At 41.2% G+C, this 144179-nt stretch overlaps 4 protein-coding genes and 4 long non-coding RNA genes across 13 annotated transcripts; 6 read left to right on the top strand and 2 right to left on the bottom strand.

Moving 5' to 3' along the window:
* Window positions 1-1498: 1498 nt before the first annotated feature.
* LOC101172465 (uncharacterized) lies at window positions 1499-20016 on the bottom strand. The gene is made up of 2 exons (XM_023962688.2): window positions 19563-20016; window positions 1499-4145 (listed from the first exon to the last, which is right to left on the bottom strand). The coding sequence occupies exons 1-2, from the start codon at window positions 19705-19707 to the stop codon at window positions 2932-2934; spliced, it is 1359 nt and encodes a 452-aa protein (XP_023818456.1). The 5' UTR covers window positions 19708-20016; the 3' UTR covers window positions 1499-2931.
* Window positions 6691-11853, top strand: LOC144988064 (uncharacterized). 3 transcript variants are annotated; one of them, XR_013651829.1, is made up of 6 exons: window positions 6691-7260; window positions 8259-8340; window positions 8644-8717; window positions 9065-9176; window positions 10721-10984; window positions 11417-11853. It is a non-coding gene; the product is annotated as an uncharacterized LOC144988064 (long non-coding RNA). The 3 variants fall into 3 exon arrangements; XR_013651830.1 differs by lacking the exon at window positions 6691-7260 and adding an exon at window positions 7915-8058; XR_013651831.1 differs by lacking the exon at window positions 9065-9176 and having other exon boundaries at window positions 6698-7260.
* A 5459-nt stretch (window positions 20017-25475) lies between the features above and the next one.
* LOC144988167 (uncharacterized) lies at window positions 25476-33292 on the top strand. The gene is made up of 3 exons (XR_013651999.1): window positions 25476-25563; window positions 32478-32609; window positions 32689-33292. It is a non-coding gene; the product is annotated as an uncharacterized LOC144988167 (long non-coding RNA).
* A 2870-nt stretch (window positions 33293-36162) lies between these two features.
* LOC144988175 (uncharacterized) lies at window positions 36163-36692 on the top strand. Its single transcript, XR_013652013.1, has 2 exons — window positions 36163-36319; window positions 36387-36692. It is a non-coding gene; the product is annotated as an uncharacterized LOC144988175 (long non-coding RNA).
* Window positions 36693-40671: 3979 nt separating this feature from the next.
* LOC144988595 (uncharacterized) lies at window positions 40672-103687 on the bottom strand. The gene is made up of 2 exons (XR_013652520.1): window positions 103552-103687; window positions 40672-42296 (listed from the first exon to the last, which is right to left on the bottom strand). It is a non-coding gene; the product is annotated as an uncharacterized LOC144988595 (long non-coding RNA).
* LOC105355311 (NACHT, LRR and PYD domains-containing protein 12) lies at window positions 46629-76346 on the top strand. Its single transcript, XM_078935092.1, has 10 exons — window positions 46629-47128; window positions 57227-57305; window positions 57467-57674; window positions 57814-59623; window positions 59719-59892; window positions 64598-64771; window positions 67729-67905; window positions 71927-72100; window positions 74530-74703; window positions 75020-76346. The coding sequence occupies exons 3-10, from the start codon at window positions 57608-57610 to the stop codon at window positions 75030-75032; spliced, it is 2763 nt and encodes a 920-aa protein (XP_078791218.1). The 5' UTR covers window positions 46629-47128; window positions 57227-57305; window positions 57467-57607; the 3' UTR covers window positions 75033-76346.
* Window positions 89385-111332, top strand: LOC105355244 (uncharacterized). Of its 4 annotated transcripts, none has more exons than XM_020709786.3 (2): window positions 89385-89818; window positions 107862-111332. In XM_020709786.3, the coding sequence occupies exons 1-2, from the start codon at window positions 89674-89676 to the stop codon at window positions 109418-109420; spliced, it is 1704 nt and encodes a 567-aa protein (XP_020565445.2). In that variant the 5' UTR covers window positions 89385-89673; the 3' UTR covers window positions 109421-111332. The 4 variants fall into 4 exon arrangements, with proteins under 4 accessions (XP_020565445.2, XP_078792886.1, XP_078792890.1 ...); XM_078936760.1 differs by having other exon boundaries at window positions 89386-89818; window positions 107865-111332; XM_078936764.1 differs by having other exon boundaries at window positions 89676-89814; window positions 107865-111332.
* Window positions 111333-123857: 12525 nt separating this feature from the next.
* Window positions 123858-139448, top strand: LOC105358119 (vascular endothelial growth factor receptor 1-like). Its single transcript, XM_011493642.4, has 7 exons — window positions 123858-127453; window positions 128429-128737; window positions 129174-129449; window positions 136032-136325; window positions 136961-137236; window positions 138621-138758; window positions 138918-139448. The coding sequence occupies exons 1-7, from the start codon at window positions 127405-127407 to the stop codon at window positions 138953-138955; spliced, it is 1380 nt and encodes a 459-aa protein (XP_011491944.1). The 5' UTR covers window positions 123858-127404; the 3' UTR covers window positions 138956-139448.
* The last annotated feature ends 4731 nt before the right edge of the window (window positions 139449-144179 follow it).

Below are 144179 nucleotides of genomic sequence, written 5' to 3'. Positions count from 1 at the left end.
CAGATACAAAATAAATCAATTTACATCTGAAATACATACAGAATGACCACAGTCTGAACAGAAACAAAACATGGTGAACACCTATAAAGCTAGTAGCACAAAATAAAGTCTTACTCAGTGGCCTAGTAGTATAATGTCCCCCCTGAGACTGGAAGGTCATGAGTTCCAATCTACATCTACAGTCAAGTCAAACCAAAGACTAAAAAAAAGGGACCAAAGCCTCCCTGCTGGACTCTTAACTTAAAGGGGTTGGATTGGGGGGTCAAAACCACTAAATTGTTCCTGAACGCAGCTATGTCTGCAGCTCACCACTCTCCCAGGGGAGGGGTCAAATGTGGAGATCAAATTTAACACTCAGGCAAGTGACAGCTAGTGAGACTTCAACTTTATTTTATCATATCCTCTACTTCTCTTCGCTTCTTGGACAATGACCTAGATCAGTGAGAAGGTAAGCGTTCTTTCACTTGACGTCCAATTGATTGTATCAGAGAACTAGACTGAGTAACTCCCCCCCCCGTGCGTTCCAAACAGGAAGTACCTGCTGGTTCCTAGAAGTCAAACTCCCATGGACTTTTATAGAGAAATAAACAGCTGTTAGTCATCCCATTTGCTCGGAATAACCATTCTGGATCTGATACTTTTTTTTTTTACATATTCTTGCTAATCCTATCTTATTTTTAGCATGGTATTTTTTCTTTATTGCCAGTTATTCAAGTTATAAACTGACCTCAAACATTTGAAATGTTTAATTGACAGATTCTCCCGAGCACATTTTTAGTACAGGTGTGGACTTCCAAAAACCTTAATCCTGATTGGCGACAGTAGTTGACATCGAAATGTTGACTCAAATCAACTCAGAGCAATCATTTGTTAACTTTTGTCGTCGGGCTCCATCTAGATTCATTAAAAAATGGCAGCTGATCTGACTTATTTTGTTTGGAGCTGGAAGTAAGACATTGTTTATGGGCAACATCACACTGGCTCAGTCCAGTTCTCTTATACAGTCAATGCATTCTCCTATGGGTTGTGTCTTTGTCTGCACCTGTACAGACTTCCTCTAGAGGTAAGAATTGGACAAAAACAACAAGTGGAAGAACATCAACACTATAGAAAAACAAACAAATTTCTATGCAGAATACAGAAAAGTGTGGTTTCAGTGAGTGGACAGCATCTTCACACTGCTACTTCCAATGGTTTCAGTTTGGAACAGCTGGACGATGCTTCATGAAGATCTACAAGAAAAGCTGCTCTGCTCCCGAAAGTGGTGTTTGGTAAATAGTTGGAGATGTTTCAGAGCTGAAACAGGCAGATTTAAGAAAGATGTAAAATAGTTAATATGACTGATGAACCAATCAAATGATTTGATGAAGCTCTGTGATCTCACCTCAGTCCTGAGTTCAGCATTCAGAACTGGACCTGAGGAGTCCAGCTTTGGAACCAGCAGAGAACCAACAAACAGTAGAAACCCACACTGTGGGAAAGACTCCACACTTCTGACTGATGTTCACGTCCACTTTATTCCTCACAGTAAAGATTGGAACAGAACACTGAGAACCAAAAAGAACAGAGGAACAGTTCTAATGTCTACAAGAAAACAGAAATCACAAGAACACCAGACACAAACACCAGTCTAGTTCTTTAGCCGCCTCTTCCTTAATTCATTTTTAGGAAAATCTTTTTTCACTAAACTTTCATTTGCTTGCAAGAATAAACAAAATATAAACTGCAGTTTTTTTATATTTAAAACAATATTGAAATGTTCACGAACCACATAGTGTTAGATTTAGAGATGTGTAAAATAATTCTAGTTTTGTCATGGTAACACACAGAGTTAGACAACATTATTATAGCTTATTCCATAGTCCAGGTAAATACTTGATTCTGATTGGCTGCTGGGTATAGATTAAAAAGTGATAATAATAAAAAGTGATAACTGCACGTCTAAAAAGAAGTTCCGTCACATAGCTTTAACATCAATGCGCTGGCTTCTTTACCACAACCTTTAGCATAAGCGTATGGACAAAAACAAGCGGTAAGAGGTGAACTTTATATCTGAACTGATTTTATTTAACACATCGTGACGGTCAGCATAGATATCCCTTTCCTTTCCCTTTCCTTTGCCGCTGTAATCGAAGTCAGTACTTGCTCTGCCGGTGCATTATGTTAGTGACAATGTACCCCACCACGTAACAAATAGTCTGCTTTTTGTGAAAAACACGATATAAATCCAAAAAGTAACTAGAACAAAGTACTAACCACTGAATATTTATTTCTTTTGTAAGTGACCATGGTATAAGCAGGTTAATGGCCTTCAAAGTATACATTATGACAAATTAACGCACTTTGTAGAAGAAACAGATCGTGCTTAAACAGTGGAGAATAATACACACTTCGCCGGTCAGTGTCCCATACATAAACAACAACCACAATGGTTAACTCAAAAACTTTAGACAACATCATAAAGTACAAAAATCTACTAAGAAAAATCGACCAACAAAAATCGAACATTATCAAAATTTCTCTAAAAATCAAATCTATGGATTTCATGAAGTTAAATATCTTAAAAAGTGAAAGTCATTATGTTTAGAATCAATACACAATCCCTTATTTGAGATATGTGATCACAGTGTCTTATAAAACACGAACACCTATAAAACATTGTCTTAGAAAATCAGAAGTTAGAAGAATAAAAAAAGAATGTTTTCAGGAGTCATGTGAATAACTGCATCAATGTGGTATGGAGGCCATCAGCCTGTGAACATTTTAATGAAAGATCAGGCTGCTTTGATAGCTAACCTCAGGTCAGTTTCTCTTCTGCATGAGTTCTCTTGTTTTAAGGTCAAATACATCACTAAAACTTTTATCACACACTTTACACAAAAAAATGGTCATTAGAGACTAAATACATCGCTAAAACCTGTTTTATATTGTTTACACAAAAAAGGCTTTTCTACTGTGAGTTCTCATGTGTTTTTTGAGATTAGATACAGAACTAAAACATTTAACACATTCTTTACAAGAAAAAGGCTTTTCTCCTGTATGAGTTCTCATGTGTTTTTTGAGATTAGATACAGAACTAAAACGTTTAACACATTCTTTACAAGAAAAAGGCTTTTCTCCTGTATGAGTTCTCACGTGTTTTTTGAGAGTAGATAAACAACTAAAACTTTTATCACATTCTTTACAAGAAAAAGGCTTTTCTCCTGTATGAATTCTCATGTGTCTTTGAAGACTAGACGTCTGACTAAATTGTTTTTTACATTCTTTACAAGAAAAAGGCCTCTCTCCCGTATGAGTTCTGATGTGTTTTTTTAGATCAGATACATGACTAAAACGTCTATCACATTCTTTACAAGAAAAAGGCTTTTCTCCTGTATGAATTCTCATGTGTGTTATGAGATTAGATAAACAACTAAAAATTTTACCACATTCTGTACAAGAAAAAGGCTTTTCTCCTGTATGAATTCTCATATGTGTTGTCAGATTAGATCCACAACTAAACCTTTTGTCACATTCTTTACAAGAAAAAGGCTTTTCTCCTGTATGAGTTCTAATGTGTTTTTTGAGATCAGATACATGACTAAAACCTTTATTACATTCCACACAAGAAAAATGCTTTTCTCCTGTGTGAGATCTCAAGTGTGTTCTAAGATGAGATAAATAACTAAAACTTTTCTTCTGATCTCTGTTCTGTGGGTCTGTCTCTTCATCTGTAGTTGATGTTGATTCTTCATGTTGGTTTCCTTCTTCATCCTGACTATCAGTTACATTAAAGCTCTGCTGATTGTTTAGATCTGCTTCACTGTTCTCATTTTCATCATAAGTAGGAATCTCCATCAAGGTTTCAGTCTCCTGCTTCAGATGAAGTCGATCTTCCTCCTGACTGAAGAGCTCATCTGGTTCTTCTTTAATCTGTGGGGGTTCTGGTTCCTTCAGTTCCTCTTTAATCTGCGGATGTTCTGGTTCCTGCAGTTCCTCTTTAATCTTTGGAGGTTTTGGTTCCTGCAGTTCCTCTTTAATCTTTGGAGGTTTTGGTTCCCTGTGTTCCTCTTTAATTTGTGGAGGGTCTGGTTCCCCCTGTTCCATTCTTAAATTGCTCTGTTGGTTGCACAGATCCTCTTCACTCGCATAATGCTGAGGGAGGACTGTAGGGACAAAAAGACAAAAAAGGACACCTTTTATACTTTTACAAGGTATTTGTGTATTGTCAAGAAATAGTCTGTGTTAGTTCTATTTCACAAATAAGACAGTTAGAGGTGATGTCAGTCTTTCAGTCTTCAGTAGGTCAGTAGGTTACTATACATTTTAATAAACACATACTTCCCACACTGGCACACTCATCTTTTACAGTAATAAGGTGGTGGTCATTTATCTTCCATTCCATGAGTCAGACGCTCAGTGGTGGTGGTTGTGTCCCTTGAGCCAGAACTACGGTGGCCCAGAAGGGTCACAACACAACACATTAACTTTACACACAACACATTAACTTAACACACAACACAATAACTCACAACACAACACATTAACTCATGGCCCAGAAGGGTCACAACACATTAACTTACCTCACAACACTTTAACTCACAACAGAAGTAAAGAAGTAATTGAAGTGCTTTTATTCTGAAATTTCCACTGGGCTGAGCGGCTAACTACCTAACAGAAGATAATGTCACAGTGAGCTGTGGAGGGAGCATGTTATTGCTACAAGAGAAGCTAGCAGCAGTGTTGACAGAAACTTTCTCTTTATTACAGTTCTCCTTCCTCTAAACCAGTGTTTTTTAACCAGTGTGCCGTGCCGCGGCACACTAGTGTGCTGTGGGAGATGGTCAAGTGTGAAATGGGAAATTGCCCTCATTCACTGATCTAAAAACATTTTCAATCTCCAGGATATCAGCTCTTTGTTCATCCAAACAGGTCCTGATAAAACACTGAGTAGTTAGGAATATGAAAGATCGTAAATTATTTTTTCTTTGTGTTAATTTGATTCTATTAAAGACATTTTGATAAGAATGACGGTACCGCGATTTAGCTGCATCTTAAACTCTGTTTTAGGAAAAGTCCCGCCACTTTAACTGTCTCCACCAATAATTCTTGGAGTCTTAATCACATGTCATCAGTCTGACCAATCAGAAGTCTTCACTTCCTTGTTTCGATTTAGCTCATAAGTCGCTCAGTTCTAACAAAAATACCAGCTAAAGCTCGTCTTTAGCGGTGTAGCTTTCCACAGAATCCGATGTCAGACCCTGGAACAAGTGAACAAAACAATGAAGCTCAGAGACGTGAGTCTCTGTGGTCGCCGGATTTTTCCACTACATCTCCCATGATGCATTGGGTTAAAGTGACAGCACAAGTCTTAGCGCACTGCGAGTCTTTCCTCTTAACGTCTTAAAACAACAACAAACCCACAAACAGTTTTAAATCGTTTAACTTAACTTTTATTAAATCTTTTAGAAAAAACCACTGCAGCTTCCAGCTTTTTCTGCAACAATTATCACAAAAATGCATGTGAGATTGTGGAGGGACTGTTATTTAATACAGACTATGAGAGTTTTTTTTTTGGATGCTGGTGCGCCGCGGGATTTTTGTCAAGGTTAAAGTGTGCCACCTGTTCACATCCTCTACAGCTGAGAGTTGTTTCCCCCGCGCTCCTCCAGTGTATCCTACACAGAGAGCACAAAATATGGTCATCATAGGTTGACACGATAGTCGGGGCACTCCGGCCTAGCACACGGAGGAAAGAGCCGCATATAGCGGGGATAGAGCGGGTTAAGAAAATAAATGAAAGGCCGGTCCGCTGAAGAAATATTCAATACCGTCCTCCTTTTATTAGATCAAGAGAAAGAAGAATACACAACTTTGGTTTGATAAACACTGCTCCATGTAGTGATCAGACCATAACTTTAGCTGGTAGCTCCTCCCACACGCAGCCGCAGTGTCAGGCACAACACAATTTCTAAGAGGCAGGGCGTTGCACACCCCCAACAACAGGTTAGATGATAGAGCTCTTTAAGCGTCTCTGCCTGGTGCGTTTACTGAGCTTCAGTACATAGAAGTTCAACAGCCACACGCCCTAACGTAGTCCGCTATTATATATTCATGAGGGGAAAGAAACGCCAAACCGACCCTAAAACCGCCCAAATTATGCAAACCCGGCCAAAGCCATTTTTACCCGCAAATTTAGAACCAAAACCGCCCAATCTGGCAACACTGCTGCTAGTTTCTCTCTCACAGTGAGCTGTTTTGTAAAAAACAGCTCACTGTGACATTACTTTCTGTTAGGTAGTTAGATGCTCAGCCCAGTGGAAATTTCAGAATAAAAGCACTTCCATTGCTGCAGTGTTGTGAGGTAAGTTAATGTGTTGTGTTGTGACCCTTCTGGGCCATGAGTTAATGTGTTGTATTGTGAGTTATTGTGTTGTGTGTTAAGTTAATGTGTTGTGTGTTCGGTTAATGTGTTTTTAAGTGAATATGTTGTGTGTAAAGTGAATGTGTTGTGTGTTAAGTGAATGTGTTGTGTGTTAAGTCAATGTGTTGTGTGTAAAGTTAATGTGTTGTGTGTAAAGTTAATGTGTTGTGTTGTGACCCTTCTGGGCCACCGTACAGAACTCTAAACCAGCGGTTCTCAAAGTATGGAGTTAATTCAGTCTCAATAATCAGAAATGCACACAACCGGTTTTACAAATGCACACGCTCCGATTCACAAATGTCATTTTATGCAAACGTGAAAAATAAATTCGGAAATACACACCCTGTGTTTCACAAACACACAGATTGTGTTTCACAAATGCACACTAAATGTTTTACAAATGCACAATAAGTGTTTCTCACAAATGTGCACACTGTGTTTCACAAAAAACATTTTAGAAATTCACAATAAATGTATCAGAAATGCACAGTAAGTGCTTCACAAACATGATTTTTAGGTACACATGTGATGTGAACTCACAGATCATTCGAACTGCAGACTGTGCATTCAAAATCCCGTTCTCGTTTGTGAATCTCCCCGTGTGTGTGAGAGATTTTTCTACGGTGAATATTGAGACTCATCTGACGGAGCGGGTCAACTAATGTCACCATTGGCTAGTGAATCTGTCAATCAAACTCATCGGCAAAGCAGGCGGGTTCGCTTTTAACCAATCGAATGGCCCCTTACACTCCTCACTTTCAAAGTGACGAGGGAGGGAGCTGTTCAGCACAGCAGTTGAAAGGACGCGGGCGGCAAACATGGCGGAGAGGTCTTCTGAACGGGATCAGTCTCAGCCCGTAAGTAATGCATTTATTTGATCATTCCCTCGTTGTACGTCCTGTAATGTTATTGAATACTAAGTTGAAGCGTTCTCCTTTGCCAAGTGACATGTGTGAATGCTTTATGAACACTGCAGCCGAGTCGTTTGCAGAGTACCCCCACCGCAAATTAGCTTAGCTTTGTTTTGCTTAGCCTGTGCAAGTTGTGGCTGTGTGAGTGTGAGTGAAGTTCAAGCCGGTGTCGGTTCAAGCTAGCGTCTACAGCCAATGATCTGTAGGTTCTTAACATGATTCATAAGGAACTAAGGGGAAAAGCATGCCGGATTTACAGCAGCAAAGAAAGTTTAATAAAAAGTATTGATTTGGAGACGGCGATTTGTTTAAACACTGATGCTATGCTATGCTAACTAGCTAGTTGTTCCGTGTGCTGCCTTATGTAAACGCGATCCGGGTTAAAGTTAGACACAGCATTTTCACAACCCAGACTTTAAGACGGGGTGGATATGTGCAACAAAGTTAATTCATATGACATTCATGAAAACGGCATTTTTTAAATATAACAGACATGAATCCACTGTTGAATGAAAGAAGCCTCATTAAGTTTCTAACGTTAGAACCCGCATTCATTGGGATGACCAGCCCTGTGAGATTGTGTCAGAGTGTCAGCCACTAAAATCCCTGTATCTTTACTTCCAATGACGTAATGACAAGAATCCCAAACATTATGTTTTTAGGCTGTTTTGTAGTCGATAAGTAGTCACAGAAAGGGTGGATGGGAGAAATCAGCTGTCAACAGTGATTAGAGTAGAAGTTACTGTAAGTATTACACACAGGCTTCCTGTGATCAGTGTCTTGTCTCTGATTTTTTTAAAGGTGTTCTTTACTACAAGCTCAAGTAATCATAGCAAGAGTGTTTTAAAAAAATTCCCCTTTCATATATTTGAAAATTATGTAATTTAAGATAAGACAGCTAAATGATCTAATCCATGTTTGTTGTGTTTTTATTTATTCTCTAGGAATTACTGAATGTGACAGCGTGACAATCTTTTGTTCCTCGTGCCATCAGGCAATACAACTCTCTGGCAGGGCATCTTACAAGTAATTTCTTTTAATTTTACCCACTGATTTTCCAATTATTTACCTTTTTTTATCAATCTTTTTATTTTGTGATATTTCTATTTGTAATGCATGTGTGTTTATGTGTTTTTTTAAGATGGCCATTTTTAAAAAATTTCCTCAGGGATTATTAAATACCCTTCTATTCTATTCTATTTCATATTTTATCATACTATTGTATTACTGTTTTACCTGTCAATTGGGAATTTAGCATTTTTGCCGCCGTAAACATCTGTCAGTTGAAAGTATTTGTACTTGTATTCCATGTATCCTGTACCTGAGAAGATAGCAGACAACTGTGCAGACACCCACTTGGCCTTCTTCAGTGACGCTGTGAACGTTTATGGCTTTCCTCTGAGGTATTCATGTCATTCATAAAGAAATATTTTATTCACATATCAGGCAGTATAAGTACTTGGTTATTTGTACAAAAATAAAATTACTTTTTTTAGACTCCTCTCCATAAACAAAGGCAACTCTAAAACTCTTTCCCCTCATGAATAACATTTTACCCCCCCTTAACAGTCTCTCTCACCTCATTTTTTCCCCCAGTGATACATGTAACCCACTCCTGCAATTTTTTTAACCTAGAAATTCTACTTATTGGCATCATACATAAGAACATTACATTTTAAACTGATGTGTACCGTATTGGCGATGCATTTGTAATTATGTGTTTGAGACATGATTTTCATGTTATTGTCAGGGTGAGAGGAGATCACGGAGGAGAAAATGTGGGCATAGCTGAGTTGATGCTCACAGTACGTAGAACTGACACAAACAGCTTCATTGCAGCAAAAGTGTACACACAATCAACGGTGAGTTGAACCTAGTTTTAGAAGCTTTAATATATACACAGGGCTCCAGACTGCGTCCATTTGGTCGCATTTTGCGACCAAAATTTGAGAGTGTGCGACTGAATTTTACACCCAGTCGCACATGTGCTACCAGTAAATTTGCCTCCTCCACCCTCCGTATTTTTTATACATTAAACATGAAAGGAGCACGTCAGTGATCGATGAAATGAGAGATGAAATCATCAATGAGACGCGAGCGCACACGCACGCAGGCAGACACACACACTCGCGCGAATACTCATGAGACTGGAGCACACGCGAGCACACACTCGCGTTTCATTGAGTGATGCCTGAGGCGGCCAATGCGTCTGAGAAGAATAGGGAAAGTCACTGCAAGTGGCTAAAATATGTGGAGGGGCGGGGCCTAGAGATAATCGAGCGCGCGTAAACATCCGTGGGAAGGAAACGGAGACAAATATCATCACAACCTGATATGTGCGTCTGAGCTATGAGCAAGTGAACTATTGATTCGTTCTTCCGACCTGCAGCTAGTGTACCAGTGACAGAGTGTACAGCAGGGGTCTCAAACTCGCATGAAGTCGAAGCTGCAGCGAGACTGAAAGAGACCAGGAATTAGGAGTTGTCCTTAACATTCAATTTCGTTTTAATATGCCTCTCCCCCTAAGTATGAGCTGTGATATTAAATCTTTTATAATTATTTTAATGTTTTGTAATGGATGTAGCCTTTTTTTAATCAGTTGGTATTTTAAATTATTTTAATTGATCAGTGAACTACAAAAAACCCATCAGGACGCATGTCCCATAATGCATTGTTTTGTAGTCTGTAGGGCAGCTTTTAGTCAGTTCAATACTAAATTTCCAGCTGCGTTCGCTCTGATTGGTGTCTTGCTCTCACCCCTTTCTCGGGATATTTTTGTTTTGATTGACAGGTGATGTTGGAGCAAAAACAAAAATATACGTCACACACCAGGTGATCTGTGCAGTGTTGCGTCCATCTGGGTGATCTCAAACACGCTTATTGTGCATCTTGGCTAAACCTATTTGGTGTGACCAACATGAATTTCCATCCTCTAATATTTACATACATTTAAGTATTGTTTGAAACTGTGAAATTACGAAAGGTTACTACGGTAATCACTTGTTACTAAAAACTTTTTTTATTCTAAATGCATGGTTTTTTTTTTACTATTTTTACTTAGTTGTACTGTCGTGACAGCGATGGTGATGTCAGTTTACCTTCATATTGCATCTTCAAAAGTGCAGAATAAAATATGACACTGAATTAGAAACAGCACATTGTAATTTCTGCATCTATTATTAAAGTATTTATTTGTAATACAGTGGAAATTAGTAGATTTGGTTAGAATGTTGATTTACGGTATGCGCCCCTAAATTTTCTGGTTGTGCCCCTAAAATTTTCAGTTAGGGGCCACTATGCTCCTAGTGAAAAAAGTTAGTCTGGAGCCCTGATACATAAAAGTGAATGATGTATTAAAAATAAATCTGACAATATAATATTTCTTTTTGCTTTTTTCCAAATACAGGATTGAGCTCCTCTGGTGTGATGTCTTCGTGAGTGTTACTGGTTTATATTACAACATCCTGCACTCTCCTGAGGACCAAGACTTGCTCAATATCAGTCACATCACGTATTCTGCTGCCATTACATTTTTCTACCACGCATTCAGGCCAGTTTGGATGTCTTTAGTGACGCGTGGGACACCCATCCAATCAGGACGGAGCAAAGCATGACACCAAATCAGCTGTGGCAGTTGGGCTTGACCCAGAACCCTGTTTCTGATCCCCGGGTAAATGCTTTATTTAATCTCACTGTACTGGACAACTGATTTGTGTGCAGTTTGACTAAAGTGGAAAGTATCAAGAAGAGTATCATGAAATCATAATGACTACAGTGAATTTTCGTCGAAAATGAATGAAAAGGATTATTGTTGTGTGGTGCAAACAATTTCCCTAAATTGTTTGTTTGTAGGAAGAATAGCACATCTGCAAGTTCAAAATGCATCACAATGCATGGCCTTATGAGCCATCAGATGTACTAATGTCACTACTTTGTTAAGGTTCACTTATTTGCAAATTATAAACAGTTATGGAGATATGAGGTCTGCCTGCAAGCAACAATATAAGTTATTATTAGTCGGTCACTGTTCCTACATAATCTAAAACACAAAAAAACAGTGCTGTTCGTAAACAGTATCTTTTTTTTTTTTTTTTTTTGTCAGGGTATGCTGGTTCCAGAGATTGAATGGGAGGAGAGTGGATCCATGACTGAACCTCATCCTGGGATCAATGTCCTGGTATGGGACAGTCCTCTTTTGGGTCCACAAATGTTGGAACTGCAAGACGACATCAATCCATTGTGGAATTCAGACCGTTTGGGAGTGGACCTACATCTTTACTGTCCCGTTTGTTTAGAACTTAATTTAGGTGACATAATTACATACAGAAGAAGAGAGACTGAGCGGGGCAAGACAGAGTTCAAATCAATACTGCTGTATTGTTCAAGGGACTTCATTGTATGTAAGGATGTTATGAAAATTAGTACCAGTTTAAATAAAATTCAAATCAGTAGAGATCCCACATTTGCTTAAATTTTGATGTTTTAATCTGTCCATGTTTTCACTGAATTTTACTCTGCAATAAAGGGTGAATGTTTGCACTTTGTTGTTCTATGACCATCTTTTGTTGTGTAGTATTTAACCAGCTATAAAACCCAGAGAGATGAGGATCTTTTTTGCAAGGGTGACCTGGCCAAGAGGTGTATATGTATATGGTTACAATATAAAATCAATGACATTTGAGTTATTAAAAAAATAAAATTAAGGTCAAGCAAAGTGACTTCGGGCTGAGCAGGGGATGTGTATTGGGTATCTGTGATTGACAGTGAGATGAACTTGAGGTAATGTAGTCCCACTGCGTGGTACGGAGCAAAGTGATGCCAGTTTCTCCACAAAACCTGTGGAAGTTGAAGATTTTTCTCCACCTTCATATGATCAAAACCGTGTCTGAGTGTTGAAATGACGCTAGCATGAAAGCTAAGAGAATAACGTACAAACAATCCCGAGTGAAACATTCATTTTAAATCTCATGACCAGTACAGAGTTCGATGGATTCAATGTCAACTGCATTCAACCACTGTTGCCTTGCTTCCAGGTCCACTGAAAAGTTGCACAAGCCAGTAATTTTTGACAACCGAAGGCAATAAACCGACAAGCCATGCTAAGGCTAACACGCTAACGACCGACTGGTCCAGAATCAAAAAAGGGCGGGGCTTTTGCCACCCGCAGAAAGTGTAGATAAAGTGTAAGGGGCCATTCGATTGGCTAAAAGCGAACCCGCCTGCTTTCCCGATGAGTTTGATTGACAGATTCACTAGCCAATGGTGACATTAGTTGACCCGCTCCGTCAGATGAGTCTCAATATTCACCGTAGAAAATTCTCTCACACACACGGGGAGATTCACAAACGAGAACGGGATTTTGAATGCACAGTCTGCAGTTCGAATGATCTGTGAGTTCACATCACATGTGTACCTAAAAATCATGTTTGTGAAGCACTTACTGTGCATTTCTGATACATTTATTGTGAATTTCTAAAATGTTTTTTGTGAAACACAGTGTGCACATTTGTGAGAAACACTTATTGTGCATTTGTAAAACATTTAGTGTGCATTTGTGAAACACAATCTGTGTGTTTGTGAAACACAGGGTGTGTATTTCCGAATTTATTTTTCACGTTTGCATAAAATGACATTTGTGAATCGGAGCGTGTGCATTTGTAAAACCGGTTGTGTGCATTTCTGATTATTGAGACTGAATTAACTCCATACAAAGTGTGGCCCGGGGGCCAATGGCAGCCCGCAGGAAGATTTTTTGTGGCCCTCAAAAAATCCTAAATGATCGTTATTAAACCAGCTGTACATTGCTTGAAAAATATTGTTTCAGGGTTTCTGGCACAATCTGCAGGAAAAAAGGTCATTACACTCAGGTGTCAATGGTACAGTGTGTTTATTTTACCACACACTGCCTCTGCGAAAGGAAGGACAGTGACGATGGCGGTAGAAATGGAATAAGAGCGAGATTCGGAGAGAGAGCCACAGCAGGTTCTTTTGAGTAAAAAAAGGTTTGTAAAATCATAAAAAATATGACAAATTTACCGGCAAAGAGTGCAAAAATAAGCTCCAACAACTACAACGCGACTATGCTGCACACCAAATAATGTTTACAAAAATGGCTAAATCCAGTGAAGCTGTGAATGAAGCTAGTTGTGGCTTTGTTGAAAGTAGCTGACAGTGTTTATCGAGAGCAAAAGAAAAAGTTTGAAGAAATAAGTCTGTCAAATGATACAATTACTAGATGAGTAGAAGATCTGGGCAGCAACATGAAATTATTGTTAATTACCATTACTTCTATACAGAGCCAGTGGGAAATTGTTACCGTTCAATTTTCAAAAACAATTCTTAGAAAATGAAGGAGGCTGCAAACTGAGGGGATGTAGGAATTTCAAGATCAAACTGATGAGAACCACAAAGAAAAGTTTGTATGTTTCGGTGTGTGGCACTAAACTTTGGAACGGGTTAGGTAATGATCTAAAAAAATGTTCAAATATTCAAGAAAATGTGTAAAGAAACTCTGATTTAAGGATATGAAGATACAAGGATTTAAGGATCAACAGGTGTTTGAATAACTCCACATACATGTGTAAACCTGATTGTGGTGAAATAATCAAAGCTCTTTTAATTACAACCACTGAGTGCTACATTGTATTGTGCAATAATGATTACTGAAAGGTTTTAGTCACAATCAATAAGCTATTGATTTTGTTTACTTGATCTGCAATGTGTAGCAATAATTAATGGTTTATTGTGATCATGTGTTCTAATGATAATCAATTATTATTACATATCGATACCGTTACTGTTTACTGAAATCATGAATGAATGTTTTCTGAAGATCAGCAATCATCAATAAGCACTGGATTTTGTTACTTGAAGAGAATCTTATTTGATCAGAACCGGATCTCAAAAACTGTAAAACTATCAAATCAATTAACTCGGAAGGGGTGGGATTATATAAGTTTGCTTCTTCCCACTCCTTTTCAAGCAAGAAATCAAGCTCTACTTAACTTTAGTTAATTATCTCTACATTTAACTAAACAAATGTGATTTAAGTGACTCTTTTGTTTGTTTTCTGTCTTTTTAAACTATGCAATTCTGTAATAAGTTTGATAAATGTGTAATTTCTTTATTGCTTTGACTACAATGCTTGAAATAAATCAAATCAAATCAGTGCAGGGACTTCCAGTGGATTACAATGAAAAGCTGTCCATCGTCCACTCCTTTTACTGGGACGCAGTTACACCACACTTTGCGAATGGATTGTAGAAGCTTGGGCTAACGTGTCTGCTTCCACTGTTCTTCGAGCTTTTGCGAAAGCCAGCACAGGGCTCCAGAAACTTTTTTCACTAGGAGCACTGTGGCCCCTAACTGAAAATTTTAGGGGCACAACCAGAAAATTTAGGGGCGCATACCGTAAATCAACATTCTAACCAAATCTACTAATTTCCACTGTATTACTAATAAATACTTTAATAATAGATGCAGAAATTACAATGTGCTGTTTCAAATTCAGTGTCACATTTTATTCTGCACTTTTGAAGATGCAACAAGAAGGTAAACTGACAGCACCATCTTTGTGACACCAAATAGGTGCAGCCAAGATGCACAATAAGCGTGTTTGAGATCACCCAGGTGAACTCAACGCTGCGCAGATCACTTGATGTGTGACATATATTTTTGTTTTTGCTCAAACATCACCTGTCAATCATCACAAAAATATCGCGAGAAAGGGGTGGGAGCAAGGGGCAAACCTACCCGGACACAGCTGGAAACTGAACTGACTGAAAGCTGCCCTACAGACTACAAAAAAATGCATTATGGGACATGTGTCCTGATGGGTTTTGTAGTGGAGTGATTAATTAAAATAATTTAAAATACCAATTCATTAAAAAAAGGCTACATACATCACAAAACATTAAAATAATCCTAAAATATATAATAACACAGATCATACTAAGGGGGAGAAAAATTTAAAACTAAATTCAATGTTAAGGACAACTCCAATTTCCTGTTCTCCTTTAGTCTTGCTGCAGATTCGCTTTCATCTCACAGCCCCCCCGCCTAGTGTCCCCAACGATCCAGGCGAGGTGCCGGTTCATCTCAAACACATCTATCTTTGCATTTTCCCCACGTATTTTCAGTGAGTCTAAAACTAATGTTGTTTTTGCTCGAGCGTGTTTAAAGTTCAAGCCCCGTTAGCTGTCACGCATGTAGGTGTGGGACATTTATTCTCTTCAGCTGACCCGACTCCCGCGGGAGCGGTGTGCTGCTGTAACGACCGTGCATAAACCCTTTGATGCGCCGCCGTAACCGTAACCAAAACCTAAACCTTCCTCCGGGTCTGTGCGGCCCAGAGAAAAGTTCAGCACGGACTGCATGTATTTCAGTGATGAAAGTCAGGCAAGGAAAAAATCCCTGAACTTTTCTTTGAGCGATATGGCGGGCACAGAGCGAAATTTTGGAAAAATACGTGGTCTTAGATGCATTCTGGTGCATTCTGGCAACTAGTTATTCACTTCTTTATCAAGAAACTAAGACTAATTGGAGCATCATGATTTGTCATTCAAACCCCTAGTTTGACTCTCCATTAAGGACTTGCTGGTACTAAAAAAGAATTTGGAAAATTGCTCAAAGTAACACAATCCTACAATCTACGCTTTTCCTTAAAGCTGCAAAACATACAATTGCTAAAATATAGTAACATCAAAGCCCCAAATGGCAAAAAGAACACCAGTTACTATGATATTCTATGAAAATACCTCAGTTATTTATACATTATTTCTGCTTTAGAAATGACTGATGTACAACATCCACTTGCACTGTTTTCTCAAACTATAATTACATCAAAATATGGGATCTGCTTTAAACTATAATTCTATAACATAATACATCAATTCTTTAACACCAATACTAAGTAATCTGGGAAATATCAAAACAAACATACAAACTAAACTAAACATTGTAAACATTATTTTTTAAGGGAGTGCGGGTCCAAACCATCAAATACTTATAATTAATGTCAACTATACTGAACTAAATCATGGTAATTAGGAAATACAAATAAATTAGATAAAGAAATGTATTCAAAATAAAAACTGAAACTCAAAACTAAAATTGAAATTATTTCAAAATGTGGTTTTGAGATTATTTTACACAAAAAAGTATTTGACCTACACTACCTTAAAAATCTTTTTTTTCCAGCCAAGACCACTTCAATTTGTTTTTTATCGTCTTCTCACAACTGAGGTCGTGACCACGCTCAATAATGACGATGCCTGCCATTATTTTAACACAAATTTGATCGCAAACTCTTCAGATGTGTTTGTGAAAATTTAGCGTGGGTCCGCTAGTTTTGGTCTCTAGGGAAGCGAGTCACGCTGACCACGTGGTGCAGACAGAGCCAATCAGACCCGTGGACGCATCCGAAAGCAACTAAAACGTCCCGTCATTGGTCAATTAGGCCGGGAAGACGAGAGATGGCCACGACCATAGAGGAAGCGATCTGCGGAGAAATATAGAAAATAAAGCTAAAATTAGCTGATTTCAGACCATTTTTTAATCCGGAAAGCGATTTGTCCGTAGAGATCAGGTCTTTATTTCCCGGAAAGTACGTTCGGTTTGCTCAAAAACCCGGATTTCCGGGAATTCCCGGAAGACTTTCATCACTGGTATTTAGAAAATTACGAGCGAATAAATACGTTCTAAAGGAAAGTAAGGAACTCCTTAATGTGGTCCGGGGAGGGGGCTGTCAGGTTTCCTGCTTTCAAACCCTGTCATTGTCCCGCCCCCCAAGAGTCATATACCCCACTGTGATTGGTTGGTCAGCTTCGCGCACGACAATAAAATTCATTCAAGTCATTCATACAAACTGGCGGGCTGCAGTAACATTAAACCTTCATTAAGGCGGGGACCACAAAATATCATCTTGGGGGCCGCAAATAGCCTGTTTGAGACCCCTGCTCTACACTCTGGCACTGGTACACTAGCCGCAGGTGGGAAGAACAAATCAATAGTTCGCTTGCTCATAGCTCAGACGCACATATCAGGTTGTGATATTTGTCCCCGTTTCCTTCCCACAGATGTTCTCGCGCACTCGATTATCTCTAGGCCCCTCCCCCTACACGCATTTTAGCCACTCACAGTGGCTTTCCCTATTCTTCTCACACGCAGTGGCCGCCTCACACACAGGCATCACGCTAGTGTGTGCTCGCGTTTCATGAGTATGTGCGCGAGTGTGTGTGTCTTTGCGTGCGTGTGCGCTCGCGTCTCATCGATTATTTCATTGAACATTGACGTGCCCCTTCCACGTTTAATGTATAAAAATACGTAGGGTGGGGGAGGCAAATTTACTGGTCGCACATGTGCGACTGGATGTAAAATTCAGTCGCACACTCTAAAATTTTGGTCGCAAAATGCGACCAATTGCTCGCAGTCTGGAGCCCTGCAGCATCATTCACGAAGAACCGCACGGCAACGAGACAGACTGACGATAAATCAACCAATCATTCAAACTTTATTTATAAAATAGGGCTTCTCATGCATTTGCGCAGCTCGAAGCGCTTTAACATTAAAAACAGAAAACACGCAATATTACAGTAAAACCCAACCCACCCTTTACCCTTCCCACTCCCCTCTGTTAAAACAATGAATGAACAATGACTATGTAACTGTAAAAACACACACACTAACTAATAAACAAGTAAGGCTTAGCTCTGCGGTTAGGAAATCTCTTCATATCAGGAGCCAGCCTGGCCATGGGAGCATTGCCACATTGCCAAACCAGACTGGGACATCAACGGGGTCCATGTCACACCTGTGAAGGTGCAAAATTAAACTGGTTTTTGTTGTTTTTGCTATTTGTTCAATTATCGCAATTTATGTCGTCATCGCAATATTGATCATTAATATCGCAAGTATTCCTCACATCGTGCAGCCTTAATTTATAGTCAATACTGTTTCATTTTGAATGATCCAATTTTCTGAACTCAAATGGAGTTAAAAGTTAAATCACGCGCTGCGCGTCTTTTAACATCATTCGGAGACTTCAACCACGCTGATCTCAAAACAGTCCTAACAAAATTTCATCAGCATGCGCACTTTCCAACAAAAGGAAATAACATACTGGACCTTGTTTACACTCCTCACAAAACAGCCTACAGAGCAACCCCCCTCCCCCACATCGGAACATCAGACCACAGCAGTGTTATGCTAACACCTGCATACAGACGAAGGTTGAAACGTGCAAAACCAGTCTTGAAGAAAGTAAGAGTGTGGCCAGAGGGAGCATCCTCTGCCCTTCAGGACTGCTTTGAAACAACAGACTGGGACACAACCCCCCAACACACGTGTGCACACCTTCCTCCTATTCCTACACAAGACGCTCCGCGCTCACACACACAGCCAATCTACAACACCTATAGTTAGTTCACAAGTTAGATATGTAGTTGTTAGTTGTTACTGTTATTTGTTAATAAAGAATAGTATGTTGTAATGGTATTTATTTCCGATGCGGCCGCCGGGGGATTTTGAGTTTTTTTTGTGTGTGTTTTGTAAACGCGACACCGCGCCCCCTGGTGGTTCGACACCGTCACAGCTCTAGCTTCACACACCAGGCCATCAGGATGCTAAACACCCTCTCCCCTCTCCACCTACCCACCACCCCCCATGAACAGTGCTCAACCCCCCCCCCCCCCCCCGCTGCCTTGAGACTCTGCCTTAAGTCCACTCACACTTAATTAGCAAATTGCTAATGTTGTAAATTGTATCTTTTTCTTTATTTTTACTTATTTTATTTTATACATATGCATTTTTTTTTATTTTTCTTCTCCTGAACAGACACGAGAGAGTAAGAAACTGAATTCATTCTATGTGATGCACATGTGAAGAATTGACAATAAAGTTGACTTTGACTTTAACTTTTTTAATGAAAATTTGGTATACCACCAGGATTTTGATGTTTGCTGTCAGCTTTTTTAAGCCTAATCATTCTATAAACATGATATGTCATGCTGAAGATCAGTGTTTACTCTGCCTCACAGCATCTGTGTAGATTCAAATTGAACTGGGCAAATTGCAAAAGGTTCAACAATTCACGCAGACTTGTGTCTTTTCGTTTCCCACCTCACTGCACGTTTCATTTTGGACGTCCTGAACCATCCGAATGTGCGAAAACCGGACGAGACGGTAAGAAGCCCTTTCAGTGACGTAAAGATCAGAGCAATGCGATGAATTTTAAATTTTTAGTCACGTACCAACTATGTGTAGCTGAAGCTGCGGGTTCCAGCTGCTATCCAGCAGTCTGCGCTGACGACAGAGCTCCTCCTCGTTCTGGACGATGGTTCCATCAGCAGCAGAAAGTTGTTCTCTGACAGAACCTTCCTGAGGTTCTGAAGACATGGTTCCTGCTCCGATCTTCAGCTCCAACTCCCACAAACACCGCCGTCCTCTTCACTGCAGCTCCGATCGATCATCTGCTAGTCTCACAATCACAGCAATCCACGTTGTCTTTCCGTTCAACACTTCTTCACTCATTTACGACACTTTGGAAAATGCTGAGAGTTCCCACACGAACCACGTATCGTCCTTTCTGTCCAAAAACCTCACAAACGTCCCAACAGAACACCACCGTCCTCTCAACACATGCCAACGCTGCTAGCCTGCTAATAAGCTAACGCTGCTAGCGCCTCGTGATGTTTACTTCCGGGTCACGTGCAGAAACTTTATTTAAAAAGAAACGTATAAACTGCTTAACTGGATTCCAAAATGGTTCAAACGCTTCTATTGTTTAAAAACAGTTTTAACTCACGAACTAATAAAGAAAAGAAATTCTATGAGGAAAAAAAATCGCTTTGAGCATACTACAAGAGCTGGTGTGACGTCATCACACTGAAACTAATTATAGTCTTCAGATTTGACTCCAAAACCCATCTCAGACTAACTAGACTCAAACACATGTGTTTAAACTTTTCCTAAACTATAGTAATGGATAAATGAATGAATGAAGTGAACGAAGAAGTCAATAATAAAGAATGTCAATAATTGTGAAATAATGAATGAAGTGGAAAAAACAAAAGAGAAGTTTCAACTATTTCAATTTTTATGAAATTCCCATAAAAAGCTATAAAAATGACATTTAACAGAATAAAAGCAAACATTTTTCACTGTTTATTGTTTTTGTTTCTTATATAAAGACATGTTCATTGAAAACAGTTTGGAAAATAAAACAATTCTATTTATATGAGATTAAATAAACAAATAATTTATTATTTATGGTTTTCTGCCTTAACTGTGTGATAAATATTATATTACATCCAGTTAACATAGAAAGATCAATGATACCCGTTTTTATTAGAACAGTGTCTTATGAAGGTTTTATAGTTTTAAAAACTAATATTATGTACTATTAAACCTAACTTTATCTAAGAACAAACAAATTATTCATTTGCTGTTTTGCCCTTGCAGGAATGACTGTTATGTTGGAGCCACAAAAATGCTCTCATGGGTTCATTAATATGAGGGTGAAGGCTTAAAATGATGACTTTTTTGTTGTGCTTAATAAAAAAAAAAAAAAAAAATTCATACAAATATGTTGGTTCTGATCAGTGATGTTTTGCTTCCCTGAACACATCGGGGCCCTGTTGCACAAAAGTAGGATAAGGGATTAAGCCAGGCTCCAGACCAGGCTAAATTCCAGGATCTATTTAATCTCATCCCTAATGTCAGTCAGCAGTCGCCACAAATGGAAACCAATAGTTATTTCACTGCTCACTATACATTTTTATCACATATAACTAGACCCACTGTCATTATTTAAACGTTTGTGATCATTAATTTCAATCATTTTGGATAAATAATGAGTTTTAGATGATGTTGCTATCATTAGATAATTTACAGTTTCCTATAGACTATAAGGCTATATGTAAAATGATAGAATATTAGGGCCACAGAGGGAAAAAAAGACAAGTCATAATATTGTAACCAGTTGTTTTAAAGGAGGACAGTTGTTAAAATGACAGATGTGGGGCATTTCGTGAAATTGTACCTCAGTATGGTTTCATAAACGAAGACATGCTGATGTGCCAGAATATGAAGTATCACATTTTCATAACTATCAAAACTGTTAAAAGAATATTTTGCTTTTCTGCAGAAAGAACCAGCCTCATAAATTTATGACTTCATTCTTTTTGCTCAGTGGGGCCCTAGTACTCTGTCATATTAAATAATACACATTCCATATGAATATGAAAACACAATGTGTAACATTATGTTCCTATTTGAATAAGGACAAAACAAAGCAGGTCAACTACACTCAAAAAACGTTCACTTTGAATGAACATAAAAAAAATTATGGAAATGATTTCCACATGATTAGATAGCGTTAATTAAACAAATATGAATCATATTGGTCCTACTTAATGTATTTAGGTTCAAACTAATAAGTTTAAGTTGATTCAATCTAAATACTGCAGTTGGACCCAACTTTAAATTAATATTGTTGCTCACTTTCAAAAGATAAAAGTTGATCCAACTTAATTGAATCACTCCAATTGGTCACACCTCATTAAATTAAGTTTATTCAACTTAAATTTGTATGACTACCTAGCACAATTTATGTTGATATAACTTAATTTTTTGCTTTAATTTTAATATACATCTGACATTGATAATGTTTTCCAAAGTTACGACCAATAATTTTCACAACCAGGACTTGCATTACGCAACAAAGTCCCATATCAAAAGACAGGAGCTCAATTAACGCAAATTCTGTCTTAAGTATTGTAACATTAACATTTTGCCGCACAACGGGGTTGGTCATCATCCTCTCCCACACTCTAACTCATGGTGCAGAAAAAAATTAACATAACAGTTTAAATCACTAGTTAAAACAGAGTAAAACAGCCAGACAATAAAACACGTGGACAAAAACTCAGACTTAGACCCCAATCTGCCCAGATAGACAAAGAAAATGGAATCCCACAATTCCTTGCGATTACTAATGTATCCAATTTAATGGTATCATGTCTGATCAACATGATTGAAATTAGTAACTTTTAAATGGATTATTTTTATGTACGATCGACATGATTCATTCACGTAAGATTTACAAACAAAATTTTCTGGTTGAAATGACAAGTTACATTTTCATAAAATTAATTGGCTGGTAATTTCATTTACATTTTTTTCTCTTTGCTTTATCACTGTGGCGGTGTTGCCTTTCTTCTTAATTATATCTTTTACCTTCTCGTATGCCTCCATGAGGATTTGTGCTTCCGACGGGGAAAGGTACGTGGCTTTAGTTGCCATGGTAAATCAGTTAATCTGTGATCTGTGGCGGGGTCTGTTTGAGTGAGCCGTGAGCGCGCACCTATCCAGGATTGGTTTCACCTGGCTTGATGAATCCGTGTCTGCTCATCCTGGCTTGGTCTTTGTGCAACCAATTAAGCCTGGACGCACATGTTTTGGCTTCATTGAGCTCAGCTCAGTCATTTATCCCGGATGTCTTAATTCTACTTTTGTGCAACAGGCCACAGATCTTTTTGATGCTTCAAGCTAAACAGGATTTTGGTTTGATTTTGGATGAGATCCAATTTCATTTCACGCAGTTCCTAAACGCAGCCAGCAGGTGTCTCCCTTCTCACTTCTTCTGACAGAGAGAAAGCACGTGATGGTGTGTTTCTATGGAGAATCAGTTTAGAGGTAAGATCGGGCCTAAAAGATCCAGCCCGACCCGACACAGGCCCGCGGGCAATAAAGCCGATCCGGTCCGAACCCGACCAATTAACTTGATTTGCAGGCCCGAGCCCGAAGCAAACCCAAAATTTCAATTTATCCCATAGTATTTTTGTCAGAAAAAAACCGCCAGATTTCTTAAAGGTAAAATAATCTACATATTTTTATGATCATGAAAGTTATTTTCTTTCGAACAGAGAGTGGTCGCTGCAGCCGCGCGCGCAATCAAGCTCGCTGTTGTGGCATAGAGTTCCGCCGGAAACGCTGCGCATAGGTTCCTCCCTACATGATAAATGCATTTGCACAACGAAATAACGCTGGAACACAGAATAAGAGGCCAGACAAAAGAAAGAGAGATCTTGATGCGCACTCACTTCATTACGCGGAGAAATACTGCAGCCTTTTCAGTTCCCCTGTCTTAAGTTTATCCTTGACTTTAACCTTGCTGCACCATATCGGGGATACCTAAACAAAATAGATGCAGACTTGCAGAGGGAAGATTACATTTACGACACGTGCGCGTAGCTGCGGGTGGCCGGCGCCCCCCCTCTTTCTGCCAGTTGCTGGACCACAGTGTATGTCAATCAACGGTGGGCTGGTGACTCGTGGGAGGGGGCCTGTGTGTGGGAGACCTGTGTGTGTGTGTGTGTGTGGGTTCGGTGAACATTCTCCCTCTGAGTAAGAAGAAGCTGGCTGTGCCTTTCGGTTCGTGCGGTAACCGTTCTGACTTACAGGATTATCTGTGCTGCAGATCCCATGTTTGCCACTAGAGGGCCGCACAGCTGCTTCAGTCTTTGTCATTGTTGCTGTGTGAGCCTGAAGGAGCTTCAAAGTGAGCTGCAGCTTGGTTCAGACAAACCTCCACATTCACACACAGATGTGATCCTGAAGAAGTCTGAACAGAACATTTCAGGAGAACTCTTCAGTCCAGAACATGAGCCTGCATTGTTCCTGAAACTGGGATCAGAGTTCTGCTCTCTGCTCCAACAGAACCACCTTCATGAGCTCCTGGTTTCTTCTGGATCCTCCAACATTCAGACGCTCTCTGACTGAGTTCATGTCTGCACAGAAACCTTCAGGATTCTCTTCTTCCACACGTCTTTCACTCTGAAACTCTCTTCTGAATGTGGATCATCTCAGTCAGACGTTCAGCAGCATCAGAGCCTTACAGACAGAAAGTCTCTCTGGATCAGAAACCAACAGCAGACATTTCAAGCCGTCATCTGTTCCTAATGTTCATTCCCCGCCATCATTGAAAGCTTTTGGAATAGTCCCTAAAGCCAGCGATCGGGCCGCTTTGGAGCATGAACTCATCACTCGGTGTCACGGTGGCAGAGAGATGACAGATCCCAAATCTGAGGCTGAAATGATCACGTCCTACCAGCTCCACTCTGGATTTGGGACCAAAAACCTTTGAAGATGTTGGAGCATTGTTGGAGAATAGACTGACAACATTTGTTTGGAAGAAAGATCGACCTTTGACCCCTCCCTCATGTGTTCCACATCCAGCTGCAGACACACCACTACAGCTCACATTCCACTTCTGATCCAGCAGTTAGAACCAGAGCCTGCATTTGCAGCAGGTTCCAACCCACTGACCACTGATCCACACAGGGGGACGTCCTAAGGGGCGGAGTCAGCCACTGGAGAGAGCAAAAAGGAGAAATGGGGGTCACTCTGGGCCTCTCTGTGTCTGGACCTTCAGAGGGACAGTGGTTTGGTCCAGAACACGGATGCTAAACTAGCTCTCTGGAAACTTGAACTTGTTGAATGGGAAACTTCCTGAAATCTTCTTCATCTGTTGACTTGTTCTTTCTTCATCTGAATGAGCTCAGTCCTCTCCCAAATCCAACTCCATCTATCTTCAGTGCTTTGGACTGAGTTGGAGCAGAACTAGAGCTTTCTCCAGATGTCCTAGTACTTTTAGATCAGTGTCTTCCAATATTTGGAGCCCAGGTTCACTTCTTTCCCTGACAAAAATCCCAAAAGGCCTACCAGCCACCAAATAGTCAGAAACCAGAGAAACTTGGTGGTCTACATTGATGAGAAACCAGTCCCTCCAGGATGACACATGGCTTTTTGGAATCATTTCACACACAAACAAACGGGAAGTTGTGCTTGTTTTTCTGAGAAAATGCAATCAAATGTGTGATAATGGTACATCAACAATCATTTTGCATCTTTTACCCAACTGCAAAAAAAGTTTTCGCTCCCACCGGGTCATTTTTCTAGGTATTTGCAAATCAGACACTTTGTCATGGTTGGAGTTTCTTTTGTATTGGTTTTTGCTTTTCGTTTTGGTCTATGTCATGTTTGAGTTCTGTTTCCTGTTTTATTTTGAAAGGTTTACTGTCTTGTCATGTTTTGTCCCAATCTGTCCTGATCATGTTCACCTGTGTCTTGTCTGCCCTGTCTGTATATAAGTCTTGTCTCTGCCTTCCTCTTGTGCTGGTCCATTAACGTCTCTTCCCTGACTGTCTAGTCCATGTCTGTCTCCTGCCACGTTTTCAAGTTTTGCCCACAGTGAGTCTTGTTTTGTTTTACCCTGCTCTGCAGCGTCTTATGTTAATCAAACCCCTTGCACGGAACCGTTTGCCTCCCGCCTCTGCATTCTGGGTCCTTCCTGCCCACCAGCCTTCCCCACCTGACACACTTTGTTAAACAATCTATAACTCAGTTTCAACAACTGCCATCACAACCTGAATTTTTCAAAGTCTTGATTAAAGCATCGACATCTAAGAATTTGATTTCAGATTTTGTCAGATGTTTTCATAGGTCACCAACAAATACTCATATTAAGGTTGAATGGGCAGATGACATTGGGACGGATGTCCCTATTAGTTTGTGGATAAGCGCTTTGAAAGGGATCAAGTATTGTTCCATAAGTGCACATCTACAACTCATACAGTTTAAAGTAATCCACCGTTTGCATTACTCCAAAACAAGATTGCATACAATTTTTTTCTTCTGTTTCACCAAACTGTAATCGTTGTCAAACTGGTATAGGTTCTTTATCTTGTTTATTTTACTCATGCCCTAAGCCAACACATTTTTGATTTAATATATTTAGGTTGTTTAGTTCAGTTTACAATGCACAAATAACTCCTAATGTGTCACGGTTCCGCCGTCAGCTGCTTCCCTCCTCCCTGCTCCTCATTGGAACCAGCTGCACCTCATCACCTCATCACCAGCAGACCTTCTTAAGGAGATCCATCCCAGCATACTACGCCAGTCCGTTACACTCTCTCCGGTGCCTACGCCTGGTCTCTAGTTAAGTCCAGTTTTGCCAAGTTAAGCCACGAACTTACCTTGCCTTATTCTACGCCTTCAGGTCCGCTCCTCCACGGGTGCCGCTGGTTCTTCCTCGTCACCGGCTGTCTACGCCGTCCTCGGCGCCTCCACTCGCTCCAAGCTGTGCTCGCCGTCCTCGGCGCTCCACCTCGTCACAGGCTGTCTACGCCGTCCTCGGCGCCTCCACTCGCTCCAAGCTGTGCTCGCCGTCCTCGGCGCTCCACCTCGTCACAGGCTGTCTACGCCGTCCTCGGCGCCTCCACTCGCTCCAAGCTGTGCTCGCCGTCCTCGGCGCTCCACCTCGTCACAGGCTGTCTACGTTGTCCCTGACATTCCTCCTCGTCCACGACTCGCATCACCCTCAGATTAAATCTTCTGACTCTGCCTCGTCTCCTGAGTTTCTTCCGGGTTCCAGCAACTGGGTCTCCATAGTGTTTGACCATGACAGAACGGACTGGCCATAGCCCAGACCCAGCTGACCCGGAAGGACTCCGCTTCGCAGTCACGCAGCAGGGGATTGCTCTGGGACGCCAAGCGGAATCACTGAACCAGATGGCCACCGTCCAGCAGGATCTTTTCCGTCGGCTGGACGGAATATCTCATGCCCTAATGGACCTTACCGGTCAACAATCTTCCATCGCCGCAGCCAGCACCTCCTTCTCCGCCACCGGAAGTCCGGGCCCCGCTATCGCTAACGCAGCTAACGAAAACATCCGGCTTCAACCCGAGGTCTTCCATGGTGACGTCAAAGCATGCGGGGGTTTCCTCCTACAATGTCGGCTAATTTTCCAGCAGGCTCCGCGACATTACCACGCCGATCAAAGCAAAATAACCCTCATCGTGAACTCTCTTAGGGGTAAGGCGCTCCAATGGGCGCAGGCTTTTCTTACTGCCAATCCCATACACCAGGTCCCATTCGAGCGTTTCATATATGAGTTTTGTCTGGTGTTCGACCAGCCCCGCAAGGAGGAAGAAGCTACTCGCCGATTACTAGCTCTCAGGCAACGCAGCAGATCAGTGAGTGACCATTTAATTGACTTTCGTATCCTGGCGGTGGAGGCAGGTTGGCCGGACATCGCTCTTAAGGGGGTGTTTTACCAATCTCTCAATGACTCCATCAAGGATCATTTATGTTCTCAGCCCGAAGCCAAGACTTTTGAGGAACTCGTCACCGCGGCCTTGCGGTCTGACGTTCGCCTCCGAGAACGCCAGGCTGAGCGTCCCCACTATCAAAAGAAAACGGTGGTCAAACTCCTGCCTCTGACATCAAGCACTGAATCTCTCCATCCCGTTTCTCATGAACAGGTCAGAGGACCCCCGGAGGAACCTATGCAAATAGGACACTCCAAACTTACACCTGAGGAGCGGCAGAGACGTAGAGACGAAGGTACCTGTTTTTACTGTGGACAGTCGGGTCATCTCGTTCACCAGTGTACCTTACGTTTAAACGCCAAGACCCCCCGCTAGACGACAGGCCGCGGGCGGGTCACCCTCCTCTCACCACTGAGAACACCTTTTTGTACATCCCTGTCAAGCTATGTAACCTTTCAAGAACCCATGTTTGCAAGGCTCTCATTGATTCTGGTTCCGAACAGAGTTTTATTGATAACCATCTGGTCTCTGAGCTCAATCTCCCTACAGAACCGTTGGAACATCCCGTCAAGGCGGCTGGACTAGGAGGCCAACTCCTTACTCACATCACCCACCGCACCAAGCCCGTTCAACTAATCTCTTCTGGTAACCATCATGAATTCATGCAGTTTTATGTCACTCAATCCCCCCAATCTCCGGTCATCCTAGGGTTTCCCTGGCTGTGCGCTCATAACCCGCAGTTTGACTGGGTTAACCGGCACATCACCAACTGGAGTACTGCCTGTATGGCTAATTGCCTTCGCTCCGCCATTCCTTCAGTTCCCACAAGTCACTGTCCTACTCCGGAGGTCATCGACCTTTCCAAGGTACCGTCCTGCTATCACGACCTTAAGACGGTTTTTAGTAAGGCCAGGGCGGGCGCTTTACCACCTCACAGACCGTACGACTGCTCCATAGAACTTCTAAAAGGGGCTACTCTTCCCAGGGGTCGTCTGTTTAATTTATCAGGCCCTGAGAAGCAGGCAATGGAAATGTACATCCACGAAGCTCTCGCTTCCGGACACATACGTCCCTCCTCCTCTCCTGTCGGGGCTGGGTTCTTTTTTGTCCAAAAGAAAGACAAAACCTTACGCCCCTGCATCGATTTTCGAGAGCTTAATCAGATCACTGTTAAAAATAAGTATCCTCTCCCGCTAATCAGTTCCGCCCTTGACTCCGTCCAAGAAGCTCGGGTCTTTACTAAACTGGACCTTCGTAATGCCTATCATCTCGTCCGTATGAGGGAGGGGGATGAATGGAAGACAGCGTTTAACACCCCCCTCGGACACTTTGAGTATTTAGTAATGCCTTTCGGGCTCACTAACGCACCCGCCATTTTTCAACATCTCGTAAATGATGTGCTTCGTGATTTCCTCAACCGTTTTGTTTTTGTATACTTAGACGACATTCTCATTTACTCCCGTGACCAGACCCAACACACCCACCATGTCCGGCAGGTACTCGAGCGTTTACTCGAGAACCAGCTTTTTGTTAAAGCTGAAAAATGTGAATTCCATGTTCCCACCATCTCTTTCCTCGGGTTTATAATAGAGGCAGGAAACATCCGCCCTGATCCCGCTAAAGTCTCTGCCGTAGCTAATTGGGAACCGCCTGAGTCCAGAAAACAGCTCCAACGTTTCCTCGGTTTCGCCAATTTTTACCGCCGGTTTATCCGGAATTACAGCGGCATTGCTGCCCCTCTCACTAAGCTCACTTCGGTCAATTTCCCCTTTATTTGGACTCAGGAGGCTCAGGCTGCTTTCGACAAGCTCAAGGCCTTATTCACCTCGGCTCCCATCCTCATTCAGCCCGACCCTCTTCGCCAGTTCGTAGTCGAGGTCGATGCCTCCGACTCTGGGGTCGGGGCGGTTCTCTCCCAGCGTGAGAGCGAGACCGGCAAATTAAAACCTTGTGCCTTCTTCTCTCGCAAACTCTCCGCTGCGGAGCGTAATTACGACGTGGGTAACCGAGAACTTCTGGCTATAAAACTCGCGTTAGAGGAGTGGCGCCACTGGCTCGAGGGTGCGGCTCAACAATTTATCGTTTGGACGGATCATAAAAACTTAGCTTACCTCCGATCCGCCAAACGTTTAAATTCACGTCAGGCCCGTTGGTGCCTTTTTTTTGACCGTTTTTCCTTCGTTATTACTTATAGGCCTGGCAGCAGGAATATAAAGCCTGATGCTCTTTCACGTCTCTCCAGCATCAGTGACAGTCAGGAACCCTCTCCCATTATTTCCCCCACATGTATTATTGGTCAACTCACGTGGGACGTTGAGACCCGGGTCCTACAGGCCCAAAACGAAGAACCCGATCACCCTCCAGCTCCTGCCAACACCCTTTATGTTCCCTCCTCGCTTCGTTCTGCGGTTTTGGTCTGGGGGCACACCTCTCGCATTTCCTGTCATGGGGGCATTCAAAGGACTCTAAAACTCCTCCGAAGGAGGTTCTTCTGGCCCACCATGGAGCGCGATGTCAGGGAGTTCGTCGCCGCCTGCGAAGTCTGTGCACGCTCCAAGTCCACGCACTCTCCTCCTGCCGGTCTGCTCCATCCTCTGCCTGTTCCTCAACGTCCTTGGTCCCATCTCGCCATGGACTTTGTCACTGGTCTGCCCCCCTCACAAGGTAACACAGTAATACTCACCGTCATCGACCGTTTTTCAAAATCTGCTCAGTTTATTCCCCTTCCCAAGCTACCCACAGCCACAGAGATGGCCGATATCGTGGTCCAGAACGTATTCCGCCACCACGGCATACCCAGTGACATTGTTTCAGACCGTGGCCCTCAATTTGTGTCGCAGGTCTGGAGAGCCTTTTGTTCTGCTCTAGGGGCCACGGTCAGTTTAACTTCTGGACATCACCCCCAGTCTAACGGACAGGCGGAGCGCGCCAACCAGGAACTCGAGGCAGCGCTGCGCTGTCTGGCCGCTCAAAATCCGGCCAACTGGTCCTCGTTCCTGGTCTGGATAGAGTACGCCCACAACAATCATCCCTCATCAGCCACTGGTATGTCCCCTTTTGAGGTTTCCTTGGGCTACTCCCCCCCCCTTTTCCCCTCTCAGGAGTTAGACCTGGCCGTGCCCTCCATTCAGCACCACCTCCAGAAGGTTCAGCGCGTCTGGCAGCAGGCCAGGGCTGCTCTCCTGCGCACTAGGGAGAGCAACTGCCGGATTGCTAACCGCCGCAGAGTGAAGGGTCCGACCTACCAGCCGGGACAAAAAGTATGGCTTTCCTCCCGTGATATCCCTCTTCAAGCCACCTCCCGCAAACTGGCCCCCCGGTTCATCGGTCCCTACACGGTCGAGAAGATTATTAACCCCACCTGCGTGCGCCTTAAGCTTCCGGCAGCCCTCAAGGTACACCCCGCTTTCCATGTCTCTCACCTCAAGCCCTTTCAGGAAAGCCCGTTGTGCCCACCGTCCGCTTCCCCACCACCCGCCCGGGTCATCGACGGTGCTCCTGCTTTTACGGCCCGTAGGGTGCTGGATGTTCGCCGCCGGGGCCGTGGGTATCAGTTCTTGGTGGACTGGGAGGGTTACGGTCCGGAGGAGCGCTCATGGATCTCCCGCTCCCTTATTCTGGACCGTGCCCTCATCGATGACTTTTATCGGGCTCATCCGGATCGTCGCCCTGGACCGCCTGGAGGCGGTCGTTGAGGGGGGGGCACTGTCACGGTTCCGCCGTCAGCTGCTTCCCTCCTCCCTGCTCCTCATTGGAACCAGCTGCACCTCATCACCTCATCACCAGCAGACCTTCTTAAGGAGATCCATCCCAGCATACTACGCCAGTCCGTTACACTCTCTCCGGTGCCTACGCCTGGTCTCTAGTTAAGTCCAGTTTTGCCAAGTTAAGCCACGAACTTACCTTGCCTTATTCTACGCCTTCAGGTCCGCTCCTCCACGGGTGCCGCTGGTTCTTCCTCGTCACCGGCTGTCTACGCCGTCCTCGGCGCCTCCACTCGCTCCAAGCTGTGCTCGCCGTCCTCGGCGCTCCACCTCGTCACAGGCTGTCTACGCCGTCCTCGGCGCCTCCACTCGCTCCAAGCTGTGCTCGCCGTCCTCGGCGCTCCACCTCGTCACAGGCTGTCTACGTTGTCCCTGACATTCCTCCTCGTCCACGACTCGCATCACCCTCAGATTAAATCTTCTGACTCTGCCTCGTCTCCTGAGTTTCTTCCGGGTTCCAGCAACTGGGTCTCCATAGTGTTTGACCATGACATAATGTTCTGATTGCAATATTTGGTTGTTCAGAGCACACTCAGAAGCTGTCACACTCAACTCAACAAGCAGTCATGTTTGGAATGGTAATAGCCAAAAGGATTATTCTGAAGGAGTGGAAGGCTTCTACCTCCCCCTGTTTCTGTAAGTGGCTAAATGATATGGCGAGCTGTTTGTACCTTGAGGAAATCCGATAAAAATTGACTGGTCGGCAGGATAAATTCACAAAGACTTGGGGCGCTTTCATGGATCACATTAACCAGGCGAAAACCGAGCCTCTCATCTGATGATGACTGTTTACCTTTCTCTGCATTCTTAGGATGAATCCTTGTGTTGTTGCTGTATGTGGGAATTTATGCCGTGTTTCTCATTTGTACACTGGCAGTGTTTGTGTTGTGTGTTTAAAACTTTGTTAAAAAAGCATTAAAAAAATTTTAACAAAAAAAGTGTGATAATGGTCAATCTAAATGTTTAGATAAAGGCTGTAGGGGATTCAGGGATTGTGGAGCGGTTGTTGTTTCCTTCTGTGTTATAGTGCAGTTTTGTGTAACCTCCCAAAGAGGAGAAACACAAAAAAATGTTATATACTTATATAGCGCCTTTCTTCCTACAAGGACAAAGCGCTTTACAGTCACGGACCCATTCACCCAGTCACACACACATTCACACACTGGTGGTGGCTCCGCTGCCAAACACAGGCGCCCGCCTACCACCAAAAAAGAAAGGAAAAGCAAAGAGACAGGTGGAAGCCATCGTGAGATTTGTTTAAAACAGGAATTTCTGTCATGGTGCCTCCAGGAGTCCTCTCCTCCCCCCTCCTTTCTCTGCGTCCTCCCAGAATGGATCCAGCTGTCCGCATTCACCTCATCACCTGCACCTGTAAGAGATGGCTCCTGTCCAGTATTCATCGCCAGTTCGTTGCCCTCAATGGTGCATACATGGTTGAACCTAAGCTCTTTTCAAGTATAGTTTTGCTCTTGTCTCATCCAATCTCTCGGTGTGCCTACAGGAATCACTCATCCACCGGTGCCGACCTGGATCCAGTCATTAGATCTCCACAAGACTCCAAGTTACGACAGCTCCGATTTCATCCTGCAACCACGTCAAGCCCGTTCTTCCTACCCCGAGTCCCGCTATCCCACTTCTCGCCCGTCTGTGATACCCCCGAGGAAACTTACCTCCATCTCTACGCTTTATGACTCCTTCTCCGGTGATGTCTCCACTGCCAGCCTCCTGACTACCATAGACTGAATCAAATCCTTTGACACCATATCCAGTGTTTCGGTGTTTCAGCACTTGGGTCTGTTCTCGTCCTAGCCAAGCATGAGAATTTCTTTGTCATTTCGTGCACTAGTTTCATTTAGCACTAGTTGTTGAACATTCTATGTTTTGAAGAGGCAGGCTCTTCTCAAAGAAACTAGCAGGAGCCCCAGCACTGGTCTTTGCTTGGATTTGTTTTAGACTTGTTCATTGTACAATGCATGTTTTAAGGGGAGGAGGATTATTTTGTTGTTATTTTTGTTCCTATTATTACAATCCACAATGTGTCCCGTGTTGAATTCTATTAAAATGTGTGAAACAAATGTTTATCAAATAAAGACCAATCAAAAAGCCTGGAGCTTGGATTACCTCCCTTTGACCTGGACAGTGGTTGCCACACTCACCAGGCTGGAACTTAGAAGAAAAAGAGACCAAAATGATAAAGCAGGTTTTACAGGGAAATACCACACAGTGCTTTACAAACTAGAACTAAGAATATTCAGCATGCATTGGGAAAAACTCATTAGCTTCTTGTGTAAAATGACTCATTTGAAAAGCATTCTTGTGAAGAATAGTTAGAAACTGCCTTTAACTTTTATTACACTAATGGTTTAAACTTAATTCACTAAGCATGTATTGTCATCTCAAAATTATATTACATTTGAAGACAGCACAGCCAAGCTATTTTCCTCACAGTTTATTCTCATACTCTCTTTTTTCTGTGCATGTGTGATTTGCTGAGCAGGGCTCAGAACTTCAAAGAAGTTCTCCTGACCATCTTCAAAGCCACTTTCTGCTTTTTCAGTTGTTAAAAAAAAAACTTGGTTTATGCCACAAAACCAACCTTAGACACTGAAACAGAATGAATCCAATGCAGAAATGTGTTGACACCTTTAATTCAAAGTTCAATCATTTTGAATATCATTAAGAACATTTAAAAAATAAACATTTGGATCAGGCGTCTTAATCAGAGCACAACTCATGTTACCAGGACTGTGACTCAACAATATATACTCATATCCTTTAAATAATCTGTTTCAATCATTTTGATTTTTCAACCAAACTTGAGTATGTTGTGTTTTGTTGATAGGTAACATTGTCTTGAATGTCATCATCATAATCATCATCATGATCATTACATCATCACCATCGTTACATCATCATCATCATCACATAATCATCATATTCAAAACTTCACATCATTATCATCATCACATCATTATCATCATCACATCATCATCAGATCATCATCATCAGATCTTTATCACATCATCATTCTCTCATCATCATCACATAATTTTCATCATTACATCATCACATCATAATCAGATCATCATCATCACATTATCATCATCGTCACATCATCATCACATCTTCATATTCACATCATCATCATCACATCATCATAATCACATCATCATTACATCATTTTAATCATAACATCATCATCATTACATCATCATAATCATCATCATCGTCATCATCATCACATCATCATCATAATCACATCATCATTATATTAATCATCATTATCACATCAATATCATCATCATCATAATTAGCAGCATTAACAGCATCATCATATCACCTTCATCATCATTACATAATAATCACCATCATAACAACATCATCATCATCATCATCATCATCATCACATCATCATTATCAGATCATCATTATCATTATCATCACATCATCATCATCACATCATCATCATCATCATCATCATCATCACATTATCATAATCATCATCATCATCATCATCAAAATAATTACATCATCATCACATCATTTTAACATCAGCATCATCATAATCACATTATTATTATCAAATCATAATCATTATAAACATCATCATATCATCATCATCATCATTACATCATCATTATAACATCATCATCACACCATCATCAGCATCACATCATCATCACATCATCATCATCATAATCATCATTACATAATAATAGTCACATCATCATCATCACATCATCATAATCACATCACCATCATCACATCATTGTTATCAAATCATAATCATTACAGCATGATCATCTTCATCATCATCATCATCATCATCACATCACCATCATCATGATCATTTCAACAGCATCATCTTCTTCAAAATCATCACATAATCATTACATCATAAGAACATAATCATCATTAAATCATCATTATCACATCATCATCATCACATCATCATCATAATCACATCATCATAATCATCATCATCATCGTCATCATCATCACATCATCATCATAATCACATCATCATAATCATCATCATCACATCATCATCACAGCATCGTCATTATATTAATCATCATTATCACATCAATATCATCATCATCATCATAATTAGCAGCATTAACAGCATCATCATATCACCTTCATCATCATTACATAATAATCACCATCATAACAACATCATCATCATCATCATCATCATCACATCATCATTATCAGATCATCATTATCATTATCATCACATCATCATCATCACATCATCATCATCATCATCATCACATTATCATAATTATCATCATCATCATCAAAATAATTACATCATCATCACATCATTTTAACATCAGCGTCATCATAATCACATTATTATTATCAAATTAAAATCATTATAAACATCATCATCACATCATAATCGTCACATCATCATCATCACATCATCATCATAATCAAATCATCATAATCATCATCATCATCATCACATCATCATCATCATCATCACAGCAGCATCATTATATTTATCATCATTATCACATCAATAACATCATCATCATAATTATCAGCATAACAGCATCATCATATCATCTTCATCATCATTACATAATAATCATCATCATAACATCATAATCATCATCATCATCATCACATCATCATTATCACATCATCATCATCATCATAACATAATCATCATCATCATCACATCATCATATCATCATCGTCTTCATCATCATCACATCTTCATCAACATCACATTGTCATCAAGTCATCATCATCATATTAACTTTATCATCACTTCATCATCATCATCATCATCACCTCATCATCATCACAACATAATCATCATCACATTATCATAATCACATCATCATCATAATCATCATAAATATTACATCATCAACACATCAAAATCATCATTATCAAATCATCACATCATCATCATCATATTAATAATCACATCATCATCACATCATAATAATCATAAAATCTGTCACGGTGCCTGTCAGTTCACCTCCCCCCCTCCTACAGCTCTCACCACCTTGCTGATTGGAACCAGCTGATCCTCATCTTCTCATCATCCTGCCGGTCTTCATAAGGGAGCTCTCACCAGAATTCTACGCCAGTTTGTTATACTCACTCCGGTGCTTATGCCTGGCCTCTTAGTCTCAGCTTGTCTCCATACTTACCACATCTTGTGCTCACCTTCAGGTTCCTACCTTGGTCACGCTGGTTCCTCCCCTCCACGCTGGTCCTGCCGTCCTCGGCATCCACGCCTCGTTCCAAGCTGGTTTCCGCCGTCCTCGGCGTCCACGCCTTACCTCAAGCCGGTCCCGCTGTCCTCAGCGCCCAAGCCTCGCTCCCTCTGGATCCACAGTTCGACGCGTCCTCGTGTCGCCCCCTCCCCTTCATCTGCATCAGCTCAAAGGAAACACCAAGTTCAATCCACGGAGGAAATACGTCCACATCCCCTCAGAAACTTATTTACCTCTGGTAAAATAAATCCATTTAAAGTCATCCTTGCTGTGAGTTTTCTTCTGGTTTTCAGCATCTGGGTCTGCTACGTCTACGACGCCATGACAAAAATCATCATTATCATAACATCACATCATCATCATCACATCATTATCATCATATCATCATCATTACAACATCATCATTATAACATCATCATCACACCATCATCAGCATCACATCATCATCACATCATCATCATCATAATCATCATTACATAATAATAGTCACATTCATCATCATCATCATCACATCATCATAATCACATCATCATCATCATCACATCATTGTTATCAAATCATAATCATCACATCATCATCATCACATCATCATCATCATATCATCATCATTATAACATCATCATCACACCATCATCATCATCACAACATCATCACATCATCATCATCATAATTATCATAACATAATAATCATCACATCATCATCATCATCATCATCATCATCATCACATCATCATAATCACATCACCATCATCACATCATCATCATCATCATAATCACATCACCATCACGTCATAATTCTAATCATCATCACATCATCATCATCAAATCATCATCATTACAACATCATCATTATAACATCATCATCATCATCACACCATTATCAACATCACATCATCATCACATCATCATCATCATAATCATCATTACATAATATTCATCACATCATCATCATCACATCATCATAATCACATCATCATCATCACATCATCATCATAATAATCACATCATAATCAGCATCACATCATCATCACATCATCATCATCATAATCATCATTACATAATATTCATCACATCATCATCACATCGTCATAATCACATCATAATCATCACATCTTCATCACATCATCATCATCACATCATCACATTATTATGATCGTCATCATCATCATGACATAATCATCATTATCACTTCATCATCATCACATCTTCATCATCACATCATCATCACCATCACATCATTATCATCATCATAATATCATCATCATCGGGTCTTCAACATCTCACATCACATCATCATAAAATCATTATCATCATCTTCATCATTATCACATCATCACATCATCACATTATCATCATTATCATCATCATCACATCATCTTCATCATCATAATCATCATCACATTTTCATATCTTTTTCACATAATCATAATCACATCATCATCATTACATAATCTTAATCTTCTTCATCACATCATAATCATCATAACATCTTCATCACATCATCATAATCATCACATCATCATCACGACATCATCATCATAGTCACATCATCACATTATTATCATCATCATCGACATCATTATCATCACATCATCATCATCATCATCATCATCATCATCACATAATCATCATGATCATTACATCATCATCATTTACATCAACATCATCATCATCATCAAATCATCATCATCACATCATCATCAACACATCATCATCATCGTCATCATCACAACATCATTATTACATTATCATCATCTTCTTCAACATCATCATCATCATCATCTTCATCATCATCACATCATTATCATCACGGATTCATCATCTTCACAGCATTATCACATCATCATCATCATAATAACTGCATCATCATCACATGATCATCATAATAATCTCATCATTATTACATCTTTATCATCATCACATCATTATTATCAAATCATAATCATTACAGCATTATCATCTTAATCAAAATCAATATCACATCATCATCTTCCTAACATCATCATCCTATCGTCATCACATCATTATATCATAATCATTACAACATCATCATTATAACAACATCATCATCATCAAACCATCACCAGCATCAGATCATCATGACATCATCCTCTTCATATCATCATCATTACACCGTCACCATCATATGTACTTTATTATCATATCATCATCATCATAAATCATCAAATAATCATCATTATCAAATCATCACATCATCATCCTCCTAACATCATCATCCTATCGTCATCACATCATCATATCATAATAATTACAACATCATCATTATAACAACATCATCATCATCAAACCATCACCAGCATCAGATCATCATGACAACATCATCTTGATATCATCATAATTACAACATCACCATCATATTAACTTTATTATCATATCATCATCATCATAATCATCAAATAATCATTATCAAATCATCACATCATCATCACATCATAATCATCATCACATAATCATTATCATAACATCATCAGATCATCATCACATCATCATCATCATCATCATCACATCATTATTATAAATTCATAATCATTACAGCAACATCATCATCAACACATCATTATTATCAAATCATAATCATTACAGCATCATCATCTTCATCATCATTATCATCACATCATCAGATCGTCACACCATCACATCATCACATCATCATTACCATCATCATCATCAAATAATCATCATCACATCATCACATTATCATTATCATCATCATCACATCATCTTCATCATCATAATCATCATCACATTTTCATATCTTTTTCACATAATCATAATCACATCATCATCATTACATCATCTTAATCTTCTTCATCACATCATCATCATAACATCTTCATCACATCATCATAATCATCACATCATCATCACAACATCATCATCATAGTCATATCATCATCACATTATTATCATTATCATTTACATCATCATCATCACATCATCATCATCATCATCATCATCGTCCTCCTCCTCCTCATCATCATCATAATTACATCATCATCACATCATAATCATCATTATCAAGTCATCATCATCACATCATCATCAACACATCATCATCATATTATCATAACATCATTATTATCTTCATCATCATCGTCAAAATCACATCATCATTATTACATAATCATCATCTTCTTCAACATCATCATTTTCATCATCATCACATCATTATCAACACTGATTCATCATCATCACATCATTATCACATCATCATCATCATAGAAACTGCATCATCATCACATCATCATCATAATAATCACATCATTATCACATCATCATCATCATCACATCATTATTATCAATTCATAATCATTACAGCATTATTATCTTAATCAAAATCAACATCACATCATCATCCTCCTAACATCATCATCCTATCGTCATCACATCATCATATCATAATCAATACAACATCATCATTATAACAACATCATCATCATCAAACCATCACCAGCATTGGATCATCATGACATCATCCTCTTAATATCATCATCATTACAACATCACCATCATATTAACTTTATCATCATATCATCATCATCATAATCATCAAATAATCATTATCAAATCATCACATCATCATCATCATAATAAAAATCATCATCATGACATCATCATCATTATAGTCATATCATCATCATCATCATCATTTTAATTACATCATCATCACATTATCATCATCACATCATAATCATCATATCATAATCATATCATCATCACATCATCATCATAATAATAATCACATCATCACATCATAATCATCATTATCAAATCATCACATCGTCATCATCATAATAATCACATCATCATCACATCATAACATCATCACATCATCATCACATCATCATCATATCATCATCATCATATCATCATCATTACAACATCATCATTATAACATCATCACACCATCATAAGCATCACATCATCAACACATGATCATCATCTTAAACATCATTACATAATAATCATCACATCATCATTATCATCACATCATCATAATCACTTTATCATCATCACATCATCATCATCATCATTAAATATTCATCATATCATTATCACATCAACATCATCATATCATCATCATTACATCATCATTAAAGATTAGAAGAGTTGGAACAGGTTGAGGGAGAAGGTTAAAGAGAAGGTTAAAGGTTAAAGATTCAGGTCTGTTTGTGAGTCAAAGATAGAAGACAAACATCAATAGAAAACACAGAGTTTATTCAAAAGAGCATTTATTAGATCCAAACAGGCAGCAGGAATTTTACAGACAGTTTTCAGTTTCAAGCCTTTTGAAACTAAGATGCAGTTATGCAAACAGCCAGCAGGTGTCTCCCTTCTCCCTCCTGCTTCAATGCAGTTGGTGTTGTTGCAGCAGCTGCATCAAAGTGATTCTCTGCATCCAGAGGCTGTCGTTCCTCACTAAGATCCTCTCTGTTCATTCATGTCCTCTGGAGAAAACAGGCTTTATGCTCAGAAAGTTTCTACTAGTTTCACACATTCTAAAAAATTAGGAAATTCAACTGGATTTAGATGAAACTTTTTTAAAACTTCAGCTAAAAATGCTGTAAGCATGAAAAAGAACAGAGATTTACCCACAAAACACCAAAGAAAAGGAAAGTTCAGTCAGAAAACTGTGGACAACATCAATCAAACCAAAACTCTGAGTCTTTCAAACTGCATGATTCAATATTTCATCATCAACAGAACAGAGATGATAGAAAAATGATTCAACTAAGAGAGTTTAGTTCACTAACTGAGATCAGACGGGATTTCTGCTCCAAAAACTGACTTCAAAGGACTTGAATCCAAACCAGTGAGTCATGTGACCACAGCGTTTGTCCGCGTCTACACTATGAACATTCTGGTCACATGACCATGTTGGAGTTTTCTGAATGAAACTCTGTGTTTGTTTGTCAATAAGAGTTTCTGGAGAACAGAAATCAAGTGTGAAACATCAGGAACCAGAATCTAGTGATCCAAAGTTCTGGTTCTTTTCCTGTTCCAGAGACAGAACCAGGATCCAACGGCTGACTGTGTTTTCCCCTGACCCACACATAGATCTATGTCATCCAGAAATGTTCTGTCTGATCAATGATTCCCTCAATCCTTGATTGGTCACTCCCAAACTCACATCTGTCCATCAAATGGAGATCAAAGAAGAAAGTGATGATCTAGAAAAGAATCTGTTTGTCTGCAGGTCTGTTTTTCTCCAGATCCTGGAGCTGCTGAACATCTGAATCCAACCCATGTTTCAGATCAACACTCCAAGTTAGAATGAGAAGAGGAAGTGCAGTTCTCCACCAGTCCACCGGGGGAGCTGCAGCACAATAACTGTCCACTTGATGCTCAGAGAGACAGTGGAGCTGATCTCAGATCAGTTCCTGCTGCAGCTCTGACACTCATCTCCACTTCCTCTGATTCCTCCATCACAGCAGTAGAAAGAGCAGCAGGAGCTTCAGTCCTGTTCAGAGCAGCAGCTTCCTGTCATCTTCACCTGTTGGAGCTTCTGCTGCTCTGATTGGCTGACTGTTGTCCTGAAGCCTGTCATCATTCTCCTCAGAGCTTCACTGAGAAGCTGCAGCTTCACAGGAAACTCTGCATCTTTGCTCTCAGACTAACTTTAGGACCAAACATCTGGAAGCAGCTGGACTGACTCCAACCCTCTACTGACCTCAGAGTCTGCAGTTTGGAGTTTGGACTCTCCACCAGATCCTGGAGCTGCTGAACTTCTGAAGACCGAAAGTTGTTCCCTCTTAGGTCCAGTTCCTTCAGGTGGGACGGGTTTTTCTTCAGAGCTGAGACCAGAGCAGCACAGCTGGTCTTTGACAAATTGCTGTTCCTCAACCTGAATCCAGAACAAAGAGTTGAGTTTAAAGACAAAGTTCATGTTTTTCATCCTTCACTTCTTCTAAAGATTTCAGAGCTGAAGAAGATCAGAAAGTTTAGAAAAAGTCCAAAGATGTGAAGTAACAGCAGCAGATCAGAAGAGTCCAGCAGAAACAGAGAAGAACATTCAGGAACATTCAGGACAACATGCAGCTGCTTCAGGAAAGAAGTCCAGATGTGTGAAAGTCAAACATCAGCCTGTGGCTGCATCCAAACCAACTGATGTTTCTGCAGCAACAGCAGAAAAAGTCCACTTCCTCTTTCTGCTCAGCTTTTCTCCAAACAGCACTGAATCATGGGAGAATTTCAGCAGCATGATTTCAGCAGCCGGTGGTGTGCCGGCTCCCGGCGGGTCTTTAGGCGCCGCAGTTCTCGCGTCTCTGGCGCGTATCTGCAGAGGAAGCGTCCTGCAGTATTCGGGTTGTCAGTGGTGTTCGATCAGGAGATGTATGGGCCTCTTGAGTGCCGTGATCGCCGGAATCTCTTGGTTAGCGGCGTGCTGCCATCTTTCGTGCTTATGTGTTAAGGTTTTTCCGAGTTGCGGGTCTTCCTGGTTCCTGCTTGACCCGGTCATCGGTGACGTCACGCCCCTAAGGACCCTGGGACTTGCAGTTCTTTTTTTTTAAAAGTATATGGTGCGTTTTCTTAAAAACCTGGTTTGGTTTCTGCTGTGTGGGCTATCATTCGGTGCTGGCTTTGTTGTGGTGGCTCTTTGTTTTTGTTGCTTTTCTGTTAAAGCTGTGTAAGTTTAGGGATTTATGGCTGGATTGTGGGGGGCTTTATGATGGGTTCTTTCCAGGCCCCCATTTTCCGTTTTTTGAGTCAGTCCTAAGGTGGCCACTCAGACATTTTCATGTTTGACGTGATTATGTGAGAACTGTCGGTGCCTCGGTTCATCCATTTTGGGCATCAGCAGCCTATTTCCTCGTGGTCCTTCCGGTTTTTGCACTTTGGCTGACCAGGCCATCTCCGTGATTAATTTCACCGGACGCAGTGCATGGCTGGGGAAGGCGGATATTGCTGATGTTCTCACTGTTCTGCCTCTCCATCCTTCCCAGTGGCATCTTCTGGCTTAGGTGGTGCTCAAAGTGTTTTGTATCAGTTTACCTTTCGGCTGTCGTATCAGTCATGTTTTTGACTTCATTTCTCGGAAGCCCTGTGCTGGATGTGGTGTGATCCTATGGGCTCCCCTTTGTTTTGCATCTTCTTGATGATTTCTTTGTTTTCTATTTTCCTCCTTGTCAACAGTCTTTTGTGACTCCATGGTCGCGACTCGTTTTCGAATCTAGGTTTCCGCTTTATTTAAGTAAGATGTATGGTCCTCCACCCAACCATCTCTGGTTTATCGATGCATGCCTCTGTGCCACTATGTCATCCCTCGCATTTGTGCGGCCACCTGAATTTTGCTATGTGCATTATTCCCCACGGTCGTCCGTCATCTTGTTTTCTTGTTCTGGGTAGTTCAGTCCTGGATCACTGTATTCCTGTTGTTCTGAATGTTTCTGTCTTACCTTTCCGGTCTGTAATTCTTGATGCTTGGAGTAGTTTTGTTATGACGATGACTGTTTTAGGTCTTCGGTCTCCCTCCACATTTTTATGAATGTCCGGCCGCCAGAAATTTAGGTCGTTAACCCAAATCCACAGCTCTGACGGTCCATTCATGGATCATGTGGTTCTGAGAGAATTCAGCTGTGGAGATTTTTACAAAGATTTTTATAAAGGTTGTTTTTTAAGAAGTGTGATGATAAATAGTTATATGCGTCATCGTTTGACATGGTTTAGTGTTAAATAACTTTACATTACGAGCTAATTTTATCCTGGCTGTAGAATCTATATCACTGACGCTCTCTAGCTTCAGTTCCAAGAGTAAAAAGTTTGTGTCACAAACCAATCCTCAGTCTGCCCTGCTTTCAAGTAGATGGCACTCGATTAAGAGTATTTCCTTTTAGAGACTTGTTGTCATCTGCCTCTAAAATGCATGAAGTTCAGCCCAGCTAAAATATTATCAAAATCTATGATCCCTCATAGATCTCATTTTTTCTTCATTTGCAGTATCCAGACACCCCTTTGCTAATTAATATTTAAGTTATATGTGCTCTTGTTGTCCATCTACACTGACCAAAAATATAAACGCAACACTTTTGTTATTGCTCCCATTTTTTATGGTATTAACTCAAAGATGTGAAACATTTTCCACATACACAAAATAACCTCTTCTCTGAAATATTGTTCACAAATCTGTCTTAATCTGTGATAGTGAGCACTTCTCCTTTGCCAAGACAATCCATCCCACCTCACAGGTGTGCCATATCAAGATGCTGATTAGACAGCATGATATTGCACAGGTGTGCCTGAGACTGGCCACAAGAAAAGGCCACTCTGAAATCTTCAGGTTTTTTTATTGAGGGGTTCAGGGGACTCAGACAACCAGTCAGCATCTGGTGTGACCATTTCCCTCAAATTTACATATTTATCTAACTAAATGTCATTTTACTCCAATTGAATTAAATGTTTTCCCATCTTCATTAATTGTACTTCTTGAACTCTCATATCTAAATTTGAGGCTGCAGATATGCTCATTTTTATAAAAATAAAATTAATGTGAGTGTGGGTCTGCACTGTTAAATATACATTCAACTATCATGAGTCTAATCTTTATTTATGAACTATACAAATTTCACCAGGGGTGCTGAATAAACTCTTCACCCTCTTCTTCCGTCTCACTCATGGTGCAGAAAGAATTAAACAAATCCGCCCAGACAGGCAAAGGGAATGGTATCCCACAGCACCAAAGTTACACCTACTTAATTGAATTAATTTGAATGAAAGTAAAATAACTGTCTGATAGCTACGTGTTATTTTTAAGTTGAGCTAACTTTAAAAAAATGATTTATCTTAACTGAAGCAAATAATTAAGTAGGACTAACATTATTTTTTCCCCCCAACATCCATATGTGGTCTTATCCCCCCCTCATGGTGGAAAAAGTATTATCTGAGCTTCTTCATCCACTAAATCATCTTCAGATGGACACGCCATGCTGCTTCACCTCTCTGAAAACCAACTAACCTTCGACTAAACCTGCTCCAGACCAGGTTATGTTCAGAGCATGAGTTGCCATGGCAGCTTGACATACCCTGAAAAATACCTCCATTTTTGGAACCGAAAGCTGAGGTTATCAACTTCCTTAGCCTCAAACTTACCGTGGTAACTAGCATAACCTGGGGGGTTTTCCAGGAGGCATGTTTAAACTAGCCTGACTTTAACCCTGAACTCTGGTTGAAATCTGCCTGAACTTGCTTACGTCGGTTCCAAAAGACCGGATATGAGTTGGCGTAGTTACGCTCGACTTGGTAACCCTGGGTTAATGCATGTGCACGTTGAGTACATAAAGACATTCTTAATGGATCGCCGATTTCCAAAGTCACCATGGAAACGCGTGGAGAAAAAAAGAGAGCGGTACACTTCATTGAGGCGGAGTCTGAGATTTCAATGACGGCGTATGTAGATTATACTTCTATCAAAAAACAGCTTGTGACGCATATATATATATATATATATATATATATATATATATATATATATATATATATATATATATATATATATATATATATATATATATATATATATATATATATATATATATATATAACTTATCCAATTTAGCGAACTTAAATGAATTACTTCTAATGGTAACAAGTAATTGAGTTAAATTTATTCAACCTAATTTCTTACGTCTATAAAACTGTTTAAAATTGTTTATACAACTCAAATTTACGTAATTATTTAACTTACTCCAATCCAGTTAATCTTTTTTCCATTAATTCATAGCTTCAAACTTACCGTGGGAGCTAGCATAACCTGCTTTCTGGAATACTCCCTTGATGAATTCCTCCAGAATCAAAGAAGTGACACCAAACAATTCCTTTTTCTCTGACTTCAATCCCAGCCAACACACAGCTGGGGAGTGATCGCTCCATTTATTTAGACACACCCATATTGATTAATCTAACACACAAAAAAACAAAACAGGAAATTACACAAATCAGTTTCCAAATAAAATACACAAAAGGAAATAAATGCGAAATAAAGCAAAAATTGAGATTACATTCCGACAATACTCATAATTATTCTCTTTAGTTGTTTAGTGTTTTTGTTTTTAGATTTTCTTTATTCAATTTTTTGTTTAATGAATGTATTTATTTATTCATTACTGTAGTTCAGGAATACAATAAACAAATGTAATAAGGTTTATTCAGTCTCTGATGCGTTTTGTGGTCAAATCTGAACACTGGAATGAGACAGTACTTTTTCAATAAAGTTTCTGCACGTGACCCGGAAGCAAACAGCACGAGGCGCTAGCAGCGTTAGCTTGTTAGCAGGCCAGCAGCGTTAGCTTGTGTTGAGAGGACAGTGGTGTTTTGTTGGGACGTTTGTGAGGTTTTTGGACAGAAAGGGCGATACGTGGTTCGTGTGGGAACTCTCAGCATTTTCCAAAGTGTCGTAAATGAGTGAAGAAGTGTTGAACGGAAAGACAACGTGGATTGCTGTGATTGTGAGACTAGCAGATGATCGATCGGAGCTGCAGTGAAGAGGACGGCGGTGTTTGTGGGAGTTGGAGCTGAAGATCGGAGCAGGAACCATGTCTTCAGAACCTCAGGAAAGTTCTGTCAGAGAACAACTTTCTGCTGCTGAAGGAACCATCGTCCAAAACGAGGAGGAGCTCTAATCGTCAGCGCAGACTGCTGGATAGCAGCTGGAACCCGCAACTTAAGCTCCATCCATGTTAGGTAGGTAATGTTCCAGTGACGTGCAGTCAGGAGAGGCAGGTGAGGCTGTGCCTCACCTGTCATTATGGGAAGAAAAGATAAAAAATAAATTCAGTTATTATATTTAATGAGTAATTTGTGCTTTGCAGTCATTTTCCATTTAAATGGACCATTTTTGGGTGTTTTTACTTTTCAAAATCGCTGAATTTCCGCATTTGCCGTTCAGATACTAAGTGACGTGCGATGAGGCACCAGCCCGCTGAGCCTCACCTTGGATTGCGCAATACCTATGCAGTCAGACGGCACTGCTGTCTCTCTGTATGTCGGTTCACTCACTTGCACTATATGAGAGTTTGCATAATTTAGCAGATGTATATGATGTACAGTGTTTGTTTTTATAAATAACTGTATATGAGGGACGTGTTTCTTGTGCTGAGCGCTAAACGCCGGCAAAAAAGCTGCTGGGTGGGGCCAGCAGTTCTCGTGCCTCATGTTAGGGGGCGCCGGTGAGCCCTGAGATTATGACGCTAAAAAACAATAGAATAAGTGATAGCAAGCGGCAAGTCATTTTCTTCAGAAGGAGCGGCGTATGGACTTTATTTACATGTAAAGGTAAGATGATAATAACGTTTGTGCTTTTTTCTTTGCTGCAGTTTGTGTAAGAAAAAAAACACGTTGAAATGATATTTTAAACAAAACACGTTAACTGTTGTCAATTAAATGGTGAATAAGTCACTCAGTATGGTTCAGATGTTTGTAAATCTGACTGATGACGTCAGTGCCTCACCAGCCATTAACCTCACCGCACGTCACTGGTATGTTCACTGATCCACCTGCAGACTAGATCCATGAAGATGAACATCTTTGTTTTCTTAGTCTGAGCTGCTATCTGGCTCCAGTCTGTGCGATTGGATAGCTCCAATGTCTCCGCTGTTTTAGTTTCACCGCTAATGTTAGTTTGGGTATTTTTCTCCAAAACTTTATTAATAATTGAGGTATCATACATAGAATAACGAACAGTAACTATATAAACAATATTAACTCGAATAGCAATCACACTGGCCAAAAATAACATATAACCTCCTGAGAACCGAGGAAAAAGTGTGTTACAATATCTGTTTAAATATTTTTAATTTTAATTTCACAACATCCATTCTAGAGGACAACAGAACGATAATTCTGTGAAAATAGAAGTCAATTTGGAAAATCAGAAAAAAGGAGCAGATTAAATCTTTAGAGTAAAATTCACCCCAAAAACATAAAATTTTATTCTAAAATATAAAGTCCTTTATCACTCTTTTGTTACCTGTTTGACCATCTGCTACAGAGGAAGATCGACCGGTAAATTGAGAGCTTTGCTTTCTGGCTCAGCTCTCTCTTCACCGCTTTGGACCAGTACAGCAACCGCAGAACTACGAATGTCGCTGTCAATCTTTCGTTCCTGTCTTCGCTCACTCATAAACAAGACCCCAAGATATTTAAACCCCTCCACCTGGGGCAGGGACACTCCACCCACCTAGAGATGGCAAACTATCTTTCTCTGGTCGAAAACCATGGCTTCAGACTTGGCGGTGCTGACCCTCATCCCAGCCGCTTCACACTCGGCCACAAACTGCCCCTATGCACACTGGAGGTCCCGGCTCAATGAAGCCAACAGGACAACATCATCTGCAAATAGCAGAGATGAAACCCTGTGGTCCCCAAACCAGACCCCTCCCGGCCCCTGGATGCACCTAGAAATGTTTTGCATAAAAACTATGAACAGAACCGGTGAGTAAAGGGCAGCCCTGCCGGAGCCCTACCTACATGCACCGGTAACAGGTCTGACTTACTGCCAGCTATGTGAATCAAGCTCTTTCTGGTCATGCAGAGAACGGACAGCCCTAAGTAAGGCTCCTCGGACCCCATACTCCCAGAGCATCCTCCACAGGATACCATGTGGAATGCGGTGAAACGCCTTCTCCCATTCCGCAAAACAAAAATGGACTGGATGAGCAAACTTCCACAAACTCTCCAGCACCCTAAAGATGGTGTATAGCTGTTCCACTGGTCCGCTGTTCCACGACCAGAACGGAAACTGAACTTTTGTTCTTTTATCTGATGTTTGTCTATGGAATGGAACCTCTTCTCCAGTATCCTGGCATAGACTTTCCCAGGGAGGGTGAGGAGTGGGATTCCCTGGTAGTTGGGGAAAAAAGTACGGGATTGGACTCCAGAATGCACAAACTTTAGGATCATCTTGATAGGCAGGGCACCCTGGTAGCACAGGTGTAAACATTTTATGATGCTTTTTAAAAAAAAAAAAAAAAAAAAAAATCAAGTTACTATAAAAAAAAAAAGTTATTTTTTTCCATTTAAATATCCTTTTCATCATCCGAAAGCTAACATGTTTATGAACATGAATATTTAATTATCATGGTTTAAAAAAAAAGCAATAGGTACAGAATAATTGATTTACCTCTCATCTTTTGATTTTGATTTTTGATTTGGTTTTGATTTTATTGATTTATTTCAAGCATTGTAGTCAAAGCAATAAATAATTTACACATATTTATCAAACTCATTACAGAAATGATGAAATGCATAGATTAAAAAGACAGAAAACAAAACGAAAATGTCACTTAAATCATATATGCTAAATTAAATACAGTGATCGTTAACTGAGGTATAAGTAGAGTTTGATTTATTGCTTGAAAAGTAGTGGGAAGAAGCAAGCTTATGTAATCCCACCCCTTCTGAGTTCATTCATTTGATAGTTTTACAGTGTTTTTAAATCCGGTTCTGATCAGATAGATTCTCTTCAAGTAACAAAATCCAGTGCCTAGAAATGATTGATGATCTTCAGAAAACATTCATTCATGATTTCAGTAAACAGTAACGGTACCGATATGTAATAATAATTGATTATCATTAGAACACATGATCACAATAAAACATTAATTATTGCTACACATTGCAAATCAAGTAAACAAAATCAATAGCTTATTGATTGTAATTTAAACATTTCAGTAATCATTATTGCACATTACAATGTAACACTCAGTGGTTGTAATTAAAAGAGCTTTGATTATTTCACCACAATCAAGTTCACACATGTATTTGGAATTATTCAAACACCTGTTGATCCTTAAATCCTTGTATCTTCATATCCTGAAATAAGAGTTTCTTTATACATTTTCTTGAATATTTGAATATTTGAACACACCGACACACAGAAACTTTTCTTTGTGGTTCTTATCAGTTTGATCTTGAAGTTCCTACATCCCCTCAGGCCTTAGCCTCCTTCATTTTCTAAGAACTGTTTTTGGATATTGAATGGTAACGATTTCCCACTGGCTCTGTATAAAAGTTGCGCAGTGTAAAAATCCACAAGGTCATGCAGTTTTAAAAGTCTAGATTGATAAAATAGATCGTTTGTATGATCAAGATATCCGGCTTTATGTACAATTCTGACGGCTCGTTTTTGAAGTAAAAAGAGAGGATGTAGTGAGCTCTTATAATTATTCCCCCAAATTTCTATACAGTAGGTGAAATATGGTAGTATTAAGGAGCAGTATAATAATTATCTACTGTTGTATCCTAATATACGTTTAGATTTATTTACGATTGAAATACTTTTTGAGACTTTAGTTTGTATGTGTCTGATGTGTGGCTTCCAACTTAGTTTGTCATCGATTAAAAACCCCTAAGAATTTTATTTCTGTAACACTTTCGATTAAGACATTATTTATTTCAATTGAGACCTCTTTATTTGCATTGAAGTTTCCAAAAAACATCACATTGGTTTTATCTAGGTTCAAAGATAATTTGTTGTAATCCATCCATAATTTTATTTTATTTAACTCTGTGTTCACCACCTTGATAAGTTCCCTATGTTTGTCTGTAGAATAGAATATGTTTGTGTCATCAGCAAATAATGAGTTTCATAAGCTTTGAAACATTGAATATGTCATTTATGTAAATATTGAATAGCAGCGGGCCTATAATTGATCCTTGTGGGACACCACAACTTATCTCTTTAGTTGGTCTTTTAAGAAAATGGGGTTGCTGGCATGGCAGCCATCTTAGGAGAGGAAAAAATTGAAGTTCCAAGCATGCAAACTCATCACATGAAACGACACATCACTGGAAAGCCCAGAGTGTCTTCTACAGGGTAGAGTAGGATTTGGAAAGGTATCTTTTAATTCCTTAGAAATATACAGGTAAACAAAATGTCCATTATAATGGACGTAAAAATTAATGCGCCGGGTCTCAAATAATGAGATCCAAATAGTTTAATACTGGTTAGGGTTATTCATTAAGTTTGTATTTCTGAACAAAACTAAGTAATTTCAAGCCATTCTTCTTTTTCATATAAATGTTAGCTTGGGGTTGGGAGGGACTATTGTGTGTGAGGGAAATCAATGTAGAGTTTAGGAAGGACCACCATTCATGTTTTAACGGCGTTCAAAGTCATTTGTGTTAAAGCGTTTTAAGTGACAGTAGTGCAGGGTTTTCCACCTGAAGTGGCGGTTCTACACTAACTTATTCCCCTATTTTTATTTGCCAATTTGACACAAAAATGAATGGATTTTTTTAGACTTGTATTTTAAGGGTGTCAAACTCAGTCGCACAGGGGGCCTAAATCCAAAACACACTTTAGGTTGCAGGCCGAACGAGATAAACATTTATTAAATACACTAAAGCTAAACTTTTAAAACTATTTAAACCTTTAAATCTTAACTTTCTGAGCATAAATATAAATAACAAGACAAATGTGAATCCAGAATAAATCAAGTAAACCCTTAAGTAACGTATAATATTTTGTTCTGCATAAAAATATATTCTGGCAAAATTATACAAATATGAACATGATGCAGAACAAAACAAACAAAGCCTGGAAATATTAATACTAAGAAATAACAAATCATTATGTTTTCTTTGCTCTTTTGTCACTTTTTTTTTAGAGATGGCATCATTTTTAGAAATAGGTTCATTTCCACTTGTGTGTGATGTCCTGTGTGTATCTTTGTGAAAAGTATCAGAGGGATTGGATTTTTTTAAGAACCTGTTATTGTGAATATCAATTTTAGGTCTTAGAAAACATTAAAAAGTAAATCATGGAACTAATCACTGGGATTCCTCCAAAAATTAAACCGCTACCGTCAACCAGTGTTCCTCTGCACACCAGTGTTCTGTGAGAGATGGTCAGGTGTTGCGCGGGAAATTATTAATTTTAAGAAATGGCAGAACCGGGGCTACTGATCTGTATGGATCGCGAGTCATCCTTGAACCCCTAGTAGCTTCCCCCAGGATGTGAACCACACAATGAAGCTCAGAAACGCAAGTCTGTCTGGCATCAGCGTCCCCTGTTTTTCACTACAACTCCCATGATGCATTGGGTTAATGTGACGTCGTGTCTTGCTGCGCTGCTGTTAACTGTCGTGAAGCACAATAAACACAAACATCTGTTCCAACAGTTTGCTGATCTTCATAAGCATTTTATTTCTCCAAAGTTTTTGTTGGAGAAAACAGGAAATGGAGTCAGAGATTCCAGTGTTTGGTTCATCTCTATAAAATACACGGCTGTTTTAATAATGTCTGATTGTCTTTTTGTCTTATTTCTGATAATCTGAGGACAAATTTGAAACAATAATGACACGATTTAATCACCCAAAAGAAATTGAATATTATTGTTAAGGTTACTTTTTTAGTTTAGACAAAAGAAAAACTAAAATTAGTGGAGAAGAAAAGGAGAAAGGAGGATTTGCTTTTATCAAGTTCTTTAGTACAATAATCAATTCAAATATTTTTTCTACAGGGCCCCGTCTACATTTTCATTTACATTCAAGATGTATTCTCCACTGCATTTATTTGCATTAGGGGTGTAGCGATTCATTTTAATAACAATTCAATTCATAAAATAATTTATGGTTGCCGATACGACTCCTAGTCAATATTGGTTCATTTTGAAAATGGATCCTGTACATCTTTAGCCCAAAATTCAACCAGTGTGACTCAGAGATGAACACCTGGATACGAACTGTTCAGCTGAATTCCAGAATCTTTGTATTTCTAGCAAGATAATCAAGTTTTATGAGAATTTTTTTGCAATAAGTAAAAATATAGTTGGAGTAAGACTTAAAGCGCTTCACTGAGCTGAAATTTAAACTAAACTAATAAAAAAACAGCAATACTTCTTGGGTATGTCCTAATTAAAATATTATTTGATCCTTGAGTCAGTAAAATTCATGTTTTGGGTTTAACCAGCTCATTGAGTCGCTGTGTCTAGGTTTTCTGGGCGACTGACGCCCTGGGTTCTACTGAGTCCTGCCATTGGATATATCTGTATCTTGTTACTCTAGCTTGCTTTATCTAAAATCTCCCATCACTTCAGTCTGGGTAAATTTTGAATTAGCCAGCATATCTACCTTGAAAGTGTGGGTTGACCTGCCTGCTCTCTCTCCTTCACACCTCCTGCGCATGTGGATTAACTACGTAAGAATTGCAATTGCCTGGACCGTCCTGTCTGTTGTTAAGCAACCGTTGACAGCACTTCTACAGTGCCCTGCTATGGAACATGCCAACTTTTGCTCATCTCCACAAGATCCACCACCAGCGTTGCTCCAGCACCCTTACATCGTACATGTGCCCTGTCTGAGATGCACTCACTGGATCTTCCAGGGCAGTACTTCCAAATCAATTTAAATATTTCTGGTCATCTGCCCACCGCCCTCTGAGGAACTCTCAACACCGCCCTGATTACAGTGTCTTGGCCCACTTAGCTTGGTCGGCTAACAACGCGACTGTAAAGCATGCATCCACGGCCATCTCATCTGTGATCTCGTAGTTGATTGGAAATTAGATGTTAGGTGCCAAACAGACGTGGCAGCAACCAAATGACCTTTCATCTACTCAAGGACGCTACTCCTCTGGGAGTTGTTTACGCCCTGAAACCTCGCACCACAAGCCACAGGGGGAGGTCTCGCGATGATCAACCACAAGAACTGGAACATAGCACGCTACTGTCCCTTTGTATTCATCATTTGAGACAACAGTTCATCCATTTTCAGGACCTGCTCCTACAATTGTTACCATTCTTTATCGACCACCAAAACTTAATTAAAAAAAACTAAAAAAACTAAAACTAAAAAAACTAAAACTAAAAAAACTAAAAAAACTTAATTTATCTCTGCCTATTCTGCCTTTTTAACACCCCAATCATCTTACCCAACATTATACTCCTGGGGGACTTTACTATTCACATGGATAGCCCTCTGAACACTCTTACCAAAGACTTTGCACCCTTTTTGGACAGTTTTAGCCTCCATAAATACATCAACTTCCCCACACATACCATGGGGCATAGAGGTGTAATAATGAATATATTAATTGATTAATCAGTTTCTATTCCATGGATCGAACCAGATTGTCTGAGGCTGAATCGAATTGACCAATACCATTAAAAAAAATTGTTTCAGGATTAAGTAAATCGATGATCGTATCAAAATTGGAAAATAACATATGGATTGAAACATGATAGGTTTATTTTACTATAATATAGAAACAACCAAATATATCACAGCGGACATCATACGTGTGATGGCAGCAAAGAAATCATTCCAGTCCAATGTGTGGAAACACTGAATTTAGCAAAGATGTGACCACACAGTGTGCTAGAATGTTCCCTTTGGATTATACTGATGTGGAAAAACAACAGTGGGCTGAACTTTAGGAAACTAAAATGTAAATGGATGTGACATTAATTTATAAGTTCACTTGTTTGTTTCTAAACATATTTAATTTATACTTGATTATTTTGGAAGAATTACAAGGAATCTGAAAAACTTTGCCTGCACTGTTCAGTACCGGGTATTTATCTCTGAGTCACAGTGGGTAAAGTTTCGACTAAAGATTGTTATGTTAGCTGCATTAGCCTACCACTGGACTGATATAAACCAGAGCAGGCATTACTCTCACATCAGTGTTTTTTTCTGTGTTCACTTCATTTCTGTCCAACCGGATACAGAACAAGAATCAATAGTTCCTTTTTGCTTTATCCAACACCTCCCCTTTTTAATTAGAACACTCCCTCTTTAGTAACATTAACAAATCCATTCCAGAACATAAGATTTCTCCCTATCTAGGGTATAATGTCACATTAGCTTATTCAACTTACTTTGTTTTTCTTTTCTGTTAACCAAACACAAACTTCCTCACATATTTTTTTTCTGTTAAGCAAACACACATTTCCTTACACCATTCCCTTTTTTTTCATTTCACAGATCAATCGCTTTGGCTGACGTTACACGCGTCCTAAAGATGTCACATAAGCTGACGTAGCAGTGTCCTGTGTGTTATTACTACATACAGTACACACCAATAGTTTGAACACACCTTTCAAAGAGTTTTCTTTATTTTCATGACTATGAAAATTGTAGAGTCCCACTGAAGGCATATAAACTATTAATTCACACGTGTAATTATTTACATAACAAAAAAGTGTGAAACAACTGAGAATATGTCATATTGTAGGTTCTCCAAAGTAGCCACCTTTTGCTTTGATAACTGCTTTGCACACTCTTGGCATTCTCTTGATGAGCTTCAAGAGGTAGTCACCTGAAATGGTTTTCACTTCACAGGTGTGCCCTGTCAGGTTTAATAAGTGTGATTTCTTGCCTTATAAATGGAGATGGTACCATCAGTTGTGTTGTGCAGAAGCCAGGTTGATACATAGCTGATAGCCCTACTGAATAGAATGTTAGAGTTTGTATTATGGCAAGAAAAAAGCAGCTAAGTACAGAAAAATGAGTGGCCATCATTACTTTAAGACATTAGGGTCAGTCAGTCCAAAAATTGGGAAAACTTTGAAAGTACAGTCACAAAAACTATCAAGTGCTACAAAGGAACTAGCCTAACATGCTGACCGCCCCAGGAAAGGAAGACCAAGAGTCACCTTTGCTGCGGAGGATAAGTTCATCCGAATCACCAGCCTCAGAAATCGCAGGTTAACAGCAGCTCAGAGTAGTGAGCAGGTCAATGGCACACAGAGTTCTAGCAGAAGACACATCTCTACAAAAACTGTTAAAAGGAGACTGTGTGAATCAGGCCTTCATGGTAGAGTATCTGCTTGAAAACCACTATTGAAGAAAGGCAACAAGCAGAAAAGACTTGTTTGGGCTAAAGGACACAAGGAATGGACATTAGACCAGTGGAAATCTGTGCTTTGATTTGATGAGTCCAAATTTGAGATTTTTGGTTCCAACCACCGTGTCTTTGTGTGACGCAGAAAAGGTGAACGGATGGACTCAACATGCCTAGTTCCCACTGTGAACGGTTTTCCCTGTTTGAAAAACTGTCAAGGGACGGGGATGGTGACACAGATCGTACTGTCGTTTCTGGTTTGTTTTGTACTGTCTCTGTTAAGTTTTGAAATTGTTTCATATGTCGCCATCTTGGGAGAAGAGTCACAGGCTGCTGTGGCAGTGTTGTCTTCTGCTGTCTGCCCTTCAGCAGCTGTGACTGATGTACACAGAAAGACCCTGCCCACACAGACTGGCGGGCTCTTGCCCTGCATTTGACTATGCCCTGATGCATGAATCTGATTCAGGATCTCTTTTCTCTTATTTTGCGGAATGACCAGTCTCTGTCCTCTTAGCAACAACTCGACAGCCAGATTGAGATTGTCTTTTTCCGACCAAGACTCACTCCAGCTCCCGCGGTGGCAAGTGCCTTTTGGGCCAGCCTGTTTTAAAGTACTCGATAACTTTCCCACAGACAGGGTCGGAGTGTTATTTTTTATTTCTCTTAGTCTGGGTTCCATAGCAGGAATGCTCTAAACTACAGAGTCCACAAAGACTTTGACCTCTGCGTCATTGTTCAATTCCTCTTGTGTGAATGTGTGCTTTACCGGTGCTCTTCACAGTGTATCTGCAATTATTAAGCACTTTTCAGGAACTTGCACAATGTCGAACATGAACTTCATGAGCCTCAAACGAAACCTCAACACCCCCGGTGGCAACTTATCTAAAGCATTGGTGCTCAGCAAGGGTACAAGAAATTATTGTTTGTCAAAAACATGTTATGGATTCAGCAGATGTGTGGGTCCAGTAGAATCTGATTGATTCTGATTCTCCACAGACTGGACCAGCAGAGCTCAGAGACTCCCAGTGGTCCGTCTGTCCAGCAGCATCAAACACAGCTGGACTCCATCTTTCTGGTCTGTACATGAACAACAACTACTGTTCCATCATTCTGTCCACAGTCGTCTCCATGCTGCACTTTGGACACCAGTGGACTGTCAGTGTGTCCAACATGGAGCTGATGTTTGGCTCCATGACTTCACTCTGATTGGCTCATTCATCTGGAATTCTGTTGCAGCTGCTGGAGGACAACATTGTCACTTTTGTCAAGAAGGAGCTGAAGAAGATCCAGAAGCTTCTGAGTCACAGGGAGGAAGAGGAGGAAGAGGAGGAGCTGGAGGATGAAGATGAAGAGCAGAGGAGCAGCAGAGAGTCTCTGATGAAGATCACAGTGAACTTCCTGAGGAGAATGAATCAGGAGGAGCTGGCTGATGGTCTGCAGAGCAGTAAGAGGATTTCTCTGAAGGTTTCAGCTGCTGATAAATGAAGATTTACTGATGTCTGAACACATGGAACCACAGGGATTCAAACCCTCATCATTCAGGGCTGCAGAGAGTTGATTTACTGTTTGTTGTCTTCATTCAGGATCTTCTGCTGCAGTTTGTCGACATGAAGTCCAATCTGGTCTGAAGAAGAAGTTCCAGTGTTTGTTTGAGGGGATGACTAAAGCAGGAAACCCAACCCTTCTGAATGAGATCTACACAGAGCTCTTCATCACAGAGGGAGGAAGAGGAGAGCTGAATGAAGAACATGAGGTCAGACAGATTGAAGCAGCATCCAGGAAAGCAGACAGAGCAGAAACAAGCATCAGACAAGAAGAGCTCTTCCAACTCCCAGCTGGAAGACAAGAACCAATCAGAACCGTGATGACTAAGGGAGTGGCTGGCATCGGGAAAACAGTCTTAACACAGAAGTTCACTCTGGACTGGGCTGAAGGCAAAGCCCACCAGAACCTCCACTTCACATTTCCATTCACTTTCAGAGAGCTGAATGTGCTGAAAGAGGAGAAGTTCAGCTTGGTGGAACTTGTTCATCACTTCTTCCCTGAAACCAAACAAGCAGGAATCTGCAGCTTTGAAGACTTCCAGGTCCTCTTCATCTTTGATGGTCTGGATGAGTGTCGACTTCCTCTGGACTTCCACAAGACTCAGATCCTAAATGACCCTAGAAAGTCCACCTCAGTGGCTAATCTGCTGACAAACCTCATCAGGGGGAACCTGCTTCCCTCTGCTCTCCTCTGGATAACCACACGACCTGCAGCAGCCAATCAGATCCCTGCTGAGTGTGTTGACATGGTGACAGAGGTCAGAGGGTTCAATGATCCCCAGAAGGAGGAGTACTTCAGGAAGAGGTTCAGAGATGAAGAGCAGGCCAGCAGGATCATCTCCCACATCCAGAGATCCAGAAGCCTCCACATCATGTGCCGAATCCCAGTCTTCTGCTGGATCACTGCTACAGTTCTGGAGGATCTGCTGAAGAGCAGAGAGGGAGGAGAGCTGCCCAAGAGCCTGACTGACATGTACATCCACTTCCTGGTGGTTCAGGCCAAAGTCAAGAAGGTCAAGTATGATGGAGGAGCTGAGACAGATCCTCACTGGAGTCCAGAGAGCAGGAAGATGATGGATTCTCTGGGAAAACTGGCTTTTGAGCAGCTGCAGAAAGGAAACCTGATCTTCTATGAATCCGACCTGACAGAGTGTGGCATCGATATCAGAGCAGCCTCAGTGTACTCAGGAGTGTTCACACAGATCTTTAGAGAGGAGAGAGGCCTGTACCAGGACGTGGTCTTCTGCTTCATCCATCTGAGTGTTCAGGAGTTTCTGGCTGCTCTTCATGTCCACCGGACCTTCATCACCTCTGGACTCAACCTTATGGAGGAAGAACGATCACAGAAGAAAAGATCCCTAATGACTCTCAAACTGAAACAATATAGTCCAGTCCAGTTCTACCAGAGTGCTGTGGAGAAGGCCTTACAGAGTCCAAACGGACACCTGGACTTGTTCCTCCGCTTCCTCCTGGGTCTTTCATTGCAGACCAATCGGAGTCTCCTACAAGGTCTGCTGACTCAGACAGGAAGTAGCTCGCAGACCAATCAGGAAACAGTTCAGTTCATCAAGAAGAAGATCAGTGAGGATCTGTCTGCAGAGAAAAGCATCAACCTGTTCCACTGTCTGAATGAACTGAATGATGGTTCTCTAGTGGAGGAGATCCAACAGTTCCTGAGGTCAGGACGTCTCTCCACAGATAAACTGTCTCCTGATCAGTGGTCTGCTCTGGTCTTCATCTTACTGTCATCAGAAGAAGATCTGGAAGAGTTTAACCTGGAGAAATTCTCTCCTTCAGAGGAGGTTCTTCTGAGGCTGCTGCCAGTGATCAAAGCCTCCAACAAAGCTCTGTAAGAACTCTCAGGAAAATCACCTTCAGTCAACAAATGAATTTGAGTGGAAACATGAAAGATTAATAACTGCTGTCTGTCTTTGTTTTCTACAGACTGAGACACTCGAAGCTGTCAGAGAGAAGCTGTGCAGCTCTGTCCCCAATTCTCAGCTCTCAGTCCTCCAGACTCAGAGTTCTGGACCTGAGTTTCAACGACCTGGAGGATTTAGGAGTGAAGCTTCTGTCTGCTGGACTAAAGAGTCCAGACTGTAAACTGGAGAGTCTCAGGTCAGGTTTCATTCAAATGTTGATTCTCTACCACAAGTTCTGTCTGTTTTTATCCGTTTCTCTGCATAGAAGGAAAAAGAAAACAACATTCCGCTTGACTGAAAAATCCTGTTTTTTCCTTATCTGATGGTTACAAATGTGATTCTGTTTATTTTGCATTAGACCAAACAGGAGATCCTAAGTCCATCCAGGAGTTTGTTTCTTGATAAACTTCATATTCTGTGTTCTTTGAAAGAAAACATAAATCAATCTCAGAACTACAGATTTCAATGGACAAACAGTTGCAACAGATTTCTATGGAACCATTCCTATCTCATAATTCAGAAGTCAATACCCAAAATGCTTTATTAAAATCTGTGTTCGTTGTCTCAAAAATAAAATGAAAAATCTATCCGCCGAATGGCTTTTTCTTTTTCAACACTGCTTTATGCTTTATCACTTAATCTAAAATGATGAAGGAAATGGTATTTAACATTTCATTTTCTGAAAGTTCTCTGGTAAATGTGTATCAAATTTCAATTAAAATTATCTAATTTACCATTTAAAAGGGATTTACAGAATTGCTTTTTCATTTTCACAATATAACTGCATCAAATAAATCAAAGATAAAATTAAAAATCAATACTTCAAAATGCTCTTTTATTTTCTTTTTCAAGTCCGCTGATTCTGTGACATAATTAAAGCGAAACGCAAAGAGAGGATCACATCCACCATGCAAAAAATGCGATATCAGTGCTCACTCTTCTTCATCACTGATGCGCGTATTTGGTGCTGGAAAAAGAGGGACAAAATAAGAAAAGAGTGTGGAACAAGAGGTTGGGACGTTTTGTCAGAAGCTGGAAAGTTCAGCATGGCAAAATCTGTGCTAGAGCTGTCCTCGAATAGCAAAACCCTCGGGAAATAAGAGGAGACGATCTTCTAAATGTGTTATTATCGTAATGATTTTTATAAAGGGCCTGTTCGCTCATAATTACGGATCCCGTGCCCTGACATTAAAAAACAAAAATTTATCTCGTTCCCACAAATTAATATCTTGTTCCCACAAGATAATTTTCTGTTCCCTCCAAATGATTAATTTTTGGAATAATTATTCACGTCATAAGTCATTAATAAACACCGATATGGTCTCCGTCCAGCCGCAAAAAACGCTTTCTGCGTTACCTTCCGTGTCTTTGTGACCCACATTCATCCAAGAAAGGAAAAAGAAAAACAAGAATGATCAATTTATTATTGTTTCAATGAATTTAAGAAAAATATCGTAAGATTTGTGATACCTAGGCTTGCTGCTTTGCCATACAGTTCACCGGACATATCTTCGCCGCGGAGCTCTTTTGCATTTAGGCAGCTAATTGGCTGGTTGACAGACAGCCAGCTGATATTGTAGTTAAGGTCGAATAGGAATAATAATACTCAGGCCTTGTCTTTTTTTTAAACATACTCTTTAGCAGTCGCTTTACATTCGAAGGCTAGTAGGCTACATGCTAACTAGCCAATCATTTATCCTGTTATTCATAGACACGGATGTGAGTAATAGTTGGATTTACAGCAGATACCTTCACATTTCTATCTGTGTGTGTCTTATTACATTGCATTGAAGACACGGAGGATGTTTAGAGATCAGATTAATTTATTCTAAAAAGCACAAAAGCATCGGTAATCACGTTTATTCACATCCTGGTACGCTCTCCATCCTCTTGCTGCAAAGGCCGCTTTCTGCCGCTACTTCCCTGTCTCTGAGCATTCAGTGGGGGTAAAAATAAAAGCAAGAAGGACTATTATTGTCTCTATGAAAATCAGGAAAAATATAAGATTAGGATGGCTTCTTCGCTTACCCAACTCAGCTCTTAGCATTACAAACATGGATTTGAGCAATATTCCGTCATGCATCACGCATACCCAAGATGCATTTCGGTCAGCCAATCATTGGTCTTGTTGTTAGACTTCAGTTACAGGGACACGGTGATTGGTCGAAACGCGCCTTATAATGTTTTTCTTTTATTATTTAAACAATAATAAATTGATAATTTTTTATTTTTTCTTTCTTTAACAAATGTGGGTCACAGAGACACGGAAGTTACCACTGAAAGAGCATATCCATGTTTATGAATGACTTATGACGTGAGGGAACGGAATATTATCTTGTGGGAACAAGATATATTTTAGTTTTTCAATGTCAGGACACAGGCTCCGTACATAATAATCGGTGCGGCCAATGCTTTATTCTTGGCCGAACGGACCTGGGAGAAGGGTTATGATTAAGCTAACGTGCCAACAACAACATTTATCCTTGATGCAGTGCCGCAATAGATAGATAGATAGATAGATAGATATTCTTTATTGATCCCACATTGGGGAAATTCAATTGTCACAGCAGTTCCAAAGAGCAGAGAAAAGGAAAAGTGACAGCAATGTGCAAAAGTGAGGGGTGTTCCCAAATGTGCAAGTATTAAAATACAAAAAAAAAAAAAAAAAATTCTTGGCCGAACGGACCTGGGAGAAGGGTTATGATTAAGCTAACGTGCCAACAACAACATTTAGCCTTGATGTAGTGCCGCAATGTGAAACTTGGCTGCACGAGGATATGAGGAAATAACATCAGCCTTTTTTTTTTGTCTGGACATGACTGGTACAACAAATTCACATGATTGTTTGCACGGTTTCTCAGGACTGTGCATAGAGGCATTTCAGCCTTCAAAAGCCGGTTCCGCCAACTCGCACACCTTCTCAAAGCCGCTCCTCTGCTCTGAGACATGGTTCTCCCGAGTCCGGCAGCTCGCTCACGACGAGCGGCTGGAGGGACTGCAGTCCGAAGTCTCCTCTGGAGAGCAAAGCACCCTCCCCTGCCTGCAAACACGTCTGGCTGCTCTGCACAGAGACAGGCTTCGCTAGCAGCTGGCTAACCGAGTGAGCACTGAGGTCATCGCCTTGCCTCCCCCCTTGAACTGCTGACTGGAAATGGATTGTGACACTTTTTGCGCGGTGGATGTCAAGACGAAATGCAATCCCCCCTTTGCATTTTCGCTTTAATTTTTTAATTTAATTGATTTTTAATTTTATTTTTGAGTCATTTGATGCAGTTACATTGTGAAAATGAATAAGCATTTCTGTTAATCCATTTTTATTGTCAAATTACATAATTCTAATTGAATTTTGCTACACATTTACCAGAAAACCTTTTGAAAATGTAATGTCAAATACCATTTTCTTTATGATTTTATTTAGGAGACAGAATAAGCGGTGTTGAAAAAGAAAAATCAGTATGGTGAATGAATTTTTCATTTTAATTTTGAGTCAACTAATGCAGTTTTATTTGAAAATTAAAAAGCCTTTCTGGTATTTACTTTTATTTTGAATTTTGAGACACAAATGCTTTCCCTACCTTTCTGACCCACAGAGCAGCAGCTCCTTGTGAAGAGAAATGAGGAGGTCAAACTGCAGCAGATTACCAGGTCTTTCATTTCACATAGTCTTTAGGTTAGTTTCTGGTTCTCAATCCTGATGCTTAAACAGACACTAAATCTATCCTATAATGTAGTTTATCTTGAAGGCTGGGGGCGGAGCTACCTGGTCAAGGGAAGACGGTTAGATCAGCTCACTAAGATAGTGAAAAAGATCCTAAAAGATTTCGGGGATCAGAAATGGGACTTTGGGAGCTGCAGATACAGTGGACCTCACTAAATATTATTCTCTGCAATCGCCCAGCACACTGCGAATTCATTTACATAATAACAGATCAACAATGAAACGACTAGTAACTGACTTGGACCTGTACGTGTGCAAACACACACATGGGTTCTTTTGAAGCTCCAGAACTGAACCAGCTGACCCCCTTAGACTAAAAGCAGAACCATCAGCAGCTCCTCTGCAGGGCCACATTCAGACAGTTTGGGCCCCGTGGATCCTCATTTTTTCAAGTCCCCTCTACAGTTTAGAGATGTCAGGAAATACTTTGAGAGGAGAACGAAAGACTTTTTGAGCTGTTTTTCCTGCACAAGCTGCTTTTCCAGTTTGTGCTGCTGCAGTGGTTCACTCGTTCTTATCTGAGCCTACTAAAAACCACAATCCGCATTTTCATGTTACTGCCAGCAACATGGCATACAGTTTTGGTTCGGTACCCATCACAAGTAAATACTAAGTAGTTCATGTCTCATAATAAAACAAGCTGCCTCTAGCTGAGGTCTTCTTGTTGTTTTGTGCGGTGTTGAACAGCTCAAAGAGAACACCTACAGAAACACTTCTACAAAAAGGACTAAAACTCTGTACAGCAGCAGCAGCGAGTTCCACCAAACACCCTGTGGAGGCAAACCAGAAAACAGGCAGCAGGGCATTACCTCTGCAACCAGAGGACATGCAGGGCGAAGAGGCTCACTTCACACACATACTGATCAGCGCTGATCGCACCTATTTCTCTTTAACACAGAATAGGATTTTCTGTGCTAAAGTTTCCTAAATTGATTCTGTCTAACTTAGCTTTGCTGTTAGAAAATTATTCAGTTTAAACTAGATTTTTAAAATTGAGAAAAAACTCCTCTGCCAAGGTGTAATGTATTTTCATTTACAGGTCATCGCAATTTTTCAGTCCATAATTTCAAAATGTCATCTGTCAGTCTGTCATCAGGGCGGGTCCCACCTGACTGAATGGACCAAGTTCCTGGACCTCCAGCTGCATCACTGCTCCAGAACACACTTTTCTGTCTGATTGCAGGTTAATGAGATGCAGTTTGTCAGATATCAGCTGTGAAGCTCTGGTCTCAGCTCTGAAGGAAAACCCGTCCCATCTGACAGAACTGGACCTGGGCGACAACAACCTGGAGCATTCAGGAGTTCTTTATCTGTGTGGTTTTCTGAAGAGTCCACACTGTAGACTGCAGACTCTGAGGTCAGACTCCATGTTTCAGTTGTGTTCAGATCAACATGGCTGCATTTACACTTCAGGTCTTGATACCCAAATCCGATTTTCACTTTTAAAAGTGACCCGTATCTGATTTTTGCATTTACACTATCCAATGCTGAAACTATCAAATGTAGACGTCCTCAGGAATACGTAGCTGTATTTCGGCCTTCCGCGGTCCTCCTTTGGACGCACCGCGGTTCGTCGAAACTTTCCCCGGGACTAGCTTTGTCGTCGGACCGGCAGCCGGATTGCCGAAGGCGGAAGTGCTGCTACACAGATCTGAGAAATTCTAAACCATCATATGAATTTGTGTTTCCAGTGGTGTCCTGACATAATAAAGGCTGATATAATTCCCACATGTTTACATCCAAGATGCTCATTCCGGCATTGCCCGCACGTAGTTTTAAGTTACCCCACGGCCAGTGTTTTTAGCACGTATTTTTGGCCTAATGATAATCATTCTTCGCGGTCCTGCAGCCAAGAATAAAGCACTGATCGCGCAGATTTAAAAAATTCTGAGCTAGCAGGCCCATAATAATAATCATAACAGTAATAAAAGCCCGTTTAAAAGATGCTTGTTGGTCCAAACGGCAAACGTTTGGCATGGCGAAATAGAAAAAAGCTTAGCTTGGTCCCCCACTTTTTTTGTTGTTTCTTTTGTCATGGAGGCAACGCAGCGACAGAAGGAGGCGTTGCCTTGGGCGCTTCTGGATGAGGCAGGCGGACGAGGAGAGGAAAAAGGAGGGCTGCTCGGCCGGCTTATGTGCTCTCTCTGAGTTTTGAATGAGGTGTTTGCAGACGTTGTGCTGTACTAACACTTTGATCCAAGCAAAGAAATAAAGGGCTTCTTGCCTGTTCCAGAGCAACGGTGTCCCGCTTGATTAGTTACCGGTTGTGTCCCGACAGGGACCGGACCGGAAATGACAGAAGTTTCCGACTAAAGTCTGAAGCCTGAAGGCCTGTTCACACCGGGACGAATTTCGCCGGCGATTTTCGCCGACGTTTAACGCCTCGTGACTAAACAAAGGGCACCAACGAGAGTGTGCACACCGACGCGAAAAAACGCCACGCGTTAAAGCGTCAAAAAAAAAAAACGCCTCGGATTCGTTTTTTTTTTTTCGACGCGTTGCGTCGAAATCTATTCGACCAATGAGAATGGCGCTTTTGCTCACGTGTCTGGAGCTTCTGAAGTTACAGTAAAACACAACTTGGGGGCGCTCAAACACAAAACTGCCTTGCTGAGCACACATACCAGCGAAGAAGATCGACGCCAAGTAGCGTCTACACAGCCGCGAAGCAATAATGATGGACATTCTAAAATATCCCCGAACCAAGCACCAGTTGGAGCTACTGATGCTTGAAATATTCATGTTTTCTTTGTTTGATTCTGACAAGCGTGTAAATACTTGCTCTCTTCTTCTGAGTGAAAAGCGACTTTAAGAAGCGTAAAGTTGCGCAGCGCCACCTTGTGTACAGGAGTATTTCTGTTTTACATTAAGCGCCATCTAATGTCAGGGAATGAAATTGCATGTTCACTCCACTCATCGTCAGCGAAAATCGCCTGGGTGTGAACACAAAAAACGTGTCGAAAAACGCCTGGCGAATATTCGTCCCGGTGTGTACGGGCCTTGAGGCTGAAAGGGAACACGCTGATGGGGCTCCAGCTGTCCTCGAACAGCAAAATCAGCGCGTAAAAGCACTTTAATGAGTCATGTGATCTCAGTTGGTGGTGTCCTGAATTGACGTCACTGACGTACGACTCGCATTTACTGGGGAATATCCGATTTATCTGCTTACATGGCACACGCAAATGCACATATTCGATTTGTATCCGATTTATTTCCACATATGAATGAAGCCTGAGTCCGATCTGAGAAAATCAGAATCCATGCGCTTTTGTCCTGCTGACACGTTCACCGGTCATGTCCGATCTGTGCCACATGAGAGGAAAAAATCGGAATTGGGTCAATTGAACCATGCAGTGTAAATGGGGGGCCTAAGATGAGTACAGATGACTGACTGATGACATGACTACAGAACAACAATGTGTCATTGATGTGATTTGTTTATTCTTGTTGTTTTGAATTAAATTTGTTGAATTATTTTCCAATCTTGTTAAATTGCCATAGTATTTGCTTGCTTTTTCTCTGCTTTGATCTGAATGTTAAAAGTGAATGGTCAGAAAATATGCAAATTTAGCCACGCCCATTAAACATATATAAACCCCTTTTGTAATTGTAGCTGAAATTCGAAAATTTATTTTCCAAATGTCAGGTCAATCTGTATTTCTTCCATGAATTTTGAAAATGTATTTAGTAATGAGGGTGCACGGTGGCGCAGTGATTAGCGCTTCTGCCTCACAGCAAAAAGGCCTGGTTCAAGTCCCGGCTGGGGGACTTGAAGCAGAACATCAATGGGGGACCTTTCTGTGTGGAGTTTGCATATTCTTCTCTTGCATGCGTGGGTTTTCTCTGGGGTCTCCGGATTCCTCCCACCATCCAAAAACATGCTTTATAAGTTAATTGGTCACTCTAAATTTTCCCTAGGTGTGAGTGTGCATGATATGTGACCCTGAGACAGACTGGCGACCTGTCCAGGGTGTCCCCTGCCTTCGCTCGTATGTGGACGGGATAGGCTCCAGCAGCCCCGTGACCCCAAAAGGGACAAAACAGAAGATGAATGAATGAATATTTAGTCATTAATATTTTTTGATGATAAATGACATTTCAAGTCCTCGTCTGTTTTAACTTAGTCATTCCTAATCTATTACATTTTCATTCATGATCATGTTTTTGGGTCCAAATCCAAAAGAAATGAGCAAACAGGTAAAATTTCATCTGTCAGTCTGTCATCAGTGCGGGTCCCACCTGACTGAATGGACCAAGTTCCTGGACATCCAGCTGCATCACTGCTCCTGAACACACTTTTCTGTCTGATTGCAGGTTGAGCAGCTGCAGATTGTCAGAGTACAGCTGTGAAGATCTAGTCTCTGCTCTGAAGAAAAATCCGTCCAATCTAACAGAACTGGACCTGAGCGACAACGAGGACCTGCAGGATCCAGGAGTTCTTCATCTGTGTGGTTTTCTGGAGAGTCCAGACTGTAGACTGCAGACTCTGAGGTCAGACTCCATGTTTCAGTTGCGTTCAAATCAATATGATGAGTACAGATGACTGATTGATGACATCACTAAGGAAAGACAATTTTGCATTAATGGGATTTGTTTGTTCTTGTTGTTTTCAATTTACTTTGGTGAAAAATTGTTTTATAATCTTGCTAAGTTGCCTTAGTACTTTTGTTGCTATGCACGTGATAAAGAGGGGGCGAAATACATATATATATATATATATATAATTTTAATTTCTCTTAAATTGATTGAAAGATGCATAAGGAAGAGTGAGAGAGAGGAGAAATAAAGATGGTTCAGATGGTTCTCAGTTCAGCTGAGATGAAACGTTTAGAAAATATGTTAAGAAATCAGAGGAAATCCTAGATGCGTTAAGAAAAAATGAAAAGTGAGTTCAGAATAACATGTTTATGGTAAATTGTTCAGGACTTTAAGGGTGTTAGCATGCTAGTCAGCTGGACTTAGCTAGCTTAGCATAGCCTGCATGGGACTGTGGAGTTTGAGTCACTAACGCAGTGACTGAAAACACCAAACAGCACAAAGAAGACGGGAGTCTATTGAGTTAAAGGCTTTCAGTTTGACTCTGACAGAACCGTCAGAGTTTATTGTCAGGCCACAACCAGTTTGCATCTGGACCTTATGCATGCTTTGGAAAAGACCTAACGTGAACATGTAAACTAGAGACAACAGGCCTGCAGCGTGGGAACTTTGAGTTTCTGATATTCTGGATTGAATTCATATATTTGGGGCCCATTTTTGTTTATTGCATTTTTGTTTTGAGGCAAACATTTGAATTTGATCTGACAGAGATTACGTTTACAATTAACTGGGGAGAAATAATACATAAATATTTAAATTTTCAAGAACTGTGTTGTTTGTGAGAAAATGTAAACTGTTATTTGCATGTTTGGTTATAGAAATATTAGGTTAATTTTATTTTTACATTGTGGAACAAGGACCCAAATCTAATGGTGTGGAAATATCAATTTGGCACGAAACGTTTAACACCTGTTAACTAAGAACTCAGGGATAACGCCCTCACTTTAAAGCTAGTATAGCGAGGGGGTACTACATAAAGTTTACAGTTTGTGTTACAGAGCTCAGTGCACTGAATGAATGGACTCTGTCTTTATGACATCATAGCGGAAAAAAGCTCACTGTGAGAAGAAATTTTTCAATCAAACCACTTTTTTTTTCAAATCCACAAAGTACAGACAGATCAAGTGCTCACTGTTGTCGCACCCAGTTTGCTACTCTCTTTCCCTCAGGATGCCACAGGTTTCCCACCCCAGAGTTAGACCAGAACTTACAGGTTGAAGACAGTAGCTTCACTGCCATGTCTCGTCAATTCTTAGTGGGAGAGCAGTTTCTCTGTCTGTCTATCTCTGTCTTTGTCAGCTCAGGGGCACCGCCATATTGGCTGGAGTTAACTCAGCCTAACCTGGACCTTCCAAATATGGGGAAAAGGGGCAGGACCAAATGAAATTGTTTTTTCCCCCATTTGTTTTTGTCCACGCCCACGGTTCATGCCGGTCTCTTCAATTCTCAATAAACATTTCACTTTGCAATGTGATGATGTCATTTGAAAATGCATTTTACAACTTAGGATTCAATATAAAGAAATCCAATTTCATTTGACATTTTTTTAAATTAAAGCTTTACATCAAAGAAAATCTATTGGATTTTAAATTGTCATGTTTTATAGTTTCATAATTCAAATGAAAATTCATTTTCCAACTGTCAGGTCAATCTGCATTTCTGCCATGCATTTGGAAAATGTATTTAGTCATTATTAATTCATGATGATAAATGACATTTCAATTCCTTGTCTGTTTTAACGTCATTTCAAATCTAATCAGTGAGAATATTATCTGTCAGTCTATCATCAGGGCGGATAAGTAAGTAAATAAGTAAGTTTTATTTATATTGTGCCTTTGCCAGATAAAATCACAAAGCGCTGAACAATAAAACACAATACAGGCCAGTACAATGAAAACACAGAAACATCAATTAAATATGATGTAAAACAAAACAAATAACAATGAAACCAGTCAGCTAAAAGCATGTTGGGAAAAAAAAGTCTTCAGTTGACCTAATTGACAGAGTCGGCCACATGAAGGGACAGAGGCAGCGCATTCCAGAGTCTGTAGGCTATAGCCTGGAACGACCAGTCACTTCTGGTTTTATGTTTGGTCTAAAAGGTTTTTTTTAAACTGAAGAAGAGCTACATAAAGCACTAACCAACATGCCTGGTTAAAAAAGCCCCAGGAGCAGATGGCTTCCCAGCAGAATTTTATAAAGAGTTCTGGCCTACTTTGGCTCCCACTTTTCTCAGAGTGACAACAGAAACTAAGGAAAACAATTATCTACCTCCAAATATGAACTCTGCCATAATTATTTTACTTTTAAAATCTAGCTATCGACCCATATAGCTGATTAATGCAGATCTTAAAATAATCTGCAAAGCCTTGGCAGGAAGGCTGGAGAAGATAGTGGCTACTCTTATACATCCTGACTAGGGCTGGGAATCACTGGGTACCTTACAATACGATACGATTTGTGAAACATTGCTCATGATAACGATACTATCACAATATGGAGATAATGTGATACTCGATATATATCGTCTCTAACAACTCACGATATATCAAACTTTAAGAAAGAAGAACTTGAAAAACTGTTTTTTGGAAAATATTTCCCCATTTATTTTTTAGTTTTTAAACAAAATGACAATGAACAACTTTTGTTTTATTTGGTGTAATGAATAACAGACTTTTGTGAACATTATTTAGTACAAAGGGCTGGGATGCCACTTTTTGTGCTGTTTCCAGTGCAATCTCAACCATAGCTCTGGTCTGGGCGTACAGTGGAGAGGTCATTTTTTGTCATGTCAAAGCGTGGCTCAAATGCTTTCAATAAAAACCCAAATCTCTCGTTCTCCACCTAGCTGCAGGGACGGAGCCCATTTTCCGTTTGTGTCCCTGCTCTCGCAGAAAACGGTGGTAGCTTCGCCTGGAAAGAGGTATCCATGCCGGGCTGTGTCGGCTTCAGGCCAGCAACAACCCCGGCTTTCCAACACAACTCCGGTGATGCAGCTTCAAAGCTGCCGGTGCATCTTTTAACTTGCTTAAGGTTGAACGTCGAGTTTGGTTTTTATAAGCTCACACACGCACTTGATGTTGCGAGCCGGTTCAGGCCTTTGACTTTAGGATGCAGAGACCCCAAACTGAAACATATGCAGTCCCTCAGACGACAGGCTCTCATGTTTCTTGAGAACCCGAATGAGAAAGGAACAGCAATCCCAAAAAGCATTAAAATTGTCAATAAAACCATAGGTATAGCAGAAAGAAGAGTATTTAAGCCAGTTGGTGAGCGCTAAAATCTCGTTCAACCTCTCCATTCCATGGCCTTGTGTGGGGAGAGGGCTGGAAATAAAAACTGATCTCCCACAAGAGACTAAAAACGCAAGCAAATCCAAAACATCCAATTAGGTGAGATCTGACTGACAGCGTGAAGTGTCATTGGTCCCTAAATGGATGATGATTCTGGTTATTGTAGAAGGTCTGTTTGTAAAAGTCCATGAAGTTTATCCAGTAGGGTACTGGAGCACCAGGAAAAGAACGAGTGTTTGCATTACAAAATCTACGGCGCCTAATTGATTCTCCTACCAACAGTGTTGTTGTGGTCAACAAAGGTTGTGGATAGAAAAATAGAGATATCGGTGCAGGAGATGAGGGAACATACTTGGCAATGACGAGAGACACAGACACAGCGGCAGCAGCCATCTGAAATTGATTGGATAATGCATAAGGAAGAGTGAGAGAGTTATTTTAAATCTGTTGCATTTTAATTTGCCATCATGTTTTGGGTCAAAATCCAAAAAGAATTTACTAAACAATGATAATGTCATCTGTCAGTCTGTCATTAGAGCGGGTCCCACCTGACTGAATTTACCACATTCCTGGACCTCCAGCAGCATCACTGTTCCTGAACACACTTTTCTGTCTGATTGCAGGTTGGAGTGCGGCAGTTTGTCAGAGATCAGCTGTGTAGCTCTGGTCTCAGCTCTGAAGAATAACCCATCTAATCTGACGGAACTGGACTTGAGCTGGAATGACCTGGAGCATTCAGGATTTCTTCATCTCTGTGATTTTCTGGAGAGTCCAGGCTGCAGACTGCAGACTCTGAGGTCAGACTCCATGTTTCAGTTGTGTTCAGATCAATTTCATGACAAAGTTGTGTTGACCCACAGTGAGCAGATATTTTACTTTAACAACAGGGGTTATGAATCTTCTGACAAACCAGAGGTATGTCTGAATAAACCCCTTTTGTATTATTTTAGAAAATCTTTTGTGTTGTGGACCGGACAAAAAGGAAAGGAGGGAGGAAGAGAGAGGGATGTTAGAGAGGGGGGGACAGAAAGATGATTATAGATAGGGGGGTGTGTGAAACAATGAAGCAGCATAAAGGTACATGTTGCTAAATGGTTATAATCATTACGGTGAGGTTCAGATGTAATACAAGTCTATAAGGGCGGGGCCTTTCCACACATACATTGAAATGTTTTAAACATACCTGTTGGCTCCAAAATTGTCCAGATTTTAACATGTACACAATCCAACAAATGTTCGCACACACATACGTATGCCTTCAAAACCAAGTAGTGTGAAATATGTCATTCAATCACGCAAAGTATTTGTGCAAAGGTGAGCTAACACCTGTGCTCAGGTGAGTGTTTATGTTCCTCTAAAATGGATGATGGAATGTAAAAAGAAGGAGGGAGAGTGCCCAGCCATCCCCACACCAAGACCCCAGACGCAGCAGGAGCCAGAATCCCCTCCAACACCCACACGGTAGCAAATAGAGAACAACTGCCCCCTGGGCGATCACATCCGGCACCCAGGCCGGGGCCAGCAGGACCGCCACGGGGGCCCCCAAAGCCAGAGAGCAGGAAGACACAGGGGGTACAGAGAGTGCAGCTCTTGCCCAACCAGAAGAGCAGCCCCCCCACCATGCGGGGAGGGCCCATCGCAGAGCCCCCAGCCCCAGAAAAGCACCCCACCACCACCTAGAGCTGTGACGGTGTCGAATTTTTGATCGGCGCGGTGTTGAACCATCAGGGGGCGCGATGTCGCGGTTAACCGGCGGCCACATCGGGGATAAATACAATAACAACGTACTATTCTTTATCAACAGATAACAGTAACAACTAACAACTACATATCTAACTTGTGAACTAACTATAGGTGTTGTAGATTGGCTGTGTGTGTGAGCGCGGAGCGTCTTGTGTAGGTATAGGAGGAAGGTGTGCACACGTGTGTTGGGGGTGTGTGTTGATTCCTCTGCAGCGGACCGCTCTGGAGCTGCACGCAAGTTTCACCTGTGCTCTCTGGTACAGACATCTTCTCAGAATATTATATATTGCCCAGTAATAAACAGACTGCACACACTGTCACCTTTCCGGTAGCTGTGAAGCCTGACACCCATGAAGAACGCGGGGCAGGAGGCTCCGCCTTTGTTTATACAGACACGTAACGTTACGCTGCACAAAATAGTTCCCAAACAAAACATGTAGTGATATTCATGGAAATATAACAGCGTGCGTTCATGATTGGTGTTACGGAGTGAAGGAGAACAGTAATACCCCCCCCCCCCCCCCAACGCAAAATCCTCCAGCGGCCGGCCGTGTCGCACACTTAAGAACGCACGCAGGTTGTAATGGAAATGAATACAATGGAAATTAATAATTAGAAAGCAGTAAATTTGTCGTATTTCCTCGCGAGACGGAAACTTTGGTTTTAGAATGAGGATGTGTGCTTCTGAAAGCGCGCCTGTGTGTATAAAGGGAGCCTTGTGCCACGTCCAGCGCAGAGCGCGCGCCCACAACAGACAGTGACAGGCGCGGTGGGAGAGAAGGAGAGAACAGTCTGAAAGACAGAAGGAAAGTCTGAACACAGAACTAGCAGAAAAAGGAAATTATCAGCAAAGATGAATGCGTTTAATGTGTTTATTATAGTTCCAATCACGCACCACATGCACCGAAAAAGTTCGGTGATGTGGTTATCGTCACAGCCCTACCACCACCCCGAAGTTCTGGGCATATTTCCACCCCAACCCCAGGTACGAGCCAGGGACCCCAAGGGAGACCTGCCCTATGCTCCAGGCAGCCACCCACCTGGCCCTGATTGGTCCAGGAGAGAGCGAGGCAAGGGCCAGACACCCTCGTCCAGGAGGAGGACGGCAAAAAGAAGTGGGGGTCCATAAGGAGTGTTGTAAACATTTATTAATTTATTAAGGTCCTTAAGGACTCTTAATGACCTGAAACAGTGTTGGTAAGACACAAATATAGTAAAAATATAGGAACCAGATAATGATAAATCATTTAATGAAAATGGTTACGGTAGAACAGGGGTGGGATTATATAAATTTGCTTCCTTCCACTCCCTTTCAAGTAATCTTTGATTTAATGTCCAATTATCCTAAATTAATACGTTTTTGAATGAATGTATTGCTGCTGATTGAATTGTTTAGTGTATTTATCTTGCTTTGATTGCTTAAAATAAACCATTTCAAATAAAATAAAAAATCTTTAATATCAACTCTTTGTTCTGGATTCAGGTTGAGGGGCTGCAGTTTGTCAGAGACTGGCTGTGATGCTCTGGCCTCAGCTCTGAAGTCCAACACATCCCACCTGACAGAACTGGACCTGATGTTCAACTTCCTTGATGATTCAGAAGTTCAGCAGCTCCAGGATCTGGTGGAGAGTCCAAACTCCAAACTGCAGACTCTGAGGTCAGTAGAGGGTTGGAGTCAGTCCAGCTGCTTCCAGATGTTTGGTCCTAAAGTTAGTCTGAGAGCAAAGATGCAGAGTTTCCTGTGAAGCTGCAGCTTCTCAGTGAAGCTCTGAGGAGAATGATGACAGGCTTCAGGACAACAGTCAGCCAATCAGAGCAGCAGAAGCTCCAACAGGTGAAGATGACAGGAAGCTGCTGCTCTGAACAGGACTGAAGCTCCTGCTGCTCTTTCTGCTGCTGTGCTGCATCACTGACTGACAGACCAGGATCAGGAGACACTCCTTCATCTCTGTCTTCCTCATTTCTTTTTGCAGGTGGGGTAACTAAAGCGTCTGATGTTCCTCCTGGAGGAGCAGAGAGGAGCAGCAGCAGCAGCTGGTCTGCAGAGATGTTGTGACTGGACGGTGTTCCTGGGAGGTGGAGAGCAGAGTGATGGAGGAATCAGAGGAAGTGGAGATGAGTGTCAGAGCTGCAGCAGGAACTGATCTGAGATCAGCTCCACTGTCTCTCTCAGCATCAAGTGGACAGTTATTGTGCTGCAGCTCCCCCGGTGGACTGATGGAGAACTGCACGTCCTCTTCTCATTCTAACTTGGAGTGTTGATCTGAAACATGGGTTGGATTCAGATGTTCAGCAGCTCCAGGATCTGGAGAAAAACAGACCTGCAGACAAACAGATTATTTTCTAGATCATCACTTTCTTCTTTGATCTACATTTGATGGACAGATGTGAGTTTGGGATGGACCAATCAGGGATTGAGGGAATCATTGATCAGACAGAACATTTCTGGATGACATAGATCTATGTGTGGGTCAGGGGAAAACACAGTCAGGCGTTGGATCCTGGTTCTGTCTCTGGAACAGGGACAGAACCAGAACTTTGGATCACTAGATTCTGGTTCCTGATGTTTCACACTTGATTTCTGTTCTCCAGAAACTCTCATTGACAAACAAACACAGAGTTTCATTCAGAAAACTCCAACATGGTCATGTGACCAGAATGTTCATAGTGGAGACACGGACAAACGCTGTGGTCACATGACTCACTGGTTTGGATTCAAGTCCTTTGAAGTCAGTTTTTGGAGCAGAACTCCCGTCTGATCTCAGTTAGTGAACAAAAGTCTCTCAGTTGAATCATTTTTCTATCATCTCTGTTCTGTTGATGATCAAATATTGACTCATGCAGTTTAAAAGACTGAGTTTTGCTTTGATTGATGTTTTCCACAGTTTTCTGACTGAACTTTCTTTTTCTTTGGTGTTTTGAGGGTAAAACTCTGTTCTTTTTCATGCTGACAGCATTTTTAGCTGCAGTTTTAAAGAAGTTTCATCTAAATCCAGTAGAATCTCCTCATTTTCTAGAATATCTAAACTAGTAGAAACTTTCTGAGCATAAAGCCTGTTTTCTCCAGAGGACATGAATGAACAGAGTGGATTTTAGTGAGGAACGACAGCCTCTGGATGCAGAGAATCACTTTGATGCAGCTGCTGCAACAACACCAACTGCATTAAAGCAGGAGGAAGAAGGGAGACACATGCTGGCTGTTTGCAGAACTGCATCTCAGTGTCAAAAGGCTTCAAACTGAAAACTGTCTATAAAATTCCTGCTGCCTGTTTGGATCTAATAAATGCTCTTTTGAATCAACTCTGTGTTTTCTATTGATTTTTTTCTTCATTCCATCTTTGACTCACAAACAGACTTGAATCTTTAGCCTTCCCCCTCATCCTGTTCCAGCTTTTCTAATCTTCATGTGTTTGGTTCCTTCTCAGTAGAAATGGGTTGGAAAAGAGCTTTGGAATGTTCAGGTGGTGCTGATGTCTTTCTAGATGGGGGTGGGAAGAACAGATGAGAGCTCCTCCCTCCTGATTCAGAATGTGACGGGGTCCCGCCGGGAAAGGATGCAGAGGAGCCAAGGTGAGGATGTTCGTTGTTTATTCAAGACAGTTGAGCACCACAATTGCTCCACGCAGGGCCACACCAGTGCATGGCACCTCCGTCACACTCCTCATTTCACTACCTGTGGCGCTCCCTTTTAAACGCTATGCCACGTCCATTGGGCGTTGCTCCTCATTAGCTGCCAGGTGGCACCACAGGTAGTAATTTCAAAACATAAAATACATGAATGCACAAACGATAAAACACAGTGTGGCCCCCCTCGTCATCTGACGGTGCCACACCGTCACACCACCCCCCTCCTCTGAGGGATTGGTGATGTGCGGCAATCCACTCAGCAGTCCGCCGCCGCGCATGCCCCACGCCGATCCGCCAGACACACGTCGTGCGTCGGATGGATGCACGGGCTGCAGCTGCTCCACGACGGCGACCCCTCCGATCCGCTCCTCGGTGCGCCGCTCCGGTGTTCCCAGTCCCGGCAAAGGCCCTTCCATCGCCCACACGCCCCCCGCTGGTCCCCTTCCGGATGTCACCTTAGCTGATCGGAGCTGCCGACAGCAAGTTCCTGGCGAGATGTTACGCCTCTCCCGGAGCACTCCTCTGACGACCCGGTGGACGTCGGTCCGCCCCCTGTCCATCTCTGCGCAGGCCTCCAACGCCTGCGTAGGTGGCAGTGGAACCAGGCGGTGTGCCCGTCCCGCCTCCGGCCGTCTCCGTGCGGTCCGCCCTTGCTGCCCGCGAGGTCCGCCGCTCGTCATGGGTGCTGAGTTGGATGCCGTAGGTCTTTCCGGGCCCTGAAGGTTTCTGTGCAGACATGAACTCAGTCAGAGAGCGTCTGAATGTTGGAGGATCCAGAAGAAACCAGGAGCTCATGAAGGTGGTTCTGTTGGAGCAGAGAGCAGAACTCTGATCCCAGTTTCAGGAACAATGCAGGCTCATGTTCTGGACTGAAGAGTTCTCCTGAAATGTTCTGTTCAGACTTCTTCAGGATCACATCTGTGTGTGAATGTGGAGGTTTGTCTGAACCAAGCTGCAGCTCACTTTGAAGCTCCTTCAGGCTCACACAGCAACAACGACAAAGACTGAAGCTGCTGTGCTGCCCTCTAGTGGCAAACATGGCATCTGCAGCACACATTTCTGCAGTTCTGCCTGATCAGCATGAAGAATGAGGACATTTAGTGTTCAACAGTTTCAAGATAAAAAATATAGCAGCTCCATGAAAAGGAAAGACCTCAGTCATGACTTTGAACATGAAGAACATCTAAACATTGATGTTGACTGAAAATGAAAAACTTTTATGTCTCTGATTCTAAACCACAGTTTATTAAATAAAGTAGAAACTATTTCTGTTAGAAAATGTTTCTAATGATAATGAAATGTTTGCTTGAATGTCCAGACTAAAGCAGCAGAAAATCCCAACAGATCAACTTTCTTCTCCAGACTCACTAAAGCAGTTGTTGACAAACATTTGATCATCAAGTCAGAAACGTCCAGGGGCCTGTTTCAGAAAGGAGGTTAAGTGTAAACTCTGAGTGCGTTAACCCTGAAATCAGGGAAACCCTGGGTTTTCCGTTTCAGAATGGGAGGTTTGTTAAACCAGAGAAAGCAGAGTAAGTCAAACCCGTTTCTGAAAGAGAGGTAACTTATACTCGGAGTCAGTATCCATGGTTACTTATGCTGTGAACCTAACCTGGTCGGGAGCAGGTTTTATTCTCCAAACTCAAAGTTTCTGCCGGTCCCCTCCCCTTTTTAAAGACAAAGCGGTATTTTTCGCTTTAACCTTCATTGCCCAAATTTCCGTCACACAGACAGAGACGGTCTAAGTGACAAGAATGGCTTGTCCTTTTTTGGAGGACCCAATAGACGAGGAGGCTGCATTAATTCGTAGAGAATTATATTTACCTCGTACGAGGATTTTGAGAAGACTCAATATTTTGTCATTGCTCCATACGTTTTTGTTTGAGCGTTACCGTTTTTCGTTGCAGTCAATTACATATATACAATGAAAACACCATTAGATATTTATTGCTATGTAGATGTTTCATATGTTAAATATTGTCAACAAAGCCTACATCCATGACATGCTCAAATTTGACCTGATTGAATTATGTTTTTATACTTTTTAGCTGCTGCCATGTTCTTTTAATTCCTGCAGGATTGCATCAACATGAAAATGAAATCAGGGACATTGAATTAAATTAATGTAACAATTACTTTTTGGAAACACAATTTGCTGGTACTGCTTACTTTCTTAATCCCATATAAACCTATACCACTTGATCAATACAAGGGTAGACAAAAGCTTACTTTTAAAAACACAATTCTGTAGCAGCCCATGCAGTTTCTCATGTTCATGCATTTACTACTGCAGTTACGGTAGTGGGACTGTAGGGGGCATGTGTTCTGCTGTGCAAGATTTATAATAAAGAGACCTGTGGAGTGAACAGACGTGTGTGTCTGAGCACCATAATTTCATTCACATCTACCGACACCGAACCCTGTGAGGCCGGCTACAATTGCATGTATTAATATTAAACTGACCAACGTTTGCAAGAGTTAACAAAAAAGTCCTCTAAACATTATCAACGTTAAATGCATTTTTCCCCCAGATTGTTGGTTCTGTACACTGTGCAGCATTTCATGCATTTACACCAGGAATAACACTTTCAAAAGTACACCTAAATATCGCCATTTTTTATTTCACACCTTACGCTATTTAAAAAGTTATTACAGCCAATATTTTATAACAATGATTTAAATGCAAACTTAGGCATTAACTTGAGCAGCTATGTTTTCCCACGCTAACTGTCTCTGTTTTGCAGATGCAGCGGTGTTGCTTTTCTTCTGGAATAATATGTGCTCATATTCACTGTAACTCTGCAGCAGCACGTCAAGTTCAGCTGGAGAAAAATACGCAGACCTCTTTTTTTCACGGTTGCCATGGTGACTCGTGATATCTGCGCTCCATTGATAATGGCTCCTTATAGTCGCGGTGCGTACGCTCACCTCCGAATCAGTCCACTCAGAGTTGATTGACCTAACTCCGATCAGCTTCTCTGAAACAGAAAACTCAGACTTGTTAATCTCTCGATTGACCAACTCAGAGTTCAAGTTTAACCTCAGAGTTGGTTGAACCTCCTTTCTGAAACAGGCCCCTGGTTTTCTTGGAAAAACTAACCAGACAGAAAGTTGGAACAGTGGATTTGATATTTGGTTGGTCAAGTTTTTGAAGGTTTTCTTTCTAGATAAATGGACTCAATAGAAACATAAATTAAAAACAAATAAAAGGAAACTCCAGACATTTATTGGTTCAGTTGTAACAAACACCAGACTCACAAATGCTGCATTTGAGGGACTTGAAGTCCTGAATTTGAAGGAAAACCACAGAGTTTAAAGACAGAAATCGAACCAAAATCCTGTTTAACTTGAAGCATCAAAAAGTTCAGGGGGGTATTCCAGAAAGCAGGTTATGGTAGCTCCCACGGTAAGTTTGAGGCCAAGGAAGTTGATAACCTCAGCTTTCGGTTCCAGAAATGGAGGTATGTTTCAGGGTAGGTCAAGTTGCTATGGCAACTCATGCTCTGAACATAACCTGTTCTGGAGCAGGTTTAGTTGAAGGTTAGTTTGTTTTCAGAGAGGTGAAGCAGCATGGCGTGTCCATTTGAAGATGATTTAGTGGATGAAGAAGCTCAGATAATACTTTTTCCACCATGAGAGGGTGATAAGACCACATATGGATGTTGGAAAGATAAACTTTTTACATTGATCTAAATTAATAATTTGCTTCAGCTAAGATAAATCCATTCTTTTAGTTAAGTCAGTTTAAAAATAACAAGTAGTTTTCAGACGGTTATTTTACTTTCATTCAAATTCTTTTGTTTAAGTTTGTGTAACTTTGGTGCTGCTGTTAAATTGGCACCGCGAGGGATTGTGGGATATCATTCCTTTTGACTGTCTGGACGGATTGTGTGGGTTTTTGTCCAAATGTGTTTAGTTGTTTAGCTGTTTTGGTGTGTATTGCAGAGTTATTTTGTCCTACTATGTTGAATTCTTTCTATGAGTGCGAAGGAGGGAAAGGATAATCAGTTTATGTTGCACCCCTACAATGTAATGGTATAATGAGAAATTCAGAGATATGGTACATGGTTAAATGGTTCTAAACTATTTTGTTTAATTCATTTCATTGTTATAAAAATGAGTATATCTGCAGGCTCAAATTTAGACACATGAGAGTTCAAGAACTACAATAAATTAAGATGGAAAAACTGTAATTGAATTGGAGTATTATGACATTTAGTTAGATAAATATGTTAAATTGAGTTGGTAACAAAAATTGAGTTAGATAGACGTAAGAAAGTAGGTTGAATAAATTTTTCTCAATTACTTGTTACTAATCGAATTAATTTAAGTTGGATAAGAAAATAAGATCAGAAACTCTTGTGTTTACTTTGTCCGTTCTTTTTCTCCAAGCAGAAACTCTTTCTTTTGATGATGCAGCCGTATTACTTTTTTGATGGTTGTGTAATCGTCATACGCCGTCATTAAAATCTCAGACTCCGTCTCACTAAAGTATAGCGCTTTCTTTTTTTCTCCACGCATTTCCATGGTGACTCCGGAAATCGGCGATCTATTGAGAATGTCTTTATGTACTTGACATGCACGAGCATTAACCCAGGGTTACCAAGTCGAGCGTAATTACGCTAACTCATATCCGGTCTTTTGGAACCGACAGAGTAAACAAGTTCTGGTGGATTTCATCCAGAGTTCAGGGTTAAAGTCAGGCTAGTTTAAACATGCTTCCTGGAATACCTCCCAGGTTTTCTTGGAAACACTAACCAGACAAAAAGTGAATCTTTCACTAAAAAATCCCTCCTTTATCTTCAGTCTTCACCTCATACTAAGAATTCTATTGGAGCAGATGCTAAACCACTGATGTGGATCAGTAAAAGCTGATTGGCTGTGGTGACCCCTGATGGGAGGAGCCAAGAGGTAAACAACAAAAACCAAGAAGAAATAAAAAGAAGAAACATTTCATTCTGCTAGACGTTAACACTCAGAGCTGGAAAAAGCAGAAATGCTTCAAATAAAAACAGCTAGAATCTTTTTATAGAAACTAAATGTGATATATATAACTAAGTATTGAGACAGAAAACCAAGATAAATAAAATCTTAATGTGTTTATTTTATCTAAACCTGAGGCCTGTTGCACAAAAGTAGAATTAAGACATCCGGGATAAATGACTGAGCTGAGCTCAATGAAGCCAAAACATGTGCGTCCAGGCTTAATTGGTTGCACAAAGACCAAGCCAGGATGAGCAGACACGGATTCATCAAGCCAGGTGTAACCAATCCTGGATAGGTGCGCGCTCACGGCTCACTCAAACAGACCCCTCCACAGATCACAGATAAACTGATTTACCATGGCAACTAGAGCCGCGTACCTTTCCCCGTCGGAAGCACAAATCCTCATGGAGGCATACGAGGAGGTAAAAGATATAATTAAGAAGAAAGGCAACACCGCCACAGTGATAAAGCAAAGAGAAAAAGTGTGGCAAAGTATTGCAGACAGCCTGAATGCGTATGTAGTGCACAGTTACACACTCACCGCTCCGCTGAAACATCACAATTACAAATCAAGTAATCAATTCACATCTCCAAAAACGCAGTTATACTGTAATTATGAAATGGTTAAATTTTATATTGAAATGCACTGCATATATGAGTGAAATTGTATAACGTAACTCCATCACACTGTATAAAGCTATGAAATATGATTATTAAAGCCTTACATTATTATTTTACGTTACTACGCTCAGTACGGTTTAATCTTAGCCGTTGGACTCTGCTTATTATGTTGTCCACCTTTTTTTTTTTTGTGTTTCCCCTCCTTTTATTAATGTAAAGCAGCCTTGACAGAATGAAACAATTGTGAAAAGTGCGATATAAATAAACTTTTCTTGAATACAGAGATGAGCTATAATAATATCACTTTAATTTATAAAACGCCTTTCAAAGGACCCAAGGTCGGTTGCTCACTGCACTGCAAATATGTCTTTCTTACTTAGTATTTTTGTCTTGTTTTCAGTCAAAAAAATATCTAAAAAAAATTTTCAATATTTTATAGAGCAAAATAACCCTAGGAAAATAAGCAAAAAACTCTGCCAGTGAAACAAGAGAACTTTGCTAAAACTAAGTGTCTATAGAAAAAGTAAACTTATTTCAAGAGAATTTTTCTTATTATATTGACAGATGTTTAAATTTATTTGCTTGTTTTAAGCACACATTTACTTGAAGTTTATATTTTTGGTCTAAACCTATACTTATTTTGCTAGGTCATTTAGAAAATCAAGAAAATACATCTTAAGTGTTCTTTATTTTATATTTTCACTGAAAACAATACAAAAATGCCAAGTCATTTTTGTCAGTGTGACTCCATCAAATGTTCTTGTGATAAAGAATGTGTGTGCGTGTGATGTAGATTAAAGATGAACGGGCCAAAACGGACATGGCAGCAGGTCAAAATCAAATCCCAGGACATCCTGCAGAATGGTATGGTCCCTGACTAATATTTAACGAAGCACAAGCATGTATTGTACCCAGAAGGTGCCTGTTCACACATTGTACTGTTTTAGCAGTGAATAGAATACCCACAGACAAGGCACGGGTGGTGGGTGACCAAAGGCCGACCTTACCCCAGCAGAGGACATGGCCTTGGAGCTAAATAAAGGCAGGCCCGTCTTCGAGGGGATCCCTGGGGGGAAAGAGACGAACATAGGTTCCTCCCAAGATGCCACCCGCTTCATTCAAGGTATGTCCTTCCATCTCTACATGGAATACAACCACATTCATGTTGAATCAATTGGGACTGTCTGACTTTGGTTTACCTATTGCCTTGCAGTGTCTGGCAGCACTGTGTTCCTGTTAGAGCCACCAGCACAAGCACCAGACCATGCTGATCCAGTGAGTACTCCATCAAAGGCATACCGTAGGCCTGGCATGTCCTGTCTACTAGCTTCAATATGAATCCGATTAAATGTGATAGGGTGAAAGCCCCAGTGGAGCAGCAACAGCACATGATGGAGACGATGAGGAGGAGGAGACCATCTCTCTGGATTCCAGAAGGCATGAGGTATCATGTTAAGACTGTGAAAGTACTATTCACTCTACAATGGTGAGGAGTCCTCATCCAGATCAGAAAAATCTCATTTCTTTTACAGGACCCAGGTGCTATACAGTGGGAAAACCAGCCTGGCAACATAGTGCGTATTAATAAAAGGACACCACATCCTGCCAAATTCCAGCTGCGCCAATTGTATTGTGTTCACAGAGCTCACAAGCTATCAGAAAGTTGTATTGGCAACCACCTCCAGCGCCAAATAGAACTGGCAGACGTAGACATTCAGTACAGGAATAAATTTGTCCTGCATTTATTTTAGTGTGCAGACATGCAGGGTGGGTTATATACAGACCTTTGAATGTGTATGTATCATTTTGTATAATATACTCTGATTCTGTGCTTTCCATCTTGTAGAGTCCCTGTCTCTTCAGTTTTGAAAGGAGCTGATAGTTTACCTGCTTTGTTTTGTCCTTATTCAATAAAGGAACATAATGTTACACATTGTGTTTTTATATTCATATGGAATGTGTATTATTTTGTATGACAGAGTACTAGGGCCCCACTGAGCAAAAAGGATAAAGTCATAAATGTATGAGGCTGGTTCTTTCTACAGAAAAGCAACATATTCTTTTTACAGTTTTGATAGTTATGAAAATGTGATACTTCATATTCTGGCACATCAGCATGTCTTCGTTTATGAAACCATACTGAGGTACAATTTCACGAAATGCCCCACATCTGTCATTTTAACAACTGTCCTCCTTTAAAACAACTGGTTACAATATAATGACTTGTCTTTTTTTTCCTTCTGTGGCCCTAATATTCTATCATTTTACATATAGCCTTATAGTCTATGGGAAACTGTAAATTATCTAATGATAGCAACATCATCTAAAACTCATCATTTATCCAAAATGATTGAAATTAATGATCACAAACGTTTAAATAATGACAGTGGGTCTAGTTATATGTGATAAAAATGTATAGTGAGCAGTGAAATAACTATTGGTTTCCATTTGTGGCGACTGCTGACTGACATTAGGGATGAGATTAAATAGATCCTGGAATTTAGCCTGGTCTGGAGCAGGCTAGCTCCACAGAATAAATCTCCATGGTAATTTATACCATAACATATCCTCCTGCCCCCTATCCAGCTTTAGTGCAACCGGATTGGGGATCAATTGAGCCAGGATCACCAAGATATCCTGGCTTAATCCCTTATCCTACTTTTGTGCAACAGAATCAGAATCAGAATCGTTTATTGTCATTGTACATGGGGATACAATGAAATTGCAGCAGCCTTGGAGTGAAGGAGTTACATAAAATAAAAATAGAATAGAAATAGAAATTCTGTATTTACAACTCTTAACAAAAAATGAACAAAATGTACAGAAACTGTTAAATATTAAATATTTGTGGATAAAATACAATGGAATGACATGAGTTGCTGTGAGCACAGCATAATAAATATCGAGTTATTGCACAGTCAGGATATTGCACACATTGTAGTAAATAGTCAGAGTGGGTGTGGTTGGTGGAGGTGTGTGTATTCCGTAAGGTGATTTCCTGTGGAAAAAAGCTGTTTCTGAGTCTGTTTGTCCTGGTTCTGATGGACCTGTACCTCCTTCCAGAGGGCAGCAGTTCAAACAGAGAGAAAGGAGGATGGGTGGAGTCAGTGATGATGTCAGTCACTCTGCTGAGGCAGCGTGACTGGTAGATGTCCTTCAGTGAGGGGAGGGGCAGCCGATGATCCTCTTCTGTCTTTACCATTCTCTGGAGGCTCTGCTTTTCTGCTTCAGTGCAGTGGGAGAACCACACTGTGATGCAGGAGGACAGGATGCTCTCAATGGTTGAGCGGTAGAAGGTTACCAGCAGCTCCTGGTTCACATTGTTCTTCCTGAGTCTTCTCAGGAAGTGCAGGTGCTGCTGAGCCTTCCTGATGGTGTTGTTAGACCCTGTGAGGTCAGCAGAGATGGTGGTGCCCAGGAGGGTGAAGCTGTGGACCCTCTCCACACAGTTTCCATCGATGTAGAGTGGGGGTGGATCTGCTCTGTTCTTCCTGTAGTCCAGGATGATCTCCTTGGTCTTGGTGGTGTTCAGGATGAAGTTATTAGGCTGACACCACCTGGACAGTTTCAGGACTTCGTCTCTGTAGGCCGTCTCGTCGTCCCCAGAGACCAGCCCCACCACAGTAGTGTCGTCTGCAAACTTCACTATGGTGTTGCTGGTGTGGGCTGGTCTGCAGTCTGCTGTGTACAGTGTGTACAGCAGAGGACTCAGCACACATCCCTGTGGGGAGCCAGTGTTCAGCGTCCGGGTGGAGGAGAGGTGGGGGCCAAGTTTGACTGTCTGTGGTCTGTTTGTGAGGAAGTCCTTGATCCAGGAGCAGGTGAGTGGGTGGAGTCCTAGGTCAGACAGTTTGTTGACCAGAATGTCAGGAATGATTATGTTAAAGGCTGAGCTATAGTCCACAAAGAGCATCCTGGCGTAGGTGTCTCTGTGTTCCAGGTGGCTCAGCGCAGTGTGGAGGGTGATGGAAATGGCATCATCCGTTGATCTGTTTGCTTTGTAAGCAAACTGGTGGGGGACGAAGATTGGAGGGAGGGAGTCTTTGATGTGTCCCAGGAGCAGCCGCTCCAGACACTTTGTGATGACAGCAGTGAGTGCAACTGGGCGGAAGTCCGTGAGGAAGGCTGTGGATGAGGACTTTTTGGGTATCGGGATGATAGTGGATGACTTCAGGCAAGCAGGGATGAAAGCCTGAGCTAGCGACAGGTTGAAGATTTTTGTGAAGACCTGGGAGAGCTGATCGGCGCAGGCCCCCAGAACTTTCCCGGGAACTCCATCAGGTCCAGCCGCTTTCCTGGGGTTTATCCTGCTGAACATCCGTGCCACGTCCTGTGACTGCACAGTCAGGGGTTCAGAGCTGGAAGCAGAGTGAGGATGAGGTGATGGGACTTCAGACTGCAGTGATGTGGTCTCGAAGCGTCAGAAGAACGCGCTCAGCTCTTCTGCTAGTGCAGCGCTTGAGTGTGCCACGGTGTTGGTCTGTCCCCTGAAGTTGGTCAGGTGCTGTAGTCCCTGCCACACCTGCCGAGGGTTGTTGTTGGCGAGGTGGTCCTCAATTTTCCTTTTGTATTCCAGCTTGGCCTTCCTGATCCCTCTCCCCAGGTCGGCTCTTGCGGTCCTGTTCAGGTCTTTGTTCCCCGACCTAAAGGCAAAATCACGGCCTTTTAGGAGCAACCTGACCTCTTTGGTCATCCAGGGTTTTTGGTTGTGAAAGACCCGGATGCGCTTCACTTCCGTGACAGTCCCCATGCAGAAGGTGATGTATTCCAGCACGGCCTCTGTGAATACTGTCAGGTCCTGGGGCCTCATTTATAAACGTTGCGTACGCACAAAAGAAGGCGTACACCACTCTCTACGCAATAGTTGTAATTTATAAAAAGCAAACTTGACGGGAAAATGTGCGGTCCTCCACGCAAGCTCTGACCCAGGCGTACGCACAAAAACGGGTGAAATGAGAAACGGCGACACCGTCGGCAGATGGAAGAAACTCGTGAAAGTGAAAATGACAATCCTGCCTCTCAGAAATAACATGAAGACTTCACAAAGCAAGTCTTACAATTAACAGCCTACGTGAACAACCGTTTGATCGATCAGCACTGAAACAAACAAAAAAAAATCAAACGAAAATTACAACAGAAATTCAAATGAACACATATTTGCAAAAAGAAAAGTGAAATATGTTCTGCAATATTGGCATGTTGTGCAATTCATCCTCATAAATAATATAGTTAACAGAATGAAATAATGTACAAAACTGATATTCTCGTCAGTGTGTCCGTCTGGTGGAGCAGATATAGGTGCAATCAGACAGACAGATGGATAGATAGAGAGAGATGCATTAATTGTCCACTGGGGAAAGTTGTTTTCATAGTAAAACATTTCTTCATAAGCTACAGAATTATGGTATTCATGCATATGCCTTTAGTTTGTTTTATTTTTGATAAAACAATGTATGGCGTATGTCTCAACCATTCAGAAAGCAACAAGAAATTACATTTGCGCTGATCAATTTCCCATTTCCACGTGGATTATTACCGACATCTGTAGCTTGTCAGATGTAATTAAATGGATGGAAATAAAATGCCCCATCACAATGCGTAATGACGCACAATGGCTGATCTTACGCTCTTAGAAGATGTGGCAAATGGAAGAATTCAGAGTGAACGCATCTTTAGACAGCAAGAAGACTTGCTGGCAAACGAGGACGAGTGACACTGTGGCGATGGAGCGCTAGACGTTTTTTGCCTTGACTTTGATGTCCGACCATTTCTTTTTTATTTCGGCCACGGTCCGAGGTTGTGAGGCTACAGCATTTACGGCGTCTGCCACCGTTTGCCACTCACGTTGCTTTTTTGGCATTAGTAATGCCCACACTGTGCCCTCCAAACAACACTTTTATCCTCTTTTCCTCCTCGCCAACGATAACTTCTACTTCACATTGAGTGAAGTTACGTTTTTTTGATTTCCTCTCTGTGTTTGCCATGGTTTCGCAATCAATGAATATTAATTTGTGGGCGTTTCACGGACTATTTATGGGCAACTATGGGCGTGTCATGAAGCCGCAAAAGCTGCGCTACATTTAGAATTGATTGTGATTTATTAAGGGAAAGATGCGTAGGATGTGCGTGCGCACGGTTTTATAAATCCGAATATTTCTGTGCGTACGCACGTCCTATGTTTCATCCGTACGCCACTTCTGACGCAAATCCTACGCTAAGTTTTATAAATGAGGCCCCCGGGTGTTCAAAAATACTCCAGTCAGTGTGTTCAAAGCAGTCCTGAAGCTGGAAGAGTGCATCCTCAGGCCAGGTCGTGATGGTGTTGATGAGTGAGGATGAGCTCCTTCTCAGAAGTGTGTAAGCAGGGCTTAAGAGCAGAAGTTAAAAGACCCCTGAAAAGATGTGTGATTGTTTTCCAAACAGTTTTTTTTATTGAAAAAGTCTTTCAAGAATACACAGAAACAGGAAGAAGGTTTTAAGTCTTTGCAGAATGTCTGTGAAAAATGTTTGCATTTTTTTTCATTTTTCTTTTATGTTACATCTCAATAATATACTTTATACATTTGTTAATTAAATTTTACTGACATTGAAATAACTTATCTGTTTTTTCACTGTAATAAGAATATAAAAATTGTTGCTTGTCTTTTTTTATTAACTATATACTTAATGTTTATTTAAACTCTTAATTATTCTCTTAAGGAACTGTTTTTAAGGGTCTTTTTTCATTTCAATTTTCTTTTTTTCAGTTTTGTTTCTCTGTTCTTAAGTAATTTATTTATCCCTTACTGTAGTTTAGGAATACAATAAACAAATATCATAAAGTTTATTTAGTTTCTGATGTGTTTTGTCGTCAAATGAAATCTGAACTTTTTTTGGTCAAATCCTAACATTGTAATTAGATACAGTGTGATGACGTCACAACAGCAGTCATTTAGTTCACCCAAAACTGTATTTTTTTACCCCGCTTAAATTAAATTTTCTTTATTTTTTCCTGACTTCAAACTTTTTTTAAGAGATGGAAGCTTTTTGGACCATATTGATGTCCAGGTAAGAAGTTTGTACTCTACTTTTTCAAGAAAGTTTCTGCACGTGACCCGGAAGTAAACAGCACGTGGCGCTGGCAGTGTTAGCAGGCTAGCAGCGTTAGCTTGTGCTGAGAGGACGGAGGTGTTTTGTTGGGACGTTTGTGAGGTTTTTGGACAGAAAGGACGACACGTGGTTCGTGTGGGAACTCTCAGTATTTTCCAAAGTGTCGTAAATGAGTGAAGAAGTGTTGAACGGAAAGACAACGTGGATTGCTGTGATTGTGAGACTAGCAGATGATCGATCGGAGCTGCAGTGAAGAGGAGGGCGGTGTTTGTGGGAGTTGGAGCTGAAGATCGGAGCAGGAACCATGTCTTCAGAACCTCAGGAAGGTTCTGTCAGAGAACAACTTTCTGCTGCTGAAGGAACCATCGTCCAACACGAGGAGGAGCTCTGTCGTCAGCGCAGACTGCTGGATAGTAGCTGGAACCCGCAGCTTCAGCTACTCGTGGTTGGTATGTGACTAAAATTTCAAATTCATTGGATTGCCCTGATCGTCAAACCAATAAAAACGAACCCGAGGCGTTTTTTTTAAAAATGACGCTTTTACGCGTGGCGTTTTTCGCGTCGTGTGCACACTCACATTGGTGCCATTTGTTTAGTCACGAGGTGTTAAACGACTGCGAATATCGCGGGTGGCCTTTAAGGCCCGTACACACAGGGACGAATATTCGCCAGGCGATATACGCCAGCGTTTTTCAACACGTTTTTTGTGTTCACACCCAGGCGATTTTCGCTGACGATGAGCCGAGTGAAGATGCAATTTCATTCCCTGACATTAGATGGCGCTTAATGTAAAACAGAAATATTCCTGTACACAAGGTGGCGCTGCGCAACTTTACGCTTATTAAAGTCGCTTTTCACTCAGAAGAAGAGAGCAAGTATTTACGCGCTTGTCAGAATCATCAGTGATGAAAGTCTTCCGGGAATTCCCGGAAATCCGGGTTTTTGAGCAAACCGAACGTACTTTCCGGGAATTAAAGACCTGATCTCTACGGACAAATCGCTTTCCGGATTAAAAAATGGTCTGAAATCAGCTAATTTTAGCTTTATTTTCTGTATTTCTCCGCAGATCGCTTCCTCTATGGTCGTGGCCATCTCTCGTCTTCCCGGCCTAATTGACCAATGACGGGACGTTTTAGTTGCTTTCGGATGCGTCGACGGGTCTGATTGGCTCTGTCTGCACCACGTGGTCAGCGTGACTCGCTTCCCTAGAGACCAAAACTGGCGGACCCACGCTAAATTTTCACAAACACATCTGAAGAGTTTGCGATCAAATTTGTGTTAAAATAATGGCAGGCATCGTCATTATTGAGCGTGGTCACGACCTCAGTTGTGAGAAGACGATAAAAAACAAATTGAAGTGGTCTTGGTTGGAAAAAAAAGATTTTTAAGGTAGTGTAGGTCAAATACTTTTTTGTGTAAAATAATCTCAAAACCACATTTTGAAATAATTTCAATTTTAGTTTTGAGTTTCAGTTTTTATTTTGAATACATTTCTCTATCTAATTTATTTGTATTTCCTAATTACCATGATTTAGTTCAGTATAGTTGACATTAATTATAAGTATTTGATGGTTTGGACCCGCACTCCCTTAAAAAATAATGTTTACAATGTTTAGTTTAGTTTGTATGTTTGTTTTGATATTTCCCAGATTACTTAGTATTGGTGTTAAAGAATTGATGTATTATGTTATAGAATTATAGTTTAAAGCAGATCCCATATTTTGATGTAATTATAGTTTGAGAAAACAGTGCAAGTGGATGTTGTACATCAGTCATTTCTAAAGCAGAAATAATGTATAAATAACTGAGGTATTTTCATAGAATATAATAGTTACTGGTGTTCTTTTTGCCATTTGGGGCTTTGATGTTACTATATTTTAGCAATTGTATGTTTTGCAGCTTTAAGGAAAAGCGTAGATTGTAGGATTGTGTTACTTTGAGCAATTTTCCAAATTCTTTTTTAGGACCAGCAAGTCCTTAATGGAGAGTCAAACTAGGGGTTTGAATGACAAATCATGATGCTCCAATTAGTCTTAGTTTTTTGATAAAGAAGTGAATAACTAGTTGCCAGAATGCACCAGAATGCATGTAAGACCACGTATTTTTCCAAAATTTCGCTCTGTGCCCGCCATATCGCTCAAAGAAAAGTTCAGGGATTTTTTCCTTGCCTGACTTTCATCACTGATCATACAAAGAAAACATGAATATTTCAAGCACCAGTTGCTCCAACTGGTGCTTGGTTTGGGGATATTTTAGAATGTCCGTCATTATTTCTTCGCGGCTGTGTAGATGCAACTCGGCGTCTATCTTCTTCGCTGGTATGTGTGCTCAACAAGGCAGTTTTGTGTTTGAGCGCCCCCAAGTTGTGTTTTACTGCAACTTCAGAAGCTCCAGACACGTGTGCAAAAGCGCCATTCTCATTGGTCGAATAGATTAAAGATAGATGAAAAAAATAACGAACCCGAGGCGTTTTTTTTTTACGCTTTGACGCGTGGCGTTTTTTCGCGTCGGTGTGCACACTCTCATTGGTGCCCTTTGTTTAGTCACGAGGCGTTAAACGTCGGCGAAAATCGCGCGCGAAATTCGTCCCGGTGTGTACGGGCCTTTAGTTGTGTTGGCAGCCAATTATTTCCTTGTGCCGACACTCCTGTAAATGTCTGAAACCAGTCGTCTGCAGTGGGATTTTTGTGTATAATTCATGAACCGTTCCGGAAGGCAGAATGTTAAAATAGGGGTGGCTATATTTGCGGTTTCACAGATAATAAGCAGAAAATGCACATCAGTGGTCGTGGCTTGAAATGTCCTCTGCAGAATAGCCAGCATGTCGGTTCACCAGATGGATTAAGAGTCCCACGTGTTAAATCAAGTTTCAAGATTACGTTTTCGTTCTGTTTGGACATACCAATTCTCTTCTGGTACTTCATGAGAGGTTGTGCCTGTCTGTCACAAGAGTGTTCCAATAGGGATTTCGTGTGGGAATGTAATGATTAACTAAAGCAGGGGTCGGCAACCCAAAATGTTGAAAGAGCCAAATCGGACGAAAAAAACAAAAAAACAAATATCTCTGGAGCCGCAAAATATTAAAAGCCCATTTTAAGCCTTATAATAAGGCAACACATGCAATGTGTGTCTATATTAGCTATATTAGCCTACTATCAAAATGACTAAGTTGCTACAAATACATAATGAGCATTATTAACGATTAAATGTTTATTTGCCCTGCAGTGCATTCTGCGGAGAACGACGCGTCACGTGACTGCTCTGTTGTTCAAGTTCAACTTCATTACAATATCAATGAATTACGTTTCATTGCTTTGATAAAATTAAAGAAATTTAATAAAGAAATCAGATTTTTGATGTCATTTTTATTTTGAGGATTCGAACAAAAAAACAACAAAATGGAACGTGCGTGACGTGCCCCTCTGGGAACTAAACAGAGTGCAGTTAAACGCAGCCTGTGTTTATAAAAAAGAAAACAGCAGCCTTTTGGAAAGGTAAAAATCAAAAAATCAAATTAACCCAGTAAAGTTTGATTTCTGTGCAACTGCCAAGCAAGTCAGTGCACGGGTAACACGCAGCATCATCCTCTCCTTTCTCTGTACATCTCTGGCAAAGACAGTCAGCTTGGCTCTAATGACAGAACAGCTTCAAGCATTTGCGGCGCCTGTAGACTTTGATTCAGCTCGTTTAGGTGGCTTGTCACAGTAATTTCCACCAAAACGTGCAGCTTTTCCAGCCACTGAGTATCTTCCAGTTGCGGCTTGTTCAGGTCTTTGCTTTTCAGGAATGTTTTCACGTGTTCCAAACAGACGACAAAGTGACACAAAACGTCACCCCTACAGCCATCAGACTTTGTTGTGTAGCAGGAGATCAGAATATTCGCTTTCAACTTCATCAAGCTGTAGTGGTTGCCACTACAGATCAGTTTCAGTACATGACATAAAGATTGAAAACTTAGTTATTGTGTAAAACTTAGGTATCACAGTTTTGTGAAGGTTTTTAAAATAAATGCACAGGATTTCTTGGCATCGTCTTTCATTGTTTTTTGCTGGCTGTAGTTACATATCAAGATGTGTTTACTGTTTTGTTTATTCAGTTTATTTAGGGGCATTTATTGTTTCTCGCAGGAATTTTCAATATGCAATACAAAGTTCGTTTCTCCATCCTAAAATGGTTAATGAGGGGTTGAGTGATTCAAACAGCACTGCTCAAGGCCTGGGTGTGTAATGCACAGTCTGCCACTGCTAAAATATAAATGGGTGTGACAAAAATTTATAAGTTTACTTGTTTATTTGTACACATATCAAATTTAGACTTCAAGATTAGTGATGACCTCATCACCGCACTTTTTTTACCCCCTTTGTTTTAAGTTGTGCATATGGTGTGTGATTGGAACTATAATAAACACTTTAAACGCACTCATCTTTGCTGATAATTTCCTTTTTCTGCTAGTCCTGTGTTCAGACTTTCCTTCTTTCTTCCAGACTGTTCTCTCCTTTTCTCCCACCGCGCCTGTCACTCTCTCTCGTAGGCGCGCGCTCTCACTGTCTGCCTCTGCGCTGCAAGTGACACGCAGCTCCCTGTACAGTAACACAAACAGGCGTGCGCTTTCAGAAGCACACATCCTCATTCTACAACAGAAGTTTGTCTTGCAATGAAATACGACAAATTTACTGCTTTCTAATTATTGATTTCCATTGTATTTATTTCCATTACAAGCTGCGTGTGTTCTTAAGTAAGTGACACGGCCGCCCGCCGTGTTGTGGGGGTATTACTGTTCTCCTTCACTCTGTAACACCAAACATGAATGCGCGCTGTTAGATTTCCATGAATATCTACCTAACTACATGTTTTCTTTGGGAACTATTTTGTGCGGCGTAACGTTACGTGTCTGTATAAACAAAGACGGAGCCTCCTGCCCCGCGTTCTTCATGGGTGTCAGGCTTCACAGCTACCGGAAAGGTGACAGTGTCTGCAGTCTGTTTATTACTGGGCAATACATAATATTTTGAGAAGATGTCTGTACCAGTCAGTACAGGTAAAACTTGCGTGCAGCTCCAGAGCGGTCCACTGCAAAGGAATCAACACGCACCCCCAACACACGTGTGCGCACCTTCCTAATATTCCTACACAAGACGCTCCGTCCTCACACACAATCAATCTACAACACCTATAGTTAGTTCACAAGTTAGATATGTAGTTGTTAGTTGTTACTGTTATCTTTTGATAAAGAATAGTACGTTGTAGGCCTGCACGATATGAGGAAAACTCGCGATATGCGATATTAGAGATTAAAATTGCGATAACGATATAATTTGCGATATATAAACAAAATAACCAAATAACCATTCCCATTTTATTGCAACAATTAAAAACTTATACCCCAAATGACCCTCGTCGACATAGGTGACAAACATCTAACATAATGGGGCTCAATCTGATTGGTTAACAACGTGAATGCATCCTTCCGATTGGTCAAATGCATAAAGGGATTTATTTGATTCGTTAAATAGTTGTGGTTAAAGTCTTCACTTCCTTGTCCCGATTTAGCTTGTAAAGTCGCTCAGTTCTAACAAAAATACCAGCTAAAGCTCGTCTTTAGCGGTGTAGCTTTCCACAGAATCCGGTATCAGACTGTGGAACAAGTGAACAAAACAAAACGGCTGTTCATAAACTACATCTCCCATGATGCATTGGGTTGTGAGAGTGACAGCGCACAAGGAGATCTGTTGTTAAACGTCTTGAAACCAACGAACACACTTCAAACTGTGTTTAAATCTTCTAACTCAGTGGTTCCCAAACTTTTTCTGCAGGGCCCCCCTTTCTGACAATTAGAATATTTTCGAGCCCCCCCCCCCACACTGACACAAACGTACAAATCCTTTGTTTCTAAACTCCACCGCGCCTTATAACATGTGGTTAATGAGAAATCTTTCTCTGAACGGTAGAATTCTGTTATCTAAAGCTGAAGGAATCTCTAGATCAGGGTTCACCAACTTTTTTGAGACCGAGGGCTATTTCATGGGCACCAAGTGGTATGAAGGGCGCCACTAAAAACCTCCTAGCGCCCCCCCCCCCCCCCCCCCAAAAAAAAAACAACGCAATTTGAGGACTTCCTTTTGTGCCCTATTTTTATTTGCTCATTTAACACACAAAAACATGCATGAATTTTCTAGACTCGTATTACAGGGGGGGGTCAAACTCAGTTGCAGAGGGAGCCTAATTTCAAAACAGACTTTAGGTTGCAGCCGAACAAGATAAATATTTATTGAACACACTAAAGCTAAACTTTTAAACCTTTGTAACTTTAACTTAATTTTAACTTTTTAAATATAAATGTAAATAAAAACAGACAGGAATATTAATTCTCACATTAATGGATTACTCAACCACCTCAACCTATTCTCAAAATCTTTACATTACATGAATCATAAGAATGTCCAGAAATTGTGTAATTTATTTGATCTATTTAAACTTTTGTAATAGACCCTTACTTTTAGTGATTATTTTTTAAGTTATATTTGTTTACATATTTGGGTTTTCTTTGTCTACCTTTATCTCAGAATTGATATTGTTGTCATTGACAGACATGCCGTGGTTGTTTGTTGAATATTTGCTTCAATAAAAAAAAAGAAAAAGATTTTTTTTGGGTGCATTCCCTGCGGGCGCCACAAGGGGTGCTCGCGGGCGCACTGGCGCCCGCGGGCACAGGGTTGGTGACCCCTGCTCTAGATCTTTCTATGTGTCTCTGTCTTCAGAAATGCCAAAACACATCTGTAACCTATTAAACAAAACATTATTTGATTTTATTTGGAGGAAAAAATGTTATTACTTAAGCAAAATTTGTTTTGTGTAACACCAGAAAACATGGGGGCATGGATGTCTTAACCTTTGAAACTTTAAACAACTCTTTTAAAATAAAGTGGTTAAGTAATTTATAGAAAGAGGAAGACAATATCTTGAATGCATTTCCCAAATATATATTTGACACAATGGGAGGCATTAAATTCTTGCTAAAATGTAATTGTAAAATTGAAAAATTACCCACAAAACTTTCTAACTTTTACAAACAAGCCCTGCTGGCCTGGAAACTCCTTTATAAACATAATTTTTCTCCAACAACTTGTTTTATTTGGAATAACAGTAATGTACAATACAAGAATAAATCACTTTTTTCCTAGATGGTATGATAATGATATTGTTTTAATCAGACAACTTTTCAATTCTCATGGACATCTTCTGACGTATGAAGAATTTCTTTTAAAATTCGATATTCCTGTTCCACCCAGAGAATATGCAATAGTGTTAGATGCAGTTCCAACCAGTCTACTTCAACTGTTTAAAGGGATTTATAACACAAGTCAATTAAGAACCCAGAGAATTTTTTGGACAATGTGGATATTTGTGTTAATTCAGTTTCCAATAAACAAATAAGAAATCTTTTACATACCAAAACCTTACCTGCTGGGAAGTTTTATTGGGAATCCAAATTTGTGGACATAAACTGGACTTAAAGGCGAAGCTGCAGCGAGACTGAAGGAGAGCAGGAAGTTGTAGTCCTTAACGTTCAATGTATTTTTATTATGCCTCTCCCCCTAAGTATGATCTGTGATATTACATCTTTTATAATTATTTTAATGTTTTGTAATGTATGTAGCCTTTTTTTTAATCAGTTGGTATTTTAAATTATTTTAATTGATCAGTGAACTACAAAAAACCCATCAGGACACATGTCCCATAATGCATTGTTTTGTAGTCTGTATGGCAGCTTTCAGTCAGTTCAGTGCTAAATTTCCAGCTGCGTTCGCTCTGGTTGGGGTCTTGCTTCCGCCCCTTTCTGGTGATAATTTTGTGATGATTCACAGTTGATGTTGGAGCAAACACAAAAATATGTCTCACACCAGGTGATCTGTGCAGTGTTGCGTCCATCTGGGTGATCTCAAATTATTGTGCATCTTGGCTGCACCTATTTGGTGTTGCCAACATGAATTTCCATCCTCTAATGTTTACATACATTTAAGTATTTTTTGAAACTGTGAAATGACCGAAAGGTTACTACGGTAATCATTTGTTACTAAAAACTTTTTTTTATTCTAAATTTATGGTATTTTGTTTACTATTTGTACTGTCATGACAGCGATGGTGCTGTCAGTTTACTTTGTTGTTGCATCTTCAAAAGTGCAGAATAAAATGTGACACTGAATTTGAAACAGCACATTGTAATTTCTGCATCTATTATTAAAGTATTTATTCGTAATACAGTGGAAATTAGTAGATTTGGTTAGAATGTTGATTTACGGTATGCGCCCCTTGCGACGCTTTCTGGCTCCTCTCTCTCTGTCTGGGGTGGGTGGTGCCGGGCCTGGGGTGTCGGCGCCTCCGGGGGTGGGGCCCCTGGGCTGGGTGGCCCTGGCCCCTTTGCTGGGTCGGGGGGGGGCGGCTGTTTGACCACCGGGGGACAGTCTACCAGCTGTCCCCAACTTACCCCTTTCCTCATATAACCTCATATTAGGGTGAGGGGGTGGGGGGTTTAGCCTGCGATGCGCCTTGGGGGGGGCTACATGGCAGTGGCCCCCCCTCCTATGGTTGCTGTATGGAGTGGGCCCCCCCTCTTTCGGTTTTATTTGCACCTTAGACATGTAGGGTCCTTGGTAGGGGGGGTGCTTGGACATCACTGCAAGCAAGCAGCAGATGTCCTCCTGGCACCCTACCCGCCAATTTTAACCACACCTTAGACATTTAGGGCCCCTTGGTGGGGTGGGTGAGGGGACATCACTGTGAGTAATCAGGAGATGTCCCCTTAGTGCCCTACTCGCCAATTTTAACTGCACCCCCTTTAGTACACACAACCCTCCCCCTTCAATATATACATTCCAACATAAACACACACACATGCACACACACACCGTCTCAAACACACATACACGCACACACATTTTGCAAGGAAGGTGGGACCTGGGTCCATCTGTCCCCTACCCCTTCCCTGGTGGGGGGTGCGGGCCCCTTGGCGATGGCGGCCATGTCCCTTGGGTGCCGGCTCCCTGGGCCCGGCTGTGCTCTCTCCGCGCGGTGGGAGGGTTCATATTACACCTGAGCCGGGGGTGTTCGTGTCCCTGGGGGGTGGGTCCTGGTCCTTGCCCCTGAGCGCTGGGCCCCGCCAAACTTCCAACATGGCCGAACCTGGTCGGGCCATATTTATAACACCCCTTGTGGGCCGCCCTTTTTTCCCCGGGGTTCCCCCCTCCTGGGCGGGGGCGGCGGGCCCCTGCCTTGCTCCTCCCTGGACCAACCGTGGGCCGGGTGGGTGGCTGCCTGGAGTGCGGAGCGGGTCTCCCTTGGGGGGTCCTGGCTCGTACCTGGGGTTGGGGCGGGGGGATGACCGGAACTCCTGGGTGGTGGTGGGGTGCTCGTCTGGTGCTGTGGGCGTCCTTCTCCGGTGGGGCCCTGCGTTGGGCTCTTCCGGCGCGGCGGGGGGGCTGCTTTCCTGGCTGGGCTGGGGCGGCGCTCTCTTTCCCTCCGAGCCTCCCTGCTCTCTGGCTCTGGGGGCCTCGCGGCGGTCCTGCTGGCCCTGGCCTGGGTGGCGGTCTTGGTCGCCCAGGGGAGGGTTGTTCCCTGCCTGTTCCCGTGTGGCGTTGGGGGGATTCCGGCTGCCGCTGCTGCTGCGGCGGGGGTCTGGGGGTGGCTGGGCGCTCCTCCTCCTTCTTTTGACATTCCACCATCCATTTTAGAAGAACATAAACACTCACCTGAGCACAGGTGTTAGCTCACCTTTGCACTTATAGTTTGCATGATTGAATGAATGAAAGATTTCACACTAGTTGGTTTAAAGGCATAGGTATGCGTTCGTGAACACTATCTGTTTTGTGTACATGTTGACATGTGAACATTTTTTGCAGCTAGCAGGTGTGTTGATAGTATTTGAGTGTGTGTGAACAGGCCCCGCCCTTTTTGTACTACATTTGAACCGTACCGTAATGATAAACAACCAGTAAACCTGTCTGCTCTATGCTGCTTCATGTTCTTACCCCCCCCCCCCTCTCACTACCCCCCCCCCCCCCCCCCCCCCCCTGACATCCCTCCCTCTTCTTCCCTTCTTTCCTTTTCCGTCCGGTCCAACACCAAAGATTTTCAATCATGGTTGCAATGAATAAAGTTTGGCCTCAATTACAAAAGGGGTTTATTCAGTCATACCTTCGGTTTGTCTGAAGATTAATAACCCCTCTTGTTAAAGTAAAATATGTCCAACACAAGAGGCCCTCAGCTCTCATCTGCCTGCCTTGCTGTTGGACAGGACAAGTAGAAAAAAAATAAATTAAAAAAAAATAACGGACACTGTATTCCTGCAGGTCAGTGATATTGTTGCAAGTTGCTGCTTCCCTAAAAATGTCCCAATGAGTGGTCTCAAAGTAATCCTGCATTGCTGAACTGGTTTCTTGTGGCCAAATTCTGATTTCTTAATCAGTTAGACTTGATTATTTTGCAAGAAATCCAAGGAATCTGCAAAAATGTGCCTGCACTTTTACGCAAATAAATCACTATACTCCTTATGTGACATGTTCTGGACCTTGTCCGTGGTCAGGTGTCTAACCAGTCTCCTGAAATGCAGACTTTGTCCATTTCTCTAACCCAGGGGTCGGCAACCCATCGTTTCGGAGCCACATGTGGCTCTTTCATCCATCTGTTGTGGCTCCCTGTGACTTTGGAAAATAATGAGTATTTTATAATAATTAAATTTTATTTTAGTTTGTTCATTTTTCATGGCATTTCAAAGGCGCTGCTGGCTCCGCACGAAGCGCGAGCCACGTAAAAAACAGCTTCGTAATGAGCTCCTATTTATCGGGCGAGACCTGCAGAGCTGATAGCAGGGAGAAGCACGCGGGGCGGCTTCAATAAACACTCCGATCTTCTGCCGGGAACTTGACGTGCCGCGGGGCAGAGACCAACTCGCTGATGACAGACTGAGAGTTCGCGCCAGTGTTGCCAGATAAAGTCACAGTTTTCCTGCCCAAACGTCATCTGAAAACCGCCAGACCCAGCCAAAAACCGCCCAACACAAGTTTTGATTGTTTTTTTCCCGTACTGGACTGATAAAATGAAAAAAATTTCTAAATAAAAGATAGTTCAGACTAATAATAAAATGTGTACAATATTGAATATTTCTTCAGTGGAGCGCCTTCTTCCATTAATTTGCTTAACCCGCTCTATCCCCGCTATAACCTGCGTCCGGCTCTTTCATCCTTGTGCTGCGCTGGAGCGCCCCGACTACCGTATTTTGCGCTCTCTGCGTAGGACACACTGAGGAGCGCGGGGGAAACAACTCTCAGCTGCAGAGGATGTGAACAGGTGAACAGGTAGAGAGGAAAAGCAGGTAGAGAGGGGGGAGAGGGGCTTTGGATCTAACTCTGTCAGAGAGATGCAAACACGGGCGTCAGATTGAGACGCAGCTTTCCCTGCAGGAGTTGAAGCAGAGACTTTCCCTGGGAGGATTTTATGAACTCAAACATGGAAACATGATTACCAAGTAGAACTCTTCAAAATAATAAACCTGATCTCTCCACATTCTCAGTGTCTACCATGCATTGATCAACACATCGCTCCATGCAGCGATCAGACCAGAACCAGTAGCTCCTCCCAACGCGGCCGCGGTATCATCCTTTAAAGAACATAATGTGCATTTGCAGCGACGTATGCTTCAGACGATGTCCGATTGGCCAATCTACATGTCAATCAAGTCCCTTACTTCTCAGTGAGGATTTTGATTGGCTGGTGGATTTTAAAGAAGTACTTTTTTTTTAATCTTTTCTGGCCCGAGATCTACACTCATGTCATTGAAGGTCGACCGGTAGATCGCGATCGACGTAATGAGCACCTTTGAATAATATATACATGCATAATATATATAATGATGTCAAAACGGGTTGTGGCTCCGAGTGCTTTCTTTTTTATTAGGGGCGGTCCCAAATGGCTCTTTGAGTAAAAAAGGTTGCCGACCCCTGCTCTAACCATATTCTTCTATCTAAGCCAGAAAATCATATTGTCTGATTTTAAATAATTTATTTGTAAATTATGGTGGAAAATAAGTATTTGTTCAATATCAATAGTTAAACTCTATACTTTGTTATATACCCTTTGTTGGCAATGACAGCAAAAATGATTTGTAAGTCTTCACAAGGTTTTCACAAACTGTTGCTTGTATTTTAACCCATTCCTCCAGGCAGATCTCATCTAGAGCAGTGATGTTTTGGGGCTGTCGCTGGGCAACACAGACTTTCAACTCCCTCCAACCACTTTCTATAGATTTGAGATCTGGAGACTGGCTAGGCCACTCCAGGACCTTGAAAGGCTTCTTATGAAGCCAGTCCTTCGTTACCCAGACAGTGTTTGGGATTTCATCTTAGTTTTTGGTTTCATCTGATCATAAAACATTCTCACAATCTTCTTCTTGATAATCCAAATGCTTTCAAGCAAACTTTAGATTGGCCTGCCTAATAATTGCTTTCACAGTTGATTTCTTCACACCAAGCTGCTTACCTTTGCAGATTTAGTCTTCCCAGCCTGGTGCAGGTCTAAGTGTTGTTTTTGGTGTTCTTAGACAGCTGTTTGGTCTTGGCCTTAGTAGAGTTTGGAGTGTGACTGTTTGAGGTTGTGGACAGGTATCTTTTCTATTGATAATGAGTTCAAACAAGTGCCATTGAAACAGGTAATGAGTGGAGGAGAGAAGATACTCTTACAGAAGAAGTTACAGATCTGTGAGAGCCAGAAATCCTTCTTGTTTGTAGGTGCTGTAGGAAAGAAATCGTCCGCTTTTCAGTTCTTTCCATCCATGCGTGTTCGATAGACGAGAGTGGTAAAGCAAACAAGGATTCAACCGGTTTAAAAATACACAGAGTTTATTTCCCTGACAATAGTTCTAAAGCACAGTTTAAAACATTAATGCAGATATATCTGGATTCTCAAGTAAAGATCTACTGACGCACAAGTTACATGCAAATTACTCGTAGATTTTCCTAAGAACAATGGAAAACTTTAAAACCAGTCTTTTTAAGATGTGTTTGAATCTCCGCCTTCCGGAAAGATCATGGTCGCTGGATCTCCGCCCCTGGTCGCTCTGATTCGTCAGCTGATAGCCTGCCTGCTTCCTCTGGCCAATAGCTGACGATTGCCAACTTCAGGTCCGCTCCACCTCTCGGGGGCCCGTTTGACCGGCGCACACGGTCCAATGATCAGAAGAGTCCCCATCTGGTCAGAGTAAATCATTACTGGACAACTCAAGGTTCCTTTACCGGTATCCAGAGCAAAGATCAGCTCCAACCTCCACATGAGAACACAAATCTTCACACTTTCCCAGGGGAAGAATCTTCAACCCAGATGGTACGGATATAGTCCATGGCATATTTATTGCACCCATGGAAAACACCTAACTTTGCAAAAAGAACATCCTATTTCTTCACAGGATGCTGCAACCATAAAGCAAAAAAGGAATGTCACACGACCATAAATCTGGATAGTTCAAAATAAGTTCACTTCACACTAAGGATAAAGCTGTAACATAATAAAGAATAAGATATTAAAACATACATTTTCTACATTGCCCAAAAACTTATTTTCTACCATAATTTACAAATAAATTCTTTAAAAATCAGACAGTGTGATTTTCTGGATTTTTTTCTCCTTTTGTCTCTCATAGTTGAGATTTACCTACAACAAGGAAAATAAGTATTGAACATGTCAACATTTCTCAAAAAACATATTTCTAATCGAGCTATTGACTCGAAATTTTCACCAGATGTCGGCATCAACCCAAGTAATGCACACATAGAGAGAAATCCAAACATTTATGTCCATAAATGAAGTTATGTGTAATAAAGTGAAATGGCACAGGAAATAAGTATTGAACACGCTTACTGAAATTTATTTAATACTTAGTGCAAAAACCTTTGTTGGTGATTACAGCCTCAAGACGCCTCCTGTATGGAGAAACCAGTGGAATACATTGCTCAGGTGTGATTTTGGCCCATTCATCCACACAAACTGCCTTCAAATCTTTAAGGTTCCAGCGGTCTCTTCTGTGAACCCGGATCTACAGTTCTTTCCAAAGATTTTCAATTGGATTCAAGTCTGGTGATTGACTGGGCCATTCTAGCAGCTTTATTTTCTTTTTCTTCAACCAGTTGAGTGTTACCTTGGCTGTGTGCTTGGGAACGTTGTCTTGCTGAAAGATCCACCCTCTTTTCATCTTCAGCAGCCTGGCAGATGACAGCAGATTCTGATCAAGAATGTCTCCATACTTTTCTCCAGTCATTATTCCTTCAATGATATGAAGTCTACCAGTACCACATGCTGAAAAACAGCCCCACTCCATGATGCTCCCACCTCCAAACTTGACTGTTGGTATGGTGATGGGGGTGATGTGCGGTGCCATTTTTCCTCCAAACATGTTGTGTCTTATGACATCCGAAGAGTTCAATTTTGTTCTCATCTCACCAGAGTATCTTCTCCCAGATTGTCATGGGTTTATCCAAATGTTGTGTCGCAAACTCCAAATGAGCTTCAACATGCTTCTTCTTCAAAAATGGTGCGCGTGCATGGAGGCCATGGCGGTTGAGTGCATTACTTATTGTTTTCTTTGAAACAACGGTACCTGCTGATTCCAGGTCTTTCTGAAGCTCTCCACGAGTGGTCCTGGGCTGTTGGAGAACCCTTCTGATGATTGTTCTGACTCCTCTGTCTGAAATCTTGCGAGGAGCACCTGGCCGTGGCAGGTTTATGGTAATGCCGTGTTCTTTCCACTTCCAGATGATGGCTACAATGGTACTCACTGGAACTTTCAGAAGTTTAGAAATGCGCCTGTAACCAATGCCTTCAGTGTGTTTTGCAACAATAAGGTTTCGTAGGTCTTTGGACAGCTCTTTGCTTTTACCCACCGTGCAATGCTTCTTGTCTAACACCTTGCTGGTGAGAAACCTTTTTAAAAGGCATCAATCAGGACTATACCAGCTGATATTACTTTGCACTAATAGGGGGCAGGTTAACCTTCTGAATACTGACAAACTCCAGCTGCTTTCTTGGCTTGCCAGACCTTTTTACCCCTCCTTTTCTTCATGTGTTCAATACTTATTCCCTGTGCCATTTCACTTTATTACACATAACTTCATGTATGGACATAAATGTTTGGATTTCTTTTTATGTGTGCATTACTTGGGTTGATGCCGACATCTGGTGAAAATTTCATGTCAATAGCTCGATTAGAAATATGTTTTTTGAGAGAAATGTTGACGTATTCAATACTTATTTTCCCCGCTGTATGATGAAAATTACTTGCCTCTCATATTTTTAAGTGGGAGAACTTGCACAAATGGTGGCTGACTAAATACATTTTATCCGACTGTATTTCAATCATATCTGTCAATGTAAAGACTCTATTTCCATTGCCAAAGCTACATACCAGTCTCAATCAATAAACACAACTGAAGGAAATCCCAAGGCTGTCTATTCCTTCCTCTCACGGATATCTGCACCCCTGAGCCCACTCCCGACTTGAACTCCTCCAACTTCTGTGACATCATGGCATCATTCTTCTCCTCAAAAATTGAACATATTCCCCAGCAGCTCAAGTCAACTCCAGGCCCAAATTTCTGCTTCCTCAGCTTTACTTAACCTGCATCAGTCATTTACAACATTCACCCTACAAACGGTGGAACAAACCTTTAACTTTATTAATAAATCAAATGCATCATCCTGCCAACTTGAGTTGTTCCTACTGCCCTGGTTAAGTCTGGTGGTCCCTCTCTTTCACCTCTCATAACCAATATTTCCTTCTTCTCCTTTGGAATTGTTCCCCTTACTTTAAAATAAGTTTCTGTCACTCCTATTTTCAAAAAGCCTGGCTCAGATCCCACCAACCTACATAATTTTTATCACATCTCAAATCTCCCATTCATCTATAAAATTCTTGAAAAAAATGTTGCCGCTCAACTCCATACGCACGTTGGCTCCAATAATCTATACAAACAATTCCGGTCTGGCTTCCATCCTCTACACCAGTGATTTTCAACCTTTTTTTTTAGCCACGGCACACTTCAACCTTGACAAAAAAAAACACGGCACACTGGCATTCAAAAAAAAAAAAAAAAGAGAAACTCTGTCTGTATTGATCTACAGTCCCTCCATGATCTCACTTGCATTTTTGTGATAATTTTGGCAGAAAAAGCTGGAAGCTGCTGCTGTTTTATTTTTAAGATGTAATAAAAGTTAAGTTAAAATATTTAAAAACTGATTTGTGGTCATTGTGGTTTCACGACGTTAAGAGGAGTGCACCCAGACGCTGTCACCCAATGCATCATGGGAGATGTAGTTCAATAATCCATCGAGCGCAGACATACTAGCGTCTCTGAGCTTCATTGTTTTGTTCACTTGTTCCACAGTGTGACACCGGATTCTGTGGAAAGCTACACCGCTAAAGACGAGCTTTTGCTGGTATTTTTCTTAGAACTGAGCAACGTTTTCAGCAGAATTTAGAACAAGGAAGTAAAGACTTTAACCACTTCTGATTGGTCAGACTGATGACATGTGTTTAAGAATCCAAGAATGATTGGTGGAGACAGTTAAAGGGTGGGACTTTTCCTAACAGCTGAAGCTGCGGCTAAATCGCGGTACTGTCATTCTTATCAAAATGTATTTCATAGAATCAAATAAACACAAAGACAAAGTATTTTATGATCTTTCATATTCCTAATTTCATAGTGTTTTATCAGGGCCTGTAAGGATGAACAAAGAAACTGTTATCCTGGAGATGGAAAATGTTGTTAAATCAGTTAATGAGGGCAATTTCCCACAGCACACTTGACCATGTGCCGCGGCACACTGGTTGAAAAACACTGCTCTACACAACAATGAAACGGCCCTCCTAAAAATGAATAACGATTTCCTAAGAGCTGCTGACACTGGTCCAATATCCATCTTCCTCTTACTAGATTTGAGTTCAGCTGTTGACAACATCTCACATGCTATCCTTCGGTACCGACTCTCAGCCATTGGAATCACAAACTCCCACCTGCGCTGGTTCCAATCATATCTCTAAGACGGCACTAACGCCATTTGTATTAACAATTTTTTCCCCCCTGTTGATTCTGTCACTGCAGGGCTCTGTCCTCGGTCCCCTGTTATTTCTGATCTACCTCCTTCCCCTCGGACCAATTCTATCGCCAAAAACCAGATTCAATTCCATTGCTACTCAGATGGCACTCAGCTCTACATTTCCGCCAAACCTGACTCCCCTCTCCCTCCTACTTCCTCCACCAATTGTCTCTTAGCAATAAAACCTTGGTTAACTATGAATTTTTTCAAACCTTAGTGATAAAACTGAACTTATTTTGATTGGTAAAAAGTCCACCCTCAACAAACTTCATATCATATCTATCCCCTTTAGCAATTCCTCCATCCTCCCCTCTCATCGGTTTTTCATGCAGCATCTTACTTTATAACATCTTTTTTCACTACCAGCTACTGGTGGAGCTCATCTGACAATGCTGGCATCCTCCAGTCACATAAAGTAATTGTTTGATCATTTAATATAGTAAAAGATTTGAAAAACATATGAAAGACTCACCTTCTGAAACTGGTATGTTTGGGTAGCCAATAAGCTACTGGATATTGGGATAGATGTCCCAACTCCCCTCCACTTTACTGAGGTGTCGCCGATTTTATTTGTACAGGTTTTAGAGACGAAACCGCAAAAAATAAAAAGCGCGACTCAAAAAGACGATTTCAGAATAAAAGTCCAACTCAAAAGGAGGATTCCAGAATGGTGAGAAAACAAATCGGCAGCTCAGAAATATGATTGTGTTTTGGGTTAAATCTTCTGGTTGCAATTTTTAGGTTTTGGTTCTCAATCAATGCATTTTGATTTACGGATTTGGGGTTTTGATTCGCGGTCTTACAGTTTTTATGCGCAAAACATCAGACACTAAATTGATAGCATACATCAGCTTCTTTTTGAGAAAGATCAGAGACAGAACACCATCAGGTTGATGTTTACAAATATTGGGTCTTGCTAAGTTTAAATTTTGAAAGTGCAGTATTCATCTTTGCCTACATAACAACAGCAACTGCTTTTTAACATTTCAAAAATAGACTGTTCCTACTTTTTTGTTAAAGGTTATATTGGGAGCACTGGATGGGTGGAGAGAGGAATCTGGTTAGGGAGGGGTGCCAATCTTTTGTGATTCTCCTGTGTTTTCTGTTTTAAATATTTTTTTTAGATTTTATGGCTATTTTATAAGTTTATGAGTTTCTTCTATTCACCGAAGACTAAAAGACCAAAATCAGTTCTTGAAGTCTTAACTTGAAATGACATCTAAGCAGAGACATTTTTAAAAATATTTTAAAATGTGGAAATTCTCACTGCAATGTTTTTGATTTTTTATTGCTTTTTGACAAAATGTAAACTCCTTTGAAAGTATAAGAGGGCTCCTTTCTGTGTTTGTGTCCAAGCAGTTCTCCCCCAGCACTATATGACTGAAGAGGATTTCTGTAACCAGCAGAGGAATTTCAAATTGCCACAGGATGAACCTGAACCACTACAGATTAAAGAGGAACAGGAGGAACTAGAACCGCCAATGATTAAAGAGGAACAGGAGGAACCAGAACTACCACAAATTAAAGAGGAACAGGAGGAACCAGAACCTCCACAGATCAAAGAGAGGCAGGAGGAACCAGAACCACCACAGATTAAAGAGGAAGAGGAGGAACCAGAACTACAACAGATCAAAGAGACCAAAGACAAGCTCTACATTAGTCAGAATGAAGAGCAGCTTGATCTGAAGCAGGAGACTGATACCTTGATGGAGATTCCTTCTTATGAGGAAGATGAGAGCAGTGAAGTAGATCTAAACAATCTACCTTGCTTTAATGTTACTGTTAGTCAGGATGAAAAAACTACTTCAATTACAGATGAAGAGATAGACGCACAGAACAGACAGCAGAGGACCCCAAGTTTCGGTTACTTGTCTCAGTTTAGACTTCATATGAGAATCCATAAAAAGGGGAAGTCTTTGTCTTGTAAAGAATGTACTAAAAGTTTTAGTGAAATAAGTTATCTCAATTCACACATGAGAACTCACACAGGAGATAAGCCTTTTTCTTGTAATGAATGTGATAAACGTTTTAGTTATGCATCTCGTCTCAAAAGTCACATGAAAATTCATACAGGAGAAAAGCCTTTTTCTTGCAAAGAATGTGATACAAGTTTCAGACGAAAGACCCATCTTAATTCACACATGAGAACTCACACAGGAGAAAAACCTTTTTCTTGTAAAGAATGTGATAAAAGTTTCAGACAAATAGCCCATCTCAATTTACACATGAGATCTCACACGGGAGAGAAGCATTTTTCTTGTAAAAAATGTGAGAAAAGTTTTAGGCATGTATCTCATCTCAAAAGTCACATGAAAACTCACACAGGAGAAAAGCAGTTTTCTTGCAAAGAATGTCAAACAAGTTTTAGTTGGTTATCTAGTCTCAAAAGTCACATGAGAACTCACACTGGAGAAAAGCCTTTCTCTTGTAAACTATGCGGTACAAATTTTAGTCGATTATATACCCTCCAAGGTCACATGAGAATTCATACAGGAGAAAAGCCTTTCTCTTGTAAACTATGTGATACAAGTTTCAGTCGGTTATCTACTCTCAAAAATCACATGAGAATTCATACAGGAGATAAGCCTTTTTCTTGTAATGATTGTGATAAAAGTTTCAGGCAAATGGGCCATCTCAATATACACATGAAAACTCACACAGGAGAGAAGCCTTTTCCTTGTAATAAATGTGAAAGAGCTTTTAGTTATCCATCTCATCTCAAAAATCACATGAGAACTCACACAGGAGAAAAGCCTTTTTCTTGCAAAGAATGTGATAAAAGTTTTAGTTGTTTATTTAGTCTCAAAAGACACATCAGAACTCACACAGGAGAAAAGCCTTTCTCTTGTAACAAATGTAACAAAGGTTTCAGTGATTTATCTAATTTTAAAAAGCACATAAAAACTCACACATGAGATAAACCCTTTTCTGTGTAAAGGATTTTGTTTAAACTCTTTACCTTGGCAAGATGGGAAAACTTAGCAGAGAACTCCAGCAGTAAAAGACATTAGCGCCCAAGATAAAAAGAGGGAAATATGATGAAAAAGTATCACTTTTCTTTTGTCAAAAATAAACTGGAATTTATACATAACTTCCACAGATATATTAAAAACATTTTTTTGATGATTTTATTGTTTCTTTGAAAAAAAAAGATCCAAAGTTCATGAAATTCATTCTTTTAGATGTACCTGTAAATAGTAAAATGTTGTTTTGAATCATAATTCTACGTATACACTGACCTTGGCAACTGTCTAGTGTGGCCGGTTTGCTTGTAGAGCCTGAAAACGCACTTAAACCTGCGTAGCAACACTTTGGTTGACAGGCTTTCACATAGACTTTTCATTGAAAGTGGAATTTCAGGTAACTGCAATGACACTGAAGAAACTGGTTGTCTAAATAGGACTGTAAATAGGAAAGTCTAGGTTTGTACCCACAGCTTCCTGCACACAGAAACGAATTAATAATGACTCAGAGACAGGTTCTTATCTTTTGAAGTTTACTCTGTACAAGCAGCACAAATCAGGATGTATGAAGGGTTACAGACAAAATGAACAGAATGCATTCAAAGTCCGCACACCGAGATGCAGGAAGATGGGCTTGGTATATAAACCCTGAATTTGCGTATTCAGAAGGTGGTCCGATGGACAAAGATGTGAAAATCACACCCACAAGTTGTTACAGGCGAGGTGCTCCAAGGTCAAGATGCTTCAACCCTCATATATCTCTGAGGCTCTCACGGTCGTTTAGCAGAGCACACACACCAGCACACACAAAAGGAAAAGGGAGGATGGAAGAATTCTGTGACAAAATAGTTTTGTTGTGCTGTCTTCAAATGTAATATAATTTTGAGATGATAATATGTGCTTAATGAATTATGTTTGAACCATTAGTGTAGTAAAAAGTTAAAAAGGGAGTTTCTAACTATTCTTAACAGACACCAAGTCATAAATCGAAATACAGCTGTAAAAGAAAAAGTCTGGAATAAGATATGTGTTTTGACATTTCTCATCAAACCTCTTCAAACTGCAGGTACATGAGCAGGTATGGGATAGCAATTGGTGTGACACCATACGCTAAAAGTTTTTGATATTTTTTTTTATTTGATTTCAAATGGTTTATTTCAAGCAATCAAAGCAAGACTAATTCACAAAACAATACAACCAGCAGTTTTACACTCATACAGACATAAATAACTTGGGATGATTTGTCAAGTGCGCTCAAGAATGCCCGTTAAGCGCATTCTTGAATGTGCCCCCATCCTTGGTGTACATAGCATAAGAGTTAAATCTTCCTCTCTTGAATGGCTTTTATCATATTAAAGTTACCGTTTCCTTTTCTACTTGCATTGTTTGTTGATTTGATTTTAAAAGAAATTTTGCTAAATATAAATCAAAAGGCAATGTTCATTTTTGTTGTTGTGGGTTGATTTAGATTGGTATATTTTTTTGTGATATAATTTGGTTTAAAGTTGCTCAGTTGACCATTGAGACGATGTGTAAGTTGTTTTGTCTCTGTTTTACCATGACAACACTAGAAATGTTGTGTATACGTCACTAACACTTTTTTGTGATAAGTGAATGTTTCATTTTATTGTTTTAAACTTAAAGTGACTGCATTTCATACTTTGAAATGTTGAGTCCTGTGACCAAATAACTATTTTGTAACAAAAAAATGTGAAAAAAAGGTTGTAATAAGAAGTCAGAAAAAGAAATAGACTGGTCTTCTTGTGATTCATGTTTTCTAGTAGACATTAGAACTGTTCCTCTGTTCTATTTGGTTCTCTGTCCTAGTCTTTACTTCGAAGAATAAAGTGGACATGAACATCAATCAGAAGTGTGGAGTCTTTCCCACAGTGTAAGATTCTGCTGTTTGTTGGTACCCCGCAGGATCCAAAGCTGGACCCCTCAAGTCCAGTTCTGACTGCTGAACTCGATCAGATCATAGGTAGGTTCCAACTTAATTACTTTTATTAACTTTTCTAGGGACCCGTGTATAGGTTTTGTGGTAGGTGTTGCGGCGATCACTAGTAGAACAGGCTTTGATTGACATTTGACAACAAACCAGAAGAGTGTTTAGTTCAGGGACGGACCGAAGAGTTCTTTAAATTGATTTTGAGATTTATTTATTTAATATTCTTTTGCATTTTAATGTATTCACACTACAAGTCTAAATAGCGTATACAACTTCGAATTTTTCCATTCATATCTGCGGGCTGATGTGGGCTCAGGTAGGGATGGGTACCAATCCCCGGTATTGTACGAGGCCCGGGGCCACATTCTTCAAGCCCGCAGTATCGTTAAGAACTGACCTGAACGGTTCTGCCATCGGTACTGGAGAAGTCGCTTTATTTTGTGTCCCACAAAATATAAACGTTATGTACCCTATTTAACTCATCAAGTCAGTCAATTTTCCTTTAACTAATGATGAAATTAATTTCGCTGAACAGGAGAGGTCTGTCTGGCTATTTGTGTGCACGGGGGCGGGGCTACTCAGACGGTACGCGCCGACACGCAAGGCAGCGCACACACAGTCTGTAGTGATCTCGTAGGGGACACGTGAGCGCCCCCCCGAAAAAAATCCTTTTATCTCCCTGTTTCTATCATCTCTCTCTGACAGTAGTTCTAGAGAACAGATTAAACATTAATGCAGATATATCTGTATTCTCAAGTAAAGATCTACTGACACACAAGTTACATGCGAATTACTTGTAGATTTTCCTAAGAACAATGGAAAAGTTTGAAAACAGTCTTTTTAAGATGTGTTTGAATCTCCGCCTTCCGGAAAGTTCATGGCCGCTGATCCTCCGCCCCTGGTTGCTCTGATTCGTCAGCTGATAGCCCGCCTGCTTCCTCTGGCCAATAGCTGAAAGTTGCCAACTTCAGATCCGCTCCGCCTCTCGGGGGCCCGTTTTACCGGCGCACACAGTCCGATGATCAAAAGAGTCCCCATCTGGTCAGAGTAAATCATTCCTGGACAACCCCAGGTTCCTTTTACCGGCATCCAGAGCAAAGGTCAGCTCCAACCTCCTCATGAGAACACGAATCTTCACACTTTCCCAGGGGAAGAACCTTCAACCCAGATGGTACGGATGTAGTCCATGGCATATTTATTGCACCTATGGAAAACTCCTAACTTTGCACAAAGAACATCCTATTTCTTCACAGGATGCTGCAACCATAAAGCAAAAAAGGAGTCACACGACCATAAATCTGGATAGTTCAAAATAAGTTCACTTCACACTAAAGATAAAGCTGTAACATAATAAAGAATAAGATATTAAAACATACATTTTCTACAACGCTCATAAAGAATAAAAATAAATTGTTTCAATAATTAAATAAATATCCTGTCTGGTACATTCCCATGTATAGAGTAAAATGTTTTGTTAAAAAAACAATGTTGTTACAAAATAAGGAAATAAAACACTTTATGTTCTTAATTGGTTATTTATTTATTTTTCATCCTCATAAAGTATCGATAAGAGTATCGTTAAAATACCGGATCGATAAGCAATATCGATAACAGTAGTAGTACCATTAAAACCTTAATGATACCCATCCCTAGGGTCAGGTGATGTGAGTTTCTCTTTTTTTCCTGTGGAAAATCTCGTAAAAGAAGATTGAGGTTTAATATTTACGTTTAATAACATTACTAGGGAACCATGTACTCTGTCATAACGTCCATTCAAACGTATTTTTTTCAATATTAACCAATTCAGGTAAGAAACACACTGTTTGTAAATAATAATAATAAAAAAATATGACATTTGTGTGACGGACTGAGGAGCTCTTTAAACTTGGTTTGTGACTGGTCCCACGTTTATCAGGAGGTTTATGTTCCACAAACAAGCCCTGGGACGAACAGGTTGTTTTTTGTTTTTTTTTTACAGAAAAGAATGTTTCCATTACTAATGCAAACTTTTTATTTTGCAGATACTTAAAGAAAAGAAACAGAACATCAAAGGTTTCTCAGAGGGAAGGTATTATGTCGCAAAGGAAACTACAGATTGCAGAAAACTACAAGCTAGTTGGTGTATGAAATTGACGTTACTTGCAGTTCATGATGAAATTTTTTTGTTCTATTTGTGAGTTAGCATTACACTAAAACGTCGATGAAATTGTCAGTAATTTATTCAAATTATTTTTTATTTAGTCATGAAACTGCTACCACAATATTGTTGAACTTCTGTTATAAATAATGACCGTACTTTCCGAGCTATAGAGCGCACCTGATTACAGGCCGCACCCACCGAATTTAAGGAGGATAAGTCACTTTTTACATACACAAACCGCACCTGTATACAAGCCGCATGTTGTAACGACTCCATTGGTACATCACTGATTACCCTGACCCAAACACTGTGCGACTACGATCAGTCACAGAGAGGGAGGAGTTAACAGTAACAATTAAGTCTGTTTTTTTCTTGATGTTTCTGGAACAGAAGATGCTGCGAATGGTGTTCTGTTCCAGAAAATAGGTGGGAGTGGAGTGGTACTGATGTACCTCAGTGTTATGCTGGACAACATGGAAAAGAGACATCATGAATGCACTACACTTCCAGCCAGACTAGCCAAGCTACTCCAGAAAACTGCACACCGTCATGGGACATCCATTACAGGTGTTAACTACACACAGGGTATAGCCTTACGTAAACTTTCAGGCATTTACGCTTTCTCCGCTCAGACAAGAGAGACTGAGAAAAATCCTAGAAGCACCTAACATCACATTCACACACGAAGGGATCAACATGGCAGAATGATCGTAGGAACATCACGTGTGTGCTGAATAAGTGGAAAAGCAGGAAAAGATCAGGCTAGATCTGCAGTCCACACCCCAGAAGGGAGCCAGAGAGTTGCACACAGATGGTTGTTGTTTCAGGCATGACAAAGATGGGTTGAGATCAGCACATGCAGTCGTGGAAGATCAGAATGTTCAGCATGTGGTCAGAAAGGCAGAACGAATAACAGCTCCCAATCAGCTCAAAGAGCTGAAGTTGTTGCAGTCACTGAGGCTCTGAAAATCGGAGCAGGACAGAAAGTGAATGTGTACACAAATTTGGCTCATGCAGCAGGTGCATTTCATGTGGAACTGAAACAACGGCGTAGAACAGGGTTTCTCACAGCAGGACAGAAGTCGATTAACATAAGACAGAAATGAAAGAGCTAGCTGAAGCGTTGCTTTTGCCCGAAAGTGTAGCAGTGATAAAATGCAAAGGACATGACAATAGTAATACTAGAACAGCTAGAGGAAATCAAGCAGCGGATCGAGCAGCAAAAGAGTGTGCAGGATATCATAAAAACATATAATGATGTGTTGAGAAGCAGAGTGAGAGCCAGACCCATGCCTCGATGAGGTGGTAAAATTGCAAAAGGGGGCGTCACTGGAAGAGACATGCCAGAGGCATGGCCCACCAAGAGGAAAGACAGCAAATTGGTGATAAAATGTCTGGTTAATCATTACATTCCACACCATGGATTTCCCACCAAAGTCAGGTCAGACAACTGAACTCTTCTCAAAAATCGGGACCTGCTGGAGGTGGAGGCCATGCTAGGTTTGAAACATTACTTTGGAACGGTTTATTACCCGCAGTCACAAGGTAAGGTCAAAAGAATGAATCAATCAGTCAAAACTACATTGGGCAAAATCTGTGCACAGACCAAATTAAATTGGGTTGACACTCTATAGTATATATATACTCTATATACTATATACATTTAGTAGTTAGGGGTTACGGTAGGAACTCGGACAGAGACGTGTCTGATAAGGATCTATCACAAATATATCCCAGCTTTTGGACTGCTCTCAGGATTGCACTCACCTATCCAGTCACTGTGGCTCAAGCAGAGAAGAGCTTTTGATCAAGTCATACCAAAGGTCACCAATGTCTCAGGAGTGACTCACTAACCTTGCAGTTATGATTATCATTCATTCAGTAGGGGAGTAGATTTCCTATGATTATGTTATTGAAGGGTTTGCATCAAGGAAGGCTAGAAAGATTAGGTTTTAGTCAGTGTTTTCGGTTCTTAGTGCTGCAGTTATATTTATTTTAGCGTGTTATTTGTGTGATAAAAGATTTGCGCTTTATAATAACACTTTTCTGACAAGAAGATGCAGTTCTGGATACAGCCGGAAGGTGTCACCCTTCTCATTTCTAATACAAGTTCAAACTACAGACCTGACTGATTTGGTTTGATTTTTGGTATTTTGCCATCATGTATGAAGACATCAGACCTAGAATTACAGATAAAAAAAAAAAAAAAAAAAAAAAAATTTCTTTACTCTGAAAATCACAAAAACGTTTAAAAAACTTGTTTTAATAAATTGGAAAGGTAAAATTTCCAATCAAATCAAATCAAACTTTATTTATAAAATAGCGCTTATGCATTTCGTGCAGCTCGAAGCGCATTAACATTAAAAACAAAAAACACACAACATTACAGTAAAAACCCAACCCACCCTACACCCTTCCCACTCCCCTCCATTAAAGCACATGACCCACGACAATAAGCAAGCAAGCAAACAAACAAACAAACAAGGCTTGGCTCTGTTGTGAGGAAACAGCATTTGGGAATCTCTTCATACCAGGAGCCAGCCCGGCCACAGGAGCATCGCCACAGCGCCAACCCAGACCGGGAAAACACCGGGGTCCACTTCACAGCCGTAAGGCTGCATAATTAAACCCCCGCCGCCCCAGCAAGGGCAAGAACTGCAGCAACAGCCACCGGGCAAGCCGGCAACCCTGGCGGAAAAGACTCCCACAAGAAACACTGGGGCTAAAATCATGATAAGATACTAAAATTATAAGATTTATTTAAATAAATAAATAAATAAAAACCTGAGAATAAGATGCATAAAATGAAATGAAATATAGTATAGAATATAGCCTATAATAAAACTAATAGAATAAATTAGCAGTTAAAATCAACTAAAAGCTAAATTGAAAAGGTGGGTTTTGAGCCTCTTCTTAAAAACCTCTACAGTCTCTGCGGCCCTGAGGCCCTCCGGCAGGCCGTTCCACAGGCGAGGACCGTATTGATTTGCCAAGATGGCGGCGGCGCGTGCACACGCAGCGGCACAGCGCTCTCTGTTTTTGTTTGTTTTTTTCATGTTTCTGTTGGTGCTACAGACACTGGAAGCGTTTACTCAGTACAGCAGGACGGAACTACTTCAACTTAGTTGGAATTGTCAATTTAACACTCCCCCAAAGTCGGACTTTATACCACCCGAGATCCAACGGACTGCCACGGCCTTAACCATACCCCCCCTGTGGCCAAGGAGACTGAGAAGATACCGTAAACAAAAGCGGGGGAGGAGAAGCGGAGCACGCGCCAGGCTACATGCTAACCCGCATCGACCAGCTCTCCCCAGTCTCTTCCTCGCTAACGTAAGATCGCTCGCCAACAAACTGGACGAGTTTCGGCTACGGATCGTCTCGCGGCGGATGGACAGCTGTGTGGCCATCATAACAGAAACCTGGCTGGACAATAACACACCTAACGCCGCGGTGGAGCTAGCGGACCGTTCTGTGTCCCGCGCGGATCGGACTGCAGACTCCGGTAAGGGCAGAGGCGGCGGACTGGCGCTTTACATTCACAACTCCTGGGGTGCAGCCACACACATCATCGGAACGCACTGCACACCCGATCTGGAATACCTGGCGGTGAAATGCAGGCCATTTCGAACGGCGAGGGAGTTCTGCTCTATCCTGATCATAGCTGTTTACATCCCACCTCAAGCTAACGCTAAGCTAGCGCTAGAGGAGCTTTACTGTCTGATCAGCAGGCAGATGAACTCCAACTCAGAAGCAGCTGTGATCGTGGCAGGAGACTTCAATCATGTGGAACTCAAAGCAGTGCTCCCCAAATTTCAGAAGTTTATTCACTTTCCCACCAGAGACAACAACACACTGGATCAAGTTTACTGCAACATCCCAGGTGCATACAAGGCTGCAGCAGCTCCTCACCTGGGCATGTCAGACCACATCTCTGTGGAGCTAACCCCCACATACAGACCTCTGATCTGCAGGACCAAACCAACCATCAAAACAGTTCAGGTATGGACCGAAGAGGCTTCTTCTGCACTACAGGACTGTTTTGAACTCACTGACTGGGAGGTGTTTAAAGATGGCTCAGACCTGGAGGCCTACACAACATCCGTCCTGAGCTATGTGCAGTTTTGCACCGATGCTGTTCTGCCCACAAAGTCCATCAAAGTCTACCCAAACCAGAAACCATGGTTTGATGGAGCAGTACGGTCTTTGCTCAAAGCTCGGGATACAGCCTACAGGTCAGGTGACAGGCTGGCCTACAGCAGAGCCCGGACAGAGCTGAGGAGGGGCATCAACCAGGCCAAGCGCAGACACAGACAACGGGTGGAACAGCACTTTGCTAATAACAACCCGCGGGAGATGTGGAGAGGCATCAGAACCATCACAGACCACAGGAGCAGCATGCAGCAGACCACTCATGACCCCACCCTGCCTGACACTCTAAACAACTTCTTTGCACGCGTCGAGACGCCCGGCAGCAGCAGAGACTCTGGTCCTCTATTACAGCTGGAGGAGCAGTCCCAGCCTCTCGTCCTGCAGCTACATCAGGTGAGCTCCACTCTGAGGAGGATCGACACCAGCAAAGCCGCAGGACCAGATAAGGTGTCAGGTCGGGTTCTGAAGCTGTGCGCACATCAACTGGCTGGAGTTTTCCTGGACATCTTCAATTGGTCCCTGCAGCTCACCTCAGTTCCTGTGTGCCTCAAGTCCTCCATCATCGTGCCGGTGCCAAAAAAATCCTCTGTCTCGTGCCTCAATGATTACCGGCCGGTCGCTCTGACACCGGTGATCATGAAGTGCTTTGAGAGGATCATCCTGAACCACATCAAGGACATCATCCCTGCTACTCTGGACAGTCATCAGTTCGCTTACAGGGAGAACCGATCGACAGAGGACGCAGTTTCATTAGCCCTGCATGCTGCCCTGTCCCACCTGGAGCATCCTGACATCTATGTCAGGATGTTATTTGTGGACTTCAGTTCAGCCTTTAACACGGTGATCCCGGACAAGCTGACACTGAAGCTTCACAACCTGGGTCTGCCTGCCTCCCTGTGCCTCTGGATCAAAGACTTTCTCACCAACAGGCCCCAAGTGGTGAGAATCGGGGACTCAGCATCATCCACTCTGATCCTGAGCACAGGAACACCACAGGGGTGTGTCCTCAGTCCCGCCCTCTTCACTCTGTTCACCCACGACTGCTCCGCCACTCATTCCACAAACCTGGTTTTAAAGTTCGCCGATGACACCACCGTAGTGGGTCTCATATCCAACAATGATGAGACTCACTACAGAGAGGAAGTTCAGCACCTGACAGGATGGTGTGCTGACAACAACCTCATCCTGAACACCTCCAAGACCAAAGAGATCGTTGTGGATTTTAGAAGGACTAGAAAGGTGGCACACACCCCCCCTCCTCATTAACGGGGAGGAGGTGGAGCGAGTGGACCACATCAAGTTCCTGGGGATCCACATTACATCTGACCTCACCTGGTCGCTGCACACATCCCACCTGGTGAAGAAGGCTCAGCAGAGACTCTTCTTTCTCAGGAAGCTTAAAAGGACTGGACTTTCATCACAACTTCTGGGGAACTTCTACAAGGCAACCATTGAGAGCATCCTCTGTCTGAGTGCTACGGTGTGGTACGGGAGCTGCACCGCTCAAGACAGGAAGGACTTGGCCCGGGTGGTGAAAACCGCACAGGAGATTGTGGGAGGACCCCTCCCACAACTCAACTCAGTGTACGACCTCCAGGTCCAACGGAAGGCTGGTCGTATTGCTGTAGACCCCACCCACCCAGGACATAACCTGTTTGTACTTCTTCCCTCTGGGAAGAGATACAGGAGCATCAGAACTCACACAAACAGACTGAGGAACAGCTTCTTCCCAAGAGCAGTGAGGTCCATCCACCCCCCCCCCCACATCACACAACTGGGTCAACTAAACCGCCCCCTCCCCCCAGACTTAACATAACCCACTAACCCCTCTCAGCACACAGCTGACAATGCCCTGACTGTATTTTAAACTGTGTGCAATATTCATGCTGTATGTGCAATATCCATTCTAATGTGGAATACCCACTCGTGCAATATTCACCCCACTCTACTGTACAGTATTTAAGTATTTATGCCTTATATAGCTCCTTATTCTTATTTTATTTTATTCTACCTTTTTATATCGAGAGTTGCTGGAAAAAATTTATTGTGCTCTGCAGAATGATAATAAAAGATTCTGATTCTGATTCTGATAATGGCAGAACGAAGCCTCACCATAAGTTTTGGTCCTCACTTTAGGAACAACTAAAAGGCCAGCACCGGAGGACCTCGGGGTCCGCGAGGGCTCATATTTCAAAAGAATATCATTTAAATAAGAAGGCCCAAGACCATAAAAACACTTATAAACCATTAAAAGAACTTTAAAATCAATCCTGAAACGCACAGGGAGCCAATGCAGCGACTTTAAAATCGGTGTAATGTGTTCCCACCCTCTGGTCCTCGTCAGAACTCGTGCCGCTGAGTTCTGCAATAGCTGTAGATTTGAAATAGACTTTTTGGGTAAACCAGAGAGCAGGGCATTACAATAATCTAAACGACTGAAAATAAAAGCATGCATTAGCATCTCTGTGCTGGCAAGAGAGAGGAACGGGCGGACTCTGGCAATGTTTTTAAGATGATAAAATCCTGTCTTAACGACATTTTTAATGTGTGGGATAAAATCTAGCTCAGAGTCAAAAAGTACACCCAGGTTTCTCACACATGGAGAAGGTTTAAAATTATGAAGATGTGGTAAAATCATTTCTCTCTTGTCTTCAGAACCTATGATTAAAACTTCAGTTTTGTCCTGGTTGAGCTGCAAGAAGTTTTCTGCCATCCATGACTTAATATCTAAAATACAATTTAAAAGAGTGTTTATAGGTTCAAGGTCATCAGGAGACACGGCAATGTAGAGCTGTGTATCATCAGCATAGCTGTGAAAGTCAACGCCATGTCTCCTGATGACATCCCCAAGAGGCAACATATACAAATTAATTTATGTCTAAAGGAAGTAATTTTAAGTGAAGGACCAGTGGCGGTTCTACCCTGAATTACTCCCCGGGCGAGACCCTCCTCTGGCGCCCCCCCCCCCCCCCCCCCCCCCCCAATAGAGTCACTTTGTCCATTTATTGTTTTTTTTTTTTTTTTTTTTTTTTTAACTTGTCCTGTCCAACAGCTAGGCAAACAGATGAGAGCTGAGGGCCTCTTGTGTTGGACATATTTTATTTTAACAAGAGGGGTTATTCATCTTCAGACAAACCAAAGGTATGTCTGAATAAACCCCTTTTGTAATTGAGGCCAAACTTTATTAATTTCAATCATGTTTGAAAATCTTTGGTGTTGGACCGGACGGAAAAGGAAAGAGGGGAAGAAGAGAGAGGGACGTTAGAGAGAGGGGGGGGTAGGAGGGTGATAATAGGAGGGGGAAGGGGGGTAAGACCATAAAGCAGCATAGAGCAGACAGGTTTACTGGTTGTTTATCGTTACGGTACGGTTCAAATGTAGTACAAAAAAGGGCGGGGCCTGTTCACACACACTCAAATATTAACACACCTGCTAGCCGCAAAAATGTCCACATGTCAACATGCACACAAAACAGATAGTGTTCACGAACGCATACCTATGCCTTTAAACCAGTGCTTCTCAATTATTTTTTGCCAGGCCCCCCCTAGGAAAAGAAAATGTTTCGCGCCCCCCCCCCCCCCCCCCCCCACACACACACACACACACAGACACACTCGCGCGGTGACAATACATCAGGTCAGTATCTATAAAATTTGTATACCTAAAATTGTATCTTTTAACACTAACAAAAGAAAAAAGCAAAATAAATCCACTTTCAACAAATATTAACTTTATTTAGCCACAGAAACCCTGTTCTAGTCTAAAACAGAAAAGAAGCTGAAAGTACCTGAAATAAAAAAAATCTGTCATTCCTTATTTAAACTAGAAACATTTTGACCAACTGAACCATTTGATGCTGAAAAAAATAATTCAATCAATAAATAATATTAAATCTAAATTGATCTGAAACATTAACACAGCAGCACCAATATATTTAACGTTTTTAGTCTGAAGAAATAGGTAAAAACGTGCTGATTTTTTTTTTCTAAATGACGGATTGTTTATTTCTGATCTCATAAAAGTGCAGCTGTTTTCCTGCATTACCTGCTGTCTTTATGTCTGTCTGACACCAACTAAACCACAGGCAGACAAAGAAAACATGGATGGAAAATAAAGACACGTCATCAAAATGTCTACAATAGTTCATAAAGAATGACATTGTTAGCATGAGCTTAGGAATCTAAGGGCAGCGGTGATCTTGGGCAACAGGCAGCGGTAGCAGTGGTCCGCGTGCCCCGATTCCCCTGGCAGACAGGGCCCACACCACCCCTCCCCTTTCGTTCTCACTCGCGCAGCCGCGGACAGACAGAACAGACAATAGGAACCGAATAGTGGACCAGATTATTTTCCAAGCACTGAGCCGCTGTCACCGCTGCCCCCACGTTAAATTTGCGCACCGGACAAACCTGTGCCTAAAACCGCCACCACCGCGCGCCCCCCCTGGCATCGCTTCGTGCCCCCCCCCGGGGGCGCGCCCCACTATTTGAGAAGCACTGCTTTAAACCAACTAGTGTGAAATCTTTCATTCATTCAATCATGCAAACTATTAGTGCAAAGGTGAGCTAACACCTGTGCTCAGGTGAGTGTTTATGTTCTTCTAAAATGGATGGTGGAATGTGAAAAGAAGGAGGAGGAGCGCCCAGCCACCCCCACACCCATACCCCCGCCGCAGCAGCAGCGGCAGCCGGAATTCCCCCAACGCCACACGGGAACAGGCAGGGAACAACCGCCCCCCGGGTGACCAAGACCGCCACCCAGGCCAGGGCCAGCAGGACCGCCGCGAGGCCCCCAGAGCCAGAGAGCAGGGAGGCGCAGAGGGAAAGAGAGCGCCGCCCCAGCCCAGCCAGGAAAGCAGCCCCCCGCCGCGCCGGAAGAGCCCAACGCAGGGCCCCACCGGAGAGGGACGCCCACAGCCCCAGACGAGCACCCCACCACCACCCAGGAGTTCCGGGCATCCCCCCGCCCCGACCCCAGGTACGAGCCAGGACCCCCCAAGGGAGACCCGCTCCGCACTCCAGGCAGCCACCCACCCGGCCCACGGTTGGTCCAGGTAGGAGCAAGGCAGGGGCCCGCCGCCCCCGCCCAGGAGGGGGGAACCCCGGGGAAAAAAGGGCGGCCCACAAGGGATGTTATAAATATGGCCCGACCAGGCTCGGCCATGTTGGAAGTTTGGCGAGGCCCAGCGCCCAGGGGCAAGGACCAGGACCCACCCCCCAGGGACACGAACACCCCCGGCTCAGGTGTAATATGAACCCCCCCACCGCGCGGAGAGAGCACCGCCGGGCCCAGGGAGCCGGCACCCAAGGGACACGGCCGCCATCGCCAAGGGGCCCGCACCCCCCACCAGGGAAGGGGTAGGGGACAGATGGACCCAGGTCCCACCTTCCTTGTAAAATGTGTGTGCGTGTATGGGTGTTTGAGAGGGTGTTTGTGTGCATGTGTGTGTGTTTATGTTAGAATGTATATATTGAAGGGGGAGGGGTGTGTGTACTAAGGGGGGTGCAGTTAAAATTGGCGAGTAGGGCACTAAGGGGACATCTCCTGATTACTCACAGTGATGTCCCCTCACCCTCCACACCAAGGGGCCCTAAATGTCTAAGGTGCGGTTAAAATTGGCGGGTAGGGTGCCAGGAGGACATCTGCTGCTTGCTTGCAGTGATGTCCAAGCACCCCCCCTACCAAGGACCCTACATGTCTAAGGTGCAAATAAAACCGAAAGAGGGGGGGCCCACTCCATACGGCAACCATAGGAGGGGGGCCACTCCCAAGTAGCCCCCCCCCAAGGCGCATCGCAGGCTAGACCCCCCACCCCCTCACCCTAATATGAGGTTATATAAGGAAGGGGGTAAGTTGGGGACAGCTGGTAGACTGTCCCCCGGTGGTCAAACAGCCGTCCCCCAGCCCACCCCCAGCAAAGGGGCCAGGGCCACCCAGCCCAGGGGCCCACCCCCGGAGGCGCCGACACCCCAGGCCCGGCACCACCCACCCCACACAGAGAGAGAGGAGCCAGAAAGCGTCGCCCCCCCCCGGAGCAAGCCCAGGCCCCCACCCCCAGACGCCGGCCCTAGAAGAGCTCTGGTCAGGCCTCGACGGGACCGAGGAGGCCAACCGGCCGAGGCAACCACTGATTGCCTCAGCAGAGACCCCGACCCGCTAGCCCCCCCGACCCGTACTAATAATGGGACCCCCCTCCCCCCCAGAACGCCCCCCCACAGGACAGGGCCGACAAGCCCCCCACCCCACCCCACCCCAGACCCCGCAGCCGAAGCGGGTGACACCCAGAGCGACCGGGGGCCCCGAGAGGGTTGTCCCGTCCCGTCCCAGAGCCAGGGAAGGGCCGATCCCAGCCCCAGGTGCAGATGGGCAGCCCATCCGGCGCCGCTGGGCCCCCCCCACCCGAGCAGGGCCCCCCGCCAACCCCCCCCAGCACAGGCAAAGGGACCACCCCCCCAAGCCAAGCCAGACCACCACCCCACCCCCCCACCACGCACCCCCACACCCAAGCCCAGAGGACCACGCAGCGCCCCAGCCCGCCCCACCCAGGCACCGGACCCGACCCCCCGACCAACGGAGCCCCCCACCGCCCCCGCCAGGCACCGGAAGCCCCGACCCCCACCCCAAACCACGGCAGAGGGGCAAGGAGCAGCGACGACCAAGCCCTCCACCCCCTAAGTCATGGAGTCAACCACAGGAGACCAGAGAGACTGAATTCTTTCAAAGTTACTTGAGCTTTGGGCTGACATTTTTTCCAAGCTGATATGATCAAACAGCAGATTTCTGTGTTGACTTATGTTTATATTTTTCTTGTTTTTCCAATTTATTAAAATAGTTTTTTTGGCAATACAAAGAGTTATGAAAATGATAGATGCTAATCCTTCTTCTATATCGATGGCACTCATGTCACCAAGCACACAAAGTGACGGTGAGGCAGTGATTGAAACCTTGTCCATTTATTGTAACTGAAAATACAGATAGGAAATATTTAATAAACACAAATAATCTGAAATAAATATTATAAACTACAAATCACACAAATAATACACTAGAATAAATGTAACTGCAGCACTAAGAACAGAAAACACTAACTAAAACCTAACCTTTGTGGCCTTCCTGATGCAAGCTTGTCAATAACGTCATCATATGAAATCTGCTCCCCCCCTGAATGATTGATACTAACAACAGCAGGTTAGTGAGTTGCTCCTGAGACATTGGTGATCTCAGGTATGACTTGATCAACTGGAGTTTTGAAAAGCTAACAGCAGCAGCAGCAGCAGCAGCAGCAGCAGCAGCAGCAGCAGCAGCAGCAGCAGCATGCTACCATCACAGCTTATTTAACATTATGAACTAATATACAACAATAAAACACAACAAAAACTTTGTGTTACAGCAGAGCAGACAGACACACGAATCATAACTAATGTAACAAGTTAAGGCAGAGCAAACATTTAAGAATAAATATCTTAAAAATGACGTTATTTGCAATATTTGGGCCTACTTCAGTTTTGGTCATGATAGACCAAACAAGAGATTTTTCCTCTGCAACGTTGTTGTTGTTGTAGGGCAGGTAGCATTCGAATTTAAAAAACGTGCATCTAGTTATGCGATATTACCCTTTTCTTTGTCTCTTTTCTCCTCTTCTTCTCTTTTCTTTCTAAATTGGGCACCAGCTTTGACCTTTTTTCTCCATATTTCAGATGTTTTTGCATTTAGCATAAATGTCCTGACATAGGTATCAAGTCTGTCGACTAAACCAACTGTCATCTAAGTGAAGAATTTTTTTTGTTTTCCCATTTTTTATTTGGGCATTTCACACAAAAATAACCAAAAAAACATGATTTTTTTATACCTTTTTTATACCCGCAGCCCCCCCCCCCCCCCCCCCCGTTCGTCATACATTTCCAGAAGGAGCGCGTGCAGCTGCACCCAGGGGCGCCAATTCGCTACATGGCGGCGCAATTTTTATTTTTATTTTTTCATCAAGCACTGAGCCGCGGCCCGCGACCGTTGCCCCCCTGGAAGAAGATCCAGCCAGGTTTGCGCATGCGTTTTGCGCTCCGTGCTCACCTCTCAGCCTGCATCCTTCACCCCGCGCCCCCTACCTTCTCCTTCTTCACCCCGCGCCCCCTCCCTTCTCCTTCTCACACACATTTGCGTCTACTTCTCAAAGACAGGAGAGAGCGCAGCTGCGGGGCGGGGGCGCCGCCAGGTTTCAGGCTGTTACAAACTCTGTGATATAAGTAAACCAATAGTGATGCATAAAGTATTTTACAAGAGCTGAGCCGCTGGCGCCGCCCCTCCGTCATTTTTCCGCCCCGGGCGATCGCCCGTATGGCCCGTGCCTAAAACCGCTACTGTGAAGGACTCAAATACATAAATATATAAAGGTAAAATAAAAATCAAAGCCAATAATATGTTCAATAAAATAAAAGTCAAACGTTAATCAGAGAGGAAATCAACAAGCTAAACTAGTTTTGACTGTAAAAATATATTTTTGTGATAGCCATATTTCTGAGTTAATATTTTATGCTTATGCTTGGCTTCCTAAACCAAGGAGGCTAATTGAACATTGACCAACCTTTCTTACCGTAGAATCAGCTTGACCGTTGTGTTTGGGACCCGCCCACCCCACTGTCAGTCAATCCGTCTCTGTCTCACAGCCGATAGACATCACTTCTGCTTGTTTAGGTGAAATTATTTAAGTTTAGGTGGATTTCTAATACAATTGAAATAAATTCTACATTCATTGAAATTATATAAACTGATTAAAGTTCGTAGTTCATTCTCAAAGAAGTTGATGAGAATTATATTTAAAATGAAAACATTGTAAATGATTTATTTTGTTACTTGAACAGTTACTTATTGTGAATACATCTACTTATTTTTCACATGCTCATTTTACACAAATGCTCTTGTTGGATTAGTATTTACAAAATGTGTTGCAGTGATCTGAAATAGTCTTCACAATATTTGCCAATTTTATTATGAATTCATGACCATATTTTCCAATAATATTCACTGCACCTTTGGCATGTTTTTAGAGTGCAGTTTTAAGACTCACCGAATAGATTTTAATAAGACTCAAGAGTCAAAAACTGAACTTTGAGAGTTTGACTTGAAAACAAACAGTGGCGTTAGCGTCCAGCTGGGATCAAATCTAATTAGAGGTTTTCAAAGCAGACGGCTTCCTTCACCAGACTGGACCAGTTGCAGTAAAAGAAGACGAACTGGTTCTTGTAATAACAGTCAGTTCAGTTGCTGCTTTGAACAAACATCAAGTTTGTTGCAAAAGATCAAAACCAGACAGTTTCTGAGCAAAAGTAATGTGGATAAAGTTCATTACAGAGGAGATTAAGAGTCATGTACTGCGTACAGGAAATGAACAAAGTGCATTTCCTCTTTTAGGACACTTTTGAAAGAAAAAAGAAAGACTTCCTTATTATAATATTAAACTGATAAACTTTTGAGCTTTATCTTCAAACACAATATCGTCAAATGTCTTCTTTTGTCTCATTTTCACCTTCAAAAAACTTAATTTTATAGATTTTATTAATCTGTGATTCATCTTTTCCCTCTGACATCACTCCCACATTTATTGACATTAAAAATATTGAGTGGGAGGAGCCAAGACTTTCTTTTCTTCTTAGTCATCGTCAAAGAGTAAATGAACATTTGAAGCGACAGATTAACAACTAGAGAATGACTCTACTACTGGAAATAATCTTTATGTTCATGCTTCAGTTTACAGGTAATATTTTATATTTTATTTGTTTGGCAAAAATGTCTAACTTTGACTAAAAACTGTTGTTTACCAAATTTAGTGGGTTTATTTTCAAATTTTGTTTTTTGTTTAAAAGAATCTTTTGTAAAAGTAGGTTATTATTAGGATAAAGATGGTTAAATATTATTTATTTTGTTTTTGATCAAATAATATTTCCATTTTAAGATTCCTCAGGAACAAAAAACGACTTTGGTGCAAATTGTTTTGTAAATAGATTTTTTTTATAAAAACAAAATTCCGTTTTAAAATTTCCATTTGCTGCAAAAATAGATATGTGAAAGCTGACGGCTGAAGCCGTGAAGACGATGAAGAATATTAACACAGTGAAGAAAAGTCAAAAAGTGGAAATATTTGCTAAAACTGAACTAACTTTCTTAAACTAATATGACTTTCACTTTTTTAACTGTAAAAAATCCACTAAATGGTAATAAAGATGAAAAAAATCTGATTTGTTGAGTAAAAAAAACAATTGAGGAAGAGAATAAGAGGAAGATTTTCCAGGACAGAAATAATAACACTACAGATTTCAGAAATTAATTGACTGACCTCAAATTTTTGCACTAAAATCATTTACTTTTAAGAATTTGAAGCTTCTCTTCATTGATGTTTAAAATTAAATCAAGGTTTAAAAAAAAGTCAAATATTTGCAAATGGCTTTAGTTTTTAACGTCTAAAGGGCTGTAAATAATCTAAATGTTGTTTTTTTTGTAAATGTTTCTTTCCATTTATAAAAACACAAACAATCAATTTGAAAAGAGGGAAAAATAAGTACTTCACCTAAATTCACAATTCTATTCAGAAAATGTCAGAGTTGAAGAGAGAATGGGGAAAATATTAGAGGAAAGTAAACATGTGAGCAGACTGTGGATTTCTACTCTGTGTTTATAAACCTGAAGTTTTTATCAATGATTCTGTTTGTGATTCTGATTTTCTCTCCTGTAGGTTTCAGTTTTGAGATCCTCTATGAAAGGGTTGGAGATGACGCCGTTTTACCGTGTAATATTGATAGATCCTCCGAGCAATTCTATGATGTGAAATGGTTGATCGACAGACCGGATTCAGAAGAAATAAGCTGCAAGGAAAGTGTTGTCCAGAGTTCAGCTGGAGCTTCCAGGCTGAGTGTGAGCAGGAACTGCTCCCTGCTCATCAGAAACATCACCGATGAAGATGCTGAAAAATACATCTGTCGGCTCGGAAACAAGAAATGGATCGACTACATTGACGTCTACGTGTATCTGAATGTTTTGAGCAGTGAGTATTCTGCCATGAATGTCAACATTCTGATCTGATCCAGAAAAAAGCTCAAACTGACCTTTTTCCAGCCTAAATGATTAAATGAGTTCACATGTCAAACTGCTGACGAAGCATGTTTAGTGGGAAAGATGTGAGAGAGTGGGCTCATAGGAGAAAATATCATTACATTTCATTCTTTTATATAGTAAACAGGTTAAATTGATGGATCCATAAACAGTAAAGATCAATGTCTCTCATGATCACTGTTTAATCAGGTGAACCGAGTGTTTGACAGTTTCCTGTTTTATTGAACTAGATAAACTTCAGATCAGTTTGATTGATTTGTGTAAATACTGTAAATGTATCACACATTAAAAAAAGTGTTAGATTGAAAATTAAATCAAGGACTAAAAGAAAAGACTGAAAACCTGATTCTATTTTTGTTTTCCTTTAGTCTCTTCGTCTCCTTCAGACGTTCATGGAAGAGTCGACCTAACATGCTCATTCAAAAGTCCTTTAGAAGCTTCATTCTTTAAGGAAAACGACATCATCTGGATGAATGAGACGGGATCTCAACTGTCTGGTAAAAATCCTGAGTTTGAGGTTCACAAACAAACAAACTGTGTTTCTGTTCTGACTGTGAAACATCAGAGAGGAAACTCCAAAAGATTCAGCTGCCGGTTTGTTGATGTTGATGAAGTGCAGATAGATGCCGTCTACGTTCTCACAGGTGAGACGTTTGGAAGGATTTCACTTTATAATAGTGTTCTATTAAATTCTCTTTTCCACAGTTTAGAAACAAAAAGACTTTCTGTTCTTGTCGATGATTCCTGTGAATCTTTGCTCTGTCAGGATTTTCAGAATAAAACAAACTTTTACACAACATCACTGTGGATCATTGACATTCAATGTCAATCAAAAATTTATATTTTGAACTTTTCTATATAAATGTCATTATTGTTATTTTTTTACCAAACTATCAGGAAAATAAAATGAAGTCAAAACTTTGAACAGTAACTCCATTATGTTGGTTCTTAAATATTGATTGATTATACTTTAAGTCATTATTTGTATTCAGTCTTTTAATATAATCATCACAGAAGAAAAGAAAGATAAAAACAACAGGTTTTATTACAAATAGAGGCAAACATTGAATTCAGTAAAACTCTTCTCTTTAAAGCAGGTTTTGTACATAAAAAAACTATCGAGTGGTTCTAATTTCATTTAGAGGAACTTGTGACTTTCAAGATTTTGGTAAATGGTAAATGGCGTATACTTATATAGCGCCTTTCTTCCTACAAGGACAAAGCGCTTTACAGTCACAGACCCATTCACCCAGTGACACGCACATTCACTCACACATTCACACACTGGTGGCGGCTCCGCTGCCAAACACAGGCGCCCGCCTACCCCCAGAGGCAAGGTGGGGTTCAGTGTCTTGCCCAAGGACACTTCGACTCATGGGCGTGCAAGGCGGGAATCGAACCTGCAATCTTACGATCATGGGTCGACCGCCCTACCGCTGCACCACGACCGCCCTACCGCTGCACCACGGCCGCCCTTTCTGCTTTATTTGGTCAACAATAAAGAAAAATTGAAAACCTAATAAATAAATAAAACTCAGCAGCAGAACAAAATCGGATCATTCTGGAACAAGTTTGTTTTACAAATGTTCATTTGACCGGACTTTGATTCTGTAGATTGAATTGTTGGTTTAGACATAATGATGATTGCAATAATGGGAGATGTGGAGAGAGGATTGTTCATTTGTTGTTGTCGTTTTTTTCCATCTGTTGTTCTCTGCAGATGTCTGAAGTGTCAGTTGTGTTCTTGTGTGAGTCCCTGCTGGACAGTGTTGTGAGTCAGGCAAGGCAAGGCAAGGCAAGTTTATTTGTATAGCCCAATTCGTACACAAAGTAATTCAAGGTGCTTCACAAAACAGAAAAATGCATTAAAATCACAATACATCATAGAAATAATCAACGTAAAATTTACTTTAAAAGAAAAAAAAAATTTGAAAATTGATTTAAAAATAAAGGAAGGAAAGGAAACAAAAGTGCAGATAGGACCTTTCAGTCATATACACGGCTAAACAGAAATGTTTTAAGTCTAGATTTGAACATGAACACAGAAGAGGCCTGTCTTACGACTTCAGGGAGGCTGTTCCAGATTTTAGCTGCAGAATATTGAAACGCTGATTCCCCCTTGTTTAGTTCTGACTCTGGGAATCAACAGGAGGCCGGTCCCTGAGGTCCTCAGAGTACGAGATGGTTCATATGGCACTAACATGTCAGAGATGTACTTTGGTGCTCAGCCATGGAGAGACTTGTACACAAGCAGAGCTGCTTTGAAGTCTATTCTTTCAGGTACAAGGAGCCAGTGCAGAGACCTGAGCACAGGACTAATGTGATCATACTTCCTGGTTCTGGTCAGGACTCGAGCAGCAGCATTCTGGATGTACTGAAGCTGTTTTACAGCTCGTTTGGAGAGGCCGGTGAGCAGGCTGTTACAGTAGTCTAACCTACTGGAGAAAAATGCATGAATAAGTATCTCCAGGTCTGGCTTTGACACTATGTTTTTGATTTTGGCAATGTTTTTCAGATGGTAAAATGCTGCTGATGTTACTGACTTGATATGGCTGTTACAGTTTAGGTCAGAGTCCATGATTACCCCTAGATTTCTGACTTGATTTGAGGGTTTAAGAGACAGAGAATGAAGGTAGCTGCTGACACTTTCTCTTTGTTTCTGTGGGCCAAAAATAATAACTTCGGTCTTGTCTGAGTTTAGCTGGAGAAAGTTGTTCTGCATCCACGCACTGATCTGTTGGTGGCAGTGGCTGAGTGAACCACTGGCCCATATTCACCTGTTGTCAGTGACACATAGATCTGAGTATCATCTGCATAGTTGTGATAAGATATGTTATTACTGCGTATTAACTGCCCTAGTGGCAGCATGTAGAGGTTGAACAGAAGGGGTCCCAGGATCGATCCCTGGGGCACACCACAATTCAAGCCCATGTAGTCTGAGACACAACTCCCAATTTCAACAAAATATTTCCTGTCTTCTAGATAAGACTTGAGCCAACTTAGGACAGATCCAGAGATGCCAACCCAGTCTTGGAGTCTGTGCAAAAGGATCCCATGATCAACAGTATCAAAGGCAGCACTCAGGTCTAACAGGATTAAGACAGAGACTTTTCCATCATCAGTGTTCAGGCGGATGTCGTTGGTTACCTTGATAAGAGCAGTTTCTGTGCTATGATGGGGTCTAAAACCTGACTGGAAAACATCAAATGAATTGTTTAATAAGAGAAAGTCAGTGAGCTGTTGGTAGACAACTTTTTCAAGGACTTTTCCTAAAAATGGCAGATTAGAGATAGGTCTGTAATTATTCAGTACAGTGGGATCAAGACCGCTCTTCTTCAAGAGAGGTTTAATGACTGCAGTTTTTAAAGCCTCTGGAAATATTCCAGATTGAAGAGACATGTTAACTATTTGAGTAATTGATGGCAACACACTGTTCAGGACAGACTTTAGAAATCTAGTGGGTAACACATCAAGGCAGCATGTAGACGAGCTCAGACGGGTGATGGTCTCTTGGACAGTTTGGTCAGTGACAGGTACAAAGTGAGTCAGCTTAGAGTGAGTAGGTGGCCGTTGGATAGTTATATGTGTTGTGGAGTTGATGGCTTTTTTAATGCCCTGAACCTTGTCATTGAAAAATACAGCAAACTCATTACATTTAGGTGTACAAACCAATTCTATTGGTAGCTGGGTTGGAGGGTTAGTTAATCTGTTAACTGTTGTGAACAGGACACGAGAGTTGCTGCTGCAACTTCCAAAGATTTCAGAGAAGTACCTTTCCCTTGTTCTGCATAAGATCTGGTTGTAAGCGTACAACTCACCCTTATACATTTCATAATGAACCTGGAGTTTTGACTTGCGCCACTTTCGCTCAGTGATCAGAGTGGTGCTTGTTGGTTGTTCTGCAGCTCTGCTGCTGTTTGCTCCATGAAAGACTGACAGATGATCTGCTAGAAAGACCAGCGTTAGGAGGTCTGCAGCTGAATTATGGCTTATACAGGTTCAGGGGGGCTGTGAGTTCTCCATGTTTTACTTGATCCATTGCTATGAAAAGGGCCTTCTATCTTATCAGATTCATTTAGGATGAACAAAAACCTTCTTGCACGGATCTGACTTGAAAATCTCTTACATGCAGTTTAACTTTTAAAAAGTAAAACAGGAAATTTCAAATTTGCTACCAAAAGTTTTTTTTTTTTTTTTTTTTTGGTAGAAAGTGATACAAAAGAAAGTTTTAAATACACAGACACAAACCGTCATCTGATAGATTTTTGCATAGCAGCTAAAGAACCGTGAAGAAAACAGGAACAAGACATTTGCCAACAGGAAGCTTCTCCTTTATGACTAAACTGACAGGAAAAGTAGGAGCAAAAGAAGACTTCCCTAAATATGTGGATGAAGATTGTCATTGATTTAGGTAACATTTGAATTCTCTCCAAGCGTAGAGATATGCAAAAGTAGTGTTTTTAACGTTTCTACCACACAATGCTGCTGATGATGTTGCCAGTGCTGGGAAGATTTGTAACAAGAGCAGTTTTCTATTTTTAAAACATCATGCAAAAACAAAAAGTCATAGATAGATAAATGACTTTATTAATCCCACAATGGGGAAATTTCATTTATCTGTGGCAGCAACACGACATTCAGAAATAATCTATATAATATAACATCAATAAAGGACATCACAAATGACATTTATATTAGATAATTAAAAATATTACTAAAATTATTATGAAAAATTATTATCAAAAATGAGATTCTTATTAAATAAAGAAATAAATAAATATTAAATATCAAATAAATACAGCTGCAAAAGTGTAAAAAAAAACATTACAGACTTTTCACACCAAAAACAAAAACAAACAACTGTTCAGGAATATAAAACAATTTAAAATTGAAAAACAACAACTACAACAAAAGAAAATAAATAAATGAGTGAATGAAAAAACACCCTGGCACCGTGGAGTGTCACTGTAACACAGTGTTGTACAGTCTGATGGCTGTGGGGAGGAATGACTTGCGGTAGCGCTCCTTCTTACACTGAGGGTGCAACAGTCTTGTGCTGAAGGATGGTCAGCGCCTCTACAGTTTTGTGCAGGGGGTGGGAGGGGTTATCCATGATGGATGTCAGCTTAGCTAACATCCTCCTGTCCGCCACCTCCTCGATGGACTCAAGTGTGCAGCCCAGGACAGAGCCGGCCTTCTTAACCAGTTTGTTAAGCATGTAAACTTTCAGAACACACCCACGTGCGCTCTACAGCACAGCGCGACGTGAATCACCCTCACGGCGGAGGGATACCCAAACCCTAAGTTCCTACAGCTCCCCAATAAGAAACAAGTTCTGACACCACTAAAGCTTTAAATGCCCCTACAATTCGAAGAATAGGGAGGAGCCATAAAGCGGGAATTCTGATTTGGCCGTCTTGAAGTTGAGTCACGGCGTCTGGACTTATTGTGAAGTCTTCCTAAAACGTCTCACCACTCAAACTGTCCTGTTTATTTTTAACTTTTGCAAACATTTGAGTGATGGAGTGATGGAGAGGAGGTCACTGAACAGACTCCTTTCAATCATGGACAACCCAGAGCATCCTCTCCAGCCTGTTCTGGACAAACAGCGGAGCTCCTTCTCTAGAAGGCTCAGACAGCTCCGCTCCAAAACTGCCCAGTACCAGAAATCCTTCCTGCCAAATACTATAACCCTGTTCAATAATTCACAATGCAGAAGATAACCTTTGCACATTTTTTTTTTCTCTTTTCTTTATTTTGCACATTTCTTTTGCACATCTCTTTACCTGCACTGTTATGTAAATAGCTCTTTAAATTATACCACATTTTCCTTGTTCTCTTTTTTTATTTTTATTTATATTATTCTTACTCTTTTTTTCCTGTCAGTTGTTATGGTAACGAACAAATTTCCCACGTGTGGGATCAATAAAGTATTTCTGATTCTGATTCTGATTCTGATTTAGCTTTAAAATGTCTTCACACCATTACAGAGTGGGTGGAGCCAAGACTTCTTAGTTAGATCATCACTAAAGAGAAAAATCAAACCATGAACTAAACTTCTATAACAGATCAGAATCCAACAAAGACCGGATGACTCTAAAACTGTAACTAAAAACCGTTTTTATTACAGCTGGACCATAACAAGGTTCTAAACAGAGCTTCAAAATGCAAAACAAAAAAAATAGAGCAAGAAAACAAGTATTTTTTGATAATATATTGATAATAAAAGCACAAATGAGCTGGACTGTTCATCATCTGATCAAAAGTTTAAGACCAATGCTTTGTAAAAACCAGAATTTACACTAATATTTGCATTAAATCAGTAATCCTCAAAAAAGCTTCATGGCAATGCTGCTGAGGTTGGATGCTAGTTTTGAAATTTTTCTAAACAATCTTGAGTGTTGTGGAACAAAAAAGTCACGAAGCAGACCTCAGTTCCAGACAGTGGATGTCCTTCATGAAGCCATCTTCACCACTTGGCACAAACCTTTGTTACGGGGGGGGGGGGATGAGGAAGTACCCAGGTGCAGAGAGGAGGAGGCAGGAGGTTTCAGGGAAGAAGGAGTTTTGATAAGGAAACCAAAAAACTAAAAACAAAACCACTGCAACAGGCAGGCAAAACTCGAAATACAAACCACACAGGAATACTCGGGAAAGACAAGACTCAAATACATACAAGGCAACAAGACGCAGGTGGAAACACTCAGGACTGATAGGGAAAGGTAAAACTCGAAACAACAACAAAACAGGAAATACTACAAAATAAAACAGGAAATCAAGGAACCAAACACAAAGAGACTGAAACCGTTACAACCTTTCCAAAAGTCTTTTAGAAACACTTGCTGAAACACGCCAATACAGATTTTTGAGGTGCAGCTTTACCTCACTGAGTGTTTTTTTTTAATGGAACAGGGTTTTTTGTGCGATGATCCTAAACTTTTGAACATCTACTGATCAGTCCATTTCAGTTCACTTGTTGTTTTTTTCAACTGTCTCTTGTTCCCATTTCTTTTTTTTCTTTTTTTTTTTACAATTTGAAGCTCTACTTGAAACCTTGTAAAAATCTAATCACGCAAAATGGAAATTCATGTAATTTCTTAACTGGTCTTAAGATTTTAATAAGGAGTGTGTGTGTTTACAGGTGGATCTGTCTTATTTCATTTCTTCAGTGACTGTTGTGTTCAAGGTTCACCTTTTCTCTGAGTTTGTTCTTTTCTCTCCGGCAGACATCAGTGGACAAACTAAACATCTCTATCACAGAGTTGGAGATGACGTCCTTTTACCTTGTAGAACTACATCCTCCTCTTCCTCATGTTCTGATGTTACCTGGCTGTACCAGAAAGATCCAAATACAGCATTTAGAGAAGAAGTACACAATGGAAGTGTTGTCCAGACTTCAGCTAGAGTGGGCAGTGACTGCTCTCTGCTCATCAGAAACATCACTAATGAAGATGCTGGTCGATTTCTCTGTCGGCTCGGGAACAAGAATAAGTTTGAGGCGTATCTTAATATTTTGAGCAGTGAGTATTCTGACTTGAATTATTCTGTGACTTTATGAATGTCAACATTCTGATCTGATCCAAAAAAAAGCTCAAAACCTGAAGAGACTCTGACGTTTGGAGATTTTTTTTATCTAAATCAAAATCTCAAGATTCTACAACGGATGAAGAATTATTCCTTAATTTACATTCAAAGTCAGAATCAGTTTTCATCTCAGATGAGAGGAGATATCTGCCTTTATTTCACAGAGGCAGAGCTTCTGGGCTTTTCTAACAGAATTATAGGAGTTAGACCAGACAGACCCGCAGAATCAGGACTAGAAAGACGAAGAAAGAGCCAATAACAAAGTTTTAGCTTCATGCAGAAAACATTTCTTTAGCTTCATTTTATATAGTTTTTATACTATTCCATGATATTATTTGTTGAAAGTTGTCCGAAAATGACGAGCAGTGACTCCATCATCCTCTGACTTAGTCTAGGCTGAAACTCAAGAATCCAGACTATTTCTGTTGTTGAAACCAATGTAAACATTTCTCTGAATAGTTTCTAAAATGATCAAATCTTCTTTTTCTTTGGAACACGGTCAGCAGGTAAATGTAGTCACTGTCAGGACAAAAGGTTTTCATGGAAAAACGTCTTTTCTGTTTTCCTTCAGTTTCTAAAGATCCAGCAGACGTTCCTCCCAGAGGAAGTGGAAGTGTCACATTCCAGTGTTCACTGAGTAGATTTGATCCAACTATTCCCTGTAGACAGAACAGCTTCATCTGGATGAATGAGACGGGATCTCAGCTGTCTGGTGACGGAGTTGGGTTGGACTGTGTTTCTGTTCTGACTGTGAAACATCAGAGTGGAAACAAAAAAACATTCACCTGCCAGTTTGTTGAAGACGACAAAGTGAAGACATATGCTGTCTATGTTCTGGACTTTTCATGTAAAACTGTTTTTATTCTTTTTATCCACAAAGACAAAGTTGTGAAAGTTAAAGTGTGGGTGACATGGCCTATTTTAATAAGCCAAAATATAGTAAATAGTCTCTATTTCATGTTGCGATTGTTTTTAATATTTTTCGAAAAAGAATAAATAGCGAAAAACGCAATATAAACAACGAGGACGGCCGCCGGCTTCACGCATTCCGCCGACTTCGCGCCGCCATGTTTGTGACGTAACGAAAGGCAGACAACATGGCTAGCACCGATAGCGAAGCACAGAGTGATGCTACCGTCTCTATTAGCGATTTATCATCAGATGAACAGAAAGATGAAGAGGTAAGTTGCGGAGATTATCATGATGATGAGTCACTTTTGCAACCGTATCGATTCGAACCCTTTTGCGGCTGGGACTCACAAAAGAGAGTGAGTTTAACGTTTAATATATACCGTATATATATACCGTATATATATTAAACGTTAAACTCACTCTCTTTTGTAATAAATAAATTATGTAATAAACGTTAAACTCACTCTCTTTTGTAATAAATACATTATGTAATAAACGTTAAACTCACTCTCTTTTGTAATAAATAAATTATGTAATAAACGTTAAACTCACTCTCTTTTGTAATAAATACATTATGTAATAAACGTTAAACTCACTCTCTTTTGTGCCAGCTTTTCGGTCACAGATTTTCTCTTTTTGTACTGGCTGCTGCCAGTGCTGGTACTGGGCGTTTCTGTTTCGGACGTTGCCACTAGCGATCTCTTGAAAATGGTGGGGATTGCGTTCGGTTTCAATACTTTTTTATATCTGACATGCATTCCCATATCTTTCATGAGCTGTGGTGTTTCTTCAAAACAGTCTGCCTCAAAATGTTCGCTGCATAAAGTTGACGAAGCAGTTGGCACCCAATTCGCCCTCGTTCGGTGCACTTGTTTTGTCCATTATTTCAGCAGCATTTCTTGTTTTGGGAATTTATACACAGATACACTTTCACTAGATGTATTGCTACATCCAGCTGCCACACAACGACTTGGCATGTTGATGATTAACAGATTTAAACACGAGAGAAACGAAGACTACCTGTTTTGTTTACATGCTGTCCGAAGCGGAACTGCGATAGTCAATGCCTTTCGTGACGTCACAGGTCATATCGAGGTCACTTCCAGCCTGCGCTCTTAGCGGCAAATTCTTATCTCTGATTCCTTCGAAAGACGTCTATTATTCATATGCTTCGGATTTTTTTCGACGCTAACTATTGGTATCAATAGAATCAGCGTTTGAAAGGCTTTTTTATTTGACAAAGTTGTTCAAAGCATGGCATCCACACTTTAAAGCCACACAAATACTTTAGCTAATGCTGGTGAATGTTTGGTCTGCAGATCTTTCTGGTCACATCTTCATCATCATCTTTGTAGCCGTGGTGACGGTGGTGTTGATGTTTCTGGGTGCGGTTGCTGCTCTGGTCTACATGTCCAGGAGGAGAACCGAAGGGAATGAGGACCAGAGAACTAGAACAAGTACCGTCACTCTTTTACTCTTCATCATCTGCTGATGTGGATGATGTCATTTCCTGTTTCTCTCAGCTCATGAAAACCAATAAAGTTGGTGACCTTAAACATTATTTGCACTTTTAGAAATAAAAAAAGCTGCTTGATCTTCTAAACTCTGTTTTTCAGCGAGAAGAACTGTGGCTGGTGATGAAGACAACCTGTGAAGAAGAGATGCAGAAAAATCTTTTAATATTCTTTGTTGTTAAAAAGAGTGCAGATATTTTCTTTTCTGTGAGTTTTTTTCTTTTTAGACATTTCAAATACAGTAGCTTTATTTGCTCAGATCTGTCGTCACCTACAAAGTTTCTAAGTAGACTGTTCAGTATTGCAGGAAATGGTCTGTGTGTGTGTGTGTCCGTTTTACTTTATATTTTTGTCCCAATGGACAATATATATATGTGTGTGTGTGTGTGTGTGTGTGTGTGTGTGTGTGTGTGTGTGTGTGTGTGTGTGTGTGTGTGTGTGTGTGTGTGTGTGTGTGTGTGTGTGTGTGTGTGTGTGTGTGTGTGTGTGTGCGTGCGTGCGTGCGTGCGTGCGTGCGTGCGTGCGTGCGTGCGTGCGTGCGTGCGTGCGTGCGTGCGTGCGTGCGTGCGTGCGTGCGTGCGTGCGTGCGTGCGTGCGTGCGTGCGTGCGTGCGTGCGTGCGTGCGTGCGTGCGTGCGTATAGACATACGACATACATTTGTTTGTCTACTTTAGTATTTCTTTGTTTTGATTGCTTGAAATAAACCATTTCCACATTCTAATTCTTTTTCATCAGACCGCTTGTTGTTTTGATTACTAACTTCAATGTTTTTCTTTTGGAAAGACTACATCTTTGGAACTTGTAACACAGGAAAAGGTTTTCCAAATTGATGACAGAGAGTCGGATGTCTTCCAGACTGACATTTCTGCAGATCAAAGTGAAAATAAACCTTCTAGATTTGATTATAAATGTACAGCGCTGTAGCAAAACTAACAGAAAAACCTTCAATTTTAGTTGTCAAGGCTGCCCCCTAGTGGCAGCAATACACTACAAGGTCCTTAACCCTTGTGCTATCCTAAGCACTTTAGCATTGGGAGTTGGGTCATCTAGACCCACTAGACCAGGGGTGTCCAAACTGTGGCCCGCAGCAAATTTTGAAAATATAATTGAATATGGCGCGCACATGGCGCTTGAGCTCAACTCTGTTGCACTTCTCATTTTCAACACTAGATGGAGTCGGGTCACAGGAAGGTGTGTTGCGGAGTGGGTGTGTGCTGAGCAGGGCGCGTGCCACGAGAGAGGGGGGTAGGAGCGTGTGCAGGTGGAGATGGGTGTGTTGGTTGGAATGAGGTTTCATTGTCTGAGTGAATGTTTCATTTTGATATGCGCTTGTTTTATGTGGCACAGATCAGCATCACTGCTCCCACTGAGAGCAATGTTTTTCACATTATAGGTGAGTTTGAAATACACAGTAATCATGTGTCGATATGTCACCCTCTTGTGTGCGGCCCGGACCTTTGCTCATTTTTCTGTATTTGGCCCTCACCAAAAAAAATTTGGACACCCCTGCACTAGACAGTGCTCTGAACCTTTTTTCTTCAATGATTTGTGATCTTCACTGGTGTCCATGGATTAAATGAAATCTTTCCACCTTTATCCACCTTTGTCATGGTAGGGAGAACACGTCAATGTAAGGGTGGGGTCATCTAAGATAGCACAAGGGTTACAAACAGCTAGAATTGATCTATTTATAGAAACTACATCGGATGTTTAACTATTCATTAAGACGGAAAACTAAAAAAAAGAAAAAAAAAAGTTTATTTTTTTCACTTTTCATTTATTATGTTACATCTCAGTTGTATACTTTTGCCTTTGAAATTTTTACTGAAATAGAGGAAACTTCTCTCTTGCTTTTTTCACTGTGAGAAGAACTTCAAAATTATTCCTTGTCTTTGTTATTGACTACACTTTAATGTTTATACTCGTAATTATTCTCCTTAGAAACGGTTTTTTGTATTTTTGCTTTTAGATTTTCTTCATTTAATTTTGTTTCTTTGTTCACTAAAAACATTTCTTTATCCATTACTGTAGTTCAGGAATACTATAAATAAATGTCATCATATTTATTTAGCAGCTGATGCATCTTGTAGTTAAATCTAATTTTTTTTTTATAAAACTTTATTGTTCAAAACAAATAGAACAAATATGCATGACAAGAACAAAAGTCACAACAATGAAATGTCAGGGGATGGTACATGTTTTACAAAAGAAATATTACAAAAATCGATTACAATACAATACATTCTAATGAAGGTAAAAATTTATTTAAGTTGCATACAACTGAAATGTAATGTATTTAATGGGTTCATTGTTTAGTTGAAGGTTAGCTTGTTTTCAGAGAGGTGAAGCAGCATGGCGTGTCCATTTGAAGATGATTTAGTGGATGAAGAAGCTCAGATAATACTTTTTCCACCGTGAGAGGGTGATAAGACCACATATGGATGTTGGAAAGAGAAACTTTTTTACTTAGATCCAACTTAATTAATTGCTTCAGTTAAGATAAATCATTTTTTTTTGTTAAGTCAGTTTAAAAATTACACATAGTTTTCAGACAGTTATTTTAATTTCATTCAAATTCATTCAATTAAGTAGGTGTAAGTTGGTGCTGCTGTTAGATCGGCACCGCAAGGGATTGTGGGATACCATTCCCTTTGCCTGTCTGGACGGATTTGGGTTTAACTGTGGCTTTTTGACCAAATGTGTTTAGTTGTTTAGCAGTTTTACTGTGTTTTGCCGAGTTATTTTGTCCTACTAAGCTTACGCCTCTGCACCATGAGTGAGAGTGAAGGAGAGGATGATTAGTTTATATAGCACTCCTACGAATGAAAGTTGAGTGATGGAAAATTCTTTAATGAGTTTTGTTTTTTCTCCCCATTTTTTTTATTGTTGTTATACAAATGAGAATATCTGCCGGCTCAAACTTAGACATATGAGAGTTCAAGAAATATAATTAAGATGGAAGAAAGATTATTTGAATTGGAGTAATATGACATTTAGTTAGACAAATACGTAAATTTGAGTTGTATAAACAATTATTGAGTTTTATAGACGTAAGAAATTAGGTTAAATAAATAAAATAACTCAATTTCTTTTTACCAATAGAAGTGATTCATTTAAGTAGGTAAAATTGGATATGTTATATATTTCTGCATCACAAGGAAAATGGAAACAAGATCAGAAACTTGTGCGTTTACTTTGTCTCTTTTTCTACATGCAGAAACTCTTTCTTTTGATGATGTAGCCGTATTACTTTTTTGATATACAAGTAATCTTCATATACCGTCATTAAAATCTCAGACTCCGTTTCACTGAAGTATAGCGTTTTCTTTTTTTTCACCACGCGTTTCCATGGTGACTCCAGAAATCGGCGATATATTGAGAACGTCTTTATGTACCTGCTGTGCACGCCCATTAACCCAGGGTTACCAAGTCGAGCATAATTCCGCCAACTCATATCCAGTCTTTTGGAACTGACATACCCCGAGTAAGCAAGTTCAGGCGGATTTCAGCCAGAGTTCAGGGTTAAAGTCAGGCTAGTTTAAATATGCTTCCTTGAATATCCCCCCAGGACTTTTGGGGTTTGTCAAGCATCAATAAACTCTGTGATCATTGGAGAAAATGCCTGAGGACTCTGCAAGACAGGAAGAGACTAATTCAAATGAATATATTGAATATGAAATAATTAAATGAATGTGTCATCCATTCTTTAAAATTGAAAAAAAACCTAATAATAATCAAAAGTGTCATTAAATATGTCAATATTTAATTAAAATTCAATGTTAAATGATTTACACAGGTTCCATTTCTAAGTTATTCTAAATATTCTATTCTATTTCTACATTTGACACTAGCCGTGGTTATGTGCAAAATATCTTGATCAGATCAAAGATCGGATTAGAATTCAATCATGTACATGGGCCCAGAAAAACTTTTTCTGAGTATAACAAACGTTTACATGCACTACTCTTTTGGTCGGAATAAATCATTTGCAAATGAGCAGAACTCTCTAAAATACCGGAAGAGGAAATTAGTTCTGCTGTAAACAAACTGATACAAATCTTCTGACAAATCTTATAAACATTGTTATGATTATCATGAACTGCCTGTTCACTCATTATTTTATTATTTATTTTTAATCCGAGGGGTCAGTGCTTTTTTGTGGAGAAACGGACCTGGAAGAAGGGTTAGGAGTAGGCTAACACGCGCCAACAACATTTAGCCTTCAGTGCCGGAATATGCATCTTGGCTGCATGTAAATACAATCAGTACAATAAATATGTGGACAGACACATTTTTTCTAATTTTTTTCTGTACATTACCACATTGAATTTTAAATAAAACAACTCAGATGCCATTGAAGTGCAGACTTTCAGCTTTTATTCCATGGGTTGAACAAAAAGATTGCATAAAAATGTGAAAAACTAAAGCATTTTTAAACACAATTCATTCACAATTCACAACCTTTATTTCATGGGCTCATAAGTAATTGGACAATTGATTTCCATGCTATTGCATGGGCAGGTGTGGACAATTCCCTTGTTATGTCATTATGAGTGAAGCAGACAAAAAGGCCTGCAGTTGATTAGGGGACTCGTGCTTGCACTTTGAAGATTTTGCTGTGAACAGACAACATGCGGTCAAAGAAGCTCTCCATGGAAAGGAGCCATCATTAAGCCAAGAAAACAGAAAAAGCCATGCGAGAAATTGCTACAGTGTCAGGAGTGGCAAAATCAACAGTGTGGTACATCCTGAGAAAGAAAGAAAGCACTGGTGAACTCAGCAACGCAAAAAGACATGGACGTCCACGGAAGACAACAGTGGTGGATGATCGCAGAATCATTTCCATCGTGAAGAGGAATCCGTTCACAACAGCCAACCAAGTGAACAACCGACAGAAAAGCCCACAAACAAACAGCAATTGAAAGCTGCTGCAGTAAAGGCCTGGCAGAGCATTCAGAAGGAGAAAACCCAGCATCTGGTGATGTTCATGAGTTCAAGACTTCAGGCTGTCATTGCCAACAAAGGCTTTTCAACCAAATATTAGTAATGACCATTTTGTTTTCAGTTATTTCATTTGTCCAATTACTTACGAGTCTATGAAATGAAGGGATTTTGTTTAAAAAATGCTTTAGTTTTTCACTTTTTTATGCAATCTTTATGTTCAACCTTTGAAATAAAAGCTGAAAGTCTGCACTTCAATGGCATCTGAGTTGTTTTATTTCAAATTCACTGTGGTAATGTACAGAAACTAAATGAGAAAAAATGTGTCTGTCCAAATATTTATGGTACAGACTGTGTATGGTAATAACATCAGCCTTTATTTAGTCGGGACACGACTGGAAACGCAAATTCAAATGGTTGTTA

Source organism: Oryzias latipes, chromosome 2 (genome assembly GCF_053564925.1).
Source record: "Oryzias latipes strain Hd-rR chromosome 2, Olatipes_Hd-rR_3.1".
NCBI lineage: Eukaryota > Metazoa > Chordata > Actinopteri > Beloniformes > Adrianichthyidae > Oryzias > Oryzias latipes.
This window is presented reverse-complemented; position numbering and strand designations above follow the sequence as displayed.

Coding starts and splice junctions, on each gene's coding strand:
- LOC101172465 (XM_023962688.2), bottom strand. CDS start 19,707: ATGTCTTCAGAACCTCAGGAAGGTTCTGTCAGAGAACAACTTTCTGCT. Junction 4,146..19,562: donor GCTTCAGCTACACATAGTTG/GTACGTGACTAA, acceptor TTGTCCCTACAG/TCCTCCCTCAGCATTATGCG.
- LOC105355311 (XM_078935092.1), top strand. CDS start 57,608: ATGAAGATCACAGTGAACTTCCTGAGGAGAATGAATCAGGAGGAGCTG. Junction 59,624..59,718: donor AAAGCCTCCAACAAAGCTCT/GTAAGAACTCTC, acceptor TGTTTTCTACAG/ACTGAGACACTCGAAGCTGT. Junction 67,906..71,926: donor TGTAGACTGCAGACTCTGAG/GTCAGACTCCAT, acceptor GTCTGATTGCAG/GTTGGAGTGCGGCAGTTTGT.
- LOC105355244 (XM_020709786.3), top strand. CDS start 89,674: ATGTCTTCAGAACCTCAGGAAGGTTCTGTCAGAGAACAACTTTCTGCT. Junction 89,819..107,861: donor GCTTCAGCTACTCGTGGTTG/GTATGTGACTAA, acceptor TTTGTGTCCAAG/CAGTTCTCCCCCAGCACTAT.
- LOC105358119 (XM_011493642.4), top strand. CDS start 127,405: ATGACTCTACTACTGGAAATAATCTTTATGTTCATGCTTCAGTTTACA. Junction 127,454..128,428: donor GTTCATGCTTCAGTTTACAG/GTAATATTTTAT, acceptor TCTCTCCTGTAG/GTTTCAGTTTTGAGATCCTC. Junction 128,738..129,173: donor GTATCTGAATGTTTTGAGCA/GTGAGTATTCTG, acceptor GTTTTCCTTTAG/TCTCTTCGTCTCCTTCAGAC.